The 136,063-nt window shown below is 44.4% G+C and overlaps 20 protein-coding genes and 2 non-coding genes across 38 annotated transcripts; 11 read left to right on the forward strand and 11 right to left on the reverse strand.

Annotated features, from left to right (window-relative positions):
* Positions 12,865-13,563, reverse strand: LOC8075582. The gene is made up of 2 exons (XM_002458450.2): positions 13,258-13,563; positions 12,865-13,158 (listed from the first exon to the last, which is right to left on the reverse strand). The coding sequence occupies exons 1-2, from the start codon at positions 13,423-13,425 to the stop codon at positions 13,111-13,113; spliced, it is 216 nt and encodes a 71-aa protein (XP_002458495.1). The 5' UTR covers positions 13,426-13,563; the 3' UTR covers positions 12,865-13,110.
* LOC8075583 (tobamovirus multiplication protein 1) lies at positions 16,409-23,716 on the forward strand. Its single transcript, XM_002456317.2, has 13 exons — positions 16,409-16,778; positions 17,263-17,313; positions 18,315-18,348; positions 19,029-19,115; positions 19,245-19,296; positions 19,892-20,066; positions 20,260-20,355; positions 21,132-21,192; positions 21,541-21,605; positions 22,010-22,084; positions 22,178-22,253; positions 22,888-23,051; positions 23,204-23,716. The coding sequence occupies exons 1-13, from the start codon at positions 16,650-16,652 to the stop codon at positions 23,225-23,227; spliced, it is 1,089 nt and encodes a 362-aa protein (XP_002456362.1). The 5' UTR covers positions 16,409-16,649; the 3' UTR covers positions 23,228-23,716.
* Positions 24,798-28,038, forward strand: LOC8072079. Its single transcript, XM_002456318.2, has 3 exons — positions 24,798-25,057; positions 25,369-25,391; positions 27,424-28,038. Exons 1-3 carry the CDS (start codon positions 24,798-24,800, stop codon positions 27,816-27,818), a joined length of 678 nt encoding a protein of 225 aa, XP_002456363.2. The 3' UTR covers positions 27,819-28,038.
* Positions 31,127-31,199, forward strand: TRNAR-ACG. The gene has a single exon. It is a non-coding gene; the product is annotated as a tRNA-Arg (tRNA).
* On the forward strand, positions 31,269-31,341 carry TRNAR-ACG. Its single transcript has one exon. It is a non-coding gene; the product is annotated as a tRNA-Arg (tRNA).
* On the reverse strand, positions 32,018-34,976 carry LOC8072080 (GDSL esterase/lipase At4g10955). The gene is made up of 2 exons (XM_002458451.2): positions 34,465-34,976; positions 32,018-33,305 (listed from the first exon to the last, which is right to left on the reverse strand). Exons 1-2 carry the CDS (start codon positions 34,935-34,937, stop codon positions 32,297-32,299), a joined length of 1,482 nt encoding a protein of 493 aa, XP_002458496.2. The 5' UTR covers positions 34,938-34,976; the 3' UTR covers positions 32,018-32,296.
* Positions 39,281-42,211, forward strand: LOC8075584. Its single transcript, XM_002456319.2, has 3 exons — positions 39,281-40,259; positions 41,506-41,664; positions 41,761-42,211. The coding sequence occupies exons 1-3, from the start codon at positions 39,372-39,374 to the stop codon at positions 42,067-42,069; spliced, it is 1,356 nt and encodes a 451-aa protein (XP_002456364.1). The 5' UTR covers positions 39,281-39,371; the 3' UTR covers positions 42,070-42,211.
* LOC8072081 (3-hydroxyisobutyryl-CoA hydrolase-like protein 5) lies at positions 42,176-45,968 on the reverse strand. Its single transcript, XM_002458452.2, has 15 exons — positions 45,683-45,968; positions 45,489-45,572; positions 45,335-45,403; positions 45,191-45,251; positions 44,968-45,041; positions 44,806-44,889; positions 44,443-44,527; positions 44,150-44,235; positions 43,858-43,979; positions 43,692-43,752; positions 43,190-43,288; positions 42,872-42,973; positions 42,742-42,783; positions 42,510-42,616; positions 42,176-42,422 (listed from the first exon to the last, which is right to left on the reverse strand). Exons 1-15 carry the CDS (start codon positions 45,710-45,712, stop codon positions 42,377-42,379), a joined length of 1,152 nt encoding a protein of 383 aa, XP_002458497.1. The 5' UTR covers positions 45,713-45,968; the 3' UTR covers positions 42,176-42,376.
* LOC8075585 (glucosidase 2 subunit beta) lies at positions 46,155-49,985 on the reverse strand. 4 transcript variants are annotated; one of them, XM_021456408.1, is made up of 6 exons: positions 49,820-49,985; positions 49,632-49,745; positions 49,032-49,118; positions 48,636-48,851; positions 48,436-48,543; positions 46,155-46,286 (listed from the first exon to the last, which is right to left on the reverse strand). In XM_021456408.1, exons 1-6 carry the CDS (start codon positions 49,941-49,943, stop codon positions 46,213-46,215), a joined length of 723 nt encoding a protein of 240 aa, XP_021312083.1. In that variant the 5' UTR covers positions 49,944-49,985; the 3' UTR covers positions 46,155-46,212. The 4 variants fall into 4 exon arrangements, with proteins under 4 accessions (XP_021312083.1, XP_021312081.1, XP_002458498.2 ...); XM_021456406.1 differs by having other exon boundaries at positions 49,032-49,127; positions 49,820-49,983; XM_002458453.2 differs by lacking the exon at positions 46,155-46,286 and adding an exon at positions 47,061-47,653 and having other exon boundaries at positions 49,032-49,127; positions 49,820-49,977.
* On the forward strand, positions 55,280-56,679 carry LOC8075586 (pathogenesis-related genes transcriptional activator PTI5). Its single transcript, XM_002456320.2, has one exon. The coding sequence runs from the start codon at positions 55,674-55,676 to the stop codon at positions 56,349-56,351; it is 678 nt and encodes a 225-aa protein (XP_002456365.2). The 5' UTR covers positions 55,280-55,673; the 3' UTR covers positions 56,352-56,679.
* On the reverse strand, positions 57,318-64,479 carry LOC8072082 (probable lipid-A-disaccharide synthase, mitochondrial). 6 transcript variants are annotated; one of them, XR_002451095.1, is made up of 9 exons: positions 64,136-64,479; positions 62,782-62,881; positions 62,591-62,696; positions 62,291-62,511; positions 61,710-61,788; positions 60,527-60,765; positions 59,154-59,380; positions 57,839-58,202; positions 57,349-57,763 (listed from the first exon to the last, which is right to left on the reverse strand). XR_002451095.1 is itself a non-coding variant. In XM_021456208.1 (8 exons), exons 2-8 carry the CDS (start codon positions 62,872-62,874, stop codon positions 57,977-57,979), a joined length of 1,191 nt encoding a protein of 396 aa, XP_021311883.1. In that variant the 5' UTR covers positions 62,875-63,103; positions 64,136-64,258; the 3' UTR covers positions 57,318-57,976. The 6 variants fall into 6 exon arrangements, 2 of the variants coding, with proteins under 2 accessions (XP_021311883.1, XP_002458499.2); XM_021456208.1 differs by having other exon boundaries at positions 57,318-58,202; positions 62,782-63,103; positions 64,136-64,258; XM_002458454.2 differs by having other exon boundaries at positions 57,349-58,202.
* LOC8075587 (GTP-binding protein TypA/BipA homolog) lies at positions 64,544-75,413 on the forward strand. The gene is made up of 19 exons (XM_002456321.2): positions 64,544-64,967; positions 66,680-66,754; positions 66,846-66,996; positions 67,851-67,919; positions 68,000-68,172; positions 68,820-68,957; positions 69,083-69,208; positions 69,386-69,484; positions 70,802-70,925; positions 71,055-71,118; positions 71,726-71,780; positions 71,863-71,987; positions 72,247-72,320; positions 73,162-73,211; positions 73,432-73,518; positions 73,600-73,650; positions 73,726-73,809; positions 74,108-74,158; positions 74,863-75,413. Exons 1-19 carry the CDS (start codon positions 64,626-64,628, stop codon positions 74,944-74,946), a joined length of 2,022 nt encoding a protein of 673 aa, XP_002456366.1. The 5' UTR covers positions 64,544-64,625; the 3' UTR covers positions 74,947-75,413.
* Positions 76,094-82,278, reverse strand: LOC8072083 (28 kDa heat- and acid-stable phosphoprotein). Its single transcript, XM_002458455.2, has 8 exons — positions 81,904-82,278; positions 81,023-81,060; positions 80,362-80,445; positions 80,194-80,277; positions 78,382-78,416; positions 77,800-77,885; positions 76,584-76,649; positions 76,094-76,333 (listed from the first exon to the last, which is right to left on the reverse strand). Exons 1-8 carry the CDS (start codon positions 81,968-81,970, stop codon positions 76,299-76,301), a joined length of 495 nt encoding a protein of 164 aa, XP_002458500.1. The 5' UTR covers positions 81,971-82,278; the 3' UTR covers positions 76,094-76,298.
* LOC8075588 (transcription factor VOZ1) lies at positions 84,606-89,053 on the reverse strand. The gene is made up of 4 exons (XM_002458456.2): positions 88,583-89,053; positions 88,162-88,482; positions 85,697-86,222; positions 84,606-85,539 (listed from the first exon to the last, which is right to left on the reverse strand). Exons 1-4 carry the CDS (start codon positions 89,036-89,038, stop codon positions 84,920-84,922), a joined length of 1,923 nt encoding a protein of 640 aa, XP_002458501.2. The 5' UTR covers positions 89,039-89,053; the 3' UTR covers positions 84,606-84,919.
* Positions 90,300-94,953, forward strand: LOC8075589 (reticulon-4-interacting protein 1, mitochondrial). The gene is made up of 7 exons (XM_002456322.2): positions 90,300-90,675; positions 91,135-91,362; positions 91,797-91,870; positions 92,446-92,605; positions 93,528-93,647; positions 93,733-93,841; positions 94,555-94,953. The coding sequence occupies exons 1-7, from the start codon at positions 90,454-90,456 to the stop codon at positions 94,734-94,736; spliced, it is 1,095 nt and encodes a 364-aa protein (XP_002456367.1). The 5' UTR covers positions 90,300-90,453; the 3' UTR covers positions 94,737-94,953.
* On the reverse strand, positions 95,121-97,812 carry LOC8072084 (optic atrophy 3 protein homolog). Its single transcript, XM_002458457.2, has 4 exons — positions 97,358-97,812; positions 96,235-96,369; positions 95,956-96,042; positions 95,121-95,734 (listed from the first exon to the last, which is right to left on the reverse strand). Exons 1-4 carry the CDS (start codon positions 97,484-97,486, stop codon positions 95,564-95,566), a joined length of 522 nt encoding a protein of 173 aa, XP_002458502.2. The 5' UTR covers positions 97,487-97,812; the 3' UTR covers positions 95,121-95,563.
* On the reverse strand, positions 98,038-99,834 carry LOC8075590. The gene is made up of 2 exons (XM_002458458.2): positions 99,598-99,834; positions 98,038-98,960 (listed from the first exon to the last, which is right to left on the reverse strand). Exons 1-2 carry the CDS (start codon positions 99,735-99,737, stop codon positions 98,381-98,383), a joined length of 720 nt encoding a protein of 239 aa, XP_002458503.1. The 5' UTR covers positions 99,738-99,834; the 3' UTR covers positions 98,038-98,380.
* LOC8075591 (trans-resveratrol di-O-methyltransferase) lies at positions 101,129-102,697 on the forward strand. Its single transcript, XM_002456323.2, has 2 exons — positions 101,129-102,236; positions 102,335-102,697. The coding sequence occupies exons 1-2, from the start codon at positions 101,388-101,390 to the stop codon at positions 102,635-102,637; spliced, it is 1,152 nt and encodes a 383-aa protein (XP_002456368.2). The 5' UTR covers positions 101,129-101,387; the 3' UTR covers positions 102,638-102,697.
* Positions 106,679-112,819, reverse strand: LOC110433899 (auxin response factor 3-like). Of its 4 annotated transcripts, none has more exons than XM_021456945.1 (11): positions 112,038-112,819; positions 111,880-111,936; positions 111,244-111,426; positions 111,067-111,151; positions 110,131-110,221; positions 109,885-110,049; positions 109,315-109,431; positions 109,163-109,238; positions 108,169-108,331; positions 107,937-108,086; positions 106,679-107,843 (listed from the first exon to the last, which is right to left on the reverse strand). In XM_021456945.1, exons 1-11 carry the CDS (start codon positions 112,266-112,268, stop codon positions 107,197-107,199), a joined length of 1,965 nt encoding a protein of 654 aa, XP_021312620.1. In that variant the 5' UTR covers positions 112,269-112,819; the 3' UTR covers positions 106,679-107,196. The 4 variants fall into 4 exon arrangements, with proteins under 4 accessions (XP_021312620.1, XP_021312618.1, XP_021312619.1 ...); XM_021456943.1 differs by having other exon boundaries at positions 106,679-107,075; positions 107,182-108,086; XM_021456944.1 differs by having other exon boundaries at positions 106,679-108,077; positions 112,038-112,818.
* On the forward strand, positions 118,701-119,937 carry LOC8072085. The gene has a single exon (XM_002456324.2). It carries the CDS (start codon positions 118,754-118,756, stop codon positions 119,651-119,653), a length of 900 nt encoding a protein of 299 aa, XP_002456369.1. The 5' UTR covers positions 118,701-118,753; the 3' UTR covers positions 119,654-119,937.
* Positions 121,577-124,183, forward strand: LOC8072086 (protein NUCLEAR FUSION DEFECTIVE 6, chloroplastic/mitochondrial). 6 transcript variants are annotated; one of them, XR_002450811.1, is made up of 4 exons: positions 121,579-121,826; positions 121,947-122,074; positions 123,463-123,535; positions 123,735-124,183. XR_002450811.1 is itself a non-coding variant. In XM_021455412.1 (3 exons), exons 1-3 carry the CDS (start codon positions 121,678-121,680, stop codon positions 123,740-123,742), a joined length of 285 nt encoding a protein of 94 aa, XP_021311087.1. In that variant the 5' UTR covers positions 121,578-121,677; the 3' UTR covers positions 123,743-124,183. The 6 variants fall into 6 exon arrangements, 4 of the variants coding, with proteins under 4 accessions (XP_021311084.1, XP_021311087.1, XP_021311086.1 ...); XR_002450812.1 differs by having other exon boundaries at positions 123,924-124,183; XM_021455412.1 differs by lacking the exon at positions 123,463-123,535 and having other exon boundaries at positions 121,578-121,826.
* On the reverse strand, positions 126,060-132,818 carry LOC8072087 (callose synthase 11). Its single transcript, XM_021455408.1, has 3 exons — positions 132,467-132,818; positions 126,968-132,368; positions 126,060-126,429 (listed from the first exon to the last, which is right to left on the reverse strand). Exon 2 carries the CDS (start codon positions 132,339-132,341, stop codon positions 126,969-126,971), a length of 5,373 nt encoding a protein of 1,790 aa, XP_021311083.1. The 5' UTR covers positions 132,342-132,368; positions 132,467-132,818; the 3' UTR covers positions 126,060-126,429; position 126,968.

Raw genomic sequence — 136,063 nt, forward strand, 5'->3', positions numbered from 1 at the left:
GCGCCCGAGGCCCCCGCGGCGGGAAGGGAGGAGGAAGCCGGATGGGGCAAGAGCCCCGTAATCTGGCCCAACCTCGGCGATGCCGAGGGGGGAGCCAGATTTGTCCTGGATGACCCATCAGAGAATTACCTCTGGCAGGGCCTGGATGCGTGTGGGCGCGCCGGGGTCGAGGCCCTTAACCGAGCTACCCAGCTCGTGGGTCGCGACATGTTTAATTTGGCTCAGGTAGGATTTTTATTCGTGTCGTAAAGTAGATTTGTGCTTACCTTTGCGGTACTAACCCCCTGTGTGACCTCTGATCTTGCAGGCGCTCAAGGCCACCTCCCAGGAGAAATCGGTATTTCTCCGTCGAGAGAAGGATGCTTGGGCGTCCTTTGAGAAGGAGAGGGCTGCCAGAGAGGCGCCCGAGGGGGAGCTCGCGAAGGAGTGCGGATTTCTGCCGAGCTTCGGCAGAAGTGCTCGGTACTGGCCACCGAGGCTCGGGAGGCCCGGGACAAGGTCGCCCCCTGGAGGAGAAGATTGGGGTCCTCGCCCAGGAAACCGAGGCGCAAAAGGCGGCGGCTGAGGGGTACAGGGGTGAGGTCGCTCGGCTTGGAGCTTTGCTCGCCGAGAAAGACCTTGCCTTGAACCAAGCTCAGACCGACCTGTCCGGGGCTCTGAGCGAGGTGGCCCGCTGGCATCAGAGCTCGGCGGAGCACGAGAAGCGTGCCGAGGGTAAGACTTGCGCCCTTTACCCTGGACTCCTTTATACTTTTTGAGTTAGCTTTTCCTGACTTCCTGTTTCTTGTTCTGTTTTTCGATCAGATTTGGAGAGGAAGGTGGTCGAGGCGGCCTCTGCCGCCGAGGCCCTGCAAAAGTCCCTCAACGCTGAGGCTTCGGACCGCTCGGCTCTTGAAGCCGTGGTCACCTCGGCGTGTGAGGGGCTCGGGGTATCGGTGTCGGGGTCGTCGTTGCGCAGTCGGGTCGAGGCCCTTTACTCCCGGGCTGGGGAGAGGATGAGGGAGGCGCTCCACACCGGGGTGAAGAAGGCCCTGGCGGTGGTGAGCTCTCACTATGCCGGCATTGATTTGCCGGCGTTTTGTGAGGGCTACGTCCTCCCTGACGATGAAACAGAAGCCCAGGAGGAGGTGCAGAGGCTCGACGATGCCGCGACTGTCCCTGGAGACGCCTTGGCCGCCTTTTTTGACGATGAGGCGGAGCTTCCCCCCCTCGGGGCTCAAGGACCTGAGTAGATAGGGCAATAGGATTCTTAGTTTTTCTTTTTTCTTTTTGTGGGTGTTGAGGCCAGTAGGCCTTGTAATATATATATACAATGTTAATGTCGAATGTAAATATAACTGCTCTTTTTGAGCATTTTCCCTAAGTATTTTATTTCCTTTCTCTTTATGCCGATCCGACCTCGGCAGCGCGGGGTCGGGTGAGCTACTTAGAGTTTTCGCGCTGATCGGAGTCCCCAGGCCTAAGTGCTTTTCCTTTTTCCTTAGTAACTCTTGGAAGCCCGAATTCGTTCCCGAATCTAAGGTGAGTAGAGGCGGTCTTTGCTCGTGAGCGCAGATCCTTCCTCGGGCTCATGCCTTAAGATTTAGGGGACGGATTTTCGGTTTCCTAAGTCTTTTTAGGAGGGAGGAGGAAGACCTTGGGTCGGGGTTCTTTTAACTTGCGCGAAAAAAGAAGAAGATTCGGAGACGGCATAGGGGGTTCCCCCCATGTAGCCCCCGAGGGAGGTTCGGACTCTGCTTGGTAGGTCCGAGGCTCTCTGATAACTTAAACTTTGATTTATTCCTTGAAGGTAATGGATGAACAAAGAAATTTTTACAAAGTTCTAAGGGAAAAAGCGACGTAGCTGTTCTATGTTCCATGCGTTTTTGAAGACCTCCCCTGCTTCATTGGCGAGCTTGTAGGTGCCTGGTCGGAGAACCTCGGCGATGACGAAAGGTCCTTCCCAGGGGGGTGTGAGCTTGTGACGACCCTTGTTGCTTTGTCTGAGCCTCAGCACCAAGTCGCCGACTTGAAAGGCTCGGCCTCGGATTCGTCGTGCTTGGTATCGGCGGAGGGCCTGCTGGTATTTGGCGGAGTGTAGGAGGGCTACGTCCCTGGCTTCGTCCAGCTGGTCCAGCGCGTCTTCTTGGAACGTCTTGCCGCTATTTTCGTCGTAGGCTTGCACTCTCGGGGACCCGTACTCCAGATCAGTGGGGAGGATGGCTTCCGACCCGTAGATCATGAAGAACGGGGTGAAGCCTGTGGCTCGGCTTCGGGAGGTTCTCAGGCTCCAGAGCACGGCTGGTAGCTCCTTGAGCCACCTTTTTCCAAACTTGTTCAGTCGGTTGAAAATCCTGGGCTTCAAACCCTGGAGGATCATGCCGTTGGCACGCTCCACCTGACCGTTGGTCTTGGGGTGAGCCACTGCCGCCCAGTCCACACGTATGTGGTGTCTGTCGCAGAACTGCAAGAACTTTCGCCCGGTGAACTGTGTGCCGTTGTCGGTGATTATGGAGTTCGGTACTCCAAATCGATGGATGATGTCTGTGAAGAACAACACGGCTTGCTCGGCCTTGATCCTTGTAATGGGTCGGACTTCGATCCACTTAGAGAACTTGTCGATTGCGACAAGCAAGTGGGTGAAGCCCCCTGGCGCTTTCTGCAGAGGCCCGACCAGGTCGAGGCCCCAGACAGCGAAAGGCCAGGTGATGGGGATCGTTTGCAGGGCCTGAGCGGGTAGATGTGTCTGCCGAGCGTAGAACTGGCACCCCCTACAGGACCTGACGATCTCTGTGGCGTCGGCTACGGCGGTGGCCCAGTAGAAGCCTTGTCGGAAGGCATTTCCTACCAGCGTCCGAGGCGCGGCGTGATGGCCACAAGCCCCCGAGTGAATGTCCTGTAAGAGCTTGACCCCCTCTTGACGCGGGATGCACCGCAAGAGGACGCCCGAGGGGCTTCGCTTGTACATCTCCCCATCAAGGAGGACAAAGGTCTTAGCACGACGAGCCACACGCCTTGCTTCAGCCTGGTCCATGGGCAAAGTGCCGTCGACCAGGCGTTGAAGTAAAGGGTAGCGCCAGTCGGGTAAGTCGTCAGGCGCAGGTGGCTCTGGCTCGATGTCCATGACACCCTGCTCTGGGGCGTCGGTATCTTTGGGGTCGGAGCTTTGTTCGCTTGGGGGTTCGTCCGACCCCACGTCGTCCCGGCAGTCGATGGAGGGCTTGTAGAGGTCACTGACGAAAACATCCGGGGGGACCGTGGCCCGCTCGGATGCCATTTTGGCGAGCGCGTCGGCGGCCTCATTATACTTTCTTAACACGTGGTTAGCTCGAGGCCGTCGAACTTTTCTTCCAGGCGTCGGACCGCTTTGCAGTACGCGTCCATCTTGGGGTCGTGGCAGCTAGACTCTTTCATGACTTGATCGATGATGAGTCTGGAATCGCCTCGGGCGTCGAGCCGTTTGATCCCAAGCTCGATCGCGATGTGGAGACCGTTAACCAGGGCCTCATACTCTGCTGCATTGTTTGAAGCAGGGAAATGGAGTCGGATCGCGTATCGCATCCTTATCCCGAGGGGTGAGATGAAGACGAGGCCCGCACCGGCCCCGGTTTTCATCAAAGACCCGTCGAAGTACATAGTCCAGCACTCGTGCTGGATTTGAGGTGGTGGGAGCTGAGTCCCGATCCATTCTGCCACGAAATCCGCCAGTACTTGGGACTTTATGGCCTTCCGAGGCTCATAAGTGATTCCATCGCCCATGAGCTCTATGGCCCATTTAGCAATCCTTCCGTTGGCCTATCGGTTCTGAATCACTTCTCCCAGAGGGAAAGATGAGACCACTGAGACCGGGTGAGATTCAAAGTAATGGCGGAGCTTGCGTCGGGCCAACACCACTGCGTAGAGCAGTTTTTGAACCTGGGGGTATCGGGTCTTTGTGTCGGAGAGCACTTCACTGATGAAGTACACCGGCCTTTGGACCGGCAGGGCATGCCCTTCTTCCTTCCTCTCGACCACGATTGCTGCGCTGGCCACCTGATCAGTGGCTGCGACGTAGAGAAGAAGTGGCTCCCCCTCGGCGGGGGGCACCAGGATGGGAGGGTTGGTGAGCAGAGCCTTGAGCTTGTCAAGGGCTTCCTGGGCCTCGGGGGTCCAGGAAAAGTGCTCAGATTTCCTAAGTAATCTATACAGAGGTAGCCCTTTTTCCCCGAGACGAGAAATGAAACGGCTTAGGGAAGCTAGACATCCCATTACCCTCTGTACTCCCTTTAGGCTACGAATGAGGCCCATATTTGCGATGGCCGAGACCTTTTCTGGGTTGGCCTCGATCCCCCGCTCAGACACAATAAATCCAAGGAGCATGCCTCGGGGGACCCCGAAAACGCACTTTTCGGGGTTGAGTTTGATCCCTTTCGCCCTAAGACATCGGAATGTTTCTTCCAGGTCGGCGACCAGGCCGCTCGCTTTCCTGGACTTGACGACGATGTCGTCTACGTAAGCCTCTACAGTTTTGCCTATAAGGTTCCCAAAAACCTGGAGCATACATCGTTGATATGTAGCCCCCGCGTTTTTGAGGCCGAATGGCATGGTTACGAAACAATACATTCCGAAAGGGGTGATGAACGAAGTCGCGAGCTGGTCGGACTCTTTCATCTTGATTTGGTGGTAGCCGGAATAAGCATCAAGGAAAGACAAAATTTCACATCCCGCGGTGGAGTCAACTATCTGATCAATGCGAGGCAAAGAAAAAGGATTCTTTGGACATGCTTTATTTAAACCAGTGTAGTCTACACACATCCTCCACTTCCCATTTTTCTTTTTAACTAGCACGGGGTTGGCTAACCACTCGGGATGGAATACCTCCTTGATGAATCCGGCAGCCAGCAGCTTGTGGATCTCCTCCCCGATGGCCCGGCGCTTCTCCTCGTCGAATCGGCGCAGGCGTTGCTTTACGGGTTTGGAGCCGGCTCGGATGTCCAAGGAGTGCTCGGCGACTTCCCTCGGTATTCCAGGCATGTCCGAGGGACTCCACGCAAATATATCGGCGTTTGCGCGGAGAAAGTCGACGAGCACCACTTCCTATTTGGGGTCGAGGCTGGAGCTAATCCTCAACGTCTTGCCTTCAGAGGTCCCGGGGTTGAGGAAAACCAGCTTGGTCTCCTCTGCAGGCTCGAAGCTCCCGGCATGACGCTTGGGGTCGGGGACGTCCTGGTCGCAGTCACCGAGGCCGGTAAGAATGGCCAGAGACTCTGCCAGAGCCTCGGCCTGCTCGACGCACTCGACGTCGCACTGGTAGGCGTGCTGGCTGGTCGTGCTGACGGTGATGATGCCCTTTGGTCCTGGCATCTTGAGCTTGAGGTAAGTGTAGTTGGGGACGGCCATAAACATGGCGTAGCATGGTCGTCCCAGGATCGCGTGGTAGGTCCCTGGGAACCCGACCACGTCGAAGGTGAGGACTTCCCGTCTAAAGTTGTCAGGTGTCCCGAAGCAGACGGACAGATCGATCTGTCCGAGGGGGTGGGCACGATGCCCCGGCACCACTCCGTGGAATGGCGCGGTGTCGTTCCTTAGCCGGGACTTGCTGATCCCCATGAGGGCCAGAGTCTCGGCATAGAGGATATTGAGGCCGCTGCCTCCATCCATCAGCACCTTAGTGAGACGGGTCTCGGCGATGATGGGGTCGACGATCAGAGGGTAGCTCCCGGGATTGGGGATCCGATCCGGGTGATCCTGTCTGTCGAACGTGATCGCGCTCTCAGACCATTTGAGGTACGAGGGCGCGGCCGTGCTGACTGCGCAGACTTCTCGGAGTTCGCGCTTCCTCTGGCTTGCAGTGAGGCGAGCCGTTCGTCCCCCAAAGATCAGAAGGCAGTTCTTGACCTTGGGGAAATCCTCCCCCTGGAGGTCGTCGCCCTTGGGGGGCTCTTCGGCGTTTTCTTTGGCGATGATGTCGGTGTAGTACCGACGGAGGACGGTGCACTCCTCGAGGGTGTGCTTGGTTGGTCCCCTGTGATAGGGGCATGGCTTCTTCAACATTTCGTCGAAGAGACCGGGGCCAGCAGGAGCCCGCTTGGGGTTCTTGCGATCTGCCGCGGCGACCAGATTGTCGTCCGACTGACCCTGCCGCCCCTTGCGGCCCTTCTTCTTCTTCTTGGGGTCGCGTGATCCCGAGGCCTCGGTGGCCTCGGCCTTCTGCTTCCCTTTAGCTGCACCGTCGGAGAAGATGGCGCCGACTGCCTCTTCGCCTGAGGCAAAGTTGGTGGCGATGTCGAGCAGCTGGCTAGTGCTCGTGGGGGTCTTGCGTCCGAGCTCGTGTACTAACTCCTTGCAGGTGGTACCAGAAATGAAGGCTCCGATCACGTCGGAGTCCGTGATGTTGGGGAGCTCGGTGCACTGTTTGGAGAATCGCCTGATGAAGTCTCGAAGAGACTCGTCAGGCTTCTGCCGGCAGCTCCTGAGGTCCCAGGAGTTCCCAGGGCGCACGTATGTGCCCTGGAAGTTCCCGACAAAGATCCTGACTAGGTCAGCCCAGTCGTGGATCATGCGTTCAGGGAGGTGCTCGAGCCATGCCCTGGCCGTATCGGCCAGGTGGAGTGGAAGGTTGCGGATGATGAGCAGGTCGTCATCCGCGCCGCCTAGCTGGCATGCCAGGCGGTAGTCCGCCAGCCAGAGCTCAGGGTTAGTTTCCCCTGAGTACTTGGTGAGGTTGGCGGGCTGTCGGAATCGCGCCGGGAACTTGGCCCTGCGTATGGCCTCGCTGAAGACGCGGGGACCCGGAGGCTCTGGTGACGTGCTTCGGTCGTGATCGGGGTCGTACCTCCCGCCTCGGCGCGGTCGGTAACGTCGGGACTCGGCCTCGTCCCTGTCACGTCGCCTGGCCTCGAGGGTGGCCCGCACGTCCGCGCCTGCTCCGACGCGCTCGTGTACCGACGGGGCCTTGTCGCCCCTTTGGGGGCCAGGGGGCGGTGGACCCTGTACTGTTGGTGCCTTGTTCGGAAGGGGTCGGTCTCCACGACGTCTTGTGCTATGGGATTGTGAGGCAGAACTTTCCGCGTTCTGCACCACAGCCTGCTCTAGGAGGCCACGTAACCCCTGGCGCACTCTTCTTCCCTCAGGGGTCGATGGCTCGGGCATCGCCCTGAGGAGGAGCGCAGCGGCCATCACGTTCTGGCTGGCCGTGCTGAAGACTGGGGCGTCTTCCCCTTGGTCCGCAACAATGCGACGGTTGACGCCACGGGCGCGACGTCTGGCTTCACCCCCGTTTCCGCGGCCGGACGGCTCTCGGACCAGGGCCTCGCGGAGTTGGCGGAGGCGTGTGCGCTCTTCTTCGAGCCTGGCCTCCAGCTCATCGAGCTGTGCGAGGTCAGGGTGGTGTCCCCCAGCGGGGGCAGATGCTACCCCACGGGCTCCGGGATTGGTTCCGGAAGTTGGATTGGGAAGTGGAGTTGCGTCCTCTTGCCTAGAGGGCCCTACGTCCCCCTGGGCGTTATGCGGCGTGCCTCCGACTTCTATGTTGAAGCATTCTCGTGACGGGTCGTAGTTCCGTCGTCGGAGTCTGAGTAGTCGAGACAATAGTTGCTGGCCTCCAAGAAACGCATGAAGGTCTCCGGGTCGCCACACCCGAAAAAGTCAGCGCCCGCCCACTCGTCGTCGCCTGAGGTAGGATCCTCAGGGTATGGCGAAACGGGCGGCGTAGAGATGAGGTCCAGAGTAGACCTCCAGTGGTGCCCTGGAAGTTCCGCGTACGCACTTAGTGAAGTGCTCACGGAAGAGGCGTAGGTGGCGGCGGCATTCCTGAGCCCAAAAGGTAACTCAGGAGGTGCCGCTGCTGCTCCTTCGTGCGTAGGCGGAGGAGGACGGGAGGTTGAGGCCCCTTTGTCCCCCTTGCGGGGGACGGGCGCGGGCCGTGCCTTCCCCTTTGACCGGGGTGGAACGGGAGACCGCGATGATCCTCTGTTGGTCCTGGGACCAGGGTTTGATGCCCCGCGAGCCCTTCCTCTAGCGCCTGTCGGGCCGGAGGAACGGGCGACCTGGTGAGGAATATGCGGGGGGAGGGCCGGACGGGCCCTAGCCTCAGAGGTAGGGTCGGAGATCCTAGATCTCTGACGCCCCCTCCGTGAACCCCCCGCATAGTGTCCCGAACGTCTCCCACGCACTGAATGTGGCGGGATCGGCTCGAGGCTAGGCTCGACGTCGTCACGTGGCGGGAGGAGGACCATGTCGTAGCCGGAACCGAGGGACATTAATTCCAAACTCCCAAACATCATGATGGTGCCGCGGCGGAGTGGGCGAAATCCGTCTGCCATCCAAGCCTCCCCAGTAGGGACTGGCAAGCGTCACGCAGAAGGCCCCTACCTGGCGCGCCAACTGTCGGCGTCTAGATTCGTGGTCTAGGCACTAACAAGTATAAGTCTGCGTGACCGACCGAGCTTGGATGGTGATGCAAGTGAGACACAGGGGGTTTATACTGGTTCGGGCCAAGAATGCCCTACGTCCAGTGCGATCGAGGGTCCTGTATAACATTGCACCCAAGGGTGCTTGTAGTAGGGGGTACAAGCAGATTGCGAGAGAGGGGTAAGCCCCAGGTCTCGCCTTGGTGATGGACAGAGTGCGGATCGCTGCTCTATGAAGGAGTGTTGTGCGTGTGAGTGTATTTGTGTGTGTGTGTTCTGGACTTGTGCGTGTGCCTCAGTTGTGAACCCTGGCTCCCCTTTTATAGTCTCAAGGGGAGGACAGGTTTTTACAAGAGTAGATTTCTTCTGTTGAGTGGTGAAACCTCAGTCCCGACCCTGTTGAAGCTGGTCCATCTCGTCCTTGAGGGATGGTTGACGGCATGGCTGTTCCTGTATAGGGTTACCGAGTCCTGTAGGGGTCGCGGGGGTCGGATCGCCAGTACTGCTGCATATCCTGTCAACAGTGGGAAATGACCACAAACAGTGGTGCTGATTTACCTCACCCATTCCCTTTCTCCTGTGCGGTAGTGCGCTACAGTGAAAGAGGTATGGATGTACAGTGACAGAGGTAAGGCCACAGTGACCGGGGTGGTTGGTACAGTCATCGCCTTGCCCTGCTGCGGTATGGAAGCCGTCGCGTCTGTCATGTCGTGGGTATGGGCGCCGGGCGGTGGAAGTCTTGCTGCCTAGGCGGAGTGGGGTCCGGCGCCGGAGCCTGGACGGGGTCGGGCGAGCCGAAAACTGCGTCCGAGGCCCTGAGGGGTCGGGCGAGTCGGAACTTGCGTCCGAGGCCCTGAGGGGTCAGGCGAGTCGAAACTTACGTCCGAGGCCCTAAGGGGTCGGGCGAGACGGAACTTGCGTCCGAGGCCCTGAGGTGTCGGGCGAGTCGGAACTTGCGTCCGAGGCCCTGAGGGGTCGGGCGAGTCGGAACTTGCGTCCGAGGCCCTGAGGGGTCGGGCGAGTTGGAACTTGCGTCCGAGGCCCTGATGATTGTGGTTAGTATGTTCCTTTGCGTTTTTTTCATTGCTCTGATTTGGGTATCCCTTATTATGGTACCCAACAGTAGCCCCCGAGCCTCTGAAGGGGTGAGGTCACCTCTTTAGAGGTTCCCTTCTCTCGAACTATAGTCGACTCGGAGCCTTTTACTTTTTTCCGGGGGGTGCGCGCGAGCGCACCCGCCGGGTGTAGCCCCCGAGCCTTTTGGAGGAATGATGTTATTCCTTCAAAGGCTTTCACCCCTTGACATCTTTAGTCTGGAGTGTTTCAAGGAAAAGGTTGCGTGTTCTTTACACGTAGTGCCTGTTCCTGTGGTGCGAGGAAGCCCCCGAGCCCTTTCCCCGCAAGGGTCGATCAGGTTCTTTCCCGTCTTGTAATTTCGTCCCTCATTCTTCCTTTCGCTCGGAGGAGGGGTGGGTCGTGCCGTACTACCCTCGGTGGGCGAGTGACGACACTTCCCGGGAGCTGCAGGCGGGTAGATCCGAGTGGATGTCCGAGTCCCGTTCGATAGGGGTCGGCTAGTGGCCTTATGGGCACATCTCAAAAAGTACCCGAGGGCAGTCACAGTGGATGTTGGAACCGTTCGTTAGGTCCCGAGGGCTCGGTGCCTCCCTCGATGGGATCCCACTCTCGTGACACCCGCATGGGTCTCGGATATGACTTGCAAAGATGCGCCGACTCCCTGTAGGGTTCGGACCTTGGCCTCTGTTGTGCTCATCTCCAGTCATCCCTCACTCAGTTATCCTGAGGCGACTGTTCGAACCTGTGTCGCAGGTCAGTCTCGCAACCTCTGGAACGTAGGTGGCCGTGGCCTGGGGATTTTGGGCCTTGGAAGGCTTTCTTTAGACTCGTTTTTTCGCGTCGGGGTCGGGCGAGACGGAATCTGACGCCCGACTGACACCTCCATGCGACGCTTGGTCAGCGAGGGGTCGGGCGCCGCGTCCCTTGGAAGGAACCGCCCTGACATAACTTTTCAGGGCGCTCCTTTTGAGGCGCGGCGCGTGGGGATTCGAAACGGCATGGCTGTTCCTGTATAGGGTTACCGAGCCCTATAGGGGTCGCGAGGGTCGGATCGCCAGTACTGCTGCATATCCTGTCAACAGTGGGAAATGACCACAAATAGTGGTGCTGATTTACCTCACCCATTCCCTTTCTCCTGTGCGGTAGTGCGCTACAGTGAAAGAGGTATGGATGTACAGTGACAGAGGTAAGGCCACAGTGACCGGGGTGGTTGGTACAGTCATCGCCTTGCCCTGCTGCGGTATGGAAGCCGTCGCGTCTGTCATGTCATGGGTATGGGCGCCGGGCGGTGGAAGTCTTGCTGCCTAGGCGGAGTGGGGTCCGGCGCCCGAGCCTGGACGGGGTCGGGCGAGCCGGAAACTGCGTCCGAGGCCCTGAGGGGTCGGACGAGTCAGAACTTGCGTCCGAGGCCCTGAGGGGTCAGGCGAGTCGGAACTTACGTCCGAGGCCCTAAGGGGTCGGGCGAGACGGAACTTGCGTCCGAGGCCCTGAGGTGTCGGGCGAGTCGGAACTTGCGTCCGAGGCCCTGAGGGGTCGGGCGAGTCGGAACTTGCGTCCGAGGCCCTGAGGGGTCGGGCGAGTTGGAACTTGCGTCCGAGGCCCTGATGATTGTGGTTAGTATGTTCCTTTGCGTTTTTTCATTGCTCTGATTTGGGTATCCCTTATTATGGTACCCAACACATCATTTAACTGGAAAGCCAAGTCTAGTAGACCGACGCTACAGGTTACTAGCACACTAGTAGCACTGGATATGCTTTGGCACAAGCTTCACCAAGTTCAAGCTTGAGCACAAACGCCAAAAGGAAATCCATGTACTTTGGAGGCAAGAAATGGAGCAAGGTTAAACCCAGTTTCAGCAAATCCAAGAAAATAAATGCAAGGGAAACCCCATGTAATTATGAAAAGTAACACAAAATGGTCAGACTGATCGGTTGCGATATTTTTTTGCTGTGGCTGCAGCTGCAGCTGCTTGCAGTTATTAACTTATTATAACTACAGTACAGCTCAGTTTGTTTTTTGCAGTCCCAAATAGCTGCAGCAAGAGCACCTATATATTTATGAACAGTTCCATATTAGATGGAAATAATGGTCAGAAGAGGAGAGGGGGGGGGGGCACAAATCTAGTTACAGGGTGTTTACAACCTCTGGTTCCAGCTCTTGCTGGAAGTGATTAAGTTCAGATAATATCTAAGAATACAAACCACTGTATCCTAGCAAACCACTAAAGGTTGACAAACTTACAGTATGTTTCCATAGGAAAGCGTCACAAAGGTAAGTTAACAGGATACCAAAAACCATCTATGTAACATATACCAGTTTCAATGAGTGACTGAGCTTAAACAACTTATAAAGCCTAAGCATACCTTTTGGGCTCCGTTTGGCATAGCTTCGACTCCTTACCTCAATGCGTGGAGCCGGTGAAGCAAAAAATTGTGACTTCACCGGCTCGTAGTTCATTTTAACAAAAGAGATAAAAATAGCTTCCTGCTACAGTACATGGAGGAGCTAGGCAGTGCTCCACCAAACAGGGCCTAAACAACACTTCTACACTACTGATTCCAGATATGTGTAAAGGAAAAATCTCATTCGCAAAACAACTAATGAAAACACCCAAGAAATGACATGCAGCATCCTTGCAGTGGCCAGAGTATGATTACAACTGTTGAGAAACAAGCGACATGCTGCAAATAAGATGCCAGATCCAACTAGCACCCCTCCCCCCCCAAAAAAAAACACAACACGCGAACAACTGAGTGTATCTAATCACACACAAGTTCATGACATGTCAAGAGTGCAAAGCAATGGGTTTGAAGCCAAAACTAGAGGGCGTTGTAACTAATGAGCAAAAAACAGATGGAAAAAAATCAGATTTCAAATACGCTGCCTAGCAATTATACTGTACTCAAGATTTATCAACTTAGGTAAGGCTGTTGAGAACCTAAGTACCAAACTACAATGGTATTGAGCAGCAAAGCACAGACATGACATGACATGCACAGCACCAATCTGCTCAAAACTATAAATATTACTAGGTTTTATTGACTTCAAAGAATTATCCTGTTCAACATCTCTCCTGCTATCCAACTAACTCAATTAATGGATGAAACCACTGCTCATTGAGAGACAAGTCAAATACCCATTTTGGTAAACAAAACTAGATCTTCATCTAGGTAATGCTGAACTTAAGCACCAGCAAGAACCACCAAGGCACTATCATGATCTAACTTGAACTATGCTACCGAACATTTACAACATGTTTAGTTTGAATATGAGGTTATCATGCCACTATATTTGCAATATAACATCTAAGGAAGGCAAAACAAAGCAAACCGCACATTCCAATCCAGGATTAAACTGAATAACTGAACTTCCCCTCCATGAATATCCTATAGTCCTCCACAGCACACACATAGTCATAGGCAGTACATGACGATGCAGCTATTTTACCATAAAAAGTGACCAAATCAATTCAAACATGTCAAATTTCAGTAATTAAAAAGACGAGTCATTACACCTTATTCATTTGGATCCGACACAACAGTTCAGCATTCCAAAATGCTCCATCAGATTCAGACTAAAACAATACCGGCACAAACCGAATGGAAACTCCCCTCCTCGCAGCCCCGGTCAAGGGATCGACGTCTCCAGCAGCCCGGGACGACGCTCAGAGGAACTTCCTGTACGGCCGCCCGGCATCCTCGTCCTGCATATGCTGCATCCAACCCAGCAGGCACAAACAGAAAATCGATCTTAGGGTTTGGGGAAAGGAGAAAGAGTCAGCGGAACGGCGATAAGGGCTATATTGGATTACGAATTCGCGGACGATGCCCTTGTAGACGAGGATGGGGACAGCGAGGCCGAAGAGGCCGATGACGGCGAGGCTGCGGCGGGTCCAGCGGAAGTTGAACTCGAGGTTCTCGCGGCCGGCGTTCCACTCTTCGATCCACCGGTTTTTGTGCACCTCCATGCCGCCACCCATCTTCTCCTCCTCCTTTCGATCCGCCAAAGGGAAATGTGTGCTGGTTGCTGGGGAGACGGTGAGACCGTGAGAGTGATTTGGTTCGGGGAATTTTGGGGGAGACTGCTTCGTCCGGTTTAGAGAGGACCCAGCGCCGCAGCGCGTGTGGTGTGGTGACTTCTTTTTTTTTTTAAGTTCCCAATTTTTTTTAAATTTTAGACACCATAGCACTTTTGTTTTTATTTGACAATTATTATATAATTATTGCTAATTAGACTCAAAAGATTCATCTCACGATTTACAGGCAAAACTATATAATTAGTTTTTATTTTCGACTATATTTAATGCTGCATGCCGCAAGATTTGATGTGACGGAGAATCTTTAAAAAGTTTTTTATTTTTAGAGTAAACTAAACAAGGCCAGAGACCATTGTTGATACAAATTCCGGTGCTTGATCCGGCCACAAGCCGGACTCACTAGCATCCAAGGTAGCACCATAGGAGGCTAATACATCAGCATTTCATGTTCTAGAACATTTAAAGATTTTACAGCAGAAGAAATCAAAATATATTCTAGATTTAACCTCTAAGAACGATCGATCATAGGTAGAAGACGTCAGAGCGAACGCCAATATTTGAGCATCTGTTTCAAGGATCACACTCTGCATCCCCAAAGAAGAAGCAAGTTGCAGCCCATTTAAACAGGCCAAAGCTTCACCGTGAAGAGCATTAGATAACTGATGCAAAGCTCCAGCTCCAACCCTTGCAGCTATGAATTCGCCTTTATGATCACGAATGATGCATCCCCATCTTCCTTTTTTGTGTCTTGCAAAAATACACCATCACAATTTATCTTGTATATATTTTCTGGTGGTGGCTGCCACTTTTGGTTTTGATGTGAAGGCCGGAGTGGTGTGGATAGTTTCAGTTTCTCCATATTGGTATAATGATATACAATGGAGTTTCATATATCTTTGGTGGATCTTCGCCAACACCATAACAATATCACTACTTTCAATTTTGTTTCTTCTTTGAGGGCTAGAATGCAATCCATTACATCCAGAGCTGACATTTTATTTACCAAAATTAGTCTCAGATCCTCCAAATTCATACTTTCTACAGGTTTGCTTAACATTTTTGTATTCGAAAAAAAGGTGTCCACTGTCCTCATCAAGGCGCCAGCACATTGGACACAGAGTATCCAATTTAATCCCACGCTTAGCAATATTCACTTTGACAGGATGGCTGTTATGGGTTAATCTCCATAAAAACATTTAATCTTATTTGTAACTCTCATGCTCCAAATGCTTTTCCACACCTTCTCCCCCTAGTTAGTTGAGGAGAAAGTATCACCGTTTCTTGAGTGGTCTCGCTTCCTAATCGTTAGCATATATGCTGATTTCACAGAGAAACATCCTTTTGCATCAGCATGCCAGGCTACTGTATCTACCATACCTTTAAAAATAGGAATTGACAATATATATCTGCATCTTCTTTCATAAATATATCTTGGATCAGCTGAGTATCCTAACTTCCCATAACTGACTCTAGCAGGTCAACTACCTTTCTAAGAATCGAGCCATTTCTAGATGTGATTACTCTTCTGGTTTCCCTTCTCGGGATCAATTGGTCTTCCCACATATCCACCTCGCTCCCATCCCATCTCCAATTCTCCATATTAACCCTTCTTTGAGCAGCTCTACTCCTTTTAGTATGTTGCGCCAAGTGTATGAAATTCCTTTCTTTACCTTCGCTTTTAGGAGGCTGCCATCAGGGTAGTGTTTGGGCTGCATGACTCGAGCACACAATGTGTCTGGTTGCGTGAGAAGGCGCCATCCCTATCTTGCAAGCATAACCAAGTTGAAAGCATGCAGATCCCTAAATCCCAGTCCTCCTGCTGACTTTGATCGCGTCATTTTTTGCCACCCAATCTAATGTATTTTGTCTTGTTGGCTCCACCAATATCTACCAATTATAGAACTGATCTCATCACATAGGTCTTTCGTGAGATCAAAACACGACATTGCAAAAGTTGGTATTGCTTGAGCCATTGTCTTAATTAGTATTTCTTTCCCCCACTTTAGATAATATTTTTCATGCCATTATTGGATTCTTGCCCAAATTCTCTGTTTGATATACTCAAAAGCCGATTTCCTTGATTTTTCCAATATGCACAGGAAGTCCCAAATATCTATCATTCCGTATAATCTGAGAAATGCCCAATTCTAGTGTGGTGTGGTGTGGTGACTGGTGAACCGTGAACCAGACCAACCACAAAAAGGTATACTTGCGGAAATTGATACCTTTTTTTTCCTTCATGAAGACGGGTTTGGGCCTTGATTCAAAAAAAAGACAGGTTTGGGCCTTTGGGGGAGCACAAACTATCAACTACTCCCTTCATTGATATATCTAAACGTAGTATATATTTAAGTATATAATAAAAACTATATATTTAGAAATATCTAACTGTCTTATAATTTAAAACGAAAAGAGTATAAATATCGATCAAATATATTAAGATTCTTTTCAGAAACATGTAAAAATACGCTCATAAGTAGTGTACCTACCAAATTAACACGTGCAAATATATCATATCCTTATAAATGTTTTTATATAAGTTTTTTTAGTAGGAAATGTTTTTATACATAAGTGAACATCTCGAATCCTAACTTGGGAGAATGTACGCACGCACCTGAATCTCATATTGACTGACCATGCCTGGCAGAGTGCACCAAATCAAGTACCTATAATAAACAAACCAAGATACATTCTAAAAAAAGGGTAAATGATACACTTATGCAATCGAATTACAAGTGTACCAAAACCAAATTAGGATTCGAGATGTACAAAGAGGTGTAAAAAGAAGGTTTAAAAAACCATAGTCGAGAGATGCGAGAGAGATTGAGGCGGCACGCAGACCATGAGCGCGAGGCGTGTAGCAACAGCCCCATGGTTGCTGGCGTGACAGTACAGTAGTGAGCCACCCCACCAGATCGAACGTCTCGGTCTTTCCAATCCAACAGGTGTTGCCTGCCCAAGCGCCCAGTCTCCTTCTCCAGTCAATTCCCAGCCTCCGCCTCCGCCCCCGCCCCCGCCCCCGCCCTCTCCTACGGCCTCCGCGTCCGCTCCCGCCCGGAGGCTGCATCAAACCCTACCTCTCCGGACCTCCCGGCCGGCCGCGAGATGCGACGCCTGTCCGGCCCCTAATCCTCCTCCTCGCTGCTGCCCCTCGCCCGCCCGCCGGCATGGGCCGCTACGGGCCCTTCCCTGCCGCCGCCGGGGATGGCGGGGGCTGCCTGCCCCTGCCGATTGTAGCGGCTGAGGGCGCGCTGGCTGTCCTGGACGTTGCCATTGCGACCGCGGCCTTCGTGCAGGTGGGTTGATTCGATCTGATGTCACGTGTTTTCGTTCCCCTTGAAATTTATGGCGGAGCTACGAAGTAGAGGGATGATGTGGATGTGTTGGATGGTGGACTGGGATAAGTAGTGGATGAGCACGTGGCCTCTATGCCTGTTTCATGATAATTTTGCTTGTTCCAGTAAGACATGCTGTTTCCTGATAATTTTGCTTGTTTCAGTAAGACATGCTGGCTACGTTAGTTGTTGTCTCTTTGTTCATCTAGAGATTCCGACATGATACTTGCCCACCAGAGTTTTGCTTTGGTGATACTGGATGAGGGGGCTTTTTTTCTGCTGAAATGTGTACTATTCTGCACACACTGTACCCAGCATTACTCTATGTATCAATGCATGTATAGTGATTGCTATTTTTGACCAGTTGCCATGCACACCAACTTAAATTGTTTATGTAATATCTTCCTCTCATATAAGTTACTGATGATCACTTTGTAAAATGCAGCTAGCAAGGATTCACAGGCACAACCAGCTACAAGGATGGACTCGGCAAAAGGTATCCAAAGTTTCTGAGTGCTGGATGTGTTTGCATCTCAGGCAATGTGTAGCCTAGCCTTGCCTAGCAAAGACATGCATTTGGTATTGGTTGAAGACTAGCTAGCCTACATCGGCAAGAAATGGCTTGCTCAGCCAGGCGAGCCGAATTGGTTCTCCATCGTCTACAAATGAGTGGTTATATGAAAGATCATGTGCTTTGGTGCGCTGCAGCTCTAAGCAACCAAACAAGAATCCTTGCTGGAGGCTTTTCCAGATGTGCCAATGCAGAGCTTGAAGAACATCATAAGGCGGGCCATCAATGAATTAGGGGGCCACTAATGATGCATGAAACAAATTAGCTATAGATTATTGTATCTTCAATAAGAAAATTTAAGAACCTACGGGTGGCCATGGCCCAAGTTAGTCTTACCTATCCTCTGCCCCTGCATCAATGATCCAAACATACCCATTTTTTCTCTATCTGCCCACCTTTTAGGCTGCAGTTGTACCAAATAATGTCTCTATCAACACAGATAGGTTCTTATTGTCCCTTGAACTTTGAATGTGGCTTTGGTGAATCATTTGATGTTATTAACTTTGAAATCAAATTTCCATTAGCCTCTTTGATCCCATAGCAAGAGGTTTAGTTTCATTTATGTCCAACTGTTCTCTGCATTATGGAGACTAAATTTTGGAAATGTTAACCAAAACGTATTTCAGGTATGGTAACGCTGACCTATAATTCTATAAGCATGTCACAGTTAAATCATAATGATGTGAATATCGCATTATCACTTTATGCTATCATCTGATCTGACAGTAACATTGTATAGTTCAAGTCTGCTTTGAAAGCCACAGCCAAAAAGTTTCTTGCAATATGGCATATTTACATCAATACTTGGGTCGTAGTTAAATTATTATGATATTAATCATGCTAAATCAGTTCTTGGCATTTTTTTTCCTTTGACCTATGAGTTTGGCTGCTATATCCTTAAATGATATATGCCTAATCTCTTGCAGATATTCCATTTAATGATTGGCCTATCAAACGTTGGTGAGACACACATTAGTCTGATAAACTCTTCTCTCATCTTTTGTACCTAAGGTTTCTTTATTGTTTGCCTTTGTTGTACACTGGGAAATGGGAATTTCTGCATACTCATATTTAGTGATTGTCTTTGTTTGGTTAATTACTATTCAAGTTTTGGTTAATGCTGTTCAATTACTAGGCTAGGCTATCAAGTTACAATAGAAGTACCCTTTTTTTTTTTAAAAAAAGGAATGTAACTGCTACAACATTCAGGAAATATGTGCATAAGAACATAGCTATGTAGAACCTAGTATGGAATGTATGCTAATTTCCACTTTTTTTGCCTTTCTCATGTATCTTGCAGCTTTTTTATACCTTTCTTGAAGTAGGTGTGGTACATGCAAAATAACCTGATTGTCAATGACTCTCAATTAACGTTGAATTGTATTTGAACTGACTTTTAACTTCTTAGACAAACACAGTTTATTTTAGACATCCTGTTACTTGCAGTAACAGTTTCTAGTTCCCACAGTGTGTTTCCAGTAACAAATTTTCAATATGAAGTACTCATAGTAGATCTAGAAATGAAGCAGAACAAATACAAACACTTCCCCCCTTTTTATCTTATGTCAGTGTTCCTTGCATATTTTCATGTATGCCATCGTCACTACTAACTCAAGTAATTTTCTTTTTACCTGTGATAGTGTTCCTAGTGTATTTCGTGTCTACCATCATTGCTACTTGTCAGAGATGGATTTGCTGGGTGCATGGATGTGGATTTGTTCTCATGGGTATGTTGTCCAGAGAGTATGGATTTACATTTACTATAGTTCTTTCATTGTTCTCTTCTGTTACAGTCCTTTTCTTGTCCATTATTTCCTCACCATATCTAAGAATTATCCTTTCTCATTATTGTGCAGCTAGTCCACAGATATTGCTTCTTGCTTCTTTCTTGTTGCTACTGTCATTCTGGTAATTTGCTGAACATTTATTTTAGTATCTAGTATGCATGATTAATTGATATGCGTGTAGCTTTGTTAACATTTAAGGTGCAAATCATAAATATGACCTTTGGGGTCCCAGTGCATGTGTAATTGTGCTCTATGTTTGATGCGTCTCTTCGAAAGGTGGTGGCATATAGGACATAAACGAAGAAAAAATGCTCATGATCAGTCGAAAGGGCTAGACTGTTGTAATATGCACCACTTTAATCCTCGCTTCCCTGTTCCCTCCTAGTTGCCCCTGTCTAGTCAATATCTTTTATTGCTGAAGCTTGCCCTATGTGCTTTCCAGCTGAACCATCTGAAAGAAAAAGAAAAAAAAACAGTGTACCTCCAAGGTGTGCTGCGTTCGCCTGGACACCTAGGCGACACCTTTGAAACAGAGGCTGCTATGCTTGTAATATAGCTCAGAGCCTCACATCCTTTTGGGTTTTCCTTGCTTTCTCTTAATGGTCAAAACTTTGCTATGATGGATTGGTTGTCAATTTATGGGGTTTCTCTTGAGTTGTAAATGCTTTTTTATTTAGCTAATTAGCTTTATATTTCTCAAAATCATGACCTTACAGGGTTGACCTGTGTCATCAGACAAATGATGAAGACGAAGAAGATGGAAGGAATCAGAGTCACCATGAAGCTTTACTAGACAGAACAAAAGTGAAACCTGGCATCCGTCCTGTTAATATCCGTCAGAGGTGTTGCCCAGGAATACAGCTTGGAAGCCGGCAAAAATTTGTGATTTTGGCAAGTTTCCCCCCATCATTATGAGTTACTGGCATAATCATGGTCTTCTCAGACCTACCTTTTTACTCGGTTCTCTGCGTATTTATGCATTATGCCTTAGTTTCATGAAGAAAATTTTGTTTTGTCGTCTTTAATCACTTGATGCTTCTAGATTTACCAAAGCTAATACTTAGCTATACATTTTTCCCTGCAGGTGCTTGTACTGTCATTTGTTGTTATGTTCGCCTTTGCAATCCTCATATGGGTCGGCAGAGGAGAAAATCCTATTGATTCTTCTCTACTGAAAAGGGTACAAAGAATTTGACCACATCACATTGTGCTGGGTTTATATCAGATATCTTTAGTCAACGTTCATATTGTTGTACTGCATAGAAGAAAGAAAAGCTACGTATCTAAAAAAGCCAAAACGTCTTGTACAGAGGGAGTATTTCTTGTTCCATTGCCTATTTGCCCATGCATTCGCACACCTCTGTTCATGTTGCTTCTTGATTTTCTGCTTTTTAGTCAACTCAAGAATTGTTAGCGTATGCATCTCAGAAGAATTTTGAAACTTTTCTGTCATTACTTCATGGGCAAATATCTATTGTAGAGCCCAAACTGCACCTTTATGCTGTTGTCTGCACGTTGTATCATGAAATTTCCGGCAAAAATTCTTTGGATTTCTGGATGCCATTTTATTAAATTAAGAAGGCACAGCAGAATTTCATTTTTCTTTTCAAACTAATGCATTATAAACCTATGTGCTTCTGGGGAATGCAGGCAATAATGGGAGATTCTTCAGAATAAAACTGAGAAAGCCTAAATGTTCTTTGTAATATTTATCATGCATTCATGCTATAAGCCTATACTGTGGGATCTCTATTCTAGACTGTCCTCTATATTTTCTGCGAAATGAATGTTGACTTGTGTATCTTATCTTTGTCAAGTATTCACTATTCACACATTTTTGCTATGTGCTTGTTTACAACTTTACAATTGTCACAAATTCCAGTAATGATTTTTCATGAACTTTTTCGTTTGCAAATTTATTGCTTTACAGATGTCAACCAACATTTTATTTTGCAGGTCTATTTGGATGTATTTTCAGTAGTAGTTATTGTTCTTGGTGGTGCTCTGGCATGTTACGGTAAGCATTCCATATTGTTGATGTGTATGGTATGCCATTATTATGTCCTATATGTTAGTCGGGAATTTTAAATATTATACACCTTCTGATTGTATGCACTCCCTTGTTGTGAATGGAAGTTGCATTCCACTTATTCATCTGTGTTAGCCAAGTAGATTTAAGTTTTACTGCAGTTGCAAATGCTTGTTTCTATCTTATTCCTTGGCAAAATTGCGAAATTATCTGCCATTCATCCACCACTAGCTGCAGTTGCATTGCACTCGTGCACATCATTAATTTGAGAGTGAAGCTTCAGTATTATAACTTTTGTTTTGCTCAGATTTTCTTTTTGGTCCTACGGTCATGTAGGTGCAGTGTTATTCTCGAAGATGAGCAAAGTTCGTTCTGAAACTGTATCCACTGAGAAGTGGAAGGTATATCTGGCCCAGAACCATTCTTATTGTGGCTGCATTTTGTACTTTTAAATTTTGATAAAAATACAGCATCTTGTTCCTTTGGGTCTCATTTTTTGCATTTGAGTATTGTTAAGAATGTTTAAACTTAGAATTTTCTTTTGAATGTTTGCACCTAGATTTCAATCAGTCTTCCGTGAATAGTTATAACTTAAAAAGCATGCATCGCCGAAGGAATTCTGTTCTGTATGATCTCTGTAGCAGGGAAAGCATTATGCCGATTGATTTCCCTTGAAGAAAAAAACATATGTGTTGAAGCATCTTTGCTATTTATTGGCAGGAGCTCATGAAAACATACAGATATAATATTATGAAAACATGAGTGCTCATGCTCCTCTGTTCAAACTGACAATCCTTTCGTACAGGTTGCCAGTTTAGCTGCTGTCTCACTGATTTGTTTCTCGTCTTCTGCTATACTTGCACTTGTGACCAATGTTCCAGTAAGTTCATTTTTTACAATATAGTCAATGTAAATCCATGAGTTTTTAGTCCATTTTTAAGTGACTTACAATTTTCCATATTTTTTGTTGCAGGTGCTTTTGTATTGGTACTCGACAGATGTGGACATCATCAACAATGCTGTAATTTTGTTTATATATTACTTCATAGGTATCTTTATTTTCCTTTATGCCTAGAAATAGCACACCTGTTATCTCATCTACAGTCTTTTACTAATGCAATTTGTGTTTCCATTGCCAATTATACTCAAAAGTGGGTGTTTTTGGTATTAAGCGTTGTTTTCTATGCATTTTGCCATTAGGCATATGTGCATATGCTTCTAGACCAGATTGTGTGTGCCTTTTTAACTTGCATCCATATTCCCAGTCCCACCTGCAAGCATTCATGTGATTTGGTGTTGGCACTAGTTTTCTGTAAGGACATTGCAATTGATTTTCCTTTGTGTGTCTGGGTTTGCGTGAATCTCTGTCTATTTCTTTGCAGCTTATTGTCAGGCTGTCGTTTTACAAAGACATGCTGCTTGGTCTTTAGATGCAAATTGTTGTGAATAGATCTAGAAAATTTTACTTGGGGTGCACTGCGCATGTCGAAGTGCAATGAAGAATGATTTTAAATGCAAAGTAGAAAGTAGAAAGCATGGTGTATGTTAGCTTGTTTACCTGCTTATTGCTGACAGATGGGTTCAACCCAAGTGCACATTAAAGATCTAGACTAGACTACCTCTTGAGTTTTCTCTGTTCAAATTGTGCTTATTTACTGGATCATTGGTGTATATTGATTGTAGGCTCGTCAGTGCCATCAGGATTTGTTCTCTGGATCATGAGAGAGATGCCTCATCGGCAGGTAGTTGAAAGGCCCACAGAATCGAGAGTGGTTACTTTGTTCAGGGAAAGACCATCAACTACACAGGATCCACAGTGGAGGACAGCTGTCACATCCTCAAACAAGGTACTCCAGATATTGCATGCCCCCAAAGTGAAATTATTAATTCTAGGGTTTTTTTTTGAACAAAATTAATTCTAGGGTTGAATATGCTCCTCAAACACTGATGGCACTGCATCAGGATTTGCTAGATATATAAAAAAAATCTCTCTATGTAGGCCCTCAAGTCAAGCCCAATTTAACCTGAAGACAAACTATCGGCAGTGATACTTTTATTCTGCTTAATGTGCTGGGACTTACCAGCACACGTCAAGGTCGCACTGGCGTCTGCTGGCATTGTGATAACTGTTGGGTACAAGATGAATCTGTAATTGCTACTTGAAGGCAACATTGGATAAGTGACGGAATTAGTTGTGGCTGTACCATACTTCTAAGCTCTCGGCCACGTTATGAGCTGATGCATTAGAACTGAGGTTGGGGTAATGTTTGAAGAATTAACAAATGTAAATAGCTTTGGCAGTTAGTGTCCCCTTTTAGATTTACCATACTCTTCCCGTTGGTTACATGTACCTTGTTTTATTTATTAGTGCTTCATCTAATTTACCATAGAAGGGCCCTGTGTTCAACAGGTCTTAATTACCTGCAGACACTATGAATCACTGAGCAGTTGTAACATACTCTGACTAGCTGTAAAATGGCCAAATCCTGCTGCTTTGTGTTATGTATTTTTACTTCCGTGACTCAGCAGTCAGAAGAGATCCCCTTCACATTGAATACGTAGTTCAGCATTGTTACATACGATGAGATGCTATTTAGCAGTTCTATTTGGACTCTATTTCAAATTATAAGACATTTTTGCTTTTTTAGATTCATGTCTTTTCCTATACATTTAGATATACACACTACGTCTTGATACATTATAATAAAACAATATATCAATAAAAAACTAAAATGTCTTATAATTTAAATAGGAGTACAAAAATCTGTTAGTACTCCCGTCGTCAACCCGCCGCGTGATTCGATGTTCCTCAGTAGTCAGTGTCCTGTGGGCGTGTTTCTTACGGGCGAGCTCGCTTGGGCTTCTGCGCTGCTCTAGCGTGTGCAGGTGATGGGTGGGGGTGTCTGACGTGTGAGTGTGAGCCCTCCAGCTTATAGCGTAGGCAAACAAATATATGCAGAGACTAGGCCCAAATACAAGTGGAAAAAGTCTACTTACCCTCCTAAAGTATTGACCACTTACCCTCCTGAAGTATTGATCAGTGTCTAACTTAGACCTCCAACTACAAAACCAACCTACACCATAAATTTGGAAAACAGGACAACGAACCCCCTGGGGCAGTTTGGGAGGGCAGTTTCGCCGACGTGGCATCCAGCGTGTCAGCGGTATTGACACGGTGGCGGTGGTGGATGTATTCTAGGTTTGGTGAATCAGACTGACTGTTGGGTCCCACATGTCAGGCGCCTCTCTCAAATGCTCCGCATCCTCAAATACATGTCGCCGTCTGCGGAAAACAAGCTCTCAGTGCCAAAGTAGCCCGACTCGCTCTTGACGTGTGGGCCCGCCGAGGAGAGAGAGCTCGGGGTGGTTGTCACCGTCGTGGCGTGGCTCTGGCTCTAGGGCAGTGGCACAATGACGTCCATCGTGCCGTTGCAGATGGGGACGCCTAACATGTGTCCGCATCAGCGAACGGGAGGTACCAGGTTTCCCACTGCACTACCGAAGGGTCCGCCGTCCGCGAAAGCCTGATCGTCGCCGCACGGCGTTGCAGAACCCTAGACCCCCAAACTGACCCACCGCCCCTTCTCGTCGACATGGCCGACGCCCCCAACGAGCCCCCCTACGGCGACGAGCATCGGTCGAGAGGCAAACCCCGACGCACCTACACGCCGTACAAGACGGAGGGTCTCAGCGCCCTCTCGCCCCGCGCGCTCTACGACATGCCGACCTCGCAGGAGCTGCTGTTCCACGAGGAGCAGTGCAAGGGTCGCACCTGGGGCGAGAACCTCACCTTTTACACTGGCTGCGCGTCGGAGGCAGCCGTCGGGCTGCGCCGCGACCGAGTCCCAGCGTGGTGAGTCCACCAAGCTCCGCGCCAGCCGCGCGCTCACCCAATGCGGTGTCGTTCGCCGTGCGTACGAGATCCGACTCGACATCATTGGCCTTCTCTGGAGAATCTGTGCGGAGTATTTGAGGGGGGCGCCTGACATGTGGGACCCAACAGTCAGTCTGATTCATCGTACCTGGAATGCATCCACCATGCCACCGTGTCAATACCACTGCCACGTTGGACGCCACGTCGGCGAAACCACCCTCCCAAACTGCCCCAGGGGGTTCGTTGCCCTGTTTTCCAAATTTTAGGGTGTATGTTACCTGATTTTGTAGTTGGGGGCCTAGGTTAGACACAGGTCAATACTTCAGGGAGTAAGTAGACTTTTTCCAAATACAAGTCCATCAAACATTGAATTGCACTAATCTCACCTGTCTCAAAATACCTAGGCTCTACTCATCCGTCTAGATTAACTCAGTCCAGTCAAATAAACATGTCCTTGCTGTCCTACAGCACTCGGCATCTCGTGACTTGCTATCCACCACATCACTAGTTATAGTGGTGGTCATAGCTGTCTTGCCGTGGTCTAGGCGACACTCATGTTCCCACATTGTCTCTTGCTATACTATGGAGGAGTATCATTTAGTGCATCTTGACAATTACTCAGCCACATCGCTGCTGTCCACATCCCATGGTGATGCTCCATAGCTCACTGTAAAAGTCGGGGCACATTGTCGTTGTCTATGGCGACACTCGATGTTCCCACAACGTCTCTCGCTATACTATGGTGCCAATTAGTGCCTCTTGAATCACTTAGGCACATCGCCGCTATCAACATCCCGTGGTGGTGGTGGTGCTCCATATAGCTGGTCGTAACACTCAGCATCCTAACGTGGTCTGTGGCAATATTTGATGTTCTCACAACGCCCCTTGCTATACTGTTGTGTCACTTAGTGCCTCTCGACAATCACTTGGGCATATTGCCGCTAACAAAGTTGCCAAGCATCTCATCATATACGATAAGTTGCTTCTATAACTGTTTTTTATGTATATACACACATATACATGGGAGTAGAAAGGATTTTTTATTTTATATATATATATAGTTCTTTGATTTGACTTTTTACTAAGTTAGCATCCGTGGGCAGGTGGCTACACCTAACAGGTGCACTAGTGAGTCTGTTCGCTTGTTTGAAAAATTATAATTGAAAATATTGTTCATTAATTTACTATGAGAAGAAAAATATTGCTGGGTGTCACAAAAAGTATGACTTATAAAACAAGCGAATGGAGTCGGTGCTTGGTTGCTTATTCCGATTTAGGTATCCAATGACATATGTTCTAGATCCTCTTCCATCGCGCTGCTCACGATTCGACTCGACTCCTCTTGGCCAAGATGTCAAGGATGCCCTAAACCATTGTCATCTCGTCCTCGACCATACCGCTCGGCACCTCTTCGCATCGCCTCCGCATTGTCTCTTTCCCGTTTGACCAAGACGCGCTCAGCCCCTCAGCCCCTCAGCCCTAGCGCCGCCTCAGCTTCTCCTCAACGCGCCAGACGAGATGCTGTCTTCTGCTCCTCTCCGCCCCATTAGCGTGCCGCTTGCTCAGGGCTGAATTACTCGGCCTACAAGGATGTGTCTTGCTTATCCGGTTACGGTACGTTTGGCCAAATATATACATTCATCCTCTCAAAAAAAGATATATACATTCTTAAGAGCAACCACAAAGTATATGAACCAACTAGTCTATATACATAGGACCTACATAAATAGTTTATAGTTACTATTATTCATAATGTCCAACCAATAAAATAGTCTGTAAGATAGGTTCACTAGAGATTTAAAATTATTATATCTAACAATCATGTATCTTCATAAGAGATAGAATAGAAAGAGAAAATGATATTTTTTTATTGTTTATGGGTAGTTCATATAGCTATAAGTATTTTTTTTGTTATAGATTGTTATATGGATTGTCTTCGTTTCAGATAGTTGGTAAAGAGTTTTTTCCTCTAGACTTCTTTTGCTGCCACATTGTGGTTACTCAGGACGGAGACGAAGTGGCCCTGTGTTTCTTAGATCCCATTCCTCGCACTCGCGTGACCCCTTATTTTCTCATCTCAAAGTGTGAACCACATCTTCACCTTCGCATGCATCTATACAAGTACTGAGACCACCACAACACAAACATTTACTCTTCCACGTGGCCTCCTATAGCTCACATAAACATCTACTCGTCTTCTTCTTAATATAATAATAGTAATATGCACCATAATCCATCCATAATTCTAGATCTCCAACGTTCCATATAACCGCCGGTCTATGCAACCACCCTTCCCCTGTCTCCCTCGCGGCACTGCAGCAAAGCCATGGGCCGATGGGCGTGAGCACCAGCCACCACTGACCTATCCGCGCCACCACCCCACCCCGTCAACCTGCCCGGCTGCATGGCCTCCTCCTCGTCCCCTACCTCCGTTGTTGCCGCGTGGCCGCGTTCAGGCAAGCACCGCGGCGCGGCCGCCGTGGTCCGCCGCGCGCAGCTCGTCCTGTCGCGCGACGTCGGGTGGTGCGGGCAACGCGCGTGGCGGAAGCTGCTCAGGCGGCTGGCGCAGGAGACCAAGTGCATCTGCAGCTCCCCGACGGCGGCCACGGGCGGCAGGCCCATCACGTTCGGCTACGACGCCGCCAGCTACGCCAAGAACTTCGACGACGGGCGCAGCCCCGCGCGTGCCGCCCCCGTCGTTGTCGTCGCCGATGCGGCAGATAAGCCGAGCGGCAACTGATCCGATCGACGTTCTTCTCTCCCCCTCGTCGATCCCCTTCCGATCTTTTTTTTGGGTTCTCTTTAATTGTTTTCCTCCATGCTTTTATTTCCTTCTCTTTCTAGCGCCTCCCTTGTGATGGTGATATTGGTGTTGTAATGGCCTCATCAATACCCCATACATATTTAGCACTTTGTACATAGCTTTGGAGATAAACATGACTGGAGTTTGGCCAAATGCACATAGGGGCTTCCCTAAATGACTGAATCTCATCTCTTGCACTGCAGGATTGGTAAGAAATTTCAATCAGAATCTAATCTCTTGCACTGCAGGATTGGTACGAAATTTCAATCAGAATTCAGGTGTTGCAGGGAGCCATTTTCTGCTCCATCTTTGAAATGTCCTTGATTTCTGATTTCAAGATTACGGCAGAGAAACAATTGCGCTGCCCTATATCTGAAACGCCAGGATAGTGGTCTGTTAATTCATCTGGATATTTGATTTGATTGTTTGATCGGTTGGCAGTTAATCGTCGGCGCTAACTTGCCAAAGAAAGAAGACCTTTTTAAAGAAAAGGAAACGACCAATGGGTGGTGCAGATCAAACTGCTCATGGAAGGACCATGCAATACAGGACAAAAGGCAAAAGTGGACGGAATTTATTGGTCTTGATCTTAGGTAGGGCCATATTAAATTTATTTTCTTTCAATGTGCCTGCCTGGTTAAGTACCGGCAACATTTCTCAGATTCAGTGAAATGCTTCCCGGCAAATCAGGGCGTGATGGAAGTGGAACGCGAGACCTTCTTCTTCTAAGGCCTCTGTTTAGGTTAAGGATAAAAAATTTTTTGATGTCACGTCGAATATGTCGGAAAGATGTCGGGAATAGTTTTTAGAAACTAATAAAAAAATAAATTACATAACTCGTTAGGCGACTGCAAGACAAATCTATTAAGTATAATTAATCTATCATTAGCACATGTGGGTTACTGTAGCACTTAAGGCTAATCATGGAGTAACTAGACTTAAGAGATTCGTCTCGCGATTTTCAACCAAACTGTGTAATTAATTTATTTTTTTATCTACATTTAATATTCTATGTATGTGTCTAAAGATTCGATGGGATGGATGAAAAATTTTTGGGTGAGTAATAACAGGGCCTAACTTTTTTTCCTTGTTGAATTCGTCACAGTTCATCATTACATTGTCTACACAATTTTTTTGCCTGCGATCCTTGTGTTCCTAACAGCCGTGGAATGCCCATGGAAGCTCTTTGTTTCTTGCTTGGTTCTTCCTTGTTTCGTTGTCCCTAGCTCCTCATTGGCTTTGCCCCTACACTACACGGCGGTTGCTTCCTGCAAGAACAAGGCCATTTGGTAATATGCAGGCTGAGCTCCATACCAAAAGCGAGGCAAAGCTGAGCGATTTGAGGCCTCCCCGCCCCGGTTGGGCAAGTTGCCCTCTCCTGCCGCAAAAGGCAGGAAGCTTCCTTCTCTCGTCAGGGCTGCTGCCTCTCCGCAGATTTTCCGTTGCTGCAGAGGGAATTCTCAGGTGCAACTACCGGCCGGCACGCGCGCCGAGGCTGGATCCAAGCACTCTGCTGCAGCCTGCGATGATCTCGCTGCCAACTTTTGATTCACTTGACCCATGATGGGCCATGGTAAAACGTTAACATCAAAATGCAATGATTGCTTGATTAGTCTCAACTCTGAAGAGCGAAGACAGAGACCAGCAGCTTCAACTTCACAGAGAAAGGGAACGGCAGAGTACTTACGAGTTAGGCCTTGTTTAGTTCAAACCAAAAAGTTTTCAAGATTTTCCGTCACATCGAATCTTGCAGCACATGCATACAGGGGCGGAGCCAGAATTTAAACATAGGGGGGCCGTGCAAACCAAAAACAATCATGTGTATCAAAATATTATATGACAAAGGTGTACATAGCACCAAAATAAAACGTTTACGTTGCGATGCAAAAAAAGCAGAAAAAAATAATAAAAAAAGAGAAATTTAACTAGTCTCAGGCCTCTAACCTTCACTTGATCATTCTATTTCTTTGCCCAGGAAAAGAATCACAATAAAAACAAGTAGTTAAACGGGGGCGAAATTAATTAGTACTAGATCCTAACATCAAATGACAAACAATCAGTTACATATCGTTTAGTCTTAGACAAAACGATCACTTAAACAGGTAAAAATGGTCATTTAAATAGAAGGTTAAACAGAAACATCATACCACTGTTAGTGTTTAAAAGTTGAGTACAACGGGCTAAATGATTGTTTAGAGTTTAGATGAATAATGATAGAAACATAGGAGATAAGAAATATAATAGGAAGACTAATGCTAAATAATATAGATCCCATTGTTGGAGATCAATTCAGAAGGACTAAACAAGAAAAACGCTGATTTTCAATTAACTAGCTAATTAGAGTGTGTGGTAGGGGACAAACTGATGTTTGATAGGCAATAATAAAAATAAAAGATATGAAGAAAATATTAGAAATATCTATTTGTATAAAAAACTATTAGAGATTAATATAAAATAAGAATAAAAATCTTAGTACAGATAATATCATTAACTAGCTAATTAGATAATTAAACATCTAATCTATGAGGTGTATTAAGGGAGTTATGGGAAACTTGGGGGGTGCCAGGCCCCCCTCAACCCCCCCTTCCCTCCGCCACTGCATGCATAAAGTATTAAATATAGATAAAAATAAAAACTAATTATACAGTTTGTTTGTAAATCACGAGACGAATCTGTTGACTCTAGTTAGTTCATGATTGGATAATATTTGCTACAAACAAACGAAAGTGCTACAGTGGTCGAAAACTTTTCATTTCGCGAACTAAACAAGACCTTAGTAGAGAGGGGAAAACGGCATTTATGTCCTGACTCGAAAACAAGTCAAGCTATATACTACCAAATACGATCACTAAAAGCAGCGCAACGCAGCAAGGCGACGCAACCCTCCCCTCCCCCTCGCGGAGTCATGGTTGTTGCAAGGACGAGAACCAGACGAACGCACATATAAATCCAGCGGCTCAAGGCTGTAGCACGGTCACCGCCGGGCGGCGGTAAATGGCGTGGTCCAAGCGGCAACCAGCTCCCTCAATGTCAGCAAAACATCAATGAGAGCATGTGCTGACCTGAACAATGCTAACACCATGGATCAATGACGATCCTGATTTTCTTAAAAAAACTCTTCGGGGTATGATTTTTTGAAAAATAAAATATATTGGTAACTAAACCTAGTAACTAAAAGTTGAAGTTCCATCAATCATTTATAGACAAATATTAAATAAGAAATCAGATGAAAATCACACAACAAGGACTCCGTGGCCCAATGGATAAGGCGCTGGTCTACGGAACCAGAGATTCTGGGTTCGATCCCCAGCGGAGTCGTAATATTTTTTTCCATTTTTTTTCTGTTTACCTACCTGGGCGACTTTATAGTTGACCTGTGTCAACAAGGACTCCGTGGCCCAATGGATAAGGCGCTGGTCTACGGAACCAGAGATTCTGGGTTCGATCCCCAGCGGAGTCGTATTCTTTTTTTTTCCTGTTTACCTTCCTGGGTGTGTTTACAGTTGACCTGTGTGGCTGTCTATTGTTCTACCGAGTATTTTCATTTTTTTTTTCTTTTTTGCTTTCCTGGGTGTGTTTGCAGTTGTGCTTTCCTGTCTGCTAGTGTTCTAGTTCTACCGAAGTTCGTTCGAGCTAACAATCTATATATGGCTATATGCAAGATCCGAGGGTTTATATTGCGCAAGTTATTTTCAGTTCACTCTACCAACGCTATAAAAATCTGATCACGCTGCTTTAGTGGCCACATTAAAGGGTGGATGGACTGCTGTGCTTCATGTTTTTTAGACAAACGATTTCAGTTTCACGCACCTGAACAAATTGCTCCACAAATTTTAGGTGAAGTTATGAGAGCACCTAGATACATTGCTCTACAAATTTGAGTCTTTTACGGAGCTACTCTACAGTGAAGTTTATGGAGCAGTCATAATTCACAAACACCCCTTTGACTATGTGCAGTTGTGACAGCTAGAAGCCTAGAACCAAATCTGGGCGCGTTTGGATTCCTGGCCGACCTGTTCGCTGGTCTGAAAAGTTATGGCTGAAATGACTGTTGACTAATTTATTGTGAGAGAAAAACACTGCTGGCAGGTAGAAAAAGTACAAGTACGTCTGATAAGACAAGCGAACAGGCTTGATTTCAAAATTTCTCCTAGCTTTGATAAAGAGATTTTGGAGGATGAGACCAGGCAAAGAGGATGGCCAGGCAACAGGGTGAGACATCCAAGCACACCCTAGTTTGCCGAAACTGTTCATGTTTTTTTTAAAAAGAAACTGTTCATACATTATCCCTTTAACCAAACTATTTGACTGTTTCCGGGCGTCACTGGAGTAATACTACATTCTCAGTTTATAAAGGAACACACAATTATTAGAAAGAGTATTTCTAATGACCGATGCAACGGCTTAAGCCGTGTCTAGGACTTGGCAGGAGATGACATTGTTGTTGTTGTTGTGTAGATGGATTTCAGCTGCCTGTTTATGAGCTTGCTGTCATAGAGAGCCAACTGCAGCTCCATGCCATCTGACCACCATTGCTGTAGCCCATGCGCCTCAAGGAACTTCTGCGGGCCTTTTGATGTCACAAAGAGCTTTGCGACCACATCACCAGCAATCTCACTTGCCTTGCGTTGTTGTTGCTGTTCACTGGAGGCACCATCTGTTGTTGTGGACGAGCAAGAGGGAGCGTTGTAGTGGCAGCAGATGTAATCACTGTTGTTGACATACAAATGTGGCACCCATTTCTTCTCAGTGCGCAATCTCTTCTTGTCACTTGCCTCAGCCTTAGCAGTCTCAAGTGGTGTTGTTGTTTCTTCCTTCAATGGCAGACTTCCTTTCACTTTCTTCCACAGGTAGCTGGCCTTCTCACTCATGCTCCTTACACCCATGGCCAGTGAAACAGAGGGTGGATTGAAAAGATGACACTCCACAAAAACTCCTTGTTTGGCAAGCTCTTTGCAGACTTGAAGTGCAAATCCAGCTCCCAAGGAGTGCCCAGCAACACAAACATTGGTGCAGCCAAACTTCTCAACTGCTGATTTTAGTGCTGCTAAAGCACCAACAAATCTTACTGAACCTTTGAGGCTCTCCCATACCAAGAAACGAAGGTCATCCTGCAGGTCCCTCTTCATAGTTGGCTTCTGCAGGAGGGTTCCTCTGAGAGCTAACACAGCCCTCGGTGCCCCGCTTGGTCTTATGAGGATAAAGTCAGATAAGGCAGAAGAACGATCCCACTCCAGCATGGCGCCATAGATGGAACCATCTCTCTCATCCACCAATGTCTGTGTGACCTTGTACTTGAAGGGTTTCCACCATTTTGGAGCAAGGCCATCCTCTTCGCCTTTCTGGTCCTGCCTGTCCAGTTCAAGCAGGTAGACTGCTTGAATGAAGCAGGCCATTACCATCCTTTTGTAATTTGGATCCTTCCTGCAAATCAATTAAAGCAAGAATGTTAGGGGCAAAAACCCATCATGGCCTATGGGATACAATAATAGCATAAAGTCCAGTACAGATTTCATATGGATTCTTTTGCATTAACATAAGGCTTGGCCAGAAACTGCCTTCCCCATACCAATATTTTATTTTTATAATTAATATTTTAAAATAGCCCTCATCAACTAAATTTTCAAAAACAGCCAATTTGGCCACTGAGGCCTACTACATGGACAAAAAGGTTTGCCATGGAAACCATAGCTGGAATTGCTATGGAAACCATATCTGGAATTGCGCATAGACTTAATGGTGAAGTAAGAGCAGAAAGAATTCTGTAAATTGCCAATTTGCCATGGAAACCATAGCTGGACACAGACTGTTATACAACAAAAGCGTGTGCACAGAAAACGTGTTTTGCACCCCCATGGACCCAGGCACAGAACACGTTGGTTTCAGGAAACTTGAACCGTTGTTCTTTGCTTTCTTGTTTTCTGATTTCCGCCAAGAAGGCTACAGCAAAACTTGAGCCGCTGCTCATTGCTTTCTTGTTTTCTGTTTTCCTCCAAGAGAAGGCACGAGCAGTGCCTTTGTTTCTTCTAATCAACCATAAGTTAACCTTGCTTGCAGGAACAGTAAACAATTCTGTTACTCCAAAAACTGCACACTAAGCACAAAATGTAAAAAACTCCCAAAATCCAACTCTCACAAAATTAGTAAAATTCACAATTCACAATGGATGGTTCCTTCAAAGTAAATGTTACCCAATCCCCTGTTTTATCTCCCCATCATCTACCATGCAACTGGATACTGCAAAATCACAATGTCGCTACTTGAAGAAGTAATCGATTTTGCCGCATGCCGATTGAAGAACCTTCTCATTCAACCGCGAGCAGGGAAGGGGAATCGCGCAATGGGCGCAAGCATTCGTTTACCCCCTCCCGATCAAAACCAAGGGAATGCCCGAAAAGCAAGGTGCCAGCTGCAACACCAAGCGACGGCCCCTGATCCAACTGAAACCTAGAAGCCCGCGGCTTGAACGAAACCACATATATCCAAATAACCCACCATCCGGATCCGGCCATCCCATCGTCATTCAGGAATCGAAAAAAAAAAGCACATGATTTCAAAGACACGGGAAGCGCGCATCGCTTACCAGCTCGATCTGATTATCTCCTTCCAGTTGGGCGGCGGCAGGTTGCGCGGCCCGGAGACGTGGAAGTCGTAGGGGTGACCCTCCGCCTCCGCGTCCGCCGCGGCCACCACCACGGCGCCTCCGCCGCACCCTCCACCCTCCACCTCCACCACCACCTCCTCGTCCTCCTCAACCGCCCTCATCTCCTCCGCCGCCAGAGCTGGAGCCGGGGGCAAGTCGATCGGCATCGCCGCGGCGCAGGCCATACGCCCCCGCCCAAGCCCCAACCAGGGCCCGTGCTCGCGGCGCAGGCTGGGGATCGCGAGATGGAGAGCGCGTGCGCGCAGGGGGTTCGGCAACGGTCGAAGCGGCGCGGGGGCGAGGAATGTCGAGTGCGCGAGCGCGAGGATTCTCGGGTGCCAGTTGGGAGAGCGCGGCGGTGGGGTATTTGGGATCTCAGGAAGGGGACAGCGGCACAGCGCCCCAACGGTCATGTTTGGAAGGGGGAGCCGCAACTGGGGGGTTTCATTACGGCAGGGTCAGAGGTTGGTGTGGCTTAAGCGTGTTGCCAATGAGTATGCCTTCCTTGTGGGAAGGTGCCCTTCTCCCTTTCCGTTGTCAATTTCCGGCGGTGGTTTAAGAATTTTTCTTTTTTTCCCTCCATTCTAAATATAAATTCTAAATATAAGACGTTTCCATATTTCTATAAATCCAAAACATCTTACAATTTGGAAGAAGGGAGTAGCACTGAGCTAGATTTGTTATATATACTCTCCTCATTCCGAATTATAAGATGTTTTGACTTTTTAAAATATATGACCTCTGTTATGCACTTAAATAAAATAATGTACTTAAAAAAGCCAAAATATCTTATAATTTAGAATAGAGGAAGTACTTATTAAAAAGTTGTTTGGTTGTTGATTACCATTTTTCTTCCTTGAGATTTTTTCTTGTTTATTGAAAAACAGTACCAACGCTAGGGTTATCATATAGTTATTATTAATGACCGCTTGGTTGTCAATTACTATTTTCCATGCTTAATACCATCTCTAAGATTTTTTTTCTTAAACTCGCTCTCAAAATTATCATTTACTATATATTTCAACTCTCCTATGATTTCTCTATATTTTGTCTGTACTCTAGGAAACCGATCTTGCTCTTCATCTTTAACTAGCTAGAAATCTAGAATAGAGAATTGCTATATTTGGAGATCTAGTTAAATAAATTATTAGAGGAGACTTTTTCACCTTAATATCTATTTCTATCAATTAAGAAAGATATGAAAAAGGATCTTAGAGTTGTTCTAAGTGCATTTTCAGGAGTCTTTCTTAAATTCACTCTTAAAATAATTATTTGGAGAACTATTTGAATAAAAATATCTATATATATATCTTTTTATTCTCCAATAACTTATCTATATCTTATGCGCACTCTAGAGAGCTAGCCCCGCTCTCTATCTTTGGCAAGTGAGAAATAGGGAATATAGGACGACTATAATTGAGGACCTAATTAGAAAAAAAAATCCTGGAGAGTATTCTTACCAATTATGAAAAATATAGAGAGATTCTTGGAATATCTCTAAAGTCAAGTATGGCTACCCACGTTCTATAGTAAAAATAGAGTGTTTGGTAATTAATGTGCCAAAAATCAGTGTGGCTGCAAAGGATTGCTCCGCCACAAAAATTTGGCAAAACCTACCTATAGTAGTTGTTTGGATTGTTGTTATATGTTGGTAAAAACTTACAAGCACAAGATAAACTGAAGATTTAGAACACATGTTCATCGAATACCCACCAACATAAGACAAATCCCATAGTTTGTAGTGCCTTCTTTCTCACAAAAACTTGAAGACCCATGCATGGAGAGTTGAAAGCCCAAGTTTGGTTTTGGTAATTAATGACACCAAGTTGCTAATGCCTTGTGTTTAAGTGATTTGAGTTAGACATAGCAACACATGTGATGAAGGTGCATGGTGGCATGGAAAGGTGGCCACATGATTACAAAGAGACGAAGCATGAAGTGGAGATCATGTTGATAGACGAGGAGCAAAGTTATCAAGGCAAAGGTATAAACATAGGGTTTTACTTTTGCCGGTCTAAGATGAGTAGAGAAGTGATTGACCAGGTTTAGGATAGATAGACGACTATCAAGAGGAGAAATCACGGTCATCTCTCGAATCAAGTGCTACTAGGTCTACATCTTGAGCATATGCATTAGGATCTAGTAAAGTGCTAACTTAACTCCTTTGGCGAAAATGATTGTGAAAAGCTAACACACTTGCACTTTGGTGGTGGACACTTGTTGGTGTTAGCACTTTTGCAAAAGAGGTGGAGTTCCTAGGGATGAGAAGGGTGTGGGTTCTATTGAGAAAATTAAGTGTATATTTTCTATTGCGCCGGTGGGAAATTTGGAGAAGTCGCGGGAGTGTTTTCTCACTAAGAAACACTCACCGGACACCGAGTGCGGAGGCACCGGACGCTGGCCTCAGAGTTCGGTGTGCTGTCAGTGCTTGGCCTTGTTAGGGTTGAGCACCGGACGCTGGGTGTTCCCTGTTCACGCGTCCGGTGTGGCCTGACTTAGGCAGAGGGTGTCTATTTGAGAGCACCGGACGATCTCTGTGCGTCCGGTGGTGTGCGTCCGGTGTGTGGGCGTTTTGCGACCCTCTCTGCGCATGGGTCCGGTGAGCACCGGACGCTACCAGTGCTTAGCGTCCGGTAACCCTGCAGGTTTGCGGAACTCTCTGCGCATGAGTCCGGTGTGCACCGGACGCGTCCGGTGTGGACCTGCAGAGCGTCCGGTGGTCCGCAGGTGACCGTTAGGGTCTGACACGCGAGATCCAAGAAGGACACGTGGCCAACCCCTGAGCACCGGACGCTAGGGGTCGAGCGTCCGGTGATCACTTGGTAGCGTCCGGTGCCCCCGATTTCAGCCTAGTGAAAGTGGCCAACGACTAGTTTCTTTGAGAGGCTTATAAATAGTTGGTGGCCGGCTTTGGGGGGCTCTCTCTCGCACTTTTGATTATTTGAGGCATACATTGAGCTAGAGAACACTCCCTCCACTCATCTCCTTGCTTGATTGCTAATCCTAGTGAGATTGAGTGAGATTCAAGTGCATTGCTTTGAGAGTTGCATTTAGTGGCACTTGATTCTTGAGTTTGCTGCGGATTTCTTGTTACTCTTGGGTGTTTCCTGACGCCCTAGACGGCTTGGAGCAGCGGTGGTGTTGAGCTCGTGATTGGAGATTGTTTCGAGCCTCACCAAGTGATTTGTGAGGGGTTCTTGAGCCTTCCCCGCGGGAGATCGCAATTGGCTACTCTAGTGGATTGCTCGTGGCTTGGAGGATCCCCATCTTGTGAGTGGATGTGCGGCACCCGCTGAGGGTTTGGCTTTGGATTGCCAATTAGCTCGTGATCCATCAAGTGGGTGTATCGCCACAACGAGGACTAGCTTGTCGGGAAGCAAGTGAACCTCGGTAAAAAATCTTGAGTCATCTCTTGCCGAGGATTATCTATTGTGATTGTGATTTTGAGTGATTGGTTGGACATATCTCTACTCTACAATGTTGGTATAACCATCACTCTCCACTCCTTTACTCACTTATTTACCTTGCTAGTTGTTTAGCTTGTTGAGTTTACTTTTCTTGTTTAGGAGTGTAGCTAGCCTTCTCTTGTTGTGGTTTAGTGTTTAGCCTTGTACTAGATTGTATAGGTGGCTTGCATAGCTTAGTTGAGTTAGTGCTAGAATTGCTTCGCCTTTTGTTTTACTAATCAACTTGTCTAGTTGAGTTTGTAGAGATTTTTTAAATAGGCTATTCACCCCCCTCTAGCCATTTGGACCTTTCAAGAGTATTAAGACTTGCATTGCATAACCAGCCACGATTACTTTTCTTCTTTTTAAAAGGGAAATATTCACCAATAAGAACCCTCCAGTCAGATGTCATTGGGATTTCCTCTAGCCTCTGCCAAGATTAGTAAGCTGTGGCATTTCAAGAGCAGCAGCAGTTGCAGAAAATGCTTCTCGAAGTGATTTTATCATAGTAGTTAGAAAGAGATTTGGTTGGTAGTAGTTAGATGTATGACTAAATTAAAAAAAAGGGTTTTAGATGAGAAAAGTGTAATTTGCAGAGAGAGAGAGAGAGAGTTAGAAAGAGATTTGGTTGGTTAGAAATAATTCGGGATTTTCAATACAAAATTGTTTAGAAAGCTATTATATGAGATTATTAGAGAAGAACAAAATTTAAGTTTGATATAAAGTTTGGGGGTACGGTGTCGCATCGGATGTCACATGAGGTGTCGCATGGGATGTTCGGTTACTATAAAAAAATAAATTATAAATTCCATTAGTAAATTGCAAGACAACTTATGTTTACTGTAGCATTACGTTGTCGAGCCATAGACTAATTTGGCTTAAAGATTTTGTCTCCCAAAATAGTCACCAATCTGTGTAATTAATTATTTTTTAGGTCTATATTTAATACTACTCTATATATGTGTCCATGATAGGGGGTAAAGTTTTAGCGAGGAACCAAACAAATATCAAATTTCTGCAGATGTTCTTATATGCGTTTTTATTTCAGAAGACAGATGGAGTACGCCCGGAAGCAACATCTCACAGCCACGGCATAACACGCATCATGGGCTATAGCTCGGACGATCAGGCCCTGGTTAGCACAAACTTGGCCCTCCTACTGGCCCAAGTGGCGTCATCCGTAATAGGCCCAGTAAACCCCCATCTGGCGGACTGGTCTTGGACTTCGAGGCTGATGTTCGAGCCCGAGCTGGACAGATTTGGTTTCCTTGGCAATAAATATAATAGTATTTCCAACAGTCTCCGCATCCCCCAAAGCTTGCTGCAACGCCCCCGGACGCGCCGGACCCGGAATCCCGGATCCATCCCACCAATCCCGTCTCTGACTCCAAGCCGCCCCCGATGGGCCGCCGCCCCCGCCAGCGCCAGCGCCGCCGCCGTCACGCGTGGGCCGCGGCCGGGCAGGGCCCCGATCGCTTCTCCCACCTCACCGAGGACCTCCTCCGCAGCATCCTCAACTGCCTCCCGACCCGCTCCGCCGCCAGGCTCGCCGGCGTGTCCCGCCACTTCCGCCGCGAGGTCCCCCGGCTCCTCGAACGCGTTGACTCGCTCACCCTCCACGAGCCCCACTTCCCGGACCCTCTGCGGACCACCCCGCCGCTCCTCATCCGACGCCTCGCCCTCGCCCCGCACCGCGCCATCCCGCCCTCGTCTTTCCGCCCCATCATCGAGGACGCCGCCCTGCACGGCGTCTCCGAGGTCTCCTTCCGCCTCACCCGCCGCGCCCGGTTGCCCAAGAACGTGTTCACCGTGAAATCCCTCGTCGTGCTCGCGCTCGACACCTGCGCCGTGCCTCCGTGGTCCGACGTCAGCTGCCCCTGCCTCCGCACGCTCAGGCTCCACCGCGTCGCCATCCACCAGGAGAACATCAACAAAATCCTCGCCTCCGCGTCATTCCTCGATACGCTCGAGATGGTGTACTGCACGGGGCACGGCGCGAGCAAGGGCTGCACGGTGGAGTCGTCCTCCGTGAAGAACCTCGTGTTCAGGCCGACGCTGAAGCTGGAGGGGACCGTGATTAGAGCGTCGGGGCTCAGGGTGCTCACGCTGTACACGCGGAGTAGGGCGAAGAGTCTGGAGCTGGCCCCTGCTCCAGAGATCAGGAAGGTGTACCTGCACATCTCCAAACCAAATAGCATGGAGACCTCAATGGAGTCATTCAAGGTTAGGCCGTTCCTGGATGCTGCCGTGAAGCTGGAGTGCCTCACGCTCAGAGGCCAGGCCATGAAGGTGAGTTCGATCTCTTGCATCGTACGTTAACTTAACTGCTACTTGCTTGCTGGTTTGTGTTCTGTCATTGGGTAGCCACTATCAACAAGGACCCTCTTCATGATATGTTGACAGTGTTTTATGGAAGCATAAATTTGGTATTTATTGCATGACATCAGGGATAAGCAAAAGTTGGCAGTAGGCAACATTTTCGTTTGTAAAGTCTTCTGAGCATGTGCTTCGATAGCACAACCTGATGCTCAGATTAATCATAATTCATAAGAGTTCAGACCTTGGAATCAACTAGAATGTGCGTTAGGAAGGACAGAGCATTCAATCTTGAGCCTTAGAGTAGGATTGACATATCATAATTTCGTGGTTGCATGGAATTATCTAATGTAGAATTGATGCTTAACCCCCTCCTCCCCCAATTGGTAGAATCACCTGAGAGATCAAGTGCTCTGAGATTGCCTTAATCTGGTTAGCAATGCCAATTGCTCAGATCACTGGTTGGTTTTCATCTTAGACTGTTAGAAGAACATGTAATAGGGTGGCTCAAGATCAGTGGAACATGAGGTCAGTGCTGTTTGGGTTGACGTGGTGCCAGAATTCATCTGGTCAGTTGTTTATCATGCTCTGAGTGTTTCAGTTTAACAAAAAGCTGCCATTTACACACAAAAAAAACACAATGTTAATGACTCATGTGATTAATCGATGTCAATATGGCAAGAAAAGAATTAAACCTTATACGATGTTATGTACTCCATTCTAGGGAAACCAAAGGACTACAAGAGAATGGCTGGAGCATTAGTGTTTATGTGCCATCAACAACAATGGAAGAGCCATTGAGGCAAACATTTTAGTTCATCATTTCTTATGAGTTTGTGCTTGTCTGGGGTTCTGGGCAAAAACAGTGAACTATTTGTTTATATCGTGAAATTAAGAAAACATGCAACAAATATTGTTAAGGATCTTGCTTCTAGAAAGGAGAGGGCATTTAACTTTGAGCTTTAGAATACAGTTATATCTCCTAATTTCTTGGTTGCAATTTAGTATGATCTATTTATGCTAAATAGGTGCCAAAATGCATGATGCTGGTAAGCTAACATAATTCATTGTGATTTATTGGTATGGTAGAAGCTCAAAGTTTTAAGCAATGTGGATTCTGGCACAACAAAAAATAATGTAGCATATATGAAGTTTATAGCACACAGTACTTGTGAGTATGAGTTTAAGTCATATGTTGGATGTCTTGATATTATTGCAGGTATTGTCATATGAATATGAACAAAATCCTAAGTTGACGGTTATGTTTCAAGACTTGATGATTCTATCAGTGAGCTTGAATCTCTCAAGTGAACAAGAACTTGTTTTCCTGCTGAAGCTTCTTGAGAGCTGCCCTAACCTACAGAAATTCATTCTTTCGGTACCTAACGCCAGCTTTCTTATTCACATTAGAACCTTGTGTCATCTTAAGTTTCATCTTGTGGTTTATCACTAACACACCTTCCTTCTGTACTAGGCTGCTGAAACAGGCAATGGCAATGATTTGCCCCGTTTCACTGATCACAAGGATAGGCTGGCAAGTATATCTTGCCTGACTACCAGCTTGGTGCAGTTCAAGTTTCTTGGGTTCAAGCCTCAAGAATATCAAGAGGAACTGGTCGTTTATCTGCTAACCGTAGCAAAGCAACTGAAGAAGGTGGGGGTGGAGTTTGATAAGAGCCAATTAGCTGCCGTGAAACAGATTCTGTCAGTTAGGACATCTCCGATTGAGAGGATATCCACAAAGTACAAGAGAAACTACTACATGGAGTTGGAGTACTCCTGATAGAATTAGTATATACAGTATAGCTTTAAGGGTTTGAGCCTCTGATTGGCCATATTCGGCATAGCCGAATTTCATTACTTGACAGCAACGAAAGAGTGACCAATAATTGCTTTGGTGTTCATCAAATTTATCATACTTTTTATTGCTTCTTGTGTCATCGTGTGATCTCTGCAACAGTTCATACATTGGAACGTCTCACTACACAAACACTCGAACTACATACGTGCCGAACTTTCCGTAATGCCGTGGTTCGAAGTAATAACGGTCCCTGCTGCCAAGATACAAAAGGCGGAATCTTGTATAGTCACTAGGAAGCTCTGCCATAGACTGTGTTCTCGTATTTGCCGCTCCACCTGCACATTGTCGATGTCAAATGCGCTAGCTATCTAGGTATAGGATCCATGAGTGATGTGGGAGATTTGAGATGAATCACAGCCCACCTGTTGGAATCATCGGATGGGACCTGAAGCTCCCGCTCCGAACTGAACGGCTGGAACACACGGTCAATGTCCTCGTTCTTCACCTCCTCAAGCGTTGTCGGATTCCACTGCAGCATCATAGATATAGAAGTTAGAGAGAGAGAGAGAGAGAGAGAGAGAGAGAGCATGGCAGCGATATGCCGATATTCATATATTATTGAGCTAGGGAAAGGAAAGGAGAAAAGGAGGAAACCTTAGGGGCATTGTCTTTATCAATGCTGAGAGCTCTAATGCCCTGTCGTCAAATCAAATTGAAAATGTCAGTGACCAAGTTGAAAACTCATTTTTAAGGCAACGGCAGTTCATTGGTACGACCTCCATACCTCATAAACATCCCCATTAACAACAGACCGTAGTATATTCATTGTAAGCCTAAATTCCTTAGTCAAACATTCAGGCAAACTCTGTCTCCGACCTTCTCTGATCTGAAAGTTTTAAATCATCAAGGAAACTAGAGCTTAACTTCTGGAACGAAAACTCATATAGACCACTGTACTGCATAATTACATAAATCTAAAATAGTAGTTTTCAACAAAGCAGGTGGTCATGGAGGGGGCAGTAGTCTTGACCTTAGACAAGCAAAAACATAGAGGTTGACAGGATAAATTCCATTAGGTTAACAATAATGTGAGAGATCGTACCGATCTCAGGGTGATCTTCAGTGCAGTTGGAGATGATCTTCTCAGACCCTTCAGGACTGGAGCTATCCATTGGTTTCCATCTATGCTCGCTTCTGATTCCTACAGCGGCGAAATTAAAGTGTTTGATTAGTGATACACATATGCTGCAAAATAGAGAATTGCCTTGTTACAAAGAGATGGTTTGATTCTACAACAAAGGATGAAAACATCTTAGGTGCTGGAAAAAAATCGGTAGCTCATTATACCAGGTTTTAGTTTCGCTTTATTAATATACGTCAAGTCACTTTCAAATTATACCAGGTTTTCATTTGAAATCAGGATTGGGGTATGCAGCTCTTTTGCTGTTTTGCAGAAAAATGCCAACTTCAAGGTCAAGTGAACCATGGCATATTACAGAATGTTTAATAAATAGTAGCTAACACATCAGTTATCACCAATAGTATGAGAAACTGATGAAGATCTCACAGCATAAAGTGGGATGGCATGAATGTTGAATCCTTACAAATGCTTTTATGATGTCCTCAACAGTCTCTGCAGAGAAGCATTTGTTGATAATTGAAAGCCTATCAAAGCAAGATTGAGATATCAATGTCAGTATATTTTCAGTATATGCAGGATAATTATCATGTGTAGCAAGTTCTATCTTAAATAATCATCAGATTCAGTACTTGTTTAAAATACTATCTTCATCAGGTTGAACATCTGTTGAAAATTCTTCAATAACAGCTCTGACTGCAGACTCCTCACCAGTGTCCAAATCCAGTAGACGTTTTTCAAGTTCTTCCAATTTCTGCCATAAATATCACAAGTGCTTTGATTAGTAAAACTACAGGCAACCACTATCAACAAGCAGTCTGACAGTGTCTACTCCCAAGTCTCCATTATTTGCACATACAACTAAGTGGACATTGGTGCAGGAAAACAAATCGAAGTAGAAATGCTAGCTGCTGAATGTCTTACTTCGGAACTGACAAAATGAGTAGCAAGACCAGCAGAAATCATTTCCTTCGCATTCAGTCTAGCACCAGTTAAAGCCAGGTACTCGCCTAATAGTTCAAAATAAGAAAAATCGTCACGACTCATGAGATGCATCATAAATATATGTTGCACAGTCATATATTTGATTTTTGTTTATTAAAAAGAAACAGGACTCTACATTTGATTTGCAATTGCCATTTTTTTCATTATAATATTTCTGCAATCCAGCTCATGCATACTTTTTTATGTATGAAAATTTAAAATATAATACTTACCTAAATATCCAGGGAGCCGAGAATGGATGTAGGAAAAGCTACAATCTGTGTGCAATCCAACACTAGCCTCAGGAGTAGCAAAGATCTACCAAAAAGAAAAGGAGAAGATAAGCTGATCACTGTTAGAATCTCCAAAAGAATTCAGAACCACATTTAGAGGCAATCAAGTGGATAACCTTTCAATACTAAAAAACTTGATAACATAATGCTCATATACTGCTTACATAACAAGATCATATGGATAGGTGCACAAAAGTACATGTTTTATCATGAGAAATGCAATGAAGATAATACATGTACAAGAGTTAAGGTGGAATAGATTATAAATAATATAGGACTCAAAAGTGTATTCTTGGCACATACTGTTTTCTCTGTGACAACTGCAAACTTTAGTGGCGCAACCATAGCAGCACCACCACCCATGACAAGCCCATTAACAAGAGCAACCTACACAAACATAGGATAGTAGAGTTTCAGTACGTTATTTTCTTCAGAAAGATGAATGGTTCTCTGGCAATCATATACCGTGGTTTTCTTGTACGTATGAATGTGGTAGCAAAGCCAATACATTCTATACACAACCTCGAGGCAGGAATCATCTGCAAAAGCAGTATTTGTAGCTCCAATCCTAAGCAACATGATTTATTGTATACAAAATGCACATCATGGTAACAGAAATCAATTGAGCTAGTTAGAAATTGAAATGATTTGATGGCGATGTCATGCAATTGTTCGGCAATGTCCATACTTGATTTCCCTTCATAAAACATCTTTAGGTCCCCACCAGCAGAAAATGCACGTCCAGCGCCCTATTCAAAATCAAACATCAGTACAATTACTAGCGCCGAACGTTGGCAAAATACCATTTCATATTATAAGGGAAGGTACGCACCTTAAAGATGACTAATTTGGCGTTCTCATCCTTCTCCCATTTCTCCAGGAACTGCGCAAGGAGGTACACCTACAAGCAGAAACCACGCGCACACAATCGAACCACAAAGAAGCTTCTAGTACAAGAACCAGGAAATCGGGGCAAGGAGCCACACCACTCTGTCGGAGATGCCATTGAGCTGGCGCGGGCGGTTGAGAGTGATCACCCTCGCGCCCCCGGCCTCCTGTCCGAGGACCACCTGCACCAGCAGAGCACGGGTTAGCTGATCAAGCCCAATTGGGACGCAGCGGCAGGAGAAGGCAAGAGAGATTTGGTGTGCAATCAGTCAGCTGCATCGATCGGTGGTACCTCCTCAGGATTTGTTTGCTGCTGAGCCATGGTCGACTGAAGCTTGAGGTTCCTTAGCTCCTACGTGCGTATTGGTGTTGGCGACGCGAGGTGAGAAAGCTGAGAAGAATTTGTTGGCGGTGGAGGTGAATGGTGGACGGGGTGTTGGGGGTGTTTGGTGTGTGTGAGTAGGTCAGTGTGGTGGAGAGAGGAGGGTAGGTAGTGTGGAAGGATGTGAGCTCGCGAGTCGCAGATGGAGGCATGGAGCAGGTTTGCAGTAGCGGGGCGCCGGGGTAGGTGCGGCTTGGCCTCAGAAGTCGCATACTCGCAGTCGCAGGCTGGCAGCGGCAGTGCTCCTGCTCCTTTTTTTTCAGAAAAAAAAGGTACGGAGTATTTTCTTTTCTTTTCTTGAGACGATAGTCTAGGCTGATTTGAGTAATCCCATTTGACGTCAGCATTTTAGGCCTCATTTGAAACGCAGGATTCTCCAAACACAGGAACAGAGAAAACACAGGATTGAAGTTACACAAAACTTGTAATTCTGCAAGAATCTATACAAGCAAAGTTTCCATGAGATACAACCTTATTAGTTTTTCTCCAAAACTTCTATGTTTCCATGCATCCCCTGACAATCATAAAGAATTTTATAGGGTTCAATTTCTTTTTTTCCAAAGAGGTGTATAAAAAACTTTCCTATAGAATTGAAATCCTCTAAATTCCTATGTTTTCCAAAGAGGTGAAACGGAGCAAATCTTAGGTATACGGTTGCTGATTTGTGGTGAGTTGTAACTATAAGGTATGCTTTGAGATGGATACAAACTTTTCAAATAATCTCTTCATCACCGAAATGGCTCTTCATTCATCTCTTTAAGAACTGTCTCTTCATTCATCTCTTAAGGTTAGCAATTATTATCACAGTGGTCTAGTGATTACAAGAGCCTTGGTAGCACCTTTGGTCCTAGTTTCAACTTCCTGTGTGAGAGCAAATTTTCTAGGATGTAATGGTGTTGTGCTCACACTCACCCCCTACCACATGCAAACTCTACGATCTCTACCCCAGAAACCCTAATTCTATGAGCATCATCTACAAATATTGAGTCGACAAATTCTCGAGATTGATGAAGTCAGTACACAGAGAAAAGTAAAACCCTGCAGGGCTGGTAATAATGACAACACTCTGGGCCAGCGTGTTCATCTTTTATGGGTTCCCAGCCTAGCGTGTGACAGTCCATTTATGAAATCTTTTACCGTACATAAATTTTCTGGTGTTTTTCATCTTTCTGATCTGATAGATATAATTTAAAATAAATTTAATTGCTATTGTTCATAGCAGAAATTCAGTAACACTAGAGACAGTAGCAATTTTTTTTTAGGAATGTTTATACAGCATTCGCATAACTTCACGCAATCATTGTACATGTCTGGATTCTGAAACATTACAAACACAGCAAGTTACAGGGTTCAGGCATGGGGCGCAATCGTCCTGAACGAGGAGCAACTCATAGTTACAGGGAAAGTGGGACGGGGCCACAAATCACTTACAACAATTAAGTACACCGCTGAGGACGAGTACAGAGAATTTCATAGTTCGGAATTCAGACCAAGTTGTTTATGTTAAATATCTACACTCCCTCTGGTCATAACTTAACACATTTTATTTTGCATGATCCTCAATGGTATTTTTTACCACTATTTTTTCTAAAAATATATTCTTAAAATCCTACAGATATAAGAGATTTTGCAAGTATTTCGAATGCAGATCGACACATAGTTTCTGGGACCTAAATGACAAGTTTCTGGGACCAGGGGGAAGTACATAGTTAGTTTTCCTAGCCAACAAAGTTCAGAACAGCAGATGGACCTCGCGATTTAAAGAGGATAACGTGCAGGTCCCTCCATCCCATCTCTGATTCTCCATCATCCCCGGAAGCTATAATATTTGCTAATGAGCACCGATCTATCGTCTTTGTATATTAGTACTGCTCAGCTAACCTGTAGAAAGCACAATTTCGTTGGTGAGTTTGGTTTGCTTCCAACAAAACTAGGTACATCACAATGCTTATCAATACAGAATTGTTGCTCAATCCTCACAGCGGCTTTTAACAAGTTCATAAAACAAAGGCTGCTACTGAAGATGGAACACGCTGTAAGCTTACTAGTCCGAAACATATAGGGCCTGTTTGGTAGGCTGCACTAGTTAGGCCTATGGGGGGGACAGAATGGTCAGGCCAGATCTGTACAAGCTGAGGAGGTGCAACCATCTGTGTTTGGTTGTTGTGTTTCACGTTCATCAGAGCTTGGTTCACTGCAGCCCATTTTGTTTGGCTACATAAGCTGTGGGCCATACCTCAAACGTAACAGCTGAGCGGCCCTTTTTGGCCCAACTGATGCGAGCGCGAGCCAAGCCTGGAGAAACAAACTTCAATTCCGTTTCCCCGGGTGCAGGTTTTTGGCTGGTTTAAGCAGTGCCTGCCTGGCCCTTGAGGCTCTCGAGCCTAACAAACACGAGAAGCTGAAGCCAGTCAGACAGGCCCAGCACTCGTGCAGCCTACCAAACAGGCCTTTAGTAGATGGAACAAACACTAGTCAACACAACAAGTCTAATACAAAAGTACTCAAGTTTATATGTTTAGGTGCAAAGATATCTGAAAGGGCAATGAAAGTTTTGAACTTGAACCCATACCCTTTCTAAGTTTTAATCATTTCTACAGCTCTGAATTATGGCAAATGACTAGAGCCATTGAAGGGAAACACAGGGACCAAAGTTTACTTACGTTTCAAAATATGCTGTCTCCTGCGTGTTCTAGTGCGGCGCCGAGCAATGCAGAAAGCAAAAATGCATACAAGAAGGCCCAGCTCAAAAACTAGGGCCATTCTTAATCCTGCATTCACGTAAAAATTGAAACCACATCAAGGACGCGAATTGTATTCCTGTAACAGCAACAAGTAAATCTTACATAGTAATGGCCAGTACCTCTTATCTTCTGGACAAGGTCTTTGCTGTTGTTGTTCTGGATGTGGTCTTCCATAGCAATTGCATGTTTACCCATAAACTCGTTAGTATTAGCATCTAAATGTGTTACTGAGAGGTCGCTGCCACCATCAGCAGCCTCAGCAATATACTTTATATTTCTACACGTGTTCTGACAATGGATGCCACTTTCGTACTCATCACTTCCATCACAACAATCTATAGAACATACACAATCTGTCAACAGTTCTGATATCCACAAAGGAATAAATGCAGTGAATAGAAACTAGCTGCAGATGTTAGAAAAGACAGCTCAAAACTCAAAAGTAAAGAAAAAGTGAAAAAAAAACTTCCAAACTCTTGCAGTTAACTTCTTTAGTCTATAAACAAATAGCATACCACATATTTTATCATTCACAAACGAAGAGAACAACAGTCGAGGGGTATCTCCGATATTTCTGCAGTAAAACTTGCCTTCTGGACAAGCTGAAGTACCTACATAAAACAAATAATGTGAAAAATAGAATTACAATGGAAGATACCTTACACATCGATGTTAGCACCCCATAAAAGAAATGGCCACATTTCAGCAGTAGAATTTTCATCAGGCGAGGCAGCAAGGATTTAACAGATATGAACGCTACAACATATTGCATATTCAAATCTAGTATATCCCTGTTTTCATTTGGCTAAATCTGACATAGTCAAGTGTGTACAGGTACAGCAGGTCAGTAGCTTAGGCTCTGCTTAACAGTTCTCTGTCCATATGAGTAGCAAAGATCACATAGTTCTGCCTTTGCTGAATTCAGAAAACTCTAGCAGCATGAGTCGATCGACAAGAGAGAGATTTATATGAATTCTAGTGCCCAGTGCATTGTTAATTTATTGCCACCAGAACCAGATCTCACAGCAATGGGCGAAATCGTCCAGATCTTCCACAGTTCAACTCTCAATCCCCGGTCAAGTTCGGACAAATCCAGGAGAGATGGAGACAGAAACCTGGCTCATCGGTTCCATCGGCGCAGTCGCAGTAACCGTCGTTGAGCCGGCTCCTCGGAAAGGAGCCCGAGCCGTCTCTGCAGGCGATCACCTGCGTCGCGAAGTACGCCTCATCTGGGGAAACGACTCGGTGAGCAAGTCAGGAAACGAGGTGCGGAGGTAGGCGCGTGAGCGAGCGTCCCGTTCACCTTGGGGAGAAACGCCTACGAGCGGCGGCGCGGCGTTGGCGGCGCCGGCAAGGAGGAGGAGGCGGAGCAGGAGAGTGGCGGGAGCGGGGGAGACGATGCGACGACTCGGTCGTGGGGTCCACATCTGCGTTGCTGTGATTCCCGTCCCCAATTCGTCACTCCTGATCACAACATGAGTCCCTGCGAACTGGGTGGACGTCAGGATGATCTCACGCGTCCGTTTTAGATCAAGATTAACATCCCGTTTGCCATAAATTTTCAACCTCAAATTTTAGAATTAGGGATGTTTAGTTCCTTTTTTTCCAAAAAAAATTTGGGTTTTGATTCATCATTTTGTATGAAATTAAACACCATGTAATTTTTTTTTTGTGAAAAGGTGATTATTCTCGATTTTAGATTTTGGCCTCAAGAGACAAAAAAAAATCCAAAAATAGCCTCAAGAGGCTCTCATGAGGACAATAAATTATGCATTTTGGATGGAACTAAACATAACCCTGAAAATTTTGATATTTTGTATTTCATCACTACAAAGTAGTTGACATTTTGAATTTTGGATTCTATGGAGAACTAAACACCCCTTTAGTTTTAGCGATCCAAATACAGCTGGTTGGATGGTTAAGAATTTGAAACTAGAATTGGACCTCAATACCAAACCAAACGTTGCTCGCTATACTAGCAACATTTTATCTTCCATATGGAACCCTCCCTCTTTCGTATTGCTCAACATTCGAAAACCATCTTGATGCTCCTTCAATCACACACACCTTCGTCGCTGATGCTGGCTCTTCTTCACCTTCGACCTTTTTGTTCGTCGCCGCCGATCCTCTTCACCTTGGCGCTTCTATGCTCTTGGGTGAGACGCTCCTCTGCCCTAATGTTCCTTACTTCCTTTGTTCCGATGCATATCCTTAACATGCACCGTCACCTCCGACATCGCTCCACCACCGACCAACTTGTAGATGCAGACATCTTCTATGAAGTACATATATGGTAAATTTTTAGATATAATTACTATTTTCTTTCATCTTCTTTCTATAATTTTTAGAAGTGCATTTACATGTAGCTTCGCCTCTAAAGGCATCCCTTAAGTAGAATAAAAAATTAGAGACGGGTTTATTCCATCCTATCCCATCCCAAGCTAAAGACACACATGCTTAAATTCTCACTCCCAACTTTCTCTCTATGTCGAGGCTATGGATGCAGGATGATCCTATATGGAACGTGTATGCACGCTTCCAGAATGAACGACAACAAATTTAGACCTTGTTTAGATGTTGTCGGATTCACTTCAATCTATATGTGTTGGTGTGGATTGGGGTAAAATTTAGTTCAAGTTCCAATCCAATCCACTTCAACACATGTGGATTGATGTGAATCCGACTACATCCAAACAAAGCCTTAGCTTTATACTTTCATTGCCGATTAAAACTTACTAATGGCATTTTTGAGTTGAGTTTTTCCTAACTGGTCTGGTCCACATCTAGAATGTGAAAGCCTCCGTTGGCCAAGCCCAGGTGATGCAAAGGTATGGTTGTTTAGATGTCTGCGTGTGGAGCACCTACACATAGGGAGTAGTCCTTCCATAGTATGGAGTGAAGCCTAAAAAGTATTTGAGAAATGGGCATCAGTGCTCCGATAATTGTGGTATACGGCATCACTTCATTGCACAAAATAAAAAAATGACCACTCTTGTACCCTATTTTTTCCACACCTGACATAATTTTTCTCTCCTCATCTTTAGAGCATCACGTCTGAATTGCTTCGTTTTCTTTTTTTTCTAGCCCCACTCAGAATAGGCAATACTTGCTGCAGTGTTGAGAATGATGTCTAAACATTATCTCTCTATTTTTTTTAAAAAAAAATATAGTTTTCCCTCTGCTACATCTAGCAGCGCAACTAATGTTTGTAAAACTATCTCTCTATTTTGGACATCACTTTGGACTTACATTGCGGAAGGCCTTGACTCATCGTGTTTGTGTGCTCCCTATGTATATCCAACTCAAAGGGGAAAAACACAGGAGCGTCACTTGGGAAGAAAAAAGCCATTTTGTTCTAGGTAGGTTTCCTTTATTTATTAGCCAGAAAATTGAAGTTTTCAACATTTTCGCTGGACTGAAAAGCAATGGCTGAAAATACTGTTCGCTGATTTATTGTAAGAGAAAAAAACTGTTAACTGACAGAAAAATATGGTTAATAAGACAAATGAACAGGCTCAACTGATTATTCTAGCATTCAAACAGGTATCAGATCAGTCGAATCTGAGCAGCCATGCCTTCAAATACCTCTACAGCAAAACAAAAAAAAAATCATGAACACCACGCGTATGGTCCATGACATCTTCTGCAGTTAGTTCCCCACCTAAAAAAATTTCACCCATCGCATCAAATATTTAGACACATGCATAAAGTATTAAATATAGATAAAAATAAACTAATTATACAGTTTGGTTGGTAATCACGAGATAAATCTTTTAAGTCTAGTTAATTCATGATTAGCCTTAGGCCTTGTTTGGATGTAGTCGGATTCACATCAATCCACATGTGTTGAGGTGGATTGGAGTAGAATTTGAACTAAATTCCACCCTAAGGGCACTCACAGTGCAGACTCTATCATAGAGTCTAAAATTATTTATTACATCGAACAATATGGACTTGGAGTCTAAATAAGACTTGGAGTCTTATTTTTTCTACTTCTTTCTTCAATAAATATACTGCCACATCAGCAAAATACCATAAATAATATGTAATTAAGTGTCTTGGACTCTGTGATAGAGTCTTGCATTGTGAGTGCCCTAATACACACCAACACACATAGATTGAAGTGAATCTGACAACATCCAAACAGGACCTTAAGTGCTACAGTAACCTACATGTGCTGATGATAGATTAATTAGGCTTAATAAATTTGTCTGGTAGTTTTCAAACAAGTTATGTAATTAGTTTTTTTATTAGTATCTGAACAACCTTTTTGACATCCTATCAAATATCCAATCTAACACCCAAAATTTTTTTACTTCCCATAACAAGGTTTCAGGTAAAAGATGTCTAGAAGCGCAGATTGACTGATCAGCCTTTGGAGGCGCAGCTCGAGTTCCATGCTGACATCGACTTCTTCCACGCCCTTGGAAGGTTCCACGGGGTCTGGGGACAGTGAAGGCAGTGACCGTTCCATATGGGCTGGCCCTTTCTCTGTCGCAGTTCGACACTCGTGGCGTGTCGTCCAGTCACGATGCAGGCTGGCCCCGCATTGCTTACGTATGACGATGACATCACGCGTACAGCATACGCATCCGATCTTGGAGTACGCACTTTTGTGGACGCCCAGATCGACGTGGCAACCATGTTGCCATCGGTTGTCCAAAAGTCAGCCTTGAGGAACGCCGTCCGTCAGGTTTGGGACTTGCCACATGGAAGCAGTACGTACAAAAAATGTTGCAGTCTCGCAATGTATAATACGACTTCTATTCTGAAACCAACACTCTTTTGTGCTTGCGCCGGGTTGCTCTTAGGAATTTCCAGACAGATTGGTTGCTACTTCCGCTAGATAACTCTTCGGCTGAGATAAAGAACGTCACAATATCGTATTGACACTTTTTGGTCTTTTGGCACCATCTGTTTACTTCCATCCCAAAATCTAAAATTTTTCAATATTTATTATCACATCAAATCTTTAGACACATACATAGAGTATTAAATATAAACGAAAATGAAAACTAATTGCACAGTTTGGTCGGAATTTACGAAACGAATCTTTTGAGCCTAATTAATTCATGGTTAGACAATAATTACCACAAACAAACGAAAGTGCTATAGTGTCGCGAAATTTTTCTCTCGAGGAACTAAACACGGCATAAATGGCATAACGAATCTAGAAATTAATAGAAGAAGAGGATCTTCAACCTTTGAAGCCTCTCCTTCCTCTTTGTCATGTCTATAAAATTTAAGAGGGGTTTCATTATCGCGAAAGTAGTAGGGCCCAATGGTAGACCCACTTCTGTTGGTATTATTTTTGCGAAGAACCATGTTTGTTTGTTCGTTTGAGCTTATCAGCCGAATCTGCTAGTCATTCAACAATGTTTTTCTCTCATAATAAACTAGCCAACAGTACTTTCTGTCATGGCTTATCAGCCAAACGAATAAGGCGATGGTTCACTATATATTGCGAAAATGTGACATGTAAAAAGATGGGTATGGGATTGTCACAATCCCGGTTAGAGATTGTTAAAAGTCCCTTTCACATGCCGATTTGGATTGGCAACGGATTTCCAACGGGACCTCAGTCCCTTACGCAGTTTGGTTATGGTGGAAAAAAGGTGATTAAAATTTAGCATGGTGATTAAAATACATGACTTTAGAATGGATGTAGTATTAGCACTGTGTGGCCTCAGACAAACATTTTGTATTTTTGAGCTCTTTTTTTCTTGAATACACAAAAGATTTATATATCATTGTATTAAGGCCTTTTTTAGTTCACAAGATACTGTAGCACATTTGCAACTATAGTAATTATTGTCCAATTATAGACTAATTAGGTTTAAAAGATCCGTCTCGCAAAATACGTGCAAACTATGCAATTGGTTATTTTTAATCTATATTTAATGTTTCATGCATATGTCCAAACATTTGATGTGATAGGGCGAAAAGTTTTTGATGAGAACTAAATAGAGCCTAAGTAGAAGAGTTTAAGCAAACGTACAATGCGCTTCTATGGAGTGCTGAATGAGGTCAACCTAACATAGCTATAACTGGGTCATCCCAGCAAAAGACCTCTTGTTTCGATATTACATAAAAGGAATAACCAATGCCGATGAAACGGTGCGACCTAGGAGGTGTGTCTTCGCGGCTACCTAGACGAGTCCTTTCCAACGGCTAGAAAGAGCTTGTCAAAGGCCTCCAGCTCTAAATGTTGGAATTACTCAAATGGTAAATTAACAAATCTGCTAATTGAGAGAGCGTGATAGTGAGTTTAGGAGGTGTTTGATTGAGGTTGTTAAAGTTCAATAGATACTATAGCATTTTCGTTTTATTTAGGCTCTGTTTGGCTCCCCTTGCTAAATTTTAGCTAGCTAAACTTTAGTCACTTTAGTAGCTAAAGTTCCAAACACATTGACTAAAAGGAGCTAAAATAATTTAGTTCCATTAGTCACTTAAGAGTAGCTAAAATAATTTTAGCTGGCTAAAATTTAGCAAGAGGAAGCAAACGGGACCTTAGTATTTATTGTTCAATCATGGATAAGCTTAACTCGCTGTGTATGTATTCGGATATTTAATATGATAGGAGTTAAAATTTAACTCGCGAAAGAAGATGCAGGGTGAGTGGGTGAGGACGAGACGTGGCCAAACTAGCCACAACTCTGCGACTGCGACTGCGACTGCAACTACTTTTTTCAGAGCATCTTCCATTACAATGATGTTTTTGGTTGGCCTCCCGCGTTGCCTTTTCCCTCAAGAATTGAGACGCCTTTGGCGCACCCAGTGTCCACGTTTCGTCAATTGGCACGAGAAAAATTTAACTACAAAACTGAATGACCGGACGCATGAGCCGACTAGGCAAACCACCACCAATTTAAGCCGCCCCCCTGTGGCTTAATAACAACTTGAAAAGAGTGTTTAGCCACGCATCGACAACCGGAGGACGCAAGCGCACGAGAGAGATGGTTGCCAATTCACATTCTGCGTGCTTTATATACTCATCAATCACATGTCATCAGCCCTCCCTCATCTCCAGTTTGCACCAACTCAAATAGCGCAGCCACAGCTTCCTCCTAACAAGAAGGCGCACTCTCGTGCTTGTGCGTGTCGTCTCATGCTCTGGCCACACACGAGCAGGTCTGCCGGTACGGTGTGCGCAAGGCATGAACACGTACATGTCTCTCTCCTTGGAGAGCAGCAGCAGCACCACCACCAGCAGCGTGGTCCGCGACGTCGCCACGCCCGCGCCTCTGTCCAGCGGTGCCAGTGCCTCGTCGTATCCACGGGCGGGCGCGGGCATGGGCATGGGCACGTCGCTCTCCCTGGCCAGCGCCGCGGCGGCGGCGCACGGGCACGGACAGTACCTCCCCCTCAACGAGGATGACTCCCTGGAGATGGTCCTCTTCGACGTGCTCCGCGAGGCATCCGGCTCCGCTGCGGCGCCCACCACCTACCAGCCGCCGGCCTCGTCGTTGCCTACGCTGAAGAAGGCGCTCGCTTCCGGCGCCGCCGCGCGCAAGGGCGGCGGCGGCGGCGTCGGTTGCAGCAGCAGGGCAGCGCACGCGCCGAAGGCGGCCACAACGGGGCGGCACTACCGCGGGGTGAGGCGGCGGCCGTGGGGCAAGTACGCCGCGGAGATCCGTGACCCCGCGCGGCACGGGGCGCGGCTCTGGCTCGGCACCTTCGCCACGGCCGAGGAGGCCGCCGCGGCGTACGACCGCGCCGCGTTCCGCATGCGGGGCGCCAAGGCGCTGCTCAACTTCCCGCCGGCGGTCGCGGGCTGCGGGAACGCCGCAACCGCCACGGCGGAGCAGGCTGCTGGGGTGACGGAAGCCAAGTGAACGGCGAATGCGATCTCAAAGAAAACAACGGATCATTGGCAGCTGATGAGTGATATTAGTCAGTCAGTCCGTTGACCAGAGTGGCATGGTAGCGATCGGCCGATCGCTCTTCTCGTTGTATGTGAGGACATGCCTTGAACTGTGACGGGTTGAATTTGAGGGGATAAGATAGCCAAACAACTCCAATGTTTCTTTTTTTGTATTTTGAGATCCTTCAACATTTGGTTTGGGGGCGAACGTGCACGATCTTATTTTTGGATATATTTATTAATCGAGAATGAATATATACATAGGTCAAGATGAAAACACGAATGCTTAGTTTAATGAAGATTTCTCAGTGTTAACAAATGATGAGTACAGAATCAGCTAATCAAACACCACGAAATGGTTGCATTCTAACCAAGATTTCAGAAACCGGATTCCAATAGGATGCAATGCCAACTAAACACGCATGTTGGGGTTCCTAATTCCTTACCCTGAATGTCCGCTCACGGATAATTTGGTGCGTCGAGAAAGAAACATCTGACGTGATGCCTCGAGATAACCGGTGGTCATCTGGAACTTGGGGAGGACAACAGAGATGTTACCCGATCCACGAACCAAGATTGAGGTCTTGTTTAGTTCACCCAAAAAAAAAAACTTTTAAAGATTTCTCGTCACATTGAATCTTAGGGCATATGCATGAAGTATTAGATATAGACGAAAACAAAAACTAATTGCACAGTTTGTCTGTAAATCACGAGACGAATCTTTTAAGACTAATTAGTCTATAATTGGATAATATTTGTCAAATAAAAACGAAAATGCTACAGTACCAAAATCCAAAATCTTTTCGAAAAACTAAACAAGGCCTCAGTCCATTGCCCGTGTAACTGTGGCAACTTGCAAACCAAAACAAAAATTAAAAATACATTTTTTTATAGAACATTCGACGTCCATGACTCACTGTCTGCGTGACCTCAGGAGTGACGTCATCGTACCACTGGCAACGTGGGAATGCATGCTTCACCCACTTTGACAGGATTTTCTTTAAAATCTTTGACAGGAAATTTCAGTCCTACCAGTTTCCACCTCCCCATTGCCCAACATCCATATAATAACGACATGCAGACTATTACATCAGAATTCATCACCAAATTTCATGGGGGTATTTATTAGAGGATTTACCTCTCCATTTGTCAGCACAACAAAATCTTGATATGCGCTTTATTAAGAGAACTCCAGCAGCACAGCAAAACCTCGATATGCGCTTTATTAAGAGCAACTGCATCAGGGCCCTTGCCACCGCAGAGCAGAAGCTGTACAGTCTGCCTTGCCACCGCAGAAATCTTGTTCATAAAGAGTCCCACTATGCCATCTAGTCACACTCCCTGACTCCTGTTCCACCCAGGAAATTCTAACCGTAGAAGAGTCTGCACCAACCGGATGACCATCAGACCATGGCATTTAATGCACCAGAGCACATGCCTGAAATCTGTTTACGATACCATGATGTTGACCTGATACCACTTCAGAACTGGAAGCTTAAAAATAACCAGTTGCTTGTTGCCTTGCTACTCCAGTTGTGGATGAATCGCATGCATGAAACCCTGACCACATTGGTAGAACAAAAGATTCCTTAGCTTTTATTCCACCAATTTCCGGCATGCAGTGTTTTGATGTCTATCCATATAAAGCACTGTTAAAGCTGCGATCATGCTAGGAGATAGGAAGTTTGATGACAAGCCTGAGTCACCAATCTCTTCCCTTAATAAAGTATCCCGTTTCTTGATGGGTTCATAAAGAACCTTGAATACTTGGTCAGCTGATTCAATTTGAATCTGGCGGATTTGATCATTGGAAATAACCTCACTGGTTCAATCAAATGGGATAGATACCATGAGGTCCAATTCACATCGTAAAATGAAAATAAAATATTGCTAAAGAACTGGAAACACAATGTGACTACTGAAAACACAGAAGATGCAATTGTAGTAACAAGTCAAGGAGCTGAGACACCTGAATGTATGACAGGCCTATAGGCTATTGATGCCAATATTATCTTTGAAAATTTACTACTCGAGAAAATTGGTTCTGTAGCACGATAGAACATCATTTTCAGAAAATATCACTAAAAGATCTCCATCACATCAAATATCACCCAAAGAAAATACTAATCAGGAGACCTTTTCATGTTATTTTCTAAAAATGATGTTCTTTTGATGCTACAAAACCATTTTCTCCTTATTGATCTATACCCATTCATAATCAAAACCTGATCAACTATCAAAATTGGTGCTCTGCCATTTCTAATGGTTCACACTACGACATTACAAGCGGTAGGGAGCAAAACCTGTTTGTTCTATGACATGACTTATAAAAAAAAGATGGTTTAAGAAAAATAGTTCTGACATACAAAAAAATGGAAACTATAATCACTCCAATAAGAAAGCTTAACAAAAGGTAACATACCTATTGCTATTCATTTTCATAATCAATTGGGCCATAATTAATGTCAAATCCCATATTAACTTCGTAGCAAAGAACCAGAAAAAAATTATGATTCCTATCCCACATTTGTATCCTTCTATAATAGGTGGTACTCTAAGTTAGACCATGGGTGCAGAAAAGAAGGCAAAGCAACCCTCAAAATCTCAACATCTAAATATTGCATATTCCAATTCACCAGAGGAAGTGCATATCAATAGATTCAGCAACTTTAATGAGCAATTCAGTGAAGGCCCTTGATTGTGATTATTTTGGATGGAAAGATGCTCCTCTCGTACCTCTAGAAAAAAATTGTGTAGGTTAGAAACATGTTACCTTAATTTTGCAGCTAGATTCTTAGCTGTACAAGCCCGAAAAAGGATCTCAGGCACAACAGGAGAATTCAAGAGAATGTTGGGCAGAGAAATAAAGTTTATCTTTTTCCTCAAGTGGATAAAGCATTCTGTGATGAAATGAGCTTGGTAAGCTACCACACAGGGTAGTCTTGCTAGCATTAGTTCCATAACAGCTGTACCTGAAGTACATAATGCTACTCTACTAGCCTGCAAAAGGAAGCATTACCTTCTTAGTTCACTCAAGGAAATTTGCAGTAGCATCTAGCAATTAACTGCAACAACGAAGTTACGTGATGACAGTATGCACAGAGCAGACCTGGCTGCTTAAGTTACAGACACTATAAGTAAAACCGCGAACCAGGAATTTCTCATTAGCTCTATTTGTTATACTTTACTTGATTGGGTCGAGATGTAACAGATGCTAATAAGGATGAGATAATCTATAATCATACCAACATGTGTACTCCACACATCTCAAGTAGGTCCAAACTAATTGATTGTGATATACTATCTGTCCGGTTGGGTTCCAACTTCCAAGAGCTATTACTCAATCACAGCATGTGTATCTTTGAATATGTTGCAATTAACAAACCAATGATCTAACTGGTTGTAGAAAATACACATCTACTTAATTGACAAAGATTCAGGATAATGTGCTAGCCTTCTGTCCACATTGACAGAAGTAACCACTATCCATGACATGTCACTGTTCTCAGAGAGACACTGATAATAACCAGCTCTACAACTATAATTAGTTTGCTGACATAAATTGACAAAAGATTCAGGTGCCATTTTGGAATCGAACGACACATCTTCCCCTACTCATAAAAGGGAAGCTGTGTTAGAATGGTAATCTAGCAAGAATACCAGGTAGAGCCTTGTTCTCGACAATCAACGCTCAAGCACCCCATTGAAACCGCATACCATCACAGTGACAAAACACAAGGGTTGTCTCTTGTATAGAAAGAGGTTGACCTGTATATTACTTTCTGTTGTTATACTTTCTTGTGATCCAGGATTCCAGTGTCAAAATGTAGCATCTGATCTTAATAACAGAATTATTTCATAAATCACCTAAGACAAAATGGACAGAAGCATGCATAATCCACTAACTGCACTAATCAACAGTTGTCTAAATTTCTCTTTAATTTTATTCTTTTATTCCTGTGCAGCCAATAGAAATGAAACATGAAGCTTTTTGAGAATGACTGTGATAATCCAGAATTCAACTGTTAGGAAGGTATGGTTATTGGAAAGATATTCACGTCAAACAAAAAATAAAGGATAAAAACTATGTGAAATATCGTCAGAATGAAATGGAGCTTGAGAATTAAACTTCAGACGTGAGCTCACACTGAATGCATCGTATCTTTCCTTAAGCGATCCCCCGGGTATCAACACCACTGGAAAAGGTCCTGACTGAACAACCTTTTCAATATAGGTCCTCACATCTCGATGTGGAGCAACTGGGATGACTAGTGATAGTTCATTAAATGTTTGTCTTAAGTTCTGCACAGTATGCAAAAAGATAGGAAGCATTCGAACTACCTCCTGCATCCTACTTCCAGGCAACATGGTTATGATTGTGGCACCTAGCAAGGGTGTATTTTTCATTAGAAAGCAGGCATTATTAATGAATGCATTAAGACTAAGAAACATCGATACAACTCCATGGAGATGAATACATACTGAGATGATATGAACCATTATTGATGAATGCATTATTCAATGGTTTTTGCGTCACTCAAAATATAATAATATTATATATATATCATGTTTGCACATAGAACATATAGCTGACTATCATCACTTTTGAATCCACAGTAGCATGAGTTGAAATAAATGGAGGCTTCATGATGGATATAATAATATTATATATATATCATGTTTGCACATAGAACATATAGCTGACTATCATCACTTTTGAATCCACAGTAGCATGAGTTGAAATAAATGGAGGCTTCATGATGGAATATGTACTTTATTTTTTCACATTTAGTTATATCTTTCACAGTTGAGGTTGAAAATTAATATAAATGTGACCCGCAAGATGTCTAGCTGATTGGAAAGCAGTACCAAACAAGTTATTTGGAACTGGCTCCAAAAACAGAACAATTCACAATGATTGCTCCCACAGAACAAATTTAAATAAAAATTTAGCCTTGAACTTTAATCGAATTGATCAAGCTGCAATACCAACAAAATGGATTTTAATAGCTAAACAGCCTAGCACTAACTGTAGAAAGTAAGTGTGCATGCGATTACTGGCAATTAGAAACAGCAAGAGTAGTTTACATATTTGAAGTTGCATCATTATCGGACAGCAAGCTTCAGATTAGCTACTGGAAAACAGTGTGTAGTTCCTTCCAAGGTAGTAAGATTTAATTCCAAAAGACACTTCAGAAAGAACATATATGGTGCACTAATCTGATAAGTATGAGAGAAAAACAAAAGGCAGAAGGTATCCATTGACACTTACAATCTAGGATCTTGTGCATGTAAAAAGTAGTGGCAAACAAATCATGTCTATGATTACCTGGAGACAGCCCATGTTCCAGTTGGAAAGCTTCACAACTTCTCTGATACTTGGACTCGTCAGAGGACAATTCTGGTCCCTATATTTTTTTCCAGATGAGTTAAATTGTAAGTAAAAAAAGCAGTGATCCCAGGAGAGCTACAATGGATTGATCGAGTCTTGACAACTCAATTACATGATATAAACATTTCCAGTTTACAAGATCAAAATGTTGTATTTGCAATGAAATAATTTGATCCCTCGCAAATGACAAAAAATACAATATTCAGTAGTTACTGCGTATCAACGGTACATTCGATGAGCACTAATACACGACACACAGGCTTTGCACCCTCTCATCTTTAAAGCTATATTTTACCCTCAATTCACTGTAAGCCATATGACTGCATGTGACTTTCTCGGCTTAATACAAGGTCTTTATGCAAGAAAATTTTAACTGGCTACATGGAGAGAGATAAGGTATGAAAAGTGTTTGGGAAAAGATGAAAGAAAGATTTGGATAGAAAAACTTTGAATTGAATAATTCTTTAGGTTAATGGCATTGATGGCTTGATGCTGAGCTAAAGTTACACAGGTCTAACCATGTTTAGGCCAATCGCATCATCCAATAAGGGGTGGCCCACATAAGTAGCAGGCAACCCATTTAATCTGCATATTTCTTCCTCAAACGGAAGAATACAAAACATGTGGTCCACAAAATTATGCAACTTTGAGAGCCTGCTTTCACCACCTTTCCAGGCCCAGAATGATGGCGAAACATAATGAATATGCAGAGGATTTTGAACCTTCTGATTGCTTCTGCCTGGGCAACAGAAAAAATCTATTTCATATTTGCTGATGAATGAAATAATCAAGAGAAATGCTTCCATTAACACCCTTACATTTCAATTGCTTCAACAGTCGAAAAGAAAACCCCTTTGAATCAACTGTAACCACAGCATGAGGTTGAAATAACATAGCCGCATTTGCAGTATCCTCAATTTTCCTCTGCAGAATCAAAGTGAGTACAATTAATGTCAAGTGCAATGCAACATATGAACAGAAAGCAAAGGAGCACACACATATGTAGTACCTTGATACTATATATGTGCGGCAGCAGCTCCCACATGCCCATAATGGCAATTTCTTCCATAGGAAAAAGTGATTGCAAACCTTCCTTGCACATTAATGCACTACATTGACAAAAGAGTATGTACAATGGGGAAAGAAATGAAAGACCATATTTGAACAAAAACAAATGATAGGATCCACGTTCCAACTTGAAACTGGGATTGGATCAAATTGCAGATGGAGAAGCTAAACGATGCAATTATGCTGAAGAGATCATTTCATGGGTACAGGGAGCACATGATAATTTCACACTTCGCCTTCAGATATAAGAATACAGAAGATACCTAATTACAAAAATGACCTTATGAAATTTTATCAGGAAGTATGTGCATATATAAATGAGATCAGAAATTGAAGAATGATGTAAACTCAACAATAAATCTTTCTTATGATGGAGAAAAGGAAAAGAAACACAAGTTCGAATGTATGATGTTGCCTTTGATTTATTTGTGTCTTCTAATGTTCTTCATTCTCCTCTTCTAGAGAGAACAAAATGAACAAATGTTCGCTTTTCTCAAGCAAGGAGTTACACAAGTAAAGAAACCAAACCATTTGGGCCGATAGAATCAGGAAGAATGGTGACCTCATCCTAGTATCCTTAATGTGCTGAGCCTCAAAGAAATATTGTCTCAACGAGTACCACATGTCAGTATAACGTTTAACAAGAATAAATGAGAATTCAACATATTTATCCCTGCCTGAAAATTAATTAAAATGTTGCACACCTCTTATCCTGACGTTTTTCATTCACCTCTGCAAGTTTCTACGTTTCAAGTGGGAATGGATGCAACCAAACTCTATAGGCTATCCAAAAACTAGTAGTGTTTGGTTTGAGGAATGGGCTAGTCCATCATCTTCTCCTTACCTTTTTTGTTTGGTTTGTGGAATGGAATGGGTTGAAGCATCATCACCTCATTCCTTACGAGCTAATAATTAGTACTAGTGTGAGGAATGGAGTCATTCCACCAAATTTGAGGAATGGACTCACAAATCACAATGCATCACCTCCTCTAGAATGGTTTGATTCCTCAAACCAAGCACCCTATAAATGTCGCTTCTACCTTCGTTCTACTCAATAATATGGATTGTATAGCATTTATTTGACCGCAACCACAATAGCCACAATTGTTAGATGACCCCCAACGGTGCATAGGTGTGCATTGCACCAATGTGCATTGACATGAGAAATCAAATGTGTTATGTGAACCTCGGTAAAACTTCGGGAGTACTCGGTATCTAAGAACTCGAGTTTGACGTCCTAAATCTTCGACGGTACGAGGTATTGAACCAAAAGACGGACGAGGGAGAGCACATACCCGCCAACGCCAGCGAAGCGGACGGGCACAGGGGACAGCGCCCTCAGAGACGCCATGAGTCGGGAAGCGAGCGAGTCGCCAGATACCTCGCCAGCGACCACGAACACCCTGAGCTCCCCATCGCGAGCGGCAGCGTCCACAACCCTACCGTATGAGAGCGCGCGCGCGAGGGGTCTAGGCGGCCGCGCTCGCCGACGCCCCTCGGCTGCGATCCATCGCAGTAGCATCGGCCGCGTCAGAAGAAAGCGGCGCCGGACGGAGCGGAGAATGGAGAGTCGAAGCCTGGGTGGGCGACTGGGCGAAGAGCCAAGCCCAACACAAGTCTCGGCCTACCCAGCCGCGGGGGGTCTGGCGTGGGCCTTGCGCACACGTCATCTGAAAACCCGAATAAAACCCTCGAGCTGCTGCGGCGCGTGGGCTTTCCGCTCCCGACAGCGCAAAATATCACGATCCGCCCTTCCCAGACGCCGCCGCCGCCGCCGCGAACGAGATGGCGGCAGCCCTTTTGCTTCGCGGTCTCCGCTCATCGGCGAGCCGGGCACATATCCACTCTCTTTCCCACGCCTCCTCCCCGTCGGCTCTGGGGTCTTCCCTTCTACGCCGCCTCTACTCCTCTGCGGCGGCGTCAACCGCCGCCTCGCCTGCTTTCACGCCCGCCGGCGTCATGGACCCGTCCCGCATCCGCAACGTGGCAGTGATAGCCCACGTCGACCATGGGAAGACGACGCTCATGGATCGGCTTCTGCGACAGTGCGGGGCCGATATCCCCCACGAGCGCGCCATGGATTCCATCAGCCTTGAGCGCGAGCGCGGCATCACCATTGCCTCCAAGGTAGGTAACACAACTCGCAGGGCTCGTGCTTGCATGCGTGGTTAGTGAAGCTGGAGCTGGGATTCTTATCCTACTACCATTTCGTTAGGCAAGTTGCTTGCATCACCGCAATGATCTTAACATAATCCGCTTCAGAGGCCATTTTCAAATTTTGGTTTCTGTGTCCCATAATTTTGACATGCACTCCTGAGTCCTGAGTAACACTTCGACCTTTGATTGACTTCGTTGTGTTTGAATTCCAATTGGTCAGATGATGGATGTCAGCTTGTCACGAGTCACGACTGATTCAACTACTGTTTTGAAGTGTATACTGTGCTTGATGACTCATGTGATTCATTTCTACCAATTTACAAATACCTTATGCCCATTTCCATGAAAAACGAATGTAGCATTTGGCCCAATACTCTCTATTCAACATTACCCACACCCTCATGCATCATTGCAGTGATCACTTAATCCTCCCTTTTTTCGTTTGATAGCGTGAGTGGACTTTGTTAGAAATTTAGAACTTTCTTATGATATGTAGTAAGTATATCATTTATTATATGCTAGGCTACTTGTCTTCATGCAGCAAATATGAAATCCGATATGACATCGATTCACATTCTATAATCAAGGGTGACAAGTCAGTGTGACAGTGCAGCATAAAGAATTGTTAAGTTTCTATTGGAAACCACTACACTGTGTATAGAAGATTTTTGCGTAGATCATTTCTGATTCATTATTCCTCCCATGATTAACTTGCCATCTAATTTCTCTTGTTAATGTGCACACAACATATCATTTTAAATTTGTATACCTAAATTTAGTCTTTATTACCCTGCTTGTTAGAGATTTAGAGCTGAAATGACACAAAAACTGTGATGTTATCAGCACTTCAATCACAAGGGTCTCATAATTAAAATAGTAACGATCTCAAAAAGAATAATTAAAATAGTAATTAGGTATTTATCTGATATTAGGCTGTATATAGAATAGGATCTACTAACTGCTCCTTTGCATGTGGATGCTACTTAACTTGCTACTGACTGTAGGCTCAGAACATTCGTACATGATCTTGAAGTAATTGATTAACAACCATCATGCGACACTTCAATTATGTGTCTAGTAAATCAGAAATGAAGAATCTAGTTAAGAACTTAGGAAAAAAAAGATTAATTGTGTTCCAGTAGTTCTCACTAAATTGAAGTTAATAAAATAATTTCAGACTACAAAGCATTGTATTCCCTTTGTATGTATAGTAAGATGTAGCATTAATCTTCCTAAAAAAAAAAGATGTAGCATTAATCTGACCTGACCGTTTATCCAATTTAAATGGCCGTTTTACCTGTCTAAGTGGCTGTTTAGCCCGAATAATGGCTAAACAGCAAGTGACCGACTGTTTACCATTTAGGATAACACTAATGATACAAGTTTGGCATGCCAGTGAACTTATGTAATATCTCGCGTGCCAAGTTAGTTTTGATGTTTACACCACATGTGCACTCTTTCACCATATGCAAGATTGATTTGAACTAACATCTGCATAGTCTGTTTAATAAACATGCTGGACAAATCACATGGAAATCAGGTGCTCATAATCCACTCTGATTAGCATACCCTTATTTCCTATTCCTAAGTTCCTGCACTATAGTGAAGTATTGCTGTATTCCATATAGAGCATACCATATGAAACCTTAAGCAACATGCTTGCTGATGTTGGCTACTTTTAGGTTACTTCTGTCTCTTGGAAGGAAAATGAACTCAACATGGTCGATACACCTGGCCACGCTGATTTTGGTGGTGAGGTATGTGGTCCTCATATAATTTTCTATGATTTGGTCCGAAATATAGATTTTGATGTGATGTACAATATGATCATTACCAAATTTGTTGCAGGTTGAACGAGTTGTTGGAATGGTGGAAGGAGCTGTCTTGGTTGTTGATGCTGGAGAGGGACCTTTAGCACAAACTAAATTTGTGCTTTCAAAGGCTTTGAAGTATGGCTTGCGCCCAATTCTTCTCCTCAACAAGGTTGATAGGCCTTCAGGTCTGCATCATTATCAGATGTTAACGTTATTTCAGTAGTGTTTTCTGATTGCAATGTATCAGGTTAAAAACACGACGAGACCGTTTTTTCTTTACAGGGAAACCATTTTAGTGTTCATCATTTTAATTGTAATGCCATTGCACCATTGTTTGTACTAGTTTGTTCGAGTAAACTAAATGATAATAAAGAGTCTTATGGTGAGCATGCACATCTAATTTGTTAGAGCATCTCTAACCGTTTAGCAAAATTTGTTTCCCAAATCTTGTCATTTGCCAACTCCCAAAACAATATGTGAGAGAAAAAAAGATCTCATCTCCAACAGTTTGGAAAATTTCGTTTCTAAAAACCAAAAACGCGCTAACAAAACGAAGAGCCCCGCTAAGCATGAGAAGAAAGACCTATGCCAAGTACGGAGCCCGCGCGCATATTTGCGCGCTAGACAGGGAGATATGCCAAGTTAGAAAAGATGGGGAATTGAGATGCCAAACTATTGGAGAGGGTTTTTTCTCATTTTGTTAAAAAAATTATGGATGGAAAGTCATTTGCCAAACTCTTGGAGATGCTCTTACAGTAATATGACTAAATGCAGACTGTGACATCTGAAGTTAAATAGGTTGAATGATAGGTTGATTTAAATAAGGCAAGGGAAAACAAGTAGAATGTAGATGCTTTTTAAGATCCCCCCATCAGGAGCCACTAGAAATAAGTAAATTAAGATGAAATGGTTTGACCAAAACTTCTAAATATTTGTTTGTTTACCAAATTTAATTTGGAAGCTGAACTTTATGCAATCTTTTAATTAGATGAAATGATGCTATCCACAATTGTTTAACTCTCTTATGTTGCATCATCAGTTTCTGAAGAAACCTGCAATGAAGTAGAGAGCTTGGTTTTTGATCTTTTTGCAAACCTTGGTGCTACAGGTCCAGTCCTGCTCCTCAATTTGGTTTCTTTAAAGTTCTTTCTTTTCTTTCTGTGAACTTGTTTTGTTTGGATTTTGCAGAAGAACAGTTAGATTTCCCGGTTCTTTATGCGTCCGCTAAAGAGGGGTGGGCTTCCTTAACTTTCACTAAGAGCCCCCCTGATAATGCAAAGAATATGTCTTCGTTGCTGGATTCCATTGTACAGCATGTTCCTTCACCAAAAGCTGATCTTGAGGCTCCATTCCAAATGTTGGTTAGTATATACTTGAAGAACACCAAAACTTGATTTTGTTTGAGATGAGGGTTGTGTCTGCAATTTCTTTTCATTCTTTAATTCCATCCTTAGTTATGCATATGGTAGAATCACTGGCCATAGGAGATGTCCTTATTTGTATGAGTTCCACTTGATTTGCAACTAGAAGAATAAGCAGGCCTTTCATTCTTACAATATTCGCTTCGATGCCACAGTCCATGGTACCGATTTGCCATCCCATTTACTGTTCACCAGTGACCTGGATTACTGCTTGGGTTGGTACCTGGTGAGAGGACATCATAAACAAAAGGAGGTTGGCAGGATTTAGGGTAGGTGGAAGAAGACGAGGGAAGTACTGTCAAGAGGCACCCAGGATGGCTCATGGCCCACGTTCCAAGCTAGCATCCTAAAGAACACCTACCCCCATCACCCCTTGACCGTCATTTATGGCTACCATCTCCCACTACTGATCCTCAACCCAGTCGCAATATGTTTAATGTTTGCTTTCTGTTTAAATGAATGAGATTATCAGTAAAGAATAGCAGGATAAGTCCTTGCTACACCAAGAGCCTGGTCCCAGGCAGGAATGCTCCCAGTCAAACACATAAAATCTCACATTGAAGGTAGAATTCACTTTTCTTTCACAGGTTTCCATGATGGAACGTGATTTTTATCTAGGACGAATACTCACTGGGAGAGTAAGATCTGGAGTTGTCCGTGTTGGTGACAAAGTCCATGGTCTTCGCAGTACAGATGATGGAGTTCAGAAGATTGAAGATGGAAAGGTCTGTCAGAACATTGTGCCCCCTTTCCTTTCAAATTCTGATAATATTCTTTTCCTTCATTATGTGTTAATATTGTCTTACTGAAAAGCCTCAATGACTTATACACATTATACTCAATAATCTAGGTTGTCAAACTCATGAAAAAGAAAGGCACAAGTATGGTAACAGTAGAGACTGCAGGGGCTGGTGATATAATTTCAATGGCAGGATTGGCTGCTCCAGCAATTGGACATACTGTGGCAAATTCAGAGGTAGCACTACATGCTTTGATTGGCTACTTAACCTTGTCAGTTGCCTCAGATTTACTACTATCTCTGGTCATAAAAACTGTCCTTTAGGACAAGGTTTGATCAAACCATAAAAAGTACAAGCATCAATAACACTTAATTATTTAGTTTGGAAACATGTAAAGTGGTTGCTATTTTTAGGTATTGACTGCTCTGCCTACAATTGAGTTGGATCCTCCCACAATATCCATGACATTTGGTGTGAATGATTCACCGTTGGCTGGCCGGGATGGCACTCATGTAAGTACCAAATAACTTCCCTCTACATCATACTTGGTGTTCTTATTATTTTTATTTTCTTCCGATCAAACCTTAGTCTTTCCATTGGATTTTGTGAACAGAAGATTAAAGGGCTTGCACACTTGTGAGAACAAGAGTATGATATATGAGATAAAACAAGATTTCACCTTATTTTTATCACATGAACAAAATTACAAAATCAACTGTGATTTAATATTTGATTTATGATTACCTTGAGTCCCCTGAAAGTTGTTACAGAACAATAAATGTACCTTATATTTTGATTGACAAATCAAGTTCATGATGTGGATAGCTTGCATGGAGAGAGAAACATGCAGTGGGGTTCGCAAATATAAGATATAAAGATATAGATTTGCTCCACCCCTTTACTTAAACTACTAATCAGAACGTAATTTCTGTCATTGTTATGGACGTGGGCCTTGGCCTTGAGGAACAGCAGGATGCACAATAGAAGCAGTGCACCAGCCAGCCAACAGAAGCTTTCATCCAGGAACTATGTTAGTCACATTAGTTAGTGGTTAACTTGTTAGTTTGTTAGATGTGCATATCCATCTGTTAGCCTTATCAATCTGTTAGCAGGTGTGCTTGTCTCTACATAAAGAGCACACCATCTCCTTTGTAAACCAAGCAAGAACCCAAAAGCAGTCAGAGCCTCTAGAGGGAGGGAAACTAGCCAGTTCTTTGTGCTATACTGCTATCCCTCTACCCCAACCGAATCCATATGAGTCATTAATTTGATAACTAAGTCAAGACTTAATGATGCTTCTTGTTGTCATTTCCTAAAAGGAACACCAATGATCAGCCATTCAGCCTCATTTGGTTAAAGGCATAGATCCAGTAAGAGCTATTATTGGACCAGTTCGCGTGTTGTTCAGTACCATACCAACTAAACATGGACAGATGGACTGGACTGAACTTGATTAAATGTATAGGATGACATTCTAGTATGTCATTTTTAAAGCTAGGAATATAAAATTTGTATTCGCTAACAGCGTGTTTGGTTCATGGATTGAGTTTTATCTGACACAAGTTAGTCCAGCATGCAACTAGAATGGGTCCATCTATCATTTTCTCAGAATGGATCCATTCTGCCGAATCACCTAGCTGTTGTTGGCTTGCGGGAGCACTGTGCAGAGTGTCTTTGTGACTGATGAGTTCAGCTCGCGCTGCAAACCAAACAGCTCGGGTTCAGTTTCTGGTTCTGATGATTCCACAGAGTCATCACGCAAACCAAACACGCTATAAAGGAACACAAAAACAACTGCTGATATGGCTTTACTTCCTATAATTTTGCAGCTAACTGGAGCAAAAATTGGTAACCGCCTGATGGCAGAGGCAGAAACGAATTTGGCTATTAATGTTCTCCCTGGACCATTATCAGAATCTTATGAAGTTCAAGGAAGAGGAGAGCTTCAGTTAGGTCTGGATTGTTGATGAAACCCCACCTATTCTACTGTATAACTGAACTTAAGTTAACTCTTTGGAAGTTCCTCATACTTTATTTAATGTGTAATCAAGAATACAAAATGATGATCTGTGTATGTTCCAGGAATATTAATCGAAAACATGCGGCGTGAGGGATTTGAGCTTTCGGTTTCACCTCCAAAAGTGATGTGAGTCGCAATTTTTCACATAATAGCAAACTATACTCTCTCTGATTGCAAATATAGAACATTTAGGACATTGGCATGGTCTATAATATGACACTTCAACTTACAATTATTGTCAAGTTATACTATTTAATTTAAAATAGAGTTATGTATTATGAAAGTATTTTCTATGATGAATCTAGTGACATCCATGTGTTATCAATTTATTTAACTTTTCATGCATTGATGGATCAGATCAAAGAAGTTTGACTTGATTAGAATCTTAAATAACCTACATTTCGAATTGGAGTAGCTCGATATCTATTTCTATGTTAGGTTTCTATAGTAGATTATGTGCTTCAAAAAGGTCAGCTTTCCTTTCCTTGCTGAGCTTCTTTGGCTAAGTTTGAGTTCCCTTTCTCGCCCTTCTCAGGCTCTGTAAAGTTTTTCTGTTGTCTGTTTTGTTTTCCTCTATTACTTTGTACAGTTGTTTCTTATTTTTAACAAAATTCTTACAGTGGGGGCCTCCCCTGCTGTATTTATGGTAAAAAAAGTAATTCCTTTTTATGGCATGGACCTTCATGTGTGAGCAATTTGCAGCTAGCATATTCATTTGTTTTCCTTGAAATAGGTATAAAACAGAGTGTGGTCAAAGGTTGGAGCCTATTGAAGAAGTGACTGTTGAGGTATAAGAAACTGTGGTTGAATCACCTAATTTATCCTTGTTTTCTTCTAATATTAATTCTCAATACGAATGAGATATTCTAGGTGGATGAAGAGCATGTGGGATTCGTCTTGGAAACCATTACACACAGGAAGGGTGAAGTAGTTGACATGGGCCCAGTTCCTGGGACAACTGGAAGAACTCGAATCTTCATGACCTGTCCATCTAGGTCAGTAGTTGCTATCTTGTGCTAATGATTGGTTACAGCATAGAACCTAGAAAAACATGTGTTGTATTTGCTGAATAACTGTCTTTAGACTATGCCTGAGTTGTTCATGCTTGTATTTATATGGAATACCTATCCGCCTGTTCCCAGCAGGGTTTACTGCATAACCAATCAGTGTGGGATTCCAGAGTTTCTTTTTCCTTCTGTGGAGTATTGACCAGTTCTGTTATCGTAGTATCAAATGATCTATTGTGGAATGCAGGGGTTTGGTGGGTGTCAAAGGAATTTTCAGCAGTTTTACACGTGGAACTGGATTTATGCACCGTGCTTTCCAGGGTATGATGCTATATTTTAATGATAATTCAATTCAGTGCTAGCTCACATTCAAGTCAGTAACTTTGCTAGAACTTGAAATTACTTTCATCTGAACATGGAGGCAAATAATGAACTGGCTTGCCAGTTTAGTCAGGTTTTAATGATATGTGAGCGCTTAGCAGAGATGTTATTTTTGTGTAGTTAATGTTCTATTGTTCATTGAAAGGCGTAAGTCAGAGATTAAACATAACCTCTGAATGATGAATGAAGATAAATGATCTTATAAGTTGAACATAACTATTAAATGGGGAGGACCCAAATTTACCCTTTTTGGAACTTTGCGGTGAAGTGGTAGAGTCTCTCCACAAGATTAAACAAAAGTATCCCACACCCACCATGTGTGGGAGCTTTCAACACTGGATACACACTTTTATGTAACTATAGCTTGCTAGATTTAAGCATTTGTGAATCATGTCACTCTCTTTATCATGGCTAGATGGTAATTGCCCTTATATTTACACGAGCAGCGCAGGTTGTAAATCAATAACATGATGTTAGTTGTGACATAAGATGAGCAACATTGACTGCTTTGTTTGGCCATTAAGTTCAAATTCATTTGTACCTTCTGCAATGTGTGCCTGAGTCATATCGCATTAATTTGTTTGCATGAGCAAATCGGGTCATTATCATATGAAAATCTGGATGCTGTGGGTGTGTGGGTTTGTAAGGGCTTTTACCCCTTCTTCTTTTTTTAATATAGTGGCCCAGCTCTCCTGCGTATTCAAAACAATTGAGTCTTACTAATTGCTGAGGACTAACTACAGTTAACGGTTATTTGACGTGTGGTTTCCTGTGATTGCAGCATATGCTAAATACAGAGGTCCACTAGGCAGTGTCAGAAAGGGAGTTCTGGTAGAGCCATTTTCTTCAACTTCATAATTTTCTATTCTATCATGTCCTCTTTGTTTGCCAAACATGTGTTCATAGAATTAGAAAGCTAATGAGATACTCCGATAGCAAAAATTTTTGCACAACTGAACAAAAGGGGTCCTGTAGAATGTTGAATAAAAACAAGCCTAAATGTCACTGTGCTGTTCAACTCTGACTCAAATTTCTCTATGTTCATATATAGATATCTGTTGGTAAGGGACTTATCACTTCACATGCCCTTATGAGTTTAGAAGCTCGTGGGATTCTCTTTGTATCTCCTGGAATGGAGGTAACTATAGTATATTTTATTGTGAGCTATTATTTTGGGTAAGAGTTGTACTAACCCCTCTTTCTTCCTCCTGTTTGAAAGGCATATGAAGGCATGATAGTTGGTGAGCACTCACGTGACAGTGATCTTGAGGTAAGATGATTAAATACAAATCATGGCCTATTTCTTTTTCTCTTTGCATACTTGAAATCAATGCCCCTTTGGCAGGTGAATCCTGTGAGAACTAAAGAACTTACAAACATCCGTGCCCCTGGAAAGGATGAAAATGTTCGTTTGTCTCCACCTCGATTGGTATGTTTTTTTTCGCCCTTTTACTGAGATATCATGAGAGATGGTGTTTCTTTTCTTCTAAAGGAAACACAATACTGGAATGCCTGATCAATTGATTATTGTCCACTTTCAATTGATCAGCCATGCAAATTCTAGAACCTATTATTGCCATATGATATTATGTTCACACATTGGGGTTCGAGATCTGATGAGAGCAGAGGAAAAATGAGGCTTGCTTTTTTCATTTGTTTGGTTGGTGAAAAGTTTAGCATTGCTCTAGCTATCACAAAATCTTAAAAGAAATTATTGAACCATGCAGATGAGTTTGGAAGAGGCAATTGGATATGTTGCTGCAGATGAGCTTATTGAGGCAAGTATCATGTTCTTAATTCTTGAAACAAAGAATCCTATAGAAATTTTAGCTTTTGATTCTATTTCGTAAGGACTGAAACAAATGTACATGGGCATTTCATTCTTCTACAGCCACCACGTCTTGTTCCAATTCTTATTTCTTGGGTGGTCTCTATAGATCAGAAATCAGATATCCTCCCGGTAACGTTAGTTTCTGGAAGGTTTAGTGTGTGTTATTGACAATATTGGACACACTAAATCTCTAAACCAAATGGAGATCCTGCAGCCTAGGGTATAATGCAGTATTATTTCTGTGCGGCTATGCAAAATGATCTCTTACAGCCAGATAGGGTGTGATGTCACCATTATCAGATGGTGGAAATGAGTGGGCACATCAATCGGTGTTACAATTACATACATGTATACAATAGTCAGTGCTAAAACGAAGAAAATATTCAATAAGCTCGTTCATTCATTTTGGAATTAATAGAAGGTAGGTTTGTTTCTTTAACAAAATTATCATCTGCAGTATGTTGCTAGTTTAGTTTTGGTGATTCCTTGAAAGTGCAGGTGAGTCCAAAGAGGAAATCTAATTTGCTGGAGTAACACACCTAGTCTTTATTAAAGAAAGGAGTTCTCTTATTACTCAATTTACAATTTTGTTCCTGAAGCAACTGGCATTTAGTATCAATCTTCTTTATATTGACATTTGAGCCTCATCAGGTTACTCCCAAGGTTATACGTCTTCGGAAGAAGTACTTGGATTCCACTAAACGTAAGATGATGAAAAACAAGCCCATGGATTAAAACTCCAGAGACACCAAATTACATCAAGCACTGCCAGTACTACTGTATAAGTTATCATCCAAAAGACAGCACTTATGTATAGGTTGGTGTTCAATGTTGAAGAGCAACCAAAGTTCTTCACCAGATGACACATTTTGCCAGCAGTTTCGCCCAGGTTTTAGGTTCACACAGGGTTGGAATGATGTTTCATGTGGTTGGGTACTAACAGAATAAGCCCATCATCGCAGCTACTGGAGGCAGGATCCACGCCGTAAGGTGGTTGTATCTATTTATAACCTTTTTAACGGTGATATTTTAAACACCCATAGATATACCTTTGAAGGGTGTATTATTCTTTGGAAGTTCAAGAAATGAAAGTGAAAGAAAGGCAGGCCTAGGTGTTTTGTTTGAACCGGCGTCTTTGTTGACAATTTTATGAGCATGTGTTATTAGTGAGAAATCCAAAGGAAACAAATAAATTTTTAACCTATAGCGTTGTTGCACCAGCATTGATCAATATAGCGTTGTTGCGATTGACCATTTTTTTCCCTTTCTCTTTTTAATTATTTGGTTTGTGATGGTGTTCTCAAACCGTTTGTTTTTATCCTGTAACTTACCATAATCAGCAAACTCATAGGTCCACTTTGGTTTTCATTTAAAAAGTGTTTGATTTGTCTTTTGATTTGTAGAAATTCATCACATGCTTAATTGGGTTTATTGATGTGGATTGGCAAGCGAAAGCAATCTCGCATCTGCTTTCTGCTGAGGCCTGAGTGTTAGTTTTGCTCCGAGCGGCGAGTGGCAGGTCGGACGCCAACAAATTTGCTTCCATTTCTAGCTCTGGGCCTTAATTCCTTGCTCCAAGCGGTCTGTTGCAGACTTTTACAGTGCACATTGCAAATTTGCAATATGTAACATTCATTGTTGATGCTGGGCAGCAGCAGCAACATACGTTGTGGTTTGCAATGCCGCGCGGATCAACCGTTAGCTATTGGGGTAGGACAGAACGTCACGTCCAAACAGTCACACCACCCGCCATTATTTTGTACAGTAAGTTGCGACTTTTATTTATTTGTTGATTCTTGCTTCGCTGCAAAACAGTCGGACCAACGATCATTTTCACCAGTATCGACCGGATAGGGGGGTAAAAATAAAGAAGAGGAGCCAATTTCGCACAAGCTGATCATACTACTTTTCAATTTTGCCAAGCTCAAGTTTATAGGAAGCCACGACCACAAGACCACGTTACTGCTGTCAATGCATATTTTATGGAAATATAGAATAGAGACTGGGTTTATAAAAAGAAGATAACTGATGCATTTAGAAATAAATATGCAACGCCTTCGTGGACTCGTGGTCCATGATTATTGCTGTTACTTCCGTGCTTCGGACTTCCTCTGCTCCTTGGCTGCCATAAACAAAATAAAATTCAGTGCGTGCCATAATCAACAAACAAATGAATTTATTATATGCTGACTGAGAATACCAAGATTTTGTTGAGCTCAAGAAATATGCGATACGAGCCAATGTAAAGTGCATTGTACAAGACAAAGTTACCACATGTTTTTGGAGAAATTAAACGTAAATATCCATATAAAACTTACAAGCATGAGGTCAAACAGAAACATGCATGGAGCAAGATAAAGAAAGGGATATACCAGCTTTCTCCTCTTCGCGTTTCTTTGCAGCATCAGCCCTTTGCTGTCTTATTAAAGCAAGACGTTCTGCATCCAGAAAATTATAAGGTTTATGGCTGTTTGAAGTTCAGGAGCAGTGTCTCAATACTGACACAAACTAACAATAACATTTGATGAGATTGCACGCATTCAGACAATTTATATCAGCTATGAACTCCCAAGAGCTGCGCTTGAATTAGCAGGAAAAAATTGAATGGCAGGTGTGCATCTTAGCTTCAAAATTGTTTCGTACTCTTGGGAGTTCATAATTCCAGGAGTACATGAGAAGGTAACCATCATATTCCACAATTGCAGAACATCTACGTGGAAAATACTTTAATTCATAAGTTAAATTTGAGTGGAAATTCAGCAGTGAATGCAGCAAGGAAGTCTGCAGATAACCATAAAACCACTACCAAAATGCAACAAATTTAAAATGCAGACTGAGAATGCTCAAAACTTAAATAGAAGTAAGATCTAATAGGCTGTGCTTAAAAATAAGGTAATATCATTGTGTGATTGTCTATTTCATTAGTCTGCAGATAACCATAAAACCACTACCAAAATGCAACAAATTTAAAATGCAGACTGAGAATGCTCAAAACTTAAATAGAAGTAAGATCTAATAGGCTGTGCTTAAAATTAAGGTAATATCATTGTGTGATTGTCTATTTCATTAGTAATTTAGCATTGATCCTTTTACCTGTATGTCTTGCACAATCGGCATCGTGAACAGTTTTAACACTAGTCATGGCTAGCTTCAGCTAGATGTTGATTTTAGGCCCTGTTTAGTTCCCAAAAAATTTATTTTCATCCCATCACATGAAATCTTTGGACGCATGCATGGAGCATTAAATATAGATTAAAAAATAACTAATTGCACAGTTTGCATGTAATTTACGAGACAAATCTTTTGAGCCTAATTAGTCCATGATTGAACACTAATTACCAAATAAAACAAAATGCTACAGTAGCCAAATCCAAAAAAATCCACAAACCAAACAAGGCCTTGTTCAAATTATTTTACTAGTACCTTGTATCAGGCTACCTCCTTCAATGTAATATATGTTTTTTACAAAACAAAATGGAAACTGTGTTGATACTTCCAGAAGCAGGCTGAGACTACAGGTTGCTCTGGTCTTGTGCATTTTAGAAATACAAAACCATAACAGTACAACAAGTGCAATAGAGTTCTCACCCAAATCTTTCCGTGCTTGTTCTGTTTTTCCTTGCTCTTGAAGCTTCATATAACGTTCGTGAGCTTTTTGTTTCTCAAGCTCCTCTCTACAGAATGAACATGATAACATGTAAATAGAGTCAATGTATAAGAACACATTTAAAGATAGTAAGCTCCTCCCGACCACCCATCAATGGCCCGTTCTCAGTAATAGGTGAAATATTAACATCAAGAATATGTTTATGCCAAGACAGACAAATGCCTAGGTAGTGAGATAAAACAAACAAGACAACTTAGAGAGGTGATGTCTTGCAATTCATGAGCATGTAACATCATTTGCAAGTGTGTGGCAATTTGGCACAAAAGCAAAAGGCTGTCCTGTAACATTTTTCTGTGATCCATTGCATATTTTATTGTTTTACGGCAATTGCATATTTTATTTCTGCGCTGCTCGCAGGCTTTAGTAAGCAGTTTTCCTCATGCCAAATGACATTAGAAAGAAATAGGTATAACATGGAAAATGAACTGCAACAATCAAAACTGGAATTTATTGTCAGTCGAAAAATAAGACAATGGCACATTTTTTAGGTCAAATAAGTGCACCTTTCACGCCTTGAGAGTTCAGTTGTCTTCCCAAGCTGTAAAATGAATGCTTAGTTAGCTGGGCATATGGTAAAAGATGATTCAACTAATAGAGTATGACAAAGTAATGGAACAAAAATGCTAACAACATCATTTAGCATGGATACATCAGGTCACCCGCGGATCCTGTATAGATACATATCCGATACAGATATGCGTCGGATACAGCATGGAGACGTCTCCGTGGAGTATTGGCGAAAAAATAAGTAATGGAATTTCAGATACATGGACGGAGACGTGTTGAGGTGTATTTTTTCCTCAAATTCATAGGAGACCTGTGTATCGCATTAAGAAGAGAACTTGAAAGTACAAAGCACCCAAAAACATACACTATACCCACGCACAGATGCACATGTTAGAGAGCTACAGTCATGCCCGTTTCTTCAAAGAACACGATCCGATCTGACAGCTAAGCAAACCTTCTACCTGGCTGCTACCTCCAACCGGGCTAGCCCCTTGGCGCCAGCAATGCACCAAAGTTGAGCCTCCTCAAGGATATTTCTAACCACGAGTTGTATGTTGGGGATAGCTCCATTAAACACAGTCGTCCAAAGTTTCCAGAGAATCCAAGCACTGAGGGTATTCAGCGAATTCAAGACACGCTTGACGTCCTCAGCGAAGATAACAATGATACATATCCACCATTTAAAGAATTCAAGCCACGTATTTACGTGTTTTGTGGATAAGGCCCGGTCCAGTAGGGGCACTGTGACCCTCGAATCACGCGCACACCACGCCACAGCGAGCCAGGCAGCCAACATGAACGTGCACGCCGCCGCCTGCCCAACTTCCTGTTCGCCTAGCTGTCCCGCCCGTCCCCGCCCACAAGATCAAGCACTAGCAGCATGCTCGAGCAGGCAGCAGCTGCGGCAATGCACACCGCCAATTTGTGGATGCCTCACGCACATGGCGCTGCGACGAGCTTCACCACCTGCTGGTGGTAAATCGATGGTGAGCCGGCCACCACGAGTTAGTGGTGATTTCTTCCCTGCTTCCTCTCCTCTCTTGTAGCCACTTCCTATCCCGCCCCCGCCCGCCTTCCCCGTTTCAAATTACTGTAGACTTGTTGCTTAAAAATGATGTCAGAATAATCCCGTCTGGAACTGGAGTTGAAAGGGGAAAGGAATTGGATCAGTGATTTACTCATCTCCTCCAAGCCTGAAAGATCTTAAAAAGCGACGTACTTAGTTCAATCCTCCCTCGATTTGAAAATTCTACTTCTGCACTAAGCACTTATATGTTCTCATTTGGATTTTGCAAGTTTGGCTTTGAGAATTGGACCGATATGCTGGGCAGAACATCACAATAGCAAGCATGAAAGGAATTTCAAGTTACTGCTTTTAGAATTTTAGTATGCATTATTATTTATTTATTAAAAACAATAAAATATATCCGCGCATTGTTTTTTAGATAAATACCGTATCCGCATATCCATATCCACCCGATACTGATACTTATATCCGTATCAGTGCTGCATTGCAATTAGCTAGACATGGCAAAATAATTGTGGGAGTAAATTCCAGCAGGATAACATCATAAACACATTGTAGAATAATTCGCAAAACACGTGCACACACACATTGTAGAAGAACAAATTTCATAGACAAGTAGATACCAAGGGATGTTCCTCCTTCACTATACAAGATTAAAAATAACGACAATGCATTTGTATACCATTATGGCTATGACAACATACGGAAGAAAAAACTGGGCAACTGCGGTGTTATTGATATTAAGATTAAACAAAGATGCAACCAGTAGTCAGCAACTTACATCAACTTCCTTGGCCTTTATATTCTTGGCTTTCACTAAGTTTGGATTTTCAATCTGAATAATACCCTCAGTACCTTTATGTTTCTGGGAATATCAAGGTAGCATATCAGATCATTACGAATGAAGCATGCACATGGGTATAAGCTAGCTGGATCGGAAAGTCCTTACAGGTTTGTCGTCAGACTCGTCTTCAGATTCTTCCTCCTCGGATTCTTCTCTTTCTTCATGTTCCTCCTCTTCCTCTTCCTCCTTCTATTTAATTTTTAAAACAAACCAACTATTATAGCAAGAACATATAAGCCACAGTCAAATTTGCAGCTAGGTCATGTCCAAATAGATGAGTTTTTTATTAATTACGTATGCCTAGCTGATGAAAGTTTTACAATGACATTGATTAATGGAACCAATTTATCATGATTTTTTTATTGTATGCATTGCATGAATTATATTGAGCAAAGCAATAGCTAAATTATGCTAGCACCATCAGAGTTTTTTAAAAAGGCTCAACGACAAAGAATGGATAATGCTTTTGGAACAGTATGATCGCCAAGCTAAATTTTAATTGCAATAAGGGCATAGCACAAATCTTCCACAGTCCACGCCAACATAATTACTCCACAAAATTATAAAATCTCTGTACCCATTCTAGAAAGTGATCTTCCATGGGGCAACATGAAATATGAATTGGAGAAATCAATAGCTGTATTTAATATTATCCAAAGCAAGTGATGAAGAAATCCATTTTGACTTGTAGGAGTGCAAAAGGGTCACAGGGAATAAAAGTAGCACTCATCATGTGGATGGTACTGATTGCATGACTAGTACAGACCTTCTTAAAGGTGCGTGGGCGGCCTGAAGTACCAGCAGCTGCAATTATTTGGAGGGTAAAAAATATTATCAGAAACAAGCCCAAAAAAGATGCTCTTAGTAGTACAACCACACAAAGTAACCATCCATATCCCCAGCCCCAGGTAGAAATTAACAAAACAAGAAGAGGCTGAGGGCGTGTTTGCTTTGCAGCATGGGAAATATGCCTGCACCAGGTAAAGATCTCAGGTGTCCATTTTCCTATGCCTGTGGTTAAGCGAGCTGCCTGACTAAGCTTGCCCAGGCCAATATAACAACCAAACAAGCCCTAAGTGTAGCATTTCCTTCCTGTATCCGGCCTCTAACAAGCTTTATCTGATGCCAGATACAGAGTGCTAATTGATTTATCACTGCGTTTAAACTTCACACAAACCCTTTTTGGTGAAGATCTCTGACAGTGAAGGAGAAATAAAGCTACATCTGAATCAAGAGCAGAATAGTATCAAGTTGTCCTACTGCATCATTATTGGATGAATAAAAGCAACTAAACCTTTTTTGAAACACAAATATGAACCAAACTGCACGTGCAAGCAGATAACTCGGCCTCTAAATCGAACAAATAGATCAACAAATCATCGTTCCTCCTACGACCCGAGACACCATCGAATCACATGGAAACCTCGCGGCACAGACTAAAAGCAGGAATCTAAGCGGCAACTCGCAGCAAGCTACTTCTAGACGGTTTGAATTCTGCTCGGCCACGCAAAACTGGTCAAGAACTAGCTCACCCCGGAATTAACAGATCAATCAGACGCCTAGGCTCACCGTGGCACGCTCCAGACATGAAATCGAATTCGACCTACAAACGGAACCAGACGGGAAGGGGGGCGGGCGCGTCGTTACCGATCTCCTCGGGCGTGGAAAAGTTGCGGCGGCCGGTGGGCTTTCCCTTGAACTTTCCCCTCCCCATAGCGGCGCCGGCGGCGGGCGACGAGGCTGGTGCAGACTAGAGAGCGAGCTGGAAGGAGCGGAGGAGGGCTCTCGCCTAGGTTGCACGCTGGGTGGGCACTGACTGAACCGCGGAAAGGAATCGGAAACCCTACCGCATTTACACTGGTGGGCTGGGAATCGCGGGGTGGGGGATGGAGGAATTCGGCGGTTCGGCCCTCCAGACTCGAGAGCCCGCCAAACGGTGCGGTGCGACCTGCCAGATACGAGCGACCGCGCCGCCGCGCGCTATGGAGCCACAAAATGGGTCGCTAGCACGCCAACACGTGCGCTGAGAGCTTCAGTCGTGTATATTTTTTATAGAGCTTCAGTCGTGTATAAGGCCTTGTTTAGTCATATCTAAAATCAAAAAACTTTTTAAGATTTTTCTGTCATATCAAATTTTACAATATATATACCTAGAACATTGTGGTTTTATTTGGTTCCTCTTGTTAAATTGTAGCCAACTAAACTTTAGTCACTTTAGTAACTAAACTTTCAAACACACTAACTAAAAAAGAGATAAAATAGTTTAGTCTCACTAGTCACCTAATAATAGCTAAAATAATTTTAGCTGACTAAAATTTAGTAAGAAGAACCAAACAGGGTCTAAATATATATTAGTAAAAATAACTAATTATACAATTTATCTATAATTTGGGAGACGAACCTTCTGAATTTGATTAGTCCATGGTTGGACAATAATTGTCAAATACAAACAAAAGTGCTACAATACCCAAAAAGTTTTCACCAGTATAGGATGCAATTTTAGGAACAGAGCCTCAAAGGATGCAACTTTAAAACCTTATATAAATCCAAAGGGTAAAGTTTAATGGTGTTATATCGGCCTTTACATTATGGTGTCACATTAAGTGTTCGAATAGTAATAATAAAATAAAGTACAGAAATTCTCAGTACTTCGTGAGATAGATTTATTAAACCTAATTACACCGATATATACTCTCCTCGCCCTAGAATGACAAAGAGCATTTTGATCATGGAAAAAGTCAAAAAAATAACCATTAATTTCTCTTACTATATATTATCATTTGCTAAAAAACAATATAATCTTTTTTTAGACAAAAAATCAATATAATCTCATAGGTAAACTTGTAAATAATTTGAGTAATTATTGATCAAAGTTTGTATAATTGACTTTTCTCTGTTTGGGTGGAAGGAGTAAAAAAAAAGGAAGGAGCTGATAGCCAGTTAGATCCAATCGTGAAAGTGAATTGCACAAACACGGGATCAAGTTAAAAAAAAAAAAAGAGGAATCATGCCCATGCATTAACCTTTTGAGCAAAAAAAAGAAAAAAAAAGGTAAGGACCGGAATCATATAATAAAATTTCCTACAAAACGCTCCAAAACAGAGGACTGTTCCTGCAAATTTTACGAGATTCCTATGGAATGACTTGTTTCATAAAAAGTTTTCTTTGTCACTCTTTCATCGAATTCTTATATTTTTCCTGGTCTCCATCCAAACGGTCGATCTTTGCAGCTTCCTGTGGTTTTTTTATAATCTATAAATTATGAGATATTAGAGTATTTTATTCCTACATTTTTATATTAATTATGTTTCATGAATCTCTTATAATCTAATTAAAGAGACTCTAAAGGTAACGAGTGCACTGCTCGTGGGTATACATCACAATTCACAATGTTTTCTTCTAATTGTTAGGAAAACATCGGTGCCTTTTTATTCTGTTGCGGTCTTGTGAACTGATCCCGGAGGCCTGAACTCGTAGAGCAAACCGGAAAAGGAGTGATATATGCAAGAGTACAAGACCCATGACAGTGAGTAGAGCGAACATAACAAACAGGTAAGCCAACGGATGAATTCCCCAAGATAAGCGCTCCAAATTTCTTTTACTCCATTCGTTCCAAATTATAAAATATTTTGTTTTTTTCTAGACACATAATTTTGTTATACACTTAGATATACACTATGTGATGCATTGCAAAAATAAATATAGTTACGTCTTATAAATTGAAACGGAAAGAGTATTTGATACTCGCATGTTGCAGATAGAAGATCAGGCCCGTCGTTGCCTGAAATGATAAAGCGCCCCACCACTTCTTTTACGAGCATCCATAATCATGACCATGACCCATCTGGCAATGGTATATATTTCTCTATCGAGGCAGATTCTGTAATGGTCTTACCCGAATCTTAGGGCCTCGTCAGGAGATGGACATGGAAGAATAACTTCTCTTTCAGACCGAGACAGCTGGGACCATATGTCCACAACGAACTCGTGATGGCTCTGTGCCATCTCTATTCACTGGGCCAATTCCATTCATTTTGGCATCAGTCACTAACCACTAAAAAGCAAAACTATTCTCTATTCACAATTCACCAGTTTGGCATCAGCCACAGCAGCAATCAGAACAAAACTATTCGACAGTTTGGCATCAGCTGCTCCAGCATGGCAGCATTCAAAACAAAAGCATTCTTCATTCAGTGATTATCATTTAGCGACTTCTCTCTTTATCGGCTTTTGTTGCTATGACAAGTTACCCGACATGTCAAAAACAACTCAGGAACCTGCAACTGCAAAATACCACCAGGAGTTTTTAAGAGTGCAATTGGAGTTTGAGGACACAGATTGCACCCAGATTCAGAACAGGATATTGATGGACATACAACGTGACAGATAAATGGAGCCACCAACTCGACAGGTTACTCGTCAACCAAACCAGAGATTTATCTTACATACCAGCTGCACATCGAGGAGATGCTATTTTCATTATACGCCTATATTACAAGTTTAGGACGAAAACGTTTCACAGATGTTGCCTGTAGATAGGGCCAATTACAATTAATAAAAGAAGATGGTGGGTCATGCTAATAAAATAGACCCAATAACCATAGCGGGAACTGTTAGAACTTGAAGGCCAAATATGCCATAAATCGAATATGTGTTTATCTTCTCATGTCCCATCATTTGAGTTCCAATAAAAGTCACTTTTTTCAGTCGAGTAACCATACGGCAGATGAGGCCCATAAACGACATTACCGTTCAAATATGTCATCTGGTCCACTTGTGGCCCTGGCTGATAAGCATTTGGAACATTAGCTTGAACTGCGGTGTTTGGAACTGAATAGATGTTAGTATTGACATCTACCGGGTTAGCCTTTGTCCTGCTCCGGGCCATCCGTTTGGTGTCTACAGGACTGTCTGCACTGAGTCTAACCATTTGCTGCTGAATTTCATTCAGTGGATTACAAGCCAATTTTGATTTAGCAATCTTCTTTGCATCTGAAGACTTGAATTCAAGCCGATATAAGGCAAAAGCGTCACACTCATTGATCTCATATTCATAGAGATGCCATTCATAGCTGTTGGATGGCTGTGGATCCATGTAATAGGACCTCTTCAGACCCCCAAAGTCCTTCATCACCTGCTTCCTAGATTCATGCCAACCTCGGCCGCTGTAATCTGGCAAGGACCGCTGCTTCCGATTTCCACTATCAAATGCCCTCCTTGGTTTGTCAAAAAACAACCATTCTCTGATAGATTCACCTTCAAAGATGTAAAGATCGAAAAGTTCTGCAATGATACAGAATGGCTAACAATTAGTAAAAACGTTCATCAGTACCAAAGATGTGAAGATCAAAAAGTTCTGCAATGATACAGAATGGCTAACGATTAGTAAAAACGTTCATCGGCACCATGTGAAGGCACAAGTCATGAAGGAAAAGCTTACCAGGTGCATTCCACGGAGACTTCGCAGTGGCAGCTCCTTCACAGATAGGGATCCCAACATTTTTTCCTTGGATTTTTGCACTAAGAGCAGCAAACAGAGGGCCATCTTTCAGATCAATGCCTCTTGGACGGATCACAGGCATTGTGCCTGGAGGGCCCTCTTCCTGCACAGCCAAATCAGCATGATACATGCTGCAATAATCATGCCATCTTTCTGATCCAATAGCAGGCCTGGGGCAGTCCCAGAGAGCGCATTTTGGCTTCAGGAATGCAGAAGGTGCCGAAGTCATCGTTGTGAGCAAATCTGTCATGTGTAGGAAAACACCCCCAGCACTCTGTCCACAGTTACTCATGTCAAGGCACGCATTAGGGGCTAACTCTTGCGGAAAATTGAACTGTGGATATTCCAGCTGAACAATTCCTTCCAGGTTATTAAGGACATCCAGATTAGACCCAGAAAGGTCTATCTTGTAATCATCATCATAGAGAAAATCCTCAACCGTAAGTTCCTGGTTCACATAGTACATCTGCAAGAAGTAAGATGAGAACTTGTTAAAATTGGCAGAAAGGTAAAGTCACTCAAAATGCCAATTAAACGCATGCTAGAATTACTTATAAAGCAGTACATAGCATCTAGAATGTTGCAATATCTTAGGACTGAAGAACTAATACTTGAATGCTAAGAAGGTACATAAGGGAGCTAAACAACAGGAAGCGGAAAATCAAATGGGTGCTATATTAACCTACCGAGACAGAGCAAAACATCCTTGTACACCAGTGGAAAGCAGAAGGTTGTTGTTTTCTTCTAAAAAGACAATAGAAATACATTGACCCCTGCCATTTCCAAAATCCATTGCATGCTGCATATACTTGTTACTATTGACCTCTTGCCTAAAACAATGAAACTGTAAGCTCAAATATATTTATCCTATATTTCTAGTTCTCTAGAAACTACAAAGCTTTCTATACTTGTGTCAGCATTAGAATCACTAATATACTTACTCAACTCCTTATATAGACAATGTTCAATGGGAAAAAGAAGTAGGCCTCTACCACCTTTCATTACTTAGTATTACACTAATATATTGTTATGGCATATTAAAATCATGCAAACATGACTCTGCTAGTGCTTAAGAACTCTGATACATATCAGTTAGAAAAAAAAAGATATTTCAGGGGAAAGGACTACTGAACTCCAATTTTACCATAGGCCTGTCATGATCCTGGCTACTAACCAATCTATAGTTTGGTCCTGACCCCAACCATGTCAGGTACCTGTGTTCTTCGTCAACCTCACAACCCTCAAGAGGTCCTCATCGTGTATAACCCCCAAGTCCAGCCAGCATTACTACAGGCATTCATTGGTGAGACCCCACAAAGCACAAAGTAAACAAATTTCACTCAAATTATTCAGATCAATATTTTCTACTAACAAAGGTATGCATTCCTACCACAAAACATAAAGAGCTCCAGCACAAGAGGTGAACAGCTGCTTGCCTTCCCTGGGCATTTACTTCGTTAATCTAACGATGGTGGTAAAATCCACATGCTTGGCTCAGATTTAGTTTTTACAAACTAAATTATTAAACCTGTGTCTTAGCAGGCTTGCACTCTGCCCCTTTACTGGTATTAAATTCACAGGGTTAAGTCCCTTTCAAGCTCTATAAACTATACTTCTAGGCTCCTACAAATCAAAAGGCAAATGTCATCTGAAAACACGACATGTCTGACAAAGGATCATGATGAATTTAGCAGCAGCGCATCCTTTCCTCAATTTTCCTCACTGTACTTCCGGTATTTTGTTTCCATATAGCTTAAGTTTCAACAATCCAACTAGGCCCACACGATTAGGACAAGAACTAACAAATGATCCCATCAACTTGAAGTTGAACTCCATCTGTATAGGATCTGAATCAGAACACAGTAGCATTCACAGGGCCATAGGTAGAACAAGCATCCATGAAGTGAATGCAATGATACACCACAGGCACACTTGAACTCTCACAAATTGTAACCTTCCTTAATTTATTGAAAAAAGACTTGGATCAATATGCAATCCAGGGAAAACTTCCATCCATCATCTTCTGTTTCCCATTATGATCATGTTGGAGAACAGGAGAAGCCTTCCCATTGTCTTGAAAATAGAGCAGAGGCTATGTCCAGTAAATTTATCCCCAAAGACGGAGAAACTGCCAACAGAGGTTTTAATGAGGGGTAGGTTGCTTGTAGATCACACCAACCCAAACTAAACATGAGGTAGATCACATGAACATCTGTGCCGACTAGACAAATGTAACTAGATCATTTGAAGACTCTACGAGTGACACATGATCATCCACAAATCCTCATATCTGCGGACTATAGATCTTCTTCACAAGATCATCGATAACTCTGTCTGGCAGTCATTCCATTAAGATAAGAAAACATGTTCAAACTTGCATACAGCAAACAAGGAGTAGTGAAAACCTGATCATGGAACACCGCAGACGCGGTAGCAGCACCATTAGGCAGAACCCCCTGACTCAGCAGCTGCGGCTGCGGCTGCTCCACAGCGACGTCAATTGCTTCCTCGCGTGGCTCCGGCTTCATGTCCTGGCGGACCTGCGCGTGCCCCTGGTTCTGGTCAGCTGAGGGCGGAGGCGGAGGCGGAGGCGGAGGCGGGGGCTGCTGCTGCTGCTGCTGCTGCTCGACCATCTTGCTCGTGGCGTCGTCCTCCTCCTCCGCCGCCGCCAACTGCAGCAGACGAAGAGTATCCGAAGGCGGATCCGACAGTTCCCTGGCGTTGCCCTGCCGTCAGCCACAGCCAAGGAACAAAACATCAGCCGCGCCACCAAAAAAAAAAAAAGATGGAGGCAGGAATGCGCGGAGGAAGCAAAAGGGACGGTACCTGGAGGGAGGAGGCCGGGGAGGGAGCGCTGAGCTCGGAGCGCCACTCGCGCAGCATCTGCTGGAGCTGCGCCTCGAGGACGGCGGCGTCGGCGGGGCGCGAGTCCTTGCGCGCGGACTGCAGGCCCGAGAAGACCTCCTGGAGGTCGTCGACGCGGGTCATGGCGCGGGCGCGGAACTGGTGGTGCCGCGACCCTGCCCGCGACGACGGCCCCTTCCCCATCGTCGCCGCCGCGATCGGTGGTGAGCTCGGGTGGAAGTGGAGCGGAATGGATGGGGTCGTGGTTGTTTTCCTTTCCCCCCTCTCGCGCGCCGTCCTCTCCTCTGTTTCGCAAGCGAGATGCTCTGCCGAGTTTTCTTTCTGGCTCTGGCTGCCACTTTGTTGGGTCGGGGTCGGCGGCCTTGGGAAAAGCGACGGCCGCGGCAAAAGGAGGCGGGCGACGCCGGGGCCCAGCATGCGGATTAGGCATCGGACTGGCTCGTCAAGGCCGAAAGCGTCGTCCAATAACAGTGGGAGACTACCATCGTCTCGTCATCTAGCCATCTTCGCGTGTTTAGTTGTTTACACGTTCCCTCCAGTCGATAATAGAGATTCTCCTCCACTCTTGTCAGCTTATATTGAAAAAGCCCCTCCCTTGCCTCATCAATCAAAAAGGGAAAAAATGACCCTCCTTTGGTGTATCTCAAAAAGGTTCTTCCCATGGCCCGTGGGTTCAATTTCTTAGGCATTAAATTCTTTTTAGTGAAACTAGGTTAATATCCGTGTGTTGCAACGGGAGCAAGAATTTATATTTTTGTTGTGTCATATCTGGATGATTTTCATGCTCACATCTAAATTTTTTATCGTTGGCTTCTACTTTGAAATGTGTTTTGTTTACTCCTTAGTTGTTGCTTAAGGATTCGTTTGAGCCATACTTGAGCTGCAGTCAACTGAACACGCTTTGCATTTCACTGTGACGAGTAAGCACTGAACTATGTTAGATAGAGAGTCGAGACTGGCATACACTACCTAGATACATGTTAGGGCTCAATGAAACAATAACTGAAATTTACTATTATTAGACTTCATGCAAGACAATCTAAACTAGCATAAACGTGTGCCGCGCCTTCGTGTTTTGTTGTCCTGCATAGACAATCCATGTATGTGTTTTATTTGTTTACGTTTTATAATTATGTATATAATCGCCTTATATGAGCCTTTTAAAGGTCTCATGTTTCAGTTAATGATACTGTGTTTAGCGTGTTTTAACTTTAAGCATTGTACAAGATTGCATAGACCTCCTGCTGACAACCATTATGTGCAAATTACAATACACAAGTCTAAATAGTAGATACACAGAGTAAAGCAGAATCAATCAAACCCATACTCAAGGGCCAAGGCAAAGCCCCCAAAACGGCCGTCTGCTCATAGCTCCCGCTCTACCGATTCCATAGACTGGTGGGTTAACGGTTAATGGACGGACGAGATTGCTCATAGCTCCCGCTCTACCGATTCCATGGACTGTGGGTTAATGGACGGACTAGATCTCTCCTTACCTCAACACCGCACGCTCCTGGGCTCCTGGCTGAGAACCGGGACACATCGCTCCCATCTCGCCCGCTCGCTGCTAGGCGCCGGCGCGCAGCGACTCTTCGCACGGTCGCACCCTGCTCGAGCCACGTCCGCTCGCTCGAGGACACGTTGAGCCCCCACTCCCCCTGTCCCACATGTCATGGTCACATAAACCGATATACTTAACCCCTTCTCACACTCTCCCCTCGCCTCCGGTCTCGAAGGGCGTCGCGTCGCCGAGCCAGCCATTGCCGCCTCCCGGCTCGCGAGTCGCAGGCGCAGCGCAGCCGAGCGTTCCGTGGGGACGAGGCTACAGCGCGATGTGGTGGAGGGCGGTGAGGGCCCGCCGGCGGGTCGCCGGGGCGCGGCCCGCGTCCACCGCGGCGGCGGGGGCGGAGAAGAGCTGCCGCGCCGTGGTGGTGCCGCGTTTCGGTGGGCCGGAGGTGCTGGAGATCAGGCAGGGCGTGCCCGTGCCCGATCTGAAGCCGCGGGAGGTGCTCGTGCGCGCACGTGCTGTCTCTATCAACCCCCTGGACCTGCGAGTGAGCTCCCCGTTCTGGACCCACGCCCCTCCCTCCATTGGATTTAAACGGAAGCATCTTATGAAAATCTTCGGATTTTTGGGTTCAGATTGGTTTAGGCGCTGCACAACTAGAGTGACGAATTATCTTGCAAACGTTTCGCTATGTACTGTGATTTACTCTCTACAATATTGAACGCTGTCCTTTGAAAGAACACGCATTCTAATAGAGGGCAATATTTCATGATTTTTTTTATCCCCAAATGTTGTGTTATCTACTTGTTGGCAAATATATCATGATAGATTGTGCTACCCAGGCACATGAATGAGGGAAAAAGATTGATGGTTTAGTAAATTTGGGTACATACAGAATTTGTATTCTTCTGTCATTCTGTGTTATTAGAATTATGAAAATTCTTTAGGATTATGTTAGTCTGTTTGTCATTGTGATCTGAATGCTTAAAGTGTTGCTTCCTTTTAGATGCGATCTGGCTATGGGCGCTCCATATTCGAGCCACTCTTACCGCTGATCATTGGTCGGGACATTAGTGGTGAAGTTGCAGCCACAGGGACTTCTGCATCGTCATTTTCTATTGGTCAAGAAGTGTTCGGTTCGTTGCATCCAACTGCTCTCAGAGGGACATATGCTGACTATGCTATCCTGTCACTGGACGAGCTTACTCTCAAACCATCTACACTCAGTCATGTGGTAGGTATCATTAAATTGATTTCGTCTTTCCGTGCTACTAGTCTTTTTAATTAAGAAATATAATGTTAGGGTCAATTTTCCATTTGTTATTATAGATGATACTGTGGACCAAGTATGGTACTATTACCTAATTTGAACTTGGGAGACCCTGTTTTCTCTTGCGCACAATAAGTCTTGATTTATTCCAAGGATGTACTTCAGATTTTGTGCTGAAAAAGGGCGATAGAGCTAAAGGTGACACATTACTTATGGTCTGAGCAATGGATGTTTCAAAATGTCATTCATGTTCATTGTTTATTAGTGGAAAGTAGAACACCTGTTTTGTTATGATTGAAGACTCGGATGTTTTTAAATTTTAGTCTTACTTGCATGTGATAGACAGCTTACGACTTGCAGCAATTTTCTGTAATTGAATTGAGCCTGTTGTATCGCAGGAGGCTAGTGCAATCCCGTTTGCTGCTTTGACTGCATGGCGTGCTTTACATGGTACGGCTCGAATTTCTGAAGGGTATGTCTGATTACATACACCATCTGATAGGCAGATAGTCAGTTGCTTCTGCTTCTTTAGTTGACATTGCATACAATCAGTTACTCTTATTTATTTTTATGTTGCATATTTGGTCTGTGACTGTTTTCATGGTCTTTTTTTTTCCCATAATGATGTGAGTCCTCATAGTGTGCTTGTGCAGCGAACATACAAGAAACATAGGATTTGGGCACTGGCAAAAGTTAGTGTACTATACTGTTGAAATTTGCATAATTTTGGGTTTACCATAGTGATGTACTATGCCACACTTCTCTTTCTTTGTCTTTTACTTTATGCCAGACTGACTACTATGGTTAATCTGAAACCAATCTGTTAGTCAGGTGAACTGCGTATGCTTTACATACATGCTTGCTTGTCATTAGCTGCAAAATGCTACTGATTGTTGTTAATCTGAATACCAATCTTTTAGTCAGGCTAATTGCATACACTTACATTCATGCTTGTTTGTCATTAGCTGCATAAGGCTATTGATTGATTGGAAGCTTATTGAATTGATTTTTGTTTATTGAGTTTAATTGCATTTGTTGTAATTACAGACAAAGAGTTCTTGTGATTGGTGGAGGAGGAGCAGTTGGGTTAGCTGCTGTTCAACTTGCGGTGGCTGCTGGGTGTGGGGTTTCTGCTACCTGTGGAACCCAAAGTATTGAGCGAGTTATAGGAGCTGGTGCTGAACAAGCTATTGATTACACTGCTGAGGTAAGTAGCCTTTGGTGCTCTTGTCCTTATACAAACTTTTAAAGCAATAACATTGTATCTTGAGAGATTGGTTTGTGATGCAACAGCATACACAAGCCATCTAACCTTTGTTTGCAGTTGTTGTCTTGTGAACCCTTGCTGCAGTTGTGAGCGGTATTCTTTGTCTACCTTCACAGAAGTATAGAAAATGTTGTATTCTATATCGGTGATCATGTGATAGTTATATGATACTCAATACACTGCATGTGATCTTCATAGCCTTCTTTTATTGCTGAAGCTATATTGTTCTTCATGGAGTAGAACGAAACTCTGGCTTGGTCTTTTGGCACTCTATGAAGCTGGACAGCTGCTTGATGCTTTGCATTATAGTTCTTTGTTGATGCTCCCATTTGCATGACAAACCTGTAATATTGTACTTGCAGATCTGCGAGATTCCATGGACACTTAAATCTGTTTTTCCCCCTTAGGTCTAATGTAACTATTTTTTCTCATGTATTAAGATGAAAATCCAGGACGTATAGACTTATAGGGGAATAGGGGATGCTCCTGGCATCCATTAGTCTTCTCCATGTATTAAGATGAAAATCCAGTATATATACACTTGTAGGGGATGCCACAGATGCTCCTGGAATCCATTACTTTTCTGTGCTGCCTTGAGTTGCATAACTATATGGAGCAAACTTGTAATTGAAGACCCCCCCCCCCCCCCACCACCACCACACACACACACACAACACTAAAAAACTGTAACAGAAGACACCTAAATCTTCACTTATTCTTCTGGACTAGAATTTTGTGCCACCTTCTAGTACTGGAAAAATGATTAGTAAATATCCCTATTTGTATTGCATTTCCTCCCCCTCACCCCCTAGAAATTCCCCCTGCCATGAGTACTATCTTCAATTTACAACCTACCTTACAGGATACTGAAGCAGCAGTTAAAGGAAAGTTTGATGCTGTTTTAGACACCATAGGAGTACCTGAGACTGAAAGAATTGGCATCAATGTTCTTAGGAGAGGTGGACACTATATGACCCTTCAGGTGATCAATCTGCATTTTGGGTCTTTTTGTGCTTCTTTTGTCTTTGACCTATCTTTTCTTATCATAGTGTTCTGCATTGTGATAGGGAGAAGCAGCTGCACTAGCAGATAGGTATGGATTGGCTGTAGGGCTTCCTGCTGCGACTGCTGCTTTACTAAAGAAACAGACGCAGTATCGTTATTCTCATGGAATAGGTAAAAGGCTTCTGTTTCCAGTATATTTGGATATATGCATTTGTTTGTATGTGTGTATCAATTCTTCTTGTCCTAAACAGTATAGGATCGCAACTTTATTGAATGGGCACATTGCTGTTGGTCACCAAATGGCCCAAGACAAAGCTGTTGCTAGAAGCCTATAAAAATACTGTCTAATCTCCCAAATTGTTCAGTGTATCTTAACCAAACCTATCCAGACTTTAGCAGTATTCTTTCATAAATACTAAGTACTTGCAAGAAAGAATACTACTACACTGCTGGCTAGTGTAGTATTTGAAAGCAACCGTAGCATATTTGTTTTAATCAAAGCATCAAAACTTTACTGGATAATGGGTTCAATTTGCATATACGAAGTTGATAGCAGTGAACTGTGATTTTTTTAAAGTTTTGCACCCAGCAACTGGACATGGAGAATATCTGCAGTGGCCATTGGTGTAGTTGCTCCATCGGAACCAGTTGGTTCTAGATATTTCAAAAGGAAAAAAAAAAACAAGCCAGGATATGGAATTATGTTTGCATTTTATGTTTTTTTTTTATGTATGTCGTATAAAGCTCCTCTGTATTGCTCAATAGTTGGCACAAAGTTAGGAATATCTTTTACAGAAGCAAATTTGGCGATGCAGGTTATTTGCTACGGCTACATATCACATTTTATAAAAGATGTTCTGATGTCTCTTTCCAAATAATTTCAGAATATTGGTGGACATACATGAGAGCTGATGCCGAAGGGCTTCATGAGATCCAAAGGCTATCTGGAGCTGGGAAATTACAGATACCTGTGGAGAAGACCTTTCCCATCAGCCATGCAAGAGAAGCTCATGCGGCCAAGGAGAAAAAGTTGGTTCCTGGCAAGGTGGTCCTAGAATTCGATTGATGTCATTGAGATTTTGTCCATCAGGAACTAAAGGGCTGTGTGTTTGTAAATCAATCAGGATAGTATTTTTTTTCTTTTTTTTGAAAAAGAAACTGAATCGCTCTGCTGATGTCAGGTTCCAGTTTATCATTACGTTTCAGTAGAAATACGGTAAATAATCATATCAGATACGAGCAAGATTTTGCTGATGAAATTCTTCTGTCACAGTGCATCTATACTTGCATGGAGATACTTGATGCTTCTTTGGTGCATTTTTCAACACGCTCCTGCTGTTCCGCATATCAAAGCGCCATGACGCCACAGATTTCATTCCATGAGCCTTATGTTGAGTAGTCTCTCAGGCTCAGACCATCGATACCTTTTACAAATCAATGTCTTACTGAAAGACCTGAAATACAGATTTATTGATGCATCTCTTGCGCACTATACACACACATTTTGACTAATTAATGACAGAAATTTAGAATGTTTCACTTTTTTGAATCCTAATATGCCCCTTTACAAATGGAGTAAAAGGGAAGTCAGTAAAGCAGAGCAAAGCATATGCCGGGCACGAGATGCAGATAGCATACATCATCTCAGTTCCAACTTGGGCATGTAAAAACTCTAAACTGAATGTCACGCCGCCAATCTGACGAACCGATAACAACTTCGATTCAGTTCAAATTCCTCTCGAGCACTATTCATTATCCACAACGTAACCTTCACCCTTTCGCCAGTAAACTTCAGTCGAATCAAATGTAACTGAGTAATGCAAGGGAAACAGAGGTAGTCTGCAGTCGGCCGTTCAGACCGCGGAGCTATCGACAGTTGCAGAAGTAGAGCAGCTACGCAGCTGTTGGCTGCTGAGTACCAGTAGGCTGTGCCGCCGCCTGAGCAGTGCCGAGGCCGCGAAACCCCGGAAGAGTCCACTTCGAGTACTGCCGCTCCATCTCGCTAATCTTCTGTTTCATGAGCTGTACTTCCAGGGCCAGTTGTTCATCCCTTTTCTTTATCGCCTGTCATTTGGACATGAATAATTAATTATGATGAAAGAGGCTTGAGAAGATGTACCACATAATATAGTTTCCATCAAGAACAGAGGAACCAGAAGCGATTTTTAAGATCAAATTTGTACTCTGCCTTGCATTTGTGTTCAAGAGATATCCTGGCAATGCCATGTTTCCATTAAAAATTGAACTAATGATTCCTAGGGAAAAGATGGAGGCAGTCAATTTACCTCAATTTCCTGACTACGGACTTCCTCTTTTCTGGCTTCTGACCTAGCACTTCTTTGCACCTCATAGATAATTGCAGCACCAGCAACCTGAGAAATTATGTGAGTTCACGTCAGCTATAGTCATTTCTAGGGTTTGATGAGTCATTGTGAAAATTCTAGAATGATTGGATTTTGTTTCTCATCATACATGAAAAGAAAACACTGTTAATCCTTTTTCTATCCATTTTACTTTGAAAAAGACCATTGCTATTCAGAACAATGCAAGTCAAGAGTACTTGCCGAGAAAACAAATAGTTCGCCAAGAAGATCTGCGGCAGCTTGAATAGCTTTCTCCTCATTCAGGGGCCGAATGTGAATGTCAGTCGCACGTCCATACACTCGCCTCTGCATATTTGTAGTGAAACGATGGTTTGCCTGGAAATGTATGCCATAAAATATGTCAGTTACAGCTGTCTCATAATGTATGGTGCAGAGCAATGTGATTCCATGCTTGCTAGTTCAGAACCAGAACCTATTCAGTTTACAGTAAGAGAGCAATACAGTAAGATGCGAAGAAAATAGCCATGACGGCAATAGGATAACAGAGCAATGCTGTTAACCTGCTGCATTTCCAGTTGTTGTACAATGCAAAACTGATTGTGAAAATTTTACTCAGAAGAGCTGAACAACATTTCTATATCCAAGAAGCTATTCCTCCATCAGACAATGTGCCCACATTATCAACATTGCAGAAGTATTTTACAAGGACTATAGTGGACTTCTTTTTGTGTGGTTCTGGTGAGGATTGTATCATTTGATAATGTTCCCAAAGTATGGGAGAATAAATTGGGCCTATCGTTACTTGATAGGCAATACTGATACAGCATAAAACACAGATTCAAGCCTAAACTGATCCCTAAGGCATCATTGCGAAATGTCCTCACAACTAGGGAATTCCTATTGGTATGAACATTCAGGGAAAAAAAAGTTGCACGGACTTCAGAAACTTATCCACTCCAAACAATTGATTAATACTATAATAAATTCACTATATTACTAACGATTTGGATCAATGCAGTATATCGGTCCAATATGGAGACAAAATTGAATCCCAGACAGCATTGCACATTGTAGAGATCCATTCCCCAAGCATTTCTCATCAGATCAAACCCAACAAGCCAAATCATTCCACGGACATTATGGCACGCTACAAACATCAAGAATCTCGGAACGCCCGCTGCATCATCGAAGCCGTACTGGCTAAAAACGATCAAGCGTTCAAGCAGCCTCAACTTGCAACTTATAGAAAAACGAACTGCAAGGAGGAATTTCTCCAGGGCAAATCGAAACGAAACCAAGCATCGGCGCACAGATTGCAGTACGGAAAAAATATGCCAGACGGGATGGATGGAGCGTCGATCACCTGCGCGAGTCCGATGATGAGACCGCGGAACTTGGGGTGGATGCCGGCGTTGTACTTGAGGCGGGCCGCGATGGGCTTGCTCAGCGTCCGGAACGCGAGCGAGCCGAGCTTCACCAGCGGGAGCATCATCGCCCCCTCCTCAACGACACCGTCGATGTTGCTGCCGCTCTAGTCTCCTCCTACCGAGCTCGCCGAGGGGGAGGAAGAGCCCGGGGTTCTGCACTCATATGACGGCGTGGTCCGTTCCGTGGGCGTAGGTGCGCGGCGGCGGAGGTTGTTGCTCGCCGCGCTTCCTTTTTCTTGGAGAGGAAGGAGGCGGAGCGAAGGGGCGCAGAAAGAGTGGGAGTTGATGCCCCTCGGGTTCAGGCTTTAGTAGATCGTTTTGTTCCGGTAATTCCTTTTATGCCCCTTGATGATGACCTATTCTCCTCGGCAGGATGTTCTAGGATAACATGATGCCTACAGGAGTCATTGTTAATACAAAATCACTAAAATAGGAGTCACTCAAGTTTGAACGGTGTTGCACAAATCTAAGCGCAGAATCGGCAACTAGTCCAGGATGAACCAATACCGTCCCTGGTGCCCAGATTTCTGGAGGTAACAGCGAGCAAGATAACACCAGTCACAAGATATAATCATAAACAAGTTTAACTGCCACAGAGGAATACCAAAGTCGCCAGTAAAAAACTTCAGCAGAGTGTCACTAAAAACTCGTCTTCTAACGACGGTTCTCATCTCATCAAACCTTATTCCATGATTCACAAAGCACAACAAGGCTACGATTAAGTAGACAGAATATTAGATGATTGTAAAACAGCCAGTGAACTCAATCGTGGTCCTTCCGGGCATCAGGCAAAATATGCTAGTAGCTATGAAAAATAAGGCATCGACAACAAAATTCACATTGAAAACAGAAGCTACAAAAATTTCTCAGAATTGTACATGGTGGTCTCCCTGACAAAATTTCCATCCCAGGCTGCCAAGTGTGTGTGCATTTCGTTCCTCACCAAGTGCGCGCGCATTTCATTCTTCGATGTGTGAAGCATGGTGCACGCACATCAGCCATGTGCCATCAACCTTCTCGAAAATGTTGGTGGCGATTTGCTTTCCCCAAGTTCTTCCTTTGGTCTTTACCACTTCCAAGCACGTGACATAACCAAGGTTGCCACGGATGTGAACCTCTATATTCTTGAGATCAATATTCAGTGGAAACTCATAATCTGCATTGCAAACCATCTCCCAGCTTTGCATGACCACATCATAACCCGATATCCGACCTGCAGCAGGATGTATAACATATACATGGTCACCCTTAGCCCAGATAGAATACATTGCAGCGATATCTCCATTCTTGAAGGCATTGTAGAACCGTGCATTTGCTGCTAGGAGCGAAGCTTTAGCATCCTCATGGAGGATACGCAGATCATCCCGGATCTTCGCTGCACGGGCATAATCTTCTTCCTTGATTGCTCTGTCTAAATTTGATAGCAGAGTATCTTCATCCACCAGATCCTCAGTTTTTGGATATCCATCAGCCTCCCCACTTTTAACATGGGCAATCGTGGATCTTCTCAAGTCGGAACCTGCGGTTTGAATCCCTACACTGAAGATGACATGTTAGGCATTCTGAGAATAGCATCTGATTCTTCATTTCTAGTGCAATGCATTTCATGATTGCACTCATGAAAATATTAATCATGACATTTTCTGCTAGGATCAATGTTCATCAAATCCTTCATTAAAAACTACATGTATCTGGAGGATATATTGGGAGTTAGGGACTCTAGGTTGGGCAGGAGTATGGACATTTGAAAGTACAGCCGACTGAATAGGTGTTAGAAATTGATGATTTCAAACTGAATAGGTGTTAGAAATTGATGATTTCAAGCATTATGGTCACATGTTTACCACCTCGAGGCCCCAATCATGAAAGTACCCTATCTAGGTTTTCATATAACTAAGGTCACACTAAATAAGATCATTGGATGGCTGTCACCCACACAAGTAGTGTATTCAACAAACAAAATGCTGTCTGCACAGGTCAATCCCATATCTGGCAAGATCGCTGATCCAACCACTAAATTACTCCCCAATACTATTCGAACTTGGAAGGGGCAAGAGAGAACGGGGTAAAGGCAAAACCAAATCTGCGAAGTAGAATCATTATCGGTCAACTCATGCGTGACCTCGAGCAACTGGGTCAAGAAATCGAAGATTTTAGGCGAGATAAGGGGGCTCACAAAGTTCTATCCGAGCAGCGTCGTCCGATGCAGAGCCGCGTAGGGGTGGAGCTGATGCTACAAGCCAAGGAGGCCGTTTCGCGGAGCCGCACAGTTGGAGACGGCCGTAACCATGGGCTAGCAGCCGGCGCCGCTGACATCGCTGGAAATTTGTCGCCGCGGCCACGCAGGTGAGGTTTTCCTCGAAATCGTTTCCTGTTCTTCCCCTTATAAAAACTATCTTTGACTATCACAAGTGTAGTAGTCGTTTATCTTGGAAATACTTCTAAATACGTCCCTAAAGAATCACGAAGTTCCATTTTGCTCCCTTAGAAATTGAATACATGTTACACAGGTCTTCGTGCACATTGCAAGCATCAATATAATGAATCTTTTGAAGTAGTATTAGACCTTGTTTAGATGCCAAAAGTCTTTAAAATTTGACGCTGTAGTACTTTCGTTTGTATTTGACAATTATTGTCTAACTATAGACTAACTTTAAAAGATTCGTTTCGCAAATTACAGCCAAACTGTGTAATTAGTAATTCTTTTATCTATATTTAATATTCTGTTCAAAGATTCGATATAATGAAAATCTTGTAATTTTTTTGAAATTTTAGGTGCATCTAAACAAAGCCTTTAGTTTGGATGCACCTAAACCTAAGTCCCGTTTCTTCATCCGTACATGATGCAAAAAGGTGGGAGATGGTTTCGACTAATTCCATTTCATCTATACATGCATATGCAAAAAATTGTTCAGCGCACAAAATTCAGAATTTTTAAACATATTTTTATTTATATAATCTTTAAGAAAAGATAGACTTTCTAATGTATTAGTCAAAGGATCATACAAAGTAATTTTGATTCATCGTCCAAAATGATCTCATTTTATAAGAATTTTCCCCTACCAAACGATTGAACAGAAGAGAAGCTAGAAAAGTAACATTAGTTTATCACCGGGACCTTGTTTCCATTTTGCAGTGTAGATGCTTATACATTCATCATGGGTATTTAATTTACATATTGCCAAAGAATAACGATATGTTTGGATACCCTACTCTAAATTTTAGAGCTCTAAAACTTTAAAGCACTTTAGCTTAGTCTTGAGATCTAATATAAAATAGGCTAAAGTCCAGCTAACCGAACAATGAATTCAACGGTACTCGAGGAAACTAATCAAGCTCACTTCATCAGTGCATCTATAGGGAACTTCGCATAGCCTGTTAGTTTTGACCCGATTGCATATTGAAAAAGATCTACCACATTACAATTTGCGTATAACTAGATGCTATCAGTAATAAATTAGAGTGCGAGCTGATTCCGCTGGCTACTGATTAGTGATTACTTCTACTAGTATTTGCAAGACGAAGGCCTTGTTTAGTTCAACTCAAAAATCAAAAAGTTTTCAAGATTTTTCATCACATCAAATCTTGCGGCACATGTATGAAGCATTAAATATAGATCAAAACAAAAACTAATTGTATAATAAATCACAAGACGAATCTTTTGATTCTAGTTAGTCATGATTAGACAATATTTACCACAAATAAATAAAAGTGATACGGTAGCAAAATCAAAAAAATTCCACATCTAAACAAGGCCGAAAACGACAACCACACCATTCTTCGTCTTCCGTGGAACGCCTGTGAGTAGGCACAAAGAATCTAGGAGCCTTTCAACGAGTACAAACGTGACACTACGATAAAATACACGGACACCGTTTCTGTTGACCTCAAAGCTCAAACCCAAATACCCCTACTAGCTAGTTCTTGCAAGTTGCAAAGTGCACCAAATCTCCAAGTTAGCAATCCATGGACACCAGCCGCGACAGGGGCCTCACCACCGGCGACGAGCTCATGCAGGCGCAGGCCGAGCTCTGGAACCACGTCTTCGCGTACACCAGATCCATGTCCCTCCGATGCGCCGTCGAGCTGGGCATCCCCGACGCCGTCAACCGCCTCGGTGGCGCCGCATCGGTCCCGGAGCTTGTCGCGGCGCTCTCCCTGCCGCTGCCCAGAGCGCCGTATCTGCGCCGCCTCATGCGGCTGCTCGCGCACGCCGGGTTCTTTGTTTTTTTTTTCGAGATCGGGGATATAGCCGGGTTCTTTGTCTTCGACGCCGCCGCTGCCACCTATGGACTGACCCCGCTGTCGCGCCTCCTCGTCTCGACGGCCACGCCCGGTGCCGGTGGTGGGCAGGGCGGCCTCTCGCCGTTCGCGCTGGCCATGCTGCACCCCGTCATCGTGTCGCCGTCCATGTCCCTGGCGTCCTGGTTCCGCGCCGCGGACGCCGCTAACGCCGCGGCGCGCGTCCCGTTCGAGTCCGCGCACGGGCGCGACCTCTGGGCGGTGGCCAAGGACGACCGGGAGTTCCGAGCGGCGTTCCACGACGCCATGGCGTGCGACGGCCGGTTCGTGATGGACGTGCTCGTGCGCGGCCACAGCGACGTGTTCCGGGGCCTCGCTTCGCTGGTCGACGTCGGCGGCGGGTCAGGCGGCGCCGCCAGGGCCATCGCCAACGCGTTCCCGCACATCAGGTGCAGCGTCCTGGAGCTGCCGCACGTGGTTGCCGCCGTCCCGACAGGCGAACTTGGCGGCGTGGAGTTCGTCGCCGGGGACATGTTCGAGCATGTCCCCAAGGCCGACGCCGTCCTCCTCAAGGTCTGCCGGCGCGCACATCGCGTGCGCCGTCTCCTTTGCCTTGTGTGAAACTGATGAAGAATGACATTGCGCGCGGTTGCTGTGTACTTGTTGTGCAGTGGATCCTCCATGGATGGGACGACGAGAACTGCGTGCGTTTGCTGCGGCGATGCAGGGAGGCAATCCCTTCGAGGGAGGACGGCGGCAGGGTGATCGTGATGGACCTGGTTGTGGGATCGAGCCCGGCAGACGAGAAGGCCACGGAGACGCAGCTGCTGTGGGACGTGATGATGATGGGGGTGGTGGGGAGCCCCGAGCGGGACGAACGTGAGTGGCGCAGGATCTTCCAAGACGCAGGCTTCAGCGGCTACAAAATCGTTGCCCTCCTCGGGATCCGGTCTGTGATCGAGGTCTACCCTTGATTTTCTTAGGCCTTGTTTACTTCCCATAAAATTTTGTAAAATTTTTCACATTCTCCGTCACATCGAATCTTTAAACGTATGCATGGAGTATTAAATATAAACGAAAATAAAAACTAATTGCACAGTTTGGTCGAAATTGACGAGACGAATCTTTTGAGTCTAGTTAGTCCATGATTGGACAATATTTGTCAAATACAAACGAAATTGCTACAGTGTCCATTTCCCAAAAATTTTCGAAACTAAACAAGGCCTTAGGACAAACGGACAATCACACTGTTCTTCGTGTAATCTGAACGCAATGGTAATAGATTTTCGTCTGTGTCATATTCTACCTTTATAAAAAAAAAATTCTTATATATACCAATGATCCGTGATGTGATAAGATCAACTTTGATACCAAACCATTTTTTTTCTTAAAAACCTTCAGGTTCGTTCCGTTATTTTTTTCCCTCAATGGTTCCTACCTAAAATTTACTCCCATTAAATTGCTGCCACACTTGTTTCAAGTCTTTTTTTTCGCAAGCTCGTATTCCGTTTCATGTTAGCTTACCAGTCTAATAGGAGTACTATAAAGATGGAGAGTCTTTTATTAGGTTGTTTTCACCTGACCAAAACCTATGCCCCACGATGGACTCACTTGACAGGTTTTGAATGTTGAAGTTTATTACATCACACTTCCTATGTCTCAGTCGACTGAGATTTGCTAGTTGTTTAGGCGACGGCGCTCGCACCCCACACACGCATGCTTCCCACACATTTCGTCCCGGATCCTCCCTCTCAACCCATGCGCTCGACCAGAGTCTGAGCTCGTGGCTAGGGTTCCGACGAGACCTCGCCGACGTCAGGTAAGTTTTGTGTCCTCTCTCTCCGAACTCTCCCCCTCTTTCTTCTCTAAAGCTGGCGAGTATAGAAGGAGTTTTGGGGAGGTAGGCTGGCTATACAGTGGGAACGGCAATCGGGCGGCTTTTGGGGCCCTAGCAGCGATGGAGGCATTCAGGTTAGGTCACAGGGTGGGGGTGTCATGGTCGTTCTTATAGGAGTTGGAGAAGAAAGCAGCGTTGGGAGGGAGGGGGGTAGAGGGGAAGAGGAAAGGTTGCCACCGGCACGGTAGGGTCTCGGCGGACCTCCGACGGCGAGACCCTAACGCGTCGTGGCGGGGTGATGGGCGGCGACAGCGATGGGATCGCGCGCTTTGGGAAGACAGTGAACAAGAGAGCATGTCAGCAGGAAGAAGAACATGTCTTGGCCATTGGATGAAGATCGAACAGATGAGCTTTGTTGTCTGAACGAAGCAAAATTTTTAGGCCCCTAGAATATAGCATCACCCTTATTAGTTATTACACTGTCATAGCCACATTTGTAAAAATGTTTCTCTACACCTAATTTAGACGCCCAAACATGCATGTCCATACATACCCACCCTTGTGTGTCATCCCTATGCATGTGTCAATCACAACACAATCAAGCATGATCTCCTTTGTCCACCTTTTTAGCTTTTATTTTCACAATCCCTTCCTCAACCTTACATAGTCCTCCTCCCCCACAATAGCTTAAAAGAAATTCCTCCCCCACAATTATGCGATGTTTACTCCTCATCGTGTTTTGGCTTTCATTTAGGCATTTGACCGAAAAAAAATCCCGTATATGTGTTCACAGTCTTTCCTTACCAAGATGATGCATGGTCATGCAGCAATTATTAATGATTCCCTATTTTATTTTGAATTTTATTCACTTCATTTTTATGAATTAGATCGCCTCTCCCTCCAACTTTGGCCAGAATAAACTATTGTTTGTTTTGAGATACTCTCTATCAATTATTTAGTTGATCTAGTTTATTCCTTGACAAGATTTGATAGTTTTCGTTTCTCACTGTATAATTTGAGTTTTGTGAAAAAAGAATTGTGGCTGGTGCAGCTTTGCTTGAAACAAACATTAACATTTTATCGCATGGCGTGTCACACTTAGATGTGGCAATCTACGGCAGAAAACCAAACATCCTCTAAAGTCCACAATATTGCATGATCTATCCTAATCTCCAATAGCAACACTTAGGTGGCTGAAGCTCTAAAATATGTACGAGTATGACGATACTCCCTTAAGCTTCAACGACAGAAAGTCATCAAGTATAAAGGTATTTATATCGATATAAACTCCCAAAACACTACTAGAGAACAGACCTTTCGTCGATGTGCCAAATAAGCTTTAGTCTTGACATTTTTAGATGTACCAACCGGGACTAAAGGTCTCAACACCAGACCTTTAGTCACTAGAGAACAGACCTTTCGTCGATGTACCAACCGGGACTAAAGGTCTCCCTTTAGTCCCGGGCCGGCGAGCCGGAACTAAAGGTGGAACTTTTAGTTCCGACCCCTTAGTCCCAGCCCGCCACCCGAAACTAAAGGTGGTTTTCGAACGGGACAAAAGACCGGTCCTGCAGCAGTGAAAGTAGACAAGCCTCAGGGCAAATTCTCTTTGACGACACTATTAGCGGTGAAGTGATTCTACTAGAGATATGGGGATACTCTTACCTTTTTTTTATACCCACCTCGGCTCTACGGCTTCATTAACAGACGCATGCTCAGCCAAATCGTGAGCAACAAAAACATTTACAAATTTAGGGAGGGGGTCAGTCCATATCCATGACTGGCCTGGGTCCCAACTCATACCCATACTAGCAAGTTCATGCGCGGACGAATTACAAGATCTAGGAACATTATACACCCGACTACAGTTGAAATTTTCCTGAAGGAGACTATGAATATCAGTGAAGAGGCCACCACCAATGAAGAGATCTCTGGTCCGACGTGAAAGCTTCTCGCAGCTGGGACGAATCTGTTTCAAGCTCTACTTGGGAGATGCCAAAATGCTCGGCGGCTTCCAGCGCATGCTTACATGCCATACTATTACCTACCACTCCTGTAGCATGTAGGCCTTGTTGTGGACTTATTTTACTAATGCACTTTACAAGCATCTAGGTCCTTAAGCTCTGTTTTGATTCATTATCTGCTAATAGTTAGCTAATAGCTCATATCTATTAGCTACTTAGTAGCTGGAGGTTGTTTTGATGCACATCTAATGAAAAATGCTACTAAGATAAATATTAGTTGTTATTATCTTATTTGGTTCAACTAGTGAGAAAGTTATTATCTATTGGTCCAGCTAACAATTAGCTATTTTATTAGTTGCACATGTTTAGATACAAAAGAGATAACTATTAGAAGATAGCTATTATACATCTATAGGTATCAAATAGGGTCTTAGATAAGTGGTAAGTATTTTAACCATTAATCAAAACTGTACCATTACGACCGGCAAAGTTGTTCGAAAGGACATTGAAAGTTAAGTCACAACGAGATATATGGTTGTCAAGACAGAGGATCTTCTAAATCTAAATGGCACAAGGAGATGAAGGACACTTATAGTAGTATAGGTCTCTAGCTTTCTGTCCTTTTTTGTGAATTACTCTCCATCTTAAATTGCAAATCGTTTTAGCTTTTCTAGATACATGCTACGTATCTAGACAATTTAGAATGAGGGAGTAGCTTTCAATCTTTTGACAATACTAAGGAGGTAAAAGCTAGTAGCTTGGCGTAGTCGAGCATAGACTTGATAAGATACTCATTTGTGAAATTCTTGCACTAGATAGCTCAAAGAAGCCCAGAAGTTAAACAGAAGGAAATTCTTGCACTACGTACCTCAAAACCCCCCAAAGGTTCAACATAAGGACTTAGGAAACATTGAATTCGACAGTTCCTGGATTTATTCCTAACACCGTATGATCTAGTGGTTAGAAAAATGTTAAATCAGACAATTGCACAGTTACCCTGCTTTAAGTGGTACTCCAATAATTATGCCACTGTAAACTAGCCGCTGAAACGCCAATGAATGCTACGGTGACACAGCGGGATCATCCGTTGAGTGTATTTCCAAAATCTCAAAACTTCATAATCCACTTGAATTGACCAATAAAAATCTAAATGACTTATTTTTACAAAATCAGAGTCTCCTACCAAGCCAACAGAAGACATAACTTGCATGCAATGAAGAACAGAGTATTCACACACAATCCACCAGAATAAAGATCCATAAGCAACAGAGCTTAAAACATAGCATTTGCCTTACATCTGATACAATCACACGGCCTAGGCGACTGCAACCAGGGCTTGTGATTGTGAGAGCTAAAAAAAGTCAGGAGCTGATTTAAAGATACATAGACGGTACATTAAAGCTGACAAACCTTCCCATGAATCTAAAATCTGCGAGCCAAGTACTTTTAAAGCAAATAGCACTACAGTTCTGAAGGATCAGCCACATAAGTTACAATGCAGTGTCTCTGGATATCCTGAGACTAACCACAATAGCTTGCATGGCAGGGTGAGGCCAGGCGAGGAGTGGTTCACCAACAATCCTTCGTTTATTTGTGCAAATGACTGCTTAGCTTGAGGCAGACCAATAGAGGGAATGATGTCAAAAGGCAGCTTATGAAGTACACTGGGGTACTGGGAAAGTAAAACTTCTAAGAATACATGGAAATACTCGGCAACCTTATTGAAGTAGCATCACATTCCAATGGGGGCAGCACACAGAGCCGGAAGAGCAGCACTCGGGGTTGAGCAGTTGTACCCAAACAGATCCAGCATCCGTGGGTTCTGGCACTCAGGCTCATAGCTCACTTCCTTGACGCCATCATCATCTGCTGGCAAGATCTTCTCAGTCAAGGAGAAACCAAAAAGTCTGCAGCTAGTTTTGCGAACCTCCCCTCCACCAGACCCAAGCTTACCAGCATCTCCAGGTGCTGAAGCTCTTCTAGTCTCAAACTGATCCAAGTTCATTTGATCAGGTGTTTCATGCTGTGGCTTGGTCCAAATTTCCCTCCGCCTATCAAATGGGCCAGACTGCTGGCCATTTGTACCTCCACCACCAAACTTGCTTGCCAGTCCAAGCTGCGGAACCACAGTTCGGTTAAAAATATTATCAGGGTAGAGAGAGGGCACTTGTGCTCCTGGCGGAGTAGATAGTGTCAGACAACATTCTTGAGCTGGGGCTGATAATCCATTAACAGCAACTGGGGTATGCATATAACTATGTAGCCCATATCCGCCTTTCAGTGAACAAGCCTCAGACATCATTCCTTGGAACATAGGAACTGCCCGAGAAATTTCTTGACCTTGCAAGACCTCTGAGAATCCAATAGATTCATTGAAGCCTACAGATTGGTAGGTAAAACCAGAGTTATGCACTGCGAGTCTGCTTGTTGGAGCACTCAATGCGCAGTCACGTGCATTACTAAGAAACCTACTAGCATCAGAAGATTGAAGTTTTGCAGCCTCAGCAGTTTGAGGAGCACACGGAACATGACGAGTCCTAAAACCCATCAATTCTTGACCTTGCAAGACCCTGGGTAACTTTCCAGTTTCCACGGAGTCAGTACAACCATTCCCTGTAACATCTAATGTGACAGTCAATTAGCATAGAGGTTAAAGGATAGCATACATATGTACAGGCATTAGTCTTGTGCTATGAGAGCTTACACATTGTTGGAACGTCCAAATTTCCCTGAGCACACAACTTGGTTCTTTTAGAACTAGATGCGGACAGAGAATGAGCAACAGAGACAGAACCACCAGCTACCTCGATCTCCCATGGAGATACTCTATCTTGGCCGTTACATTCAGCACCATCCTCCCATCTTACCTGTATAAAAAGGCAACACTTTAGCAACCAGATATTAATAGTGCAGTTCATCATGAACAGATAGTTATAATTTGATTATCATAAGTGAAATGGCATATAATATCTCTCATTTCCAAAGGAAAACAAGTCAAACATCATCAGTTCTTGCAAAATGGTAGAAATCTTCATCATTATAATTTGATAGTCAAGAAATACTTGAACCTTTTTTTTATAAGAAGAAATGCTTGAACTCAAGGTCAAAACATAAAACAATTCCAAGTTACTAGGAATATCACGTGTTAGCAAAATTTTCAGTATCCAGAGAAGCCCTCATAAAGCTTGCCCAGGGTCTTGCAAGGTCAAGAAATTTGGACGTTCAGGCTGGTGGTATGATTCAAATCTCCTCATAAGCTTGCTACAGTTAGGGTTACAGTGTATTTGTGACTTTACCTTGGTACAAAGAATCGGAAGAGTTAGCACAGCATGCATCATGCGAGATTATTTCCAACAGGTCAAATATAACCATCATAAAGCAAATAATAACAAGTTAACAACAGTATGACACTAGTATTGTCTCTGCTGTTGCATCTCTCTTGTGGTAGGGGTAAGGGGTTATATGCCAAGTCCCTGCTTTATTGGTCAGGGTTGTTGGGCGGGCGGCTGGAATGTTAATTTGGTTAGCATTCTCCTTCCTTAGCTCCCTTAACACAAGACTGCACTAAAACAACATTTTTTACCAGAATCCAAACAATCTTCAAAAGAATATACATTTACAAAAGCTTCCCAGGAGACCAGGAACTGGCAATGATAACATTCAGACTAGAGCTTAACAAAATAAGCTGAAATGCATACCAGCAGGCTTCTCCACTTCGAGCCAGGCCATTTCATGGGATCTATTTCACTAATGCGAACAACCATTCCAGATCGCCTAAAAAACATAAAACATAAGAAACAGGAAACAAATGCATACAACAAAAATAAAGTTGAATTGAGAAGAAACAGACCTTTCACTAACATCTTCATTATGGCACTGAAAGTTGATCCTTGCTCCAACACAGACTGGATGATTGAGGCTCTTCAGGAACTTATGGTATGGAATAATATATTCTGAAGCAGTAGCTCTGCAGAGAAAGAATTCAAATTGAAACGAGTCAGATGATCTTTTATTATTTTATTCTAAACCCACACAGCTTTACTCGGCAGGTATTGAAACATGTCTTGTTTTTACAAGGATTTCGACTGATATTTTGTTACATACTAGCATAAATTAAAAAAAAACTATATCGTGGAGTAACTTTGGCAACAAATTATATTTCTATTATATATGTATGTCCAAAAAAGGTTTCAGGTTCGGATTTTTTTGACCCAAAAACTGTGGGGGAAATCCTCCCAGGAGAGTAAGAAAGTTGCCCAGCATATCAAAGTTTAAGTTTCAAGCACAATCACTGCTTAACTTTTAACTGTTGAACTTCTTGCAGTATGCCATCTTATCAACGTGCCGAATTGTAGCAATTCAGGACTACATGTTTGATCTAAAGTCATTGACAGTATAAAAATGAATAATGTATTTTCACCTTGGATTGTAAGAAATGTGAAAAACACTTCTGTGCTTCAAGGAATCAGCTACAGCCGACAATGTATGCCGCTTTGTACTGTCACTACTGAAATCTTCAAAAAGGGCCTCATTTTTAAGCTGAATGGCTCTCCGTACACCAAGCCTTAGTTCACCATCATCACCTCTACAAATATTAAAAAAGAAGAAACTTGCTTAATAAAGATACACAATGCACCTATGGCTACCACATGGTTCATCTGCTTACCGGAGAAATAACACAGCATCCCCTGAAACCAGTTTCTTTTTATTGACAAATGAACTCCATCCAGTAGTCAAGAGATGCCTACGAGGCTGACCTGGAATGCAAAGCAAATTCATCACTTGCTTGAACTTGAAGAAAATAACAGCACTTCCATCATAATAATAATTCAGATTTCATAATAGATGACCAAAGCAACTCAAGCAACACCAATATCAGCTGGACCATTATTTCAAAGATACTAATTCTTGTACTCCCTCCGCCCCAAAAATAATGGAAGTCTTGCTTCCCGAGGAGTCAAATGATCTAAGTTTTGACCAAATATATAAAAAAATGTATGATATTTATGATGTATCATAAGTATCACTAGATTAATCATTGAATATATTTTCATAATAAATCTAATTGAAGATCCAAATGTAGATAATATCTTTTCTAAATCTAGTCAAACTTAAGATTGTTTGACAGAGGGAGTAATAAACAACATATTGAATGTAATCTTTGGCTATTCGCAGTGCACACAATATTCCAGGAACATATCAATATTTCATGTCACGCACATATGCACGCGCGCACGAACAACACAAGTGTGTGCGCACACACACACACACAACAGAAGTTATAAAACACAAAAGAACATAATGTGAAACAGAATTCACATCAAGAAGATTTGGCCAATGCCAAAACAAGAAAATAGGAAATCGAAAGCTTTGAAGCTACAACAGCTACATGTTTCATATTGGTGATCAAAATATTCATACAACATTTACGTTACATTTAACAGATGTATACAAAATAAGAAAATAGGAAATCTTTAATTGCCTATGTATACAAAATAATATGGAAGCAACATTGATGTCATACCAAACATTCATTTGAAACTTAGTAAATACATTTTAAAAAGGGCATCATTCACTCCTTGTCAAGTAAAATTGATCTCACCCCTATATATATGACGAAACTTCCATTTAGTTCCATGCAAATCCTTGGCAACCAGCTCTTGAGAAGGCCTGAGCTGATTATAATCCTATGAAATACAGCAACTAAATGTGATTAGCACTGAAGCACAAGACACAGCGCAGTTTCAAGAGAAATGGCTCAAAAGATCATCAGTATCACCAGAGGCGGGAAACAGTCCTCAGCAGCACGGCGAGGAACAGAGAACCCTCCATGCGTGCTTGTGTCAGAGGCTGTAAGCGTTTTGCAGAACATGTGCAACATCCGGGACTTCCTTTCAGCATCCAAATCCTCCATGTCATCGTCCCCTTCAGCTCCGCCGCCGTGCAGATTTCTCCCAAATGCCTGAGGCATTAAGATTTGTGGTTCATGCATTAAACAAGACAAGAGAAACGGTATTGTTTCATATGGAAAGTGCTCTTTTTCATCTCTCAGGAAAAATCCCACATTCCGCCCATATTTCTTGCTACAATGATTCACTAGGTACTGAAATAGTATGCCAATAGTAGTATGCCTATTCCAACCTAGTAGCTCAATTACAACTAGAACTAAAAATGTCTATTTCAATTTATCTGCGCCTCCCCATTCCCATACCAACCTGAGCAGCCAAATCTAAAAGCTTACACGGACGCACACCGTACAAACGCTTACACCACACTGGACACTGCCAACAGAAAAGGAAACAGGGTTGACACACATATCAACCCAAAAATCTTCTCCAAACACGGGGAACATGAACCTCAGCGTCCCCATGAACATGCGAATCCAATCGGGTGATTTTTTTAAGGACATTTTTACCTCGCCTTCCGCAACCAGCGCCAGCCGCGCGTACACCTCGTCCGTCGCCGCATCCGCCTGCACACACAGCCATGCGAGCCTCGTCATCAAGACAATGGAGCCTCAATACAGCCGCGCCCCCAAAACAGACCAGATGTGGCAAGTACTGCTGCACTCACGCATAGCTCGACATCCGCGACGCGGCACACCACGTGCGGCGGCAGGTCCGCAGCGACGTCCCCGCCGCCCGCCGCGGCTAGGTGGCCCTGCGGCAGGTACACGACCAGGCTCCCCCGCCGCGGTAGCGCGACCACGGGCCCCGCGCACGCGTGCCACAGCTCCCGGCTCACCGGCGGCGGCGGGCGGCGATCGTGGCCCTCGCCGCCCACCATGTTGAGATCGATTCCCATGGGGCGCGCCACCACCACTAGGGTTCCGGTTCGTGTTCCGGCGCCCCGCGGTTAGAGCGCCCGTGCGGTTCGCCGCTCGCCCCGCTCCAGGACAAGCCGGTTAAAAGGCGGAGCCGACCGCGACCCGGCGGGGAGGAAGCGAGGAGGGGCAGGGGGAGGAGGACGAGGACGAGGAGGATGAGCACCCCATTAATGCCTCCGGGGCCGTCGCGCTCCAGCCATCTCCTTCTCAGTCAGTCACTCAGTCATCAGTCAGTCGCTCAGGACCCCATGCCGCTCTGCTCCTGCGGCGACCGCTCCCTCCCTCCTCCTCCCCTCCTCCCTCCCCCCCACACCTCGGCTGCCGCGATCGATGCCGGTCGCTGTTGCTTCCTGGGCCGCTGCCGCTGCGTCACTGGTCTGAGGCTTACCCTGCGACGCCCATGTCTTTATGACGCTCCTGTTTCGTGAGCTGCTGCTGATGTGAACTTGTGAAGAGGGTGAGGTGGGGATGAGAGGTGCGGGGTGAGCTCGGGATGGATTGGATGGGCTGTTTCCTTTTGCCCTTGGGCGCCGGGGGTTTTTTTAGGCGGGGGCCGCTGGCCGCTGCTGCTGCTGCGTTGGTGCGGAGTGGCACGGCGCTGCGCTCTGCGCTGCTGTTGCGCGCTTACTGGCCACCGTGCGCGGCCGCAGCGGCCAGCAGCGGCAGGCTGCTGCTTTAGGTGCCACTGTTCCCCCAGCAGGAGGCCACCCGCCAGCGTCTCGGGGAAAGAGTGCACGACTGGACCTGCACGGTGCCGTCCTCCCCGTCTCACATTACTCCTGAGTCCCCAACCGCATCGGTCATCAGGCCTTGTAATCTAGCGGTGTGATTTCGAGCATCCGGACGTGGTTTTTGACCTGAAATTCGTCTCGGCTCGTTTGATCGGATTAGGACACCAGGTTCACGCCAAGTAGATCCGCACCTTTTCACGGGAGTAGCTGCTGCATTTTGCAGGTGGGTGGGTGAATAGTTGTAGGAGCTCAGGAGATGTCTGTAGCTGTAGGTCATATGTACTCCTGCTCATATGCAAATAGTACTACTACCACTATGGCTATGCAATGCAATCGAAGGGCGTTATGACTCTGGCCGGGGCCTCTGCTCCTACCGCCTCCATGCCATTGCTGGACACGTATTAATTCTCACCATGTCTTCGCCGGTGCCCTTCAATGCCAAAGCTAGCAGTCGACGGACGGACGGATCTGACCCACCCAGACCCAGTCGCAATCAATAGCCGATAAGTACATACTGTACGCAGTGATGATTAAGTAATGAGTGTGCCCGCTCCGCTGCTCTGGCGCGCGCGCGCGCACTCTGTCACGAGTCAGGGCCGTCTCGCGCGCACCCCCCACACCACACGGGCTACGGCCACAGCACACCACATCGCGCCACCGGCTGTGCGTGTTTGTTTCGTCTCCGTGCCAGACAGGGAACCAACGCCGGTCCGGTAGCAACTGGTCTGGTGCGCCGTCCACCTCAACGCAACACAAAGCGGTGTGGCGTGGTCATACGGGAACCGGGGAACGTGGTAGGATAGGGCCGTTTCATGCCGCCACTACCCCCAGCCTAGCGGTCTGCTCCTTGATCGAGCGCTGCACATCGACGCCGACGTGCACATGCGTCTCGCTCGCAACGGCCCAGCCAACGGAGGCTTCTGTACGCCAAGGAATCCACGAGACCCACCACTGTTCACGTACCCTGATGGACGTGGACGTGCTGGGCCTCGCCGGGACTGACGCATCAGCGTCACTGCCCCCCGTCGTTTGCCGGGGCGTTGCACGACTATACAACCAGATCTGCCCTAGCCGAGCCGAACAGCCGAGCCTGCGTGGCGACTGACGAGTCGGCTTATAAAACCGTAAAAAGGAGGAGACAGTCACCATGCCCGTGCCGCGTGGCCGTGGGGCATCAAAAGGTGCAAGGGAGAGCCAGCCCCCACCCCAGCCGTCGTGTCGTCGCGACTCCCATCCCGCGAGTTCCTTTGCCCACACCCATGCCCACTACTGTGGAATTTACCGGTCGTGTGGGCCAGCGGCAGCTCTGCCGCGGCAGCAGCTATCCCGGGGGGACGCTCCAACCCCCGGCGCTCACGTTTTCTTCGGGAGGACGTCTGTTCCTGTTCTCCCCACAGCGCCGTGCTCAGCTTTGCTCGTCTTTTCAAACGCGAGGGGTGGCAGTGGCATCGGCACCGGCAGAAGCGGACGCGGGACGACGAGGGAGGCAGCCAGCCAGGGATGGATGGGCCGACGCCTTTTTCAGCGAGCGATGAGTTCCCGGAGCGCGTCGCTGCCCCCGCCTGCCTGCCTGCCCGCTGATGCCTTTGCCTGTGGGCCGGCTGGCACCGCACGGCACGGGGGCACGGGTGCCACATCCGGCGACAAGACATAGAGCCGTTCTGCTTGCGCGCGGGCCCCCGCGGCCGCGGGGCGTGTCCACTTTTTTCCCAGTAGCGGTCTACTGTTACTACCCGGCCCGCCTATAGGCGTCTAGCCAGGGGGGTGGGGGCGGGGGCCAGCGCCCAACAGCGCGTGATTCGTCTCGTCCCGTGCCCGGGGCGGGCAGGGGCTGGCCCGCGTCCCCGTCCCCGTCCCCGCTCGCGTTCTTTGGATCCGTCTCGCTGGTTGCTCTCATCTCATCTCATATTACGGTTACACCTCTTCACGTGCCATGAAAAGGCCCCTGGTCAAAATGTAAAGTGGGGGCTGAACTGGTGAAGTGCCTTTCTAGCTCCTTTTCTCCACGGCCTTGGGGTTTATACGGCTACAGTTACCGGTATTTACCGGGTACCCATGTGAATATGTGATGTGGACAAAGATAACTTATCTCAAGTATGATCCTACAGTTTCTTACAACTATACAGCAACATGAGCTATGGCCTTGTTTAGTTTCAAAAAAAATTGCAAAATAGATATCGTAACACTTTCGTTTATATTTGATAAATATTGTCTAATCATAAACAAACTAGGCTCAAAAAATTTGTCTCTCAAATTATAGACAAACTATGCAATTAGTTATTATTTTTATTTATATTTAGTTTTTTCATGCATACGACGCAATATTTGATATGACAGAGAATCTAATTCTTTTTGCAAAAAAAATTGCGAACTAAACAAGGCTTATGTTTATGTAAAAAAAATTGAAGTCTAGTTTTACACGCAGCTTAACATTTGGACTTTGAATTAAGAGTTATGACTGTTTTAGTGAAAAATGTAATACATGCAGTCCAACAGTTCCTCGAGAATTGAAGTAGAGTTTCCACTTCAGCTGGCAAAAGTAAAGAGAACCTTTGATACCGTGGTCAGTACCTAGGTCTTGTTTAGTTTCGAAATTTTTTTTAGTTTCCTGTACTGTAACACTTTTGTTTTTATTTGGTAATTATTATTCAATCAAGGACTAATTAGGATCAAAAGATTCATCTCGTGATTTACAGACAAACTGTGTAATTAATTTTTATTTTTGTCTATATTTAATGCTTTATGCATGTGCCGCAAGATTCGATGTGACAGAAAATCTTGATAAAATTTTGGTTTTTTTGAATGAAAGAGGCCCTAGGTTAATTATAAACTTTTCACATACCTTTCGTCATATTATAAATACTTGTGTAATCCTTGAATGTAAGAGACTCTTTTTGGTTAAAACACAGCCACCTCATGTGTGTTCTCTTCTCATGGAGAGAATGCTTGAAATCTTTGGTAAGGCACGCGTGCTTTGCAAATTTCGTTCTTTCGACTCCTAAGGAGGTTGTAGAACATCCAACTCCGATTCATCTAGTTCGTGACTTAGTATCTATATGGCGTGATTGCATAGACTGACTTTGTCGTTTTATGAAAGGGTGGATGTCTCAGCAGTTTGTCGCGGGGTGCAAGATCTCGTGGTGCCTCTGCATCAGGTCATGCAACGATAGTTATCAAATTTACTTAGGCTCTCCACTATGAAGATTGGGCAATGCAGGTTGCAATTAGTGTGTTCCATATACATATGCATCAGCTTGCCCTCGTTAACTGAACATCAAGTGTCTTCTTCTCTACACTAGTATAAAAAGCTCTATGTTGGCGGTGGACATTTTTTTTACAAGCGGTTTTAATTAAAAATGCATATGAAAAAAAATTGGCGGATCCGATTCAAGAACCGCTAGTGGAAACTTATTTAAAATGGTGTATTTCCGTTAGCGGTTTGCTTAAGTGAACCGTCGGTAAAAATTGATTTTCACAAGCGGTTTTCTTACCAAAACCGTCACTAGAAATGAGCTATTTTTACATGTGGGTTTCTTAAGAAACCGCCACTCTGTAGAAATATTTTGAAATTTTTTTTTTTTGAGTTTTTCAAATGACATATGAAAAAACCGCCAAAATAAATGTTGTAGAACCCTAAAAGTTATAAATCTTTATAGTTGATAATTTTTTCATTTGAAATCATCTTGTCATACAAAACTACATTCGAAGTTGTCAAATTTGAAATACAAATTTTGTAAACGATCTTGGATGGAGAAATTACCAATAATTTTTTTCTATTTTTCTGGATGAATGTTTCCACCGGCGGTTGTCTTAGCTGAACTACCAATAGAAATCTATTTCCCTAAGCAGTTGTCTTAACCGCCAGTGGAAAGATCTATTTCCACTGGCCCCTAACAATGGCGGTTGTAAGAAACATTAGTAGAAATGCGTTTACAACCGCCACTGCCGAGGTTTTGTGTACATAGTGTGTTTCATGGCCTAATAAAGAAATTGTTTAGAGTATGAACATTTATTTTAAATTAACATATTTTTGACATTCAAAGTTTTAATATTTTCAAAAAGTCTTTTATAGAGACACATTCTATACTAAAGTCATAGTATTTGGCAAGATATAAAACTTTGTAATTGAAATTGTTTTCATTTGAGTTTGTTTAGTAGAAAAAAATTACTATATATAGTCACAAATAAGTGCATAATAGAGTGTACCAAAACCAAAATAAATCAATGTCCTATATGCTACCTCTGATTTAATGCGCATAATATACAATCGCTAGTTAGACGTAAAATTTACCGGCAATATAGAGACCACACAGACGTTCCCTCCAAATACTCTCTCTCTCTCTCTCTCCATCCCCTCTATCTCGAGAATAGCATTGGACTGTAGTAGCATGGTCGTCCTAATGGCCCATACCGAAGGCCCAAGAGAATAAGGCTCCCGTAGGCCAATCCCTGTCTATATATCTTGGACCGATCAGTACACGGACTACAAACTTCGGGCTGTAAAAGGACTTCTTCAGTGCCGAATCCCTTCTCTCTACGTGACCGTGTCGATGTGGGCCGAATTGTGCAATTGTCCGGGCTGTTGCAGTTCCGCGATCCATGCGCGGTCGTGTTGGATCATGCTGCAGCGGCAGAGCGAGAGCGAGCGGCGAGAATGGCGGAACAACCCGAATGCCCGATCCGGTCCAGCCGAGATGGTGGGCTTTACTCACCAATCACCTTGATCTCGCATCGCATGAAGAGGTGATCCAGCGAGAGAAAGGGATAAGAAAAGCCTCAAAAGAGAGAGAAAATGCAGCTCTCGGCTGCCGCCGCTTTGAGCTACGTAAGCTTCAATGATTTCATGTGTTATAGTAAATCTAAAAGCGGCAATCTCTTTCCCCTTTAGGAAGAGGTAACTTTCGCTCCGAGATCTGTGCTGGCAGCTGGCACGACTTGACGTCTTGACATGAGTACTGCTGGAGTCCTGTGAGACTGTCACTGCTTGACAATTTGTGCCTCCTCTTCTGAATTCTGATCATGGCGTACTATATAGATAGGGCTTGTTAGTTTTAGCATGCTGCGTTGCTTGTCACTACTAGTAGTAACTAGTAGTCAGTACAAGTAAGACGGATCAAACACTACGCTCGGCCTTTTTGTGGTCGATCTGTACACCCCAGTAATAAAGGATTGATCCTCGCTTAGAACCAAAGCATGACAGTAACTCGAGCTAGTGATAAATGGATCATGTGGAGCGAGCAGTAGCCATTAAAATCTCACGCCCAGTGCCCACGCCCGGAACCCGGAAAATAATAATCGCCTGCTCCCTGTTCATACCTCACGAGACATGACTTCCATCAATGCCAGCCCCTCCGCGTGTCTCCTATAGATCTCACATGCTCTCAGAACAGCCTCTCTCAGCTAGCCAGCGTGCACCAAATTCCATCATGCACACCGCGCCGCGCACGCTCTCCCGGCCGTCGTCTCCTCCCCCACTCATCAATCCCAATTCCCCCGCCATCATCGGCGCCCCCCCGACCTGATCAGTGACCACCCACACCACTGTCTTCTGATGCCTTTCAGTTTCTGTTCCCATCAGCTTTCTACCGCTGTTAGCTGCGAGACCTGATTGTACCGTCCTGCACCGCCGGTGGTCGCTGGACCCGGATCGGACCCGGACCGGACCGCGCTATAAATAAGTGGGCGCGCACGGAAACACACACAGTCACCAGCCACCGACGGTTTCGGACCCGATGGCTGCCTCTGCTCGCCACCTCTTCCTCGCTGCCTTATCAGTGGCCGTGCTCGCCGTCGCGGCGCCTCGCTCGGCGGACGCGTGGGGCGGTGGCCGCTTCTTCTTCAGCAAGACCGCGCGTCCCGCGGAAGCCACCGTTGAGCCCGACAAGGCTGCGTCCGTGCCCACCCACGCCGCGGCCGCGGACACCGATGCCGCGCCGGCGTTCTCGCGCCCCTCGACGGGCGGCGGCAGCGGCCGTGGGTACGGGCTCTACGGCCGCCCCGAGGAGAACTACCCGCCGGACTACTTCCGCCGTGGCGTGCACCGCAACGCCGAGAAGCTGACGACGACGACGACCGACGTGCCGGCCACCGCAGGTACCGTGGAGGCGGCGGGCCCTGTAAGAGGCCGCGGTGGCGACCGCGAACGCGTCCGGACGACGTTCCCCGAAGACGGCAGCGGTAGGGGCCGGCCGCCCACCGACGTGCCGGCCACCACCACCCGCACCGAGGAGGCAGGAGGCGCCGGAGGAGACCTCGACGGCGTCCAGCCGTACCCGGAAAACGGCAGCGGCAGGGGCCGGCCACCGTGGTACTACACGGGCTTCCACAGGCAGCAGGAGCAGGAGCAGCGGGACTACGGGATGAGCGACACGAGGCTGTACCAGAACGGCCGCTACTACTACGACGTGGAGGCCGGCAGGTACGGCTACGGCCGCGAGTCGAACCCCATGCGGACGCGCCCCGACGTGGAGGAGGAGGAGTTCGGCTCCGGGTACGGCCGACCCCGAGGCGGTAGCTACCACCAGCAGCAGCAGTACGGCAACGGCGAGGAGTTCGGGAATGCAGCCATGGATCGGAACACGAACGGCGGGTTCCAGGAGGAAGCAGGCCAGAGCGGATTATACATTCCATGAGTTTGCATCGTGTCATGTGTCAGTACTCAGTCGTGTGTTACTACTACTACTACCAGTGGTGATCGCATCGTGTGCTCTCCTCGTTTGCTGCAATCGAGTAGTTTGTGGGTAGAACCAGCTGCCTGCTTCTGTGCACGCCTACGTGCACTGACGGTGACGCAACCAATGAATTAAGTAGTGTGTGTGTGTACGTACTACAATAGAATCTTGTACTGTGTATTGCAGATCAAAATGCCCACTGTATATCCACGTTACTGTTCATGTGTCGGTGCACGCTGATCCAATTTGTGTGGCTGCAATGATCAGAAGGTTAAAAACTGTACGAACTTACAATAGTTACGCAGGGTGATTTTTGTTTTTTTTCTCCCACATTGATCCGTGCCCCCCCGTACATCACAATAATAATTTCATCAGCAGACAGCGGGACGAACGCCATGTTGTAGTAGGCCACAATTTCGACGTTCCTGTGTGCATGGATGACAAAACTGTGGACTGTTGCCTGCTGGACACTTGGATCCATCTTGTTAATGGTACACCAACCAGCAGCCAATTCATGCACCAACTTTTCGTACCCGGTCGAAGGCACTCGTTGTCCCAGCGAAAAGGAAAAAAAAAATGATATCAAGCCTTTTGTCCTCGAATTGAAGGGCATGATTGATATCAATCCCATTATTTATTTATTTTTGCACGAACACCTGAGCACTTTAAATTGCTTCGTTTATTTTCATTTTCAATCGTCCTATATACTAATACTCGAATATTTTATTTAAATTGGTACAGTCGACATATATTTTCACGCCGTCGATCGGCTACTCACGGCTACGCGCAATTAATTTCATCCCATCTAGTCTAGCGGCCGGACACAAACGGTACGAGTGCAGGCCATAATTTTGACGAGCCAATGTGCATGACAAAACTGTTGACTGCTGGACGTGTACACTTGCATCCATCTCGTTACGCTTACACACCAACCAACGTCCCAATGTCATGTACCCGCTGCCACTTTATTTGATGCAGTACGTGCAACAGATCGTTCGGTCCATTAAAATTCGATCGGCAGCCCTGTCTTGAGGTTCGGCTGAAAAGTGCTTCTCAACATGAACATATCCAGCTGTTTTTTTGAGCAGCGCAGCAGTATCGCGCCAGCATTATACAGCTACTATACTAGTATTAGTATTTTGGATGGTTTTTGATAATTTGGTAGCGTAGGGTTTGGATTAGGCGAGACCACCACAACCAACGCAAAAAGGTGCTCTCATCCCCAGGCTTAACTTTGCTGTCCGGTTGTTGACGTGCATGGACCACACGACACGAGGTAGGTTCCGTTTTCCTATGCTATTCCCTATCTCCTCCCCGCGACCGCCCGTCTCGGCAAGACGGCAAGATTGCCGTGCAGCTCAGGTACGAAACCCGTCCGAAATAATTTCATCCTCGTTTCATCCCTAAACCACGAGGACTTGGAGGACATTGAGGAGGATTTAAACTTGCACGAATTAGGGTCTGCTGGGTTGGATTCCAATTCTTGTCTAACCATAATCATGATAAGCTAAAACTTAGATTTGACAAAATCAAGTAGAGCAACAAACATAGCTGTGCAATTGGTCGAGTGCCATAACAACAGTAGAAAACTCCCGTAAATATTGGTGCTCCAATTATTTAGAAATAAACCAACTGATGACTAAAAGTTTTGACTTGTCATAATTTTTTTGATTGAGTATAACTTAGACGGACACTTATACATGTCTTTTTTTTTTAGAAAAGGCCAACGTCCTTAATCCACATCATTGGGGGCTTGGGGCGATCAAACGGTACCTTCGGCGGAGGAGCCAGGCCCATCCGCGCATGGGCCAACTCAATCTGGTTTCGGCCGCAACGACGAACCAACCCACCGGCCGCCATACCCGGCCCAGCACAGCCGTAGGGTTTATTGGCATCTCTCTCCGTCCCTGCACTCCTCCACTGGGGGAGTCGCGCCGGCCACCACAGCGCAGAAGAACACAGCACCCGCCTGCCTCGCCGCCGCAATGGCCGCCGCCGCCTCAGCTGCGAGATCCTTCCTCCGGTCCAGCGGCTCATCATCACTCCGCAGCGCGGCAGCCAGAGCCGCCTCGCGTGCCGGACCGGCTCCGCTGCCGAGGCGGATGCCCACCTCTGCCCCCCGCGCACTCCTAAGGTGCCCACTATCTTAGGTTTTGGGACCGTGGAGCCGTTGTATTTTTGTCCTTTTTTTTTTGGCTTGCTCTGTTTGAAATTGTTACTCAGATATATCGTTGTCTGTTGTTTCGCTCTGTAGGTCGCCGGTGGAGATGAGCAGCGTGTGCCTGGAGTCCCTGATGCCCATGCACAGCGCCACGGCTTCGGCGCTCATGACGTCGCTACTCGCTGCCCCGGCTTGCAAGGGATTCGGTTGGCTATCAGAAGGTGATTTGCCCTGGTCTCAGTTTCATTTCCTTGCTTCGCAATGTTAGATTATAATTTGTTATTTACCATATTAGCTTGTTGCCACATATAGGAGACAGCTTAAGCCCGATCACAATTCGCACGCACCCGTTTTCCTTCGTTGATGCATATCTTTTAGGTCATCCAGAGTAGTGATAAGAATTTGATGTTTCTGGGGGTAATTTTGATCTCAAGCATGTTGATTGCTGCAACAAATTTAGCAAGCCAAGTTAATGTTGTATGACCAAACAAACAGGCAATCACTTTTTCCTTGATTGACATTCAAGCTCCCACAATGGAACACCAACCTGATTCTTCTACTCCTGTCAACCTTTTTTTTGTCTTTTTTGCTCCCGTATCAGATTCAGTTCAATGTAAATGAATACGAGCTCACATTGCTCTGACTAGGAGTACTAGAGCTCTGCACAAGATAATTTCAGTACCATTGTAGGATGTCCCAAAAGTTTGTTATCATATACATTACATAATGTAATAATGTATATTTAGCTTACATCAGATCACCTTTTACGAGTCCTTGAGTTTGGTTGCTCTAGATGTTTTTCATATTTTCCCTCTATAGCATTGCCATTTTTCTAGTTAGACTAGCAGTTTCAAACATTTTTATATGAACAAGGTAGGAAGGTGTGTGACTTCCTTACACAGTTCCTAAGGTTTGTGCCTATATGTGTTTTAAGTTTGCCTTTAGTACCTGTCTCATTAACAACATGGAAGCCATAAACATTTTCTAGTTCAGAACTGAAATATGGTAGCAAAGTTTTCATATTGAAATCAATCTTATACTTTCCACATGGCCATTGTTGTAGGTCAAGATAGATGAACTTCAGGGACCCAAAAGGTGAATAATTTTTAAAGATTCCATCAATAATAACTGTTGATGGCTAGTTTCCATCACTAGTTCATGTGTCAGAATGATTTGTGGAAAGAAGAGCCCGCTATCTTTATCTTATGGAATTGCATCTAAATTCATCTATTGTGAACTACTGCACTTGCATATTAAGATGTACAATATGGAACAAAAGAAGTCTGCATTTTTATGAGCCATACATTGTATTGAGCCAGGTATTTTAATTATTCCTTGTGGAATTGCAAAATGCTTTACCTAGAGCTGCTGTGCCACGATTGTTATGCCATGTCTAAGATTCCCACTCACTCTGAGCGATCTCTTATTGATTTTGTGGACCTTTTGGCAAAACGAGAGATTTCTTTCCTGGCTGGACTTTTGCCTGTGGTTTGCTGAAGTCGAACTATTGGTGGATTTAAGAATAGCATTTATAAATTTGAATGTAACATCATCATTAATTACAAAATTGAGGAAAAAAAAGGAGACTGATTATTTTGTATTGGCCCAGCTGGTAATGATGACGTGTGACAGTCTCTAGATGGAACGTAGCAGACTATTATCCCGTCACCTCAGATCTACAGGTCCGTTCCGATTTTAAGGAACATCCATGATAAGATATGTCTATTACAAATTTCTAGCAAATTTCCATTTTTCTTACAAAATGTTCTCTGTGCTAGTTGATTCTGATAGGCATAGCGAGTAATAGTGAGGTTATTTCTCCAATATAAATATTGTTTATCTCTGTACTGTATGTTTCTTGACTTCATTGCATCTCTATAGGCCTGTGATTAGTTCGATGGAGAGGTCATCTTGGATGAAGACTAGACCGTGCTATTTGTTTTGCCATCTCTGTTGCCTTGGTTTTGCCCATTATAAATGAAACATAGAGCAAATGTAGCTTTCATCGCAGCTAACTTTTATGATGCTAGTTCAGAGCTTGAGCTCAGATTATTGTGTTTCTATTTGTAGATGGATGATTTGTCGTTATTGGAGACCTGCAGTGATGGTATCTGGTCTGGATTATGGAATACCTCGTGAATTTAAAGTACTTGGCATCTCAGTTAAAACATGTTTTATGCTCTGGGATTCCAGTTTGTATGAAATTTGCAGAATTGTTACTGAGATTTATTTTGGCTGACTAGCTGTCAAAAAGACTTTGGTCTTGACCTGCCTGATCATGTAGATCTGGAATGAATAAACTTGGTTAAAGGCTGTTCACACTTTTTGCATTTTGGTCTAAGCGTAGTATGTTCAAATGCTGATTTAGCTTCTAAGTTATCTCAAGGACCCATATGGTTTCTTGACGTGGAGCTGGTGCTTTTCAGTCTTCACCTTACCTGCATCCGGTGAATCCTTTCCACGGTAGGCCTCTTCCGGTTACGGATGATAGTTTACTTCATCTTTATCATTAAGTCAAATTACTCCAGCTTAGTTCAAATTTATAGAAAAATGCATCATCTATAGCACTATATGAATTTCATCAAGTTCCTAGTACAATTATTGAAACCTGTATATTATTTTTTTAAAGAAGTATATTTTTAGCCATCAAATACCGCAAAGTCTGATTTTGGTCATCAAAATTTAAAACTAGTTATCATCGAAACCGACAACTTTGGCCCTTGATTGGTTTTAATGTGTAGTTTTCCTATCTGCGAATTTTTCTAAAAATAATAAAATATATGGTTAAATCTCTAAAAAACCAATAGCTATTTCATTTTAAATAAATAAAAAGTAAGAAATTAGTACCAATTCTTTTTCTTCTAAAAATACAATCTATTGTTACTGTTATTTTATTGCTCATAGTTGCGACCATTATTTATTTAAATTATTGTGGTGCCTTGATTTATTTTGATTGCAGGTTTGATGCCCCGTTTTTTTGGAACCTTTTTTTTTAAAAAAAAACCTATACTCAAGCAATTCAAATAAAGTAAACCACTAGGCATGTGATGTTTAAATGCGATCTATATATGGTGGATAATGGCATCTGGGAGGTTAGCGTCGCCTGTGAGATCTTTTGCTTGCGTACTCGGAATCCATTGGACCCTTTTGGTTGAACTCCTAGTCTAATGTAGCACACAACAATAATTTAAATAAATAGTGATCGTGACTACGAGCAAAAAATCATTAGCATTGTAAACAGGTAAGAAGATCCAACTAGCATCATAAAATAAATTATATTTTTAGGAAATGTTTATGCTGCTTTTATTTTTTATTTAAATGATTTGTGATGTATCATATTTTTTATTTTAAAAACATATATATAGGCAAAACCACTTTGAAAAACAGGCATCCATACTTCGATGCCCAGTTTTAAAATTTGATGTTCACGAAATGTCGAGATCCTATCGCGCAATTGCTGGAGCAAAAAGTTCGTGATACTTATGGAGATGTGATCCTAACAGGAAGTGGGGAAGGTTGATTAACTGTTGAGTGCTTTCCAAGCCGAGCTAATAGCCTGTCTGCAAGGCGTCCAAACGGCGCTAGACTTGGGTATTGGAAGATTGATTATGGAAACAGGTGCTTTGATGGTACAGCAACAACTTTTTTTCAGCTGAACCCTGCGCTAGACCTGAAGGCAACTTGGTTGATGAACTGAAGGCCCTTGTGCACTCTAATTTTCTACAGTTTGAGTGTGTGTTAAAGAATAGGGATTGTAATAGAGCTCCCCATGCTTGAGCAGCTCTAGGTTACGAGTGCGTTGAAGGTGATGAGCTCATTACAAGCTCCACCCCAAGTAATGTACTTGTAATTGTCAATGCTGACATTGCAGCAGCTGAGTAATGCAATTCCCAGGTTCAAAAAAAAAAAAGTGCATTGGGAGCCCTAACAACTGGACTGGCCCGACCAGTGCTACTGCGTGCGCACGACCGCCGCCACGAGTCATGGCCCTCGTCCGTCTAGTCTTGGTCGATAGTGTCCGGCTGTCCACGTCCTCCTGGTGGCTCGAGCAGTCGAGCAGTCGAGCCATCGAAGCAGCAGCCCGGATGGAGTTGGAGCGCACTGCCAACCCGGGGGACCGACACGATGAGTCAATAGCTCAAACAAACACCAGCAGCTCGCTACATCAGGACGACAAATACGATGAATAAATTTGGCACCAGTACCTTCACCAAAATGGATCGCTCATATGATCGGCCACATCCAGGAAAATTCCTTCCAGCAACCTTTATACCTTCAGCAGAGCAACAGCACTCACATCACAGTTGCTAGCACAAAAGATGTAGCTTCCAGCAGAGGTTAACACATAAGTCACCAGAGCTCACCGGTGCTGCTGCAATAGAATCAGCTACACACAACTAGCGCTACCAATGTACAAAAATTGATGATCTCAATTGCCAAAATCAGAAATCTGGACTCCTAAACTAGATAGCTACATCAGTAAGCACAAAGCCCTTCCATACTGAATTGCTAAGCTGTACATAGAAGATAGAGCACCGCTGCTATACCACAAGTCCTCGACAATCTGGGTCAGAACCTGTTCAGGAAAACTCAAAACAGTCAGCACCCAGCAACTGCACATCCTAAACTAAAAGTCCACATAACACTATTTCCACTTGCAAGTTTATCAAGTTTAACTGCCGCTACAGCACGGTGCTATACAGGGATATTCTGCTCCTATTGTGGTGACCATGAAACAAAGATTTTGTTCAAGTTTTGGATGCCATTTTAATTTTTTATAAACGAATTCACATCCAGCTTTAATTGACTGTTGTGCAATCAACTTAGTTGGCTATTGTGCTACCTGAAGCTAACAGTATTGTGATGCAGACTGTGAATAACCAATCAAAACAAAGGTACTAATGATTTGTTCACTAATCAATGCACTCGTAACATTAACTATGAGCAAAGTATATAACAGAAACAGTGAGGCCTAAAAATATTAGAGTTCCAGTCAAGCTCGACAATGGACCCCAGTTAACATGCAAATTAGTCCACAAAATTTGTGGTTACTCTGTACTACAATGTAAAGAGGCTATGCAAATAATCAAGGGTCGTTGTGAAATCTTAAGTACCTCAAACTGTATTTGTCTTTTTTCCAGTAAGAATACGGGATATCTGGAGGCCCCTGCTGAAACCTTCATTGAAAAGTACCCTTGTCTGCATTTCTTGAAATCCCGGCAACCAGGACAGCAATGCAACTGGTGCCATAATGAATGCTCCAAGCAGTATCTCATACAAGCGAGCCACAGAAATAATACTGTTCCACACCACAGTGGATTCGATGAATGGCCGAATTACTTGAGCGATCGAAATCAAGCCCCAACCAGTAGGAATAAATGCCAAAAGACTAGTGAAGATGTCAATGATTTCAAATTCCGTGAACTTCAGAAACAATATCAGCACCAGCACTGCAAGAACGATGACAACAGTTTGGACAACCCGGTAGTAAAGGTGCTCCTTTGCGGCATACTTGTCTCGAGCATAGGACATTAGGACGAACACACCAAAAATCACAGCCACACATATCCAGGAAAGCAGATAGACAGCAATACTTCTGCTATTGTTGGCTATCTTCAGCTGGTACACAACCCCATACTGGAAAAAGAAGTACCTGAGATCTAACAGTATTTCCAAAATCTTTCCCCAAAGACCAGTGGTCCGTAGATGATCTTGCTCCTCAAACCACCACACTTCCCAGCTCTGCTCAGGCTTAGAAAAGAGACCACCGGGATACCATATCCAGTTCATGAAATCATCAAAATCGTACACTGTTTTCAACCAATCAAAACCAGATGGATTAAAAGCAAATGGAGCCATAATCCATGATACCACCAGAAACCAGCTAGATATATTCATGATTATGTAAACAAGTGTATTCTTGGCAATAACACTGTGTGCAGCATACACAGTCAATATTATTCCAAGTTCTATTGCCTTTATGAAGTGGCTCCTAGCATACAGCCTGTAATTTTCAGCAAAACTCTTGTGCTGCACAACAAAACCACGACCAGTAGCACGGTATTTTGCACCACCATGAAGGATTGTCCGGCCATAGTAATGGCTCTTAGTTCCCATGGAAAATGTGTAGAACACAGATGAAAAATTCATTTGCATTGTGAAAAAATCCCAGATAGCAGGTAGGAAACCTTGTTCAAGAGAGTTTTCTATAATCATTGGCAAGGCAGTGAAGAAGCCAAGCTGTATGATGAACTGCTGATTAAGCACAGTACCCAAGGCTTTGTTGTTGGTTGAATTAGCACTGCCCTGAATACCAGCCTCAAGACCACTGAGAGCTAGATACAGGCGTCCCCAAACAAATGTGTAAACTGTCAAGACCACCAGCATTGTGTTGAAGTAGAACCCCACTGTTGTATAAAACACAGAGAGCATCCGAAAGAAATCCAGTCTATGACCAAGCCTGTATACATCCCTACTAAGGGTCTGCTCACCGTTGCCACTGGAAACCTTTGCTTCAAACATTGATATCTGATTGAGGCCAACATCACGGCCCTTACCAACCTGAATATATTCATGGTGACTAACATTGCCACCACGTAAGGTACAGTTGAAACCAGCAAAGATGTCCTCGCTGATATTGATCACTCTTGATGCCTTACTTATACCACCCCGAGTTAAAAACCAAAGGCGGTCAAATACATCAGGATGCCCATAATGCATCCGTACTTTCAATGGATTAGCTAGGACACGCTGACCAAGGGTAACAAAGCTTGTCTCCTGTGCAGACATGAACCAAGCAAGTGAAGAGACTGATCCAGTGAAAACATGTTCCCGAACTCCCAGAAGTGTTGGTTTTCTGCTCCCGTGATAATAGTTGTACTGCTCTAACAGGTTACGCATTTTGAGGGCCTCTTCAAAATAATTATCCTGGTTCATGTCAATTGTCTGAACTGCATCGCCTCTTGTGAATATGATGGCATGGTTCTGGTTTTCAGGTTTTCCTTCCCCAAGCTTCAGTTCACCTGGTAACCTAATCCGGTATATCTCAACCTCCCTCTGTAAACCCTGGTCAAACTTTACCAAGACAGAATAGTACTGAGTATAGCCTTGGTGATGGACCTCGTCAACATAAGCAACACGGAGTGCCTCATTTTTCCTCATGAGACTTAAAATATCTTCGGCGCGTTGATCTTTAGCAATTTTCTGCTTTCCATATATCTGGCAAGTGACCACGTAGGTGTACTTCATGAGAGCAGCACCATCTTCCTGACCTTTAAACAATTGGCTTACAGTACTGGTTCCTCTGTCTAACCTCCTTTGTGGTTGTTGCCGGAAACCACCATTCATGGGATACACATCATTCTCATGCCTAATTGAACCAAAGGATGCAAGATGTTTTGTCCCCTCTGTGATGTCTACCTCGGAGGCGGTATCAAGAAAAGCAAGCATCTTGAGAGCCCTGTGGTAGTACATCATTCCCCTAACAGTCCGTGCTAAGGTCTGTCCTCTATACGAGGCCCAGAGTCGGAGCTCCTGATATTTGTTACCCCAAATTTCATTGTCATCAGTCATTCCCTCCCTCTGCATACGTTCTAAAAAGTTTCCCCAATCATCTTCATAAATCTTTTGGAGATAAAACAAAATTGAGACACCATCTTCATTCTCACGGTGAAGCTGGTCCTTGTTGTACATCACATCTTCATTGTAGTATGGGGTTAAAACACTGAATGCCATCATCTTCTCAACTGTTGGAGCGCGAGGCATATTCATGAATAGAGAGTTGCTGAAGAAAGTGATACGCCGTCGAGCCTCTGGATTCTTTGGGACATTGTTCATAGAATCCCTGGAGGTGAGAATTGTATGGAGGCGCCTCACCTGTTTGTAGAAGCTAACATCATCATTGTTTGGGCATTTTATGACATCCTCAAAGAGGAGACGGGATTCCTCTAGTGTTGGTGGTGCTAGCCTCTCTTGCCTCAGCTGTTCCATATCCTTTTTGTTCTTTGGAAAATCATGAATTGCAAAGACATAAAGAGTCTGCAAAGTATTTACTATCTTGGTCTGATCCTTCTTCTCCTTCAGTAGCAGTTCCACTAAGGTGATTACAGATGAATGGATTTCAGGCAACAGTTCAAGTTTATATTCTTCAGAAAATTTCCCATTCTCCATTGCAGCATCAAATGCAAAGAACAGCTGACTGAAAATGATGTGCTCAACAGTTCTATCCTCAATGATCTCCAGCAGTAAGTGTCGTATACTGTCATAAGCTTCAATGACAGCACATCGCCTGTACTCATTCTTACATATCCTTGTCCAGTGTGCCCTGTCGTCAGCTACTAGCTCTTTTGCCTGACCAAGAGCAAGAAGCAGCTCATTATTTAGCAGGAAGCATGGCCAGCGCACCACACGAATTTTCCACACAACTGGTGGTAGCTCAAGAAGCTCAACTTCCTTGTCACTAATGATGTCCTCTTCTCTAAATGTCTGAATAATCTCATTCCATATCAGTGCAAACCTCTTAGCTTCCACCTCATTAGCTTCAATCTTCCTATATGGTCGACCAAAGCCATATCTCAGCTTGATGCGATTGATAGCATCATACAACTTACTTCGGAGGCCGCCACGCACAGCATCCAGGTGCTCCTCAGGCATCAGATTGAACTGCATTGCACTGGCAAAGAACTGGAATCTCAAGCGCAGCTGCTCAACACTGCGAATCTCCCCAAGATGTGAGAACAGCCCGATAAGTGCCCCCGTAAGTGATGAGAAGATCGCATACCATATCTGAATATCCATGAGATAAATAAGAACAACTGGAGCCCACAGAAAGATTATAGCAATCCGCTCTGTGTGAGGCATAAACTCAAACCAGTTACGCTTAATGTCATGGAGGCTGAGAATAGTCTTTGTTGGCTCCACCATCGGCCTAATCTGGAGAAAGTAACTGAAGCCGAATTTAGCAGTGAGAAGGCACACCCAGAATGTGGTATACTTGATGTTATCAATGAGGCCCTCCCTCACACCACGTCCAACAAACGTACGGGTCTGGAACCACCAGGTGAGCACATATAGAATTCTCCAATTGGTTTTCTCCAGAAAATTCCGAATCCATGGGACGATGAAGAGCACAAGTGCAAGCACCTGTGGGATGAGAAACACACCAGCTGCCTCAAGGTAGTTTAACACCCTGGAATTGGCAGAAAAAGACCACCTACGATCGCGCCACCTCTGATCCCACATTCGAACATAGAGCACAATGAATGTGATAGTCCACCCAACAGCAACAAGCACCTTGAGCACCATCCGGACAGCGAGCAATACAGTATCCCTCCTCACGAGACTGTATTGTGTGCCTGCATCAAGCACTGCCTGCACAATGCGCAGCGCAGCCCAGGTGATGAACACAGACAGCACCCGTACCTGGATGTCACGGTAGCGAAGGCTATTCCACGGAGTGCGGCCATCCCATGCAACGATCATTGCTGCTTGAAAGAAGAGAATGAGCATCACCCATACCCGATCAAAGCTGCGGTACACATTCCAGAACGACCTCTGCTCAACAAAACCAGTCTTGCCAATACGCCCAGGGTTTCCTGGCGGTATAAAGAAGCTCCTGGCTGGTGACAGGGGCCATTGGAGCCGCCTGAAAACTCGGCGGCTCCAGAAGTACTCATTCACATCATCATAGTTCCTCCAGGCCGAGTGTGGCTTGGTCCCGTCCCGGCTGAACTTCACCTCGGCCTTGAGCACGTCATATATCGGCTTCACAACCTTCTCAAGGAAAGCATCCTCACCGTGCACCGCAGGAATAGATAGCCGTCCTGTCTCGATATCAATCGACTGGTCGATGACATGGTTGAGGTCGAGCGCCATGTAGTGGAAGATGTAGCAGAGGCACTCCGGCATGAACCTCAGATTGGCCGCCTCGCCCCAGATTAGGAGGTAGAGAGCGGTGTACAGCAGGTCGCGGCGCGTGTCAAGGCCGACCCCCTGCGCGACACGGCGCCCGCCGCTGGGCGGCACATGGACGTGCGGCCTCTTGCCGAGGTAGGAGCACCAGGCCTTGTAGTTCTTGAGGAGCTTCCTCCGGATGTCCCGCGCGACGGAGTGGTGCAGCACGTCGGCGGGGTGGTCGGTGGGGAGGGTGCCGCCCTTGCGGAGCTGCGCGTTGGCGAGGAGGAGCACGAGGTGCTCCCGCTGGTTGCGGACGTTGTGGAGCTGGAAGCCGAAGGTGGCGCCGAGCCAGTCGAAGAGGTCGGCGCGGAAGGCGTCCCAGGCGCGGGCGAGCGGCGGCGGCGGCAGGTCCGCCGCGTGCGCCAGCGCCTCCACGGCCGCGCGCACCTCCGGGAACCGCAGCGACGGGTGGTCCCCGTGCATCACCACGTCGTGGATCGGGATGATGTTGTACGCCGCCGGCTCCGGGTTCCCCCCACCTCCTCCCGCCGCCGCCGCCGCCGCGGCGGTGCGGCGGTTGCGGAGGAGGCTCATCCCTCGCGGCTAGCGGTCGTCGCGGAGCTGCAAAAAAAAACGGGGAAGGCGTCAGCGCCCAGCCGCAGGCGCAGTGACGAGTGCGGAGTGCGAAATCAAGCCATTGTTGGCAGGAGGAGCAGTACATGGGAATCTGGGGCGACGAGGACTGCGACTGCGAGCGAGATTGCGGTGACGCGATGCGGCGCTGATGAGGTGGGAATCATGTGATGCGATGGGATGAGCCGTTTGCGTTTTGTTTGCTTCAGCTTTTCGGGGGCAAGCCCGTACTCGAGTGAAGTGTGATCCGGCCGCGAGGCCGGGTGGGTCGGAATGGGTTTGGTTCGCTTTGCTTCTGGGGTTTCTTTCTAACCAGAACCAGCAGCCATGGGATGCTAGTGTTTCTGTGCGCTGTATTTGGAGGGGAACAATGATGACGACGATGAACAGATGGTGTGGATGATGAGCAATTTGGAAGGTGGGGTTTCACCAATCGTTTCGAGCAGGTTCTGATGCTTGGTCTAGTTCGGCCCTAGGGGATTAGGGGTTGAGGAAAAAGTGCTCGAGGTTTGGAAATCCAGGTCGATAAAGTGTGCGGCATGCAGCTGTCGAATTTTTTTAACAGAAAATTACGTCAAAAAAATTAACAAAAAGAACTGTAGCGAATTCGAGAAGTTTTTTTTTTAATTTTTTTTTTGGCTTCAACAAAAGGGATTCAAGGCGTGGGAACTTTTGATTTATAAGGGTGATAAAGAGCAAGAACTTTTTAATATAATTGGGGCCATAAGGTACAAGAATCTCTTAGCTTTTTTTACTCCTACTTTCTGCAAATGGGAAACATTTCGCTACATGCCGTTCACGTGCCGTGCCCCCCCACTAAAAATGAAAGATTTGGCCGCGAGAACGGTGACTACCACACTATTTTACTGTCAAAACACCGCAGCAAATTCAGAGCGGTGAACAAGAACAGCATATCGCATCTTGAGGACACAGACAGACCCAAAAGGAACACGGTCGAATAAACTCCAGAAAATGATCTACTAGTAGAGGGTAGCATGAAACTTAAGAGTGACGGCAACACAAAGACCTGAAGCTTTATGACCCGTTTCTGATAACTACGACGGCTTTTGCGACGGGACCTATCATTGTGACACTTGTTCGTGGACTAATGCGCTAATCCCTTCTGTTTCAAGCTCCAAACAGACCTTTTGCTTGCCTTTGCCGTTCGTGCGCTGTCAGTTTTTGTGCACCACTAGAAAGCTAATAATCACAAAAGAGCAAACATCACTGTATTTCCGTCGAATGCCAAGGTCCGTAAAAGTAGACGCGACGACCATTTGGCATTTGCTTGCTTCCACATAAAAAGCTCGATCTGTTTCAAACATATATTTTGCTTAAAATAAAAGTAGCACCATTTCTTTCCCATTCTATTACGACGCAGCATGTTTAGATTCCGCGACTGGCACGCTGTCCCTAGCTCTGGGCATTCGGGTTACCCGATTTTTTTCGGGTCGAGTAGTTCGGATAATTTAAAATTCGGGTAATGAAAATTGCTACCCGATATTAGTCTTAAAAAAACACTACCTGCAATTTCGGGTACCCGATAATTCGGGTTTGGGTATTCTCGATTTACCCGAATTTTCAAAAAACAACACACTATACAAAATTTCAATAGCAATTTATATATAATTTCAGCAGCAATTTGTATAGAATTTCAATAGAATTTTGTAGAGAATAATATATTACTATCACTTGTTCAAACAAAGAGAATTATGTTCTGATAAATTGATAAGTTCTAATATTTAACTAATAACACATGATAAAATACAAAGATATAGACAAATATTTGGGTAATTCGGTAGTTCGAGTACCGGGGATACTACCCGAATTACCCAAACTAATTTTGAGTAATCAAAATTGCTATCCGAATTTAGAATCGGGTACCTCGAGTTCGGGTAATTCGGGTACGGGTAATGAGTATCGGATAATTTGCCCAGGCTTGCTGTCCCCTTGCCTAACTTTTTTTTATATAGAAATAACAATCCCTGGTACAACGTTAACCAGCGGGCGATTTGGGTCTTGTTTAGATTCATTTTTTTTTGAATTTTGACATTATACTATTTTTGTTTTTATTTAACAAATATTGTTCAGTCATAAACTAACTAAATTTAAAAGATTTGTCTCACGATTTATAAATAAATTATATAAATAATTTTTATTTTTATTTTTATTTAATACTGTAAGATTTGATATGACGAGAAATTTTAAAAAGTTAGATTTTGGTTTTTAGGTAAAGTAAACAAGGCCCTGTTTACGCAAGTGGTTGCTTGCGTGTGCGTCTCCTGCTCATCCCATCTGACGCGCAGCCGCAAGGAAGATACGTAGGCAAACGCCAGAGGCTCGTGTCGTGACAGAGGCGCAGCCCGCCGCGCCGCTCGAGGAATGCGCCAATGGCAAGTGGGGCCCCACGCAAACCCGCTCGTGGGTGGGCCGCAACGACCAGACAGACCAGCGCTCCCCGTCTGACGCTTTTTGGCCCGCTCCTCAGCGCATGCGGATTAGATCAGCAACGGGTACATGAAGTAGTCTTGAGAGACTGATCAGCGGGCCCGAAGTGCACGGCAGCGCGACGTGGGCCCTTTGCTCAGTGGAAATCTGGGTGGACGGGTGGTGAACGTGAGGTCCGACACCGAGGGAATGGCCGCGTAGGCTAGCGACATCCCCGGGATGGGGATCGAAGACGTTGGCCGCCGCCGATGGGTCAGATAAATGGGTGGGGGGTTTTCCTTAATTTTTTTTTAAAAAGATAATGGGTGGCGCGATGGCAACAGAGGAGCGTATTCACGGAATTGCCACTGAGATCGCTCGGATTCTTTTTGTCTTGTCCTCCTCTCCCCACCCAAAACTAACCTCCGGAACTTGACCGTGTCCTCGGGCTAACATCTACTGCGGGTAAAATAGGAGATTTTTTTCCTTGTAATAATAAACAGATAAATGAGGAGAGGATTCTCACCGGAAATGTCGACCGCCGCCGCCCTGGCGAGGAGGTGACGCTTCGCCTCTTGTCGCGAACCCGCGGCCTGCGGTCCTGTCGCTGGATCTTTTTCGACGTACAGCCGATGAGCTGGCTGGACGGAGAAATGGAAATCTCAAATCTGAGTACGGGCGCAGGAGGGGATTTTGGCGGTGGAAACGGAATGGACTTACCCTTACCCACCCCTTTCGAGTAGGCGTTAGGTTTCCTCGGCTCCTCGATCGTCCTAGCTCGGTTCTCTGCTCGCCGCTAGGCCTCCTGCCCAGCTCACTTGAGACGAGAGCGAGCAAATATGCCTTTTATGCTCTTTTTCTTCACGTTTCGCTTTGGGGTGAGTACATAATTACGTACTTCCTTCGTATCTAAAGTTGTTTTGGACAAGATTTAAGTCAAACACTCTCTTTATATCTATAAAAAATTTAATTTAAACAATATTTGAGTCAAATATTGATAATATAAATTATAAATAATTTTTAAGTTGTTGAGTTTTAAAATATGAAAACCATATGAATAGATTTATCTTGAAAAATATTTTCATAAAAATAATACATATACAACTTTTTGATAAATAGTCTAGATTATAGGATGGATTGTTATAATCAAAACACCAAATTACAATAACCATGTATGTAATCCACACAAGACTTGCTAAATGGAGATAATAGACGCTTAGTAACCAAATTACCCTTCCACAAGATCTGCCCGCACC

The sequence above is a fragment of the Sorghum bicolor genome, chromosome 3, assembly GCF_000003195.3.
Source record: "Sorghum bicolor cultivar BTx623 chromosome 3, Sorghum_bicolor_NCBIv3, whole genome shotgun sequence".
Lineage (NCBI taxonomy): Eukaryota > Viridiplantae > Streptophyta > Magnoliopsida > Poales > Poaceae > Sorghum > Sorghum bicolor.

Excerpts from the sequence above, each read along its gene's own strand:
- LOC8072085 (XM_002456324.2), top strand. The coding sequence starts at position 118,754 with ATGGCTGCCTCTGCTCGCCACCTCTTCCTCGCTGCCTTATCAGTGGCC.
- LOC8075590 (XM_002458458.2), bottom strand. The coding sequence starts at position 99,737 with ATGTCAGCGGCGCCGGCTGCTAGCCCATGGTTACGGCCGTCTCCAACT. Across the intron at positions 98,961-99,597 it reads CGCTGCTCGGATAGAACTTT|TGTAGGGATTCAAACCGCAG; the intron begins GTGAGCCCCCTT and ends TGTCATCTTCAG.
- LOC8072083 (XM_002458455.2), bottom strand. The coding sequence starts at position 81,970 with ATGGGGAGGGGAAAGTTCAAGGGAAAGCCCACCGGCCGCCGCAACTTT. Across the intron at positions 81,061-81,903 it reads TTCCACGCCCGAGGAGATCG|CTGCTGGTACTTCAGGCCGC; the intron begins GTAACGACGCGC and ends AAATAATTGCAG. Across the intron at positions 80,278-80,361 it reads ACGAGTCTGACGACAAACCT|AAACATAAAGGTACTGAGGG; the intron begins GTAAGGACTTTC and ends TGATATTCCCAG.
- LOC8072082 (XM_002458454.2), bottom strand. The coding sequence starts at position 64,362 with ATGCTACTGCGATGGATCGCAGCCGAGGGGCGTCGGCGAGCGCGGCCG. Across the intron at positions 62,882-64,135 it reads CGCTTCGCTGGCGTTGGCGG|TGCATTAATGTGCAAGGAAG; the intron begins GTATGTGCTCTC and ends TTGTCAATGTAG. Across the intron at positions 60,766-61,709 it reads GGAACATGGGCTGTCTCCAG|GTGCCACAATCATAACCATG; the intron begins GTAATCATAGAC and ends CACCCTTGCTAG.
- LOC8075584 (XM_002456319.2), top strand. The coding sequence starts at position 39,372 with ATGGGCCGCCGCCCCCGCCAGCGCCAGCGCCGCCGCCGTCACGCGTGG. Across the intron at positions 40,260-41,505 it reads TCAGAGGCCAGGCCATGAAG|GTATTGTCATATGAATATGA; the intron begins GTGAGTTCGATC and ends ATATTATTGCAG. Across the intron at positions 41,665-41,760 it reads TACAGAAATTCATTCTTTCG|GCTGCTGAAACAGGCAATGG; the intron begins GTACCTAACGCC and ends CTTCTGTACTAG.
- LOC8075586 (XM_002456320.2), top strand. The coding sequence starts at position 55,674 with ATGAACACGTACATGTCTCTCTCCTTGGAGAGCAGCAGCAGCACCACC.
- LOC8075585 (XM_021456406.1), bottom strand. The coding sequence starts at position 49,943 with ATGTGGACCCCACGACCGAGTCGTCGCATCGTCTCCCCCGCTCCCGCC. Across the intron at positions 48,852-49,031 it reads TGTGAATGATAAAATATGTG|ATTGTTGTGATGGAAGTGAT; the intron begins GTATGCTATTTG and ends TATGTTCTATAG. Across the intron at positions 46,287-48,435 it reads GAGACAGCATATTTTGAAAC|GGGATGCATGGAAACATAGA; the intron begins GTAAGTAAACTT and ends TATGATTGTCAG.
- LOC8075587 (XM_002456321.2), top strand. The coding sequence starts at position 64,626 with ATGGCGGCAGCCCTTTTGCTTCGCGGTCTCCGCTCATCGGCGAGCCGG. Across the intron at positions 68,958-69,082 it reads AGAAGATTGAAGATGGAAAG|GTTGTCAAACTCATGAAAAA; the intron begins GTCTGTCAGAAC and ends TCAATAATCTAG. Across the intron at positions 72,321-73,161 it reads TATGCACCGTGCTTTCCAGG|CATATGCTAAATACAGAGGT; the intron begins GTATGATGCTAT and ends CTGTGATTGCAG.
- LOC8072084 (XM_002458457.2), bottom strand. The coding sequence starts at position 97,486 with ATGATGCTCCCGCTGGTGAAGCTCGGCTCGCTCGCGTTCCGGACGCTG. Across the intron at positions 96,370-97,357 it reads TCATCATCGGACTCGCGCAG|GCAAACCATCGTTTCACTAC; the intron begins GTGATCGACGCT and ends ATACATTTCCAG. Across the intron at positions 95,735-95,955 it reads TCCGTAGTCAGGAAATTGAG|GCGATAAAGAAAAGGGATGA; the intron begins GTAAATTGACTG and ends TCCAAATGACAG.
- LOC8075589 (XM_002456322.2), top strand. The coding sequence starts at position 90,454 with ATGTGGTGGAGGGCGGTGAGGGCCCGCCGGCGGGTCGCCGGGGCGCGG. Across the intron at positions 91,363-91,796 it reads CATCTACACTCAGTCATGTG|GAGGCTAGTGCAATCCCGTT; the intron begins GTAGGTATCATT and ends GTTGTATCGCAG. Across the intron at positions 93,842-94,554 it reads TCGTTATTCTCATGGAATAG|AATATTGGTGGACATACATG; the intron begins GTAAAAGGCTTC and ends AAATAATTTCAG.
- LOC8072080 (XM_002458451.2), bottom strand. The coding sequence starts at position 34,937 with ATGACCGTTGGGGCGCTGTGCCGCTGTCCCCTTCCTGAGATCCCAAAT. Across the intron at positions 33,306-34,464 it reads GAGATAATCAGATCGAGCTG|GAAGGATCCAAATTACAAAA; the intron begins GTAAGCGATGCG and ends ATTGATTTGCAG.
- LOC8075588 (XM_002458456.2), bottom strand. The coding sequence starts at position 89,038 with ATGCTGGGCCCCGGCGTCGCCCGCCTCCTTTTGCCGCGGCCGTCGCTT. Across the intron at positions 88,483-88,582 it reads CCCCGGCCTCCTCCCTCCAG|GGCAACGCCAGGGAACTGTC; the intron begins GTACCGTCCCTT and ends GGCTGACGGCAG. Across the intron at positions 85,540-85,696 it reads GTCTCCGTGGAATGCACCTG|AACTTTTCGATCTTTACATC; the intron begins GTAAGCTTTTCC and ends GTATCATTGCAG.
- LOC8072086 (XM_021455409.1), top strand. The coding sequence starts at position 121,678 with ATGGCCGCCGCCGCCTCAGCTGCGAGATCCTTCCTCCGGTCCAGCGGC. Across the intron at positions 121,827-121,946 it reads GCCCCCCGCGCACTCCTAAG|GTCGCCGGTGGAGATGAGCA; the intron begins GTGCCCACTATC and ends TTCGCTCTGTAG.
- LOC8072087 (XM_021455408.1), bottom strand. The coding sequence starts at position 132,341 with ATGAGCCTCCTCCGCAACCGCCGCACCGCCGCGGCGGCGGCGGCGGCG.
- LOC110433899 (XM_021456943.1), bottom strand. The coding sequence starts at position 112,268 with ATGGGAATCGATCTCAACATGGTGGGCGGCGAGGGCCACGATCGCCGC. Across the intron at positions 110,222-111,066 it reads GTTTCGTCATATATATAGGG|GTCAGCCTCGTAGGCATCTC; the intron begins GTGAGATCAATT and ends TTTGCATTCCAG. Across the intron at positions 108,087-108,168 it reads TTTGGACGTTCCAACAATGT|ATGTTACAGGGAATGGTTGT; the intron begins GTAAGCTCTCAT and ends CTGTCACATTAG.
- LOC8075583 (XM_002456317.2), top strand. The coding sequence starts at position 16,650 with ATGGGCCGCTACGGGCCCTTCCCTGCCGCCGCCGGGGATGGCGGGGGC. Across the intron at positions 21,606-22,009 it reads TATCCACTGAGAAGTGGAAG|GTTGCCAGTTTAGCTGCTGT; the intron begins GTATATCTGGCC and ends CCTTTCGTACAG. Across the intron at positions 22,254-22,887 it reads GTTTATATATTACTTCATAG|GCTCGTCAGTGCCATCAGGA; the intron begins GTATCTTTATTT and ends TATTGATTGTAG.
- LOC8072081 (XM_002458452.2), bottom strand. The coding sequence starts at position 45,712 with ATGGCTCAGCAGCAAACAAATCCTGAGGAG. Across the intron at positions 44,236-44,442 it reads TCGGCTCCCTGGATATTTAG|GCGAGTACCTGGCTTTAACT; the intron begins GTAAGTATTATA and ends TTGAACTATTAG. Across the intron at positions 42,423-42,509 it reads CCATCCGATGATTCCAACAG|GTGGAGCGGCAAATACGAGA; the intron begins GTGGGCTGTGAT and ends GACAATGTGCAG.
- LOC8075582 (XM_002458450.2), bottom strand. The coding sequence starts at position 13,425 with ATGGGTGGCGGCATGGAGGTGCACAAAAACCGGTGGATCGAAGAGTGG. Across the intron at positions 13,159-13,257 it reads AGGGCATCGTCCGCGAATTC|CATATGCAGGACGAGGATGC; the intron begins GTAATCCAATAT and ends GGTTGGATGCAG.
- LOC8072079 (XM_002456318.2), top strand. The coding sequence starts at position 24,798 with ATGGCCGACGCCCCCAACGAGCCCCCCTACGGCGACGAGCATCGGTCG. Across the intron at positions 25,058-25,368 it reads CGCGACCGAGTCCCAGCGTG|TTGGGGGCCTAGGTTAGACA; the intron begins GTGAGTCCACCA and ends CTGATTTTGTAG. Across the intron at positions 25,392-27,423 it reads GGGGCCTAGGTTAGACACAG|CACCAGCCACCACTGACCTA; the intron begins GTCAATACTTCA and ends GATGGGCGTGAG.
- LOC8075591 (XM_002456323.2), top strand. The coding sequence starts at position 101,388 with ATGGACACCAGCCGCGACAGGGGCCTCACCACCGGCGACGAGCTCATG. Across the intron at positions 102,237-102,334 it reads CCGACGCCGTCCTCCTCAAG|TGGATCCTCCATGGATGGGA; the intron begins GTCTGCCGGCGC and ends CTTGTTGTGCAG.